This window comes from Leucoraja erinacea, chromosome 13 (genome assembly GCF_028641065.1).
Source record: "Leucoraja erinacea ecotype New England chromosome 13, Leri_hhj_1, whole genome shotgun sequence".
Lineage (NCBI taxonomy): Eukaryota > Metazoa > Chordata > Chondrichthyes > Rajiformes > Rajidae > Leucoraja > Leucoraja erinaceus.
In genome coordinates, this window is record NC_073389.1 from 54,390,123 (window position 1) to 54,532,712 (window position 142,590).

The window sequence follows — 142,590 nt, forward strand, 5'->3', positions numbered from 1 at the left end:
GACTCTAGCGTGACCAAACCCTTAATAATCTTATATGAGTCAATAAGATTCCCTCTCATCCTTCTGAACTCCAGAGTGTACAAGCCCAGCTGCTCCATTCTCTCAGCATATGACAGTCCCGCCATCCCGGGAATTAACCTTGAAAACCTACACTGCACTCCCTCAATAGCAAGAATGCCCTTCCTCAAATTAGGGGACCAAAACTGCACACAATACCTCAGGTGTGGTCTCGTCGGGAAGAAGGTACAGGAGCCTGAAATCCGTGATGTTCAGGTTCAAGAACAGCTTCTTCCCAACAACCATCAGGCTCTTGAACACTGCAGAACATGGCCCTGTCCCACTGTACGAGTTTACCCAAGAGCTCTCCCGAGTTTTAAAAAAATCAAACTCGTGGTAAGCACGTAGAATGTACGTAGCGGGTACGTCGGAGCTCGGGGACGTCACTTAGCGGCTCGTAACGCTAACGGCAGGTACTCGGGAAACGCGGTAAGCTCGGGAAGACTGGTGAAGATTTTTGAACATGTTGAAAAATGTCCACGAGAGCCCTGAGTACCCACGAGCGGCCATTGCCGTAAATCTCCGAGTTCGAATCAGGGCAAACTCCGGAGAGCTCTTGAATGAAGTCGTACAGTGGGACAGCCCCGTTAAGGGACGGAGATTGGTTTCAGATGTCCCTGATAGGACAGTGTTGCCAAAGAGAAACATCGGCCTTTCCCGGAATCCTCCTTCCTCCATCAGTCGGAAGCAACTTGCAGAGAACATTCGGAGGTCAGTGCTTTATGAATCGAGTTGGTTTCCGGAGTGATAAGGACAGAGGTCACTGGGTGTGAGACGGCCAGCAATCTCGCAGGAGAAGGAGCTCAGTGTGCAGACACATCTGATGCAGGCACGGACACCATGAAGACCTTCATTCTACTCAGCGCCCTGCTCTTTGTTGCCTCTCCCTACATCTTTGAGAAGTGCGAGCTGGCCCAGCTTCTACTCAGGCATGGACTGGACGGCTACCGTGGCTACAGCCTGGCAAACTGTGAGTTCAGTGCGGGTGTTGGGGGTTACGGGGAGAAGGCAGGGGAATGGGGTTAGGAGCGAGAGATAGATCAGCCGTGATTGAATGGCGGAGTAGACTTGATGGGCCGAGTGGCCTCATTCTGCTCCTATCACTTATGAATTTATAGATGCCCGCTCTCCGTATCTGTATCAGTCTGAAGATGTGTCTTGGCCCAAAACGTCACCCATCCCTTCTCTCCATAGATGCTGCCTGACCCGCTGAGTTACTCCAGCATTTTGTGTCCATCATCATAATGAACCAGCATCGTATCGGGCCAAAACTCTTCTGGAAATAGGCAACGTTTCGGGCTGAAACCCAGAAGGGTTTCGGCCCGAAACGTTGCCTATTTCCTTAGCTCCATAGATGCTGCTGCACCTGCTGAGTTACTCCAGCACTCTGTGAAACGTCACCTATCCATGTTCTCCACAGATGCTGCCTGACCCGCTGAGTTACTCCAGCACTCTGTGAAACGTCACCCATCCCTTCTCTCCAGAGATGCTGCCTGTCCTGCTGTGTTACTCCGGCATTCTGTGCTTATCTTCGGTTCAAACCAACGCCTGCAGTTCCTGCCTACACTCTGTATCTCCCCCCCTCGCTCAACCTATTGTACTTGTAGTTTGACAAGATTGTATTTACGTGTCGTATCATCTGATCTGTTTGGATCGCGAGCAGATTTTCTCGCCAGCTCAATGCACGTGGCAATAAAGAACACACAGTGTGCTGGAGTAACTCAGCGGGTCAGGCAGCATCTGTGGAGAACATGGATAGGTGACGTTTCACAGAGTGCTGGAGTAACTCAGCGGGTCAGGCAGCATCTGTGGAGAACATGGATAGGTGACGTTTCACAGAGTGCTGGAGTAACTCAGCGGGTCAGGCAGCATCTATGGAGCTAAGGAAATAGGCAACGTTTCGGGCCGAAACCCGTAAGGGTTTCGGCCCGAAACGTTGCCTATTTCCAGAAGGATTTCTGCCCGAAACGTTGCCTATTTCCTTAGCTCCATAGAATCAGGGAATCCTTTCTTGATTTCTTTTGAAACCTCATTTTATTTTAACTAAAATAATGTAATCAATGATTGCAGTAATATATACAAATCAATACCAAACTAACCCAGCACCACACTATAAATCATCCAACTATCGAAACAAATACTCCTGCATGCCAGGTGGAGAAACTCAGCGGGTGCAGCAGCATCTATGGAGCAAAGGAAATAGGCAACGTTTCGGGCCGAAACCCTTCTGGAAATAGACAACGTTTTGGGCCGAAACCCTTCCGGGTTTCGGCCCGAAACGTTGCCTATTTCCTTAGCTCCATAGATGCTGCCTGACCCGCTGAGTTACTCCAGCACTCTGTGAAACGTCACCTATCCATGTTCTCCACAGATGCTGCCTGACCCGCTGAGTTACTCCAGCACTCTGAGTCCATCTTTGGTGTAAGCCAGCATGTGTTGCGTTCTATAACACATAAGATATAACACAATGTGCTGAATCTGTGGAATTCTTTGCCACCGAAAGCTCTGGAGGCCAAGTCAGTGGATATTTTGATTCTTAGATAGATTGTTGATTAGTACGCACGCATTGTCAGAGGTTGGGGGGGGGGGGGGGGGGGGGGGGGGGGGGGGGTGGGGGGGGGGGGGGGAGAGTAAGGGGGAGAGCTAGGGGGGGGGGGGGTGGAGAGGCTTGATGGGCCGAATGGCTTAATTCTGTTCATCACTTATGATTATATATAGACACAAAAGCTGGGTGCAGACAGGCAGATCTTGGGGGGCCATGAATGGTGACTTTCACAGAGTGCTGGAGTAACTCAGCGGGTCAGGCAGCATCTGTGGAGAACATGGATAGGTGACGTTTCACAGAAAGCTGGAGAAGCTCAGCGGGTCAGGCAGCATCTGGGGAGAACATGGATAGGTGACGTTTCACAGAGTGCTGGAGTAACTCAGCGGGTGCAGCAGCATCTATGGAGTGAAGGAAATAGGCAACGTTTTGGGCCGAAACCCTTCCGGGTTTCGGCCCGAAACGTTGCCTATTTCCAGAAGAGTTTCGGCCCAATACGATGCTGGTTCATTATGATGATAGACACAAAGTGCTGGAGTAACTCAGCGGGTCAGGCAGCATCTGTGGAGAACATGGATAGGTGACAATTCGGATCGGATGGTCTATTCTATATTTTCCTTAAACTTCATCTAGAAATGTAGTAAATAGGTGCAGGAGGAGGCCATTGTCTTTTGATCTCTTAGGCATGGATAACGTGTCCCCTTCCCCTCTCCAGAGATGCTGCATGTCCTGCTGAGTTACTCCAGCCTTTTGTGTCTATCTTTACCAGCATCTGCAGTTCCTTCTTACACACTTATGATCTTATCATCTTACTCCTTGTTTGTGTTTCTGTGTAGTATTATTCTATGGGATTGGATGGGATGCAGCTTTTCCCGGCACCTCGGTGAAACCCACACCTCCAGATTCAGGAACAGTTTCCCCCCAGCTGTTATCAGGCCACTGAACCGCCCCCATATAAACCTCCAGAGAGTGACTTGTTGGGCCGAATGGCCATGATCCTGCCCCATCTCACACTTCTGAGCTGCTGATGAAAAAAAAAATTAAATTATTAAAAATAATATTTACAATACAATATTGTAAAACAGGACCCCACCAACATAGAAATATGGAAAATAGGTGCAGGAGTAGAGGCCATTCAGCCCTTCGAGCCTGCACCATTCGCCATTCAATAGGATCATGGCTGATCATCCAACTCAGTATCCTGTACCTGCCTTCTCTCCATACCCCCTGATCCCTTTAGCCACAAGGGCCACATCTAACTCCCTCTTAAATATAGCCAATGAACTGTGGCCTCAACTACCTTCTGTGACTGAGAATTCCAGAGATTCATAGAAACATAGAAACATATAAATTAGGTGCAGGATTAGGCCATTCGGCCCTTCGAGCCTGCAATTCAATATGATCATGGCTGATCATCCAACTCAGTATCCCGTACCTGCCTTCTCTCCATACCCTCTGTCCCTTTAGCCACAAGGGCCACATCTAACTCCCTCTTAAATATAGCCAATGAACTGTGTGGCCTCAACTACCCTCTGTGGCAGAGAGTTCCAGAGATTCACCACTCTCTGTGTGAAAAAAGTTCTTCTCATCTCGGTTTTAAAGGATTTCCCCCTTATCCTTAAGATTCACCACTCTCTGTGTGATAACATAGGACAAAAAGATTAACTAAATAAACGACTGTACAACGATGTCACGCTCCTTGTCCAGGATACATTCCACCCGCCCCCACGGTCCCAGAAACCCCCCAGGGTGCCCGTGGACAGAGCGTAGTCCCCTCTCTAACCCCACCCGGGCGCGGACCTAACCCCGGAAAAGGGGTCTCTCCGCCTGGAGTCGTGACTCCACGGATGGCCATCTTGGCCAGGCCCAGGAGCAACCCCCAACCAGGACATCCTCGGCCCCAAACCCTCTCCCCTACGCACAGGGTGTCTGAAGGTGCGGGTGGTGAGTGTGAAGTGCAGACAAGAGGCCGGGAGCAGCCCCTGTAGATATTGGATCGGGGGGGAGGGGGGCTGCGGATGAGAGTTGGCACAGCGGCTGGTGTTTGAAGGGGCTTGTCCATCGCTGCAGGGGTGTGCCTGGTGGAACACGAGAGCGGCTACAACACCAGGGTGGTCGGCCGCAACCGGCGAGGAGGCAAGACGGTGTCGTCGGACTACGGAATCTTCCAGATCAGCAGCGCCCGCTGGTGCCGGGACGGGCAGACCACGCGGAGGAGGAACACGGATGATTCATGCGGCAGAAACTGCCAGGGTGAGATGTCTCCAACCCAGAGCTGTTGGTTCATTTATCTATTTATCTGCCTATTCATTACATTATTTATTTCAGCCTCAAAGTCCAGACAAGACACTACATGACATAAAATACATTGCATATAAAAACGGCACAACATACATATAAAAGCTTAGTAAATTACTTATAAGAGCATCATAAATTAAATACAAAAACACAATACATGATTTAAAATATATAACAATATAAGATTATTGAAACATATAAGATTATTAAGGTTACACAAAAAAGCTGGAGAAACTCAGCGGGTGCAGCAGCATCTATGGAGCGAAGGAAATAGGCAACGTTTCGGGCCGAAACCCTTCTTCAGTTTCGGCCCGAAACGTTGCCTATTTCCTTCGCTCCATAGATGCTGCTGCACCCGCTGAGTTTCTCCAGCTTTTTTGTGTAACCTTCGATTCTCCAGCATCTGCAGTTCCCTCTTAAACACTAAGATTATTAAGGGTTTGGACATGTTAGAGGCAGGAAACATGTTCCCGATGTTGGGGGAGTCCAGAACCAGGGGCCACACACACACAGTAAAGAGAATAAGGGGTAAACCATTTAGAACGGAGACGAGGAAACATTTTTTCTCACACAGAGAGTTGCGAGTCTGTGGAATTCTCTGCCTCAGAGGGCGGTGGAGGCCGGTTCTCTGGGTGCTTTCAAGAGAGAGCTAGATAGGGCTCTTAAAGATAGCGGAGTCCGGGAAAACGGGGAGAAGGCAGGAACTGGGGACTGATTGGGGATGATCACATTGAATGGTGGTGCTGGCTCAAAGGGCCGAATGGCCTCCTCCTGCACCTGTTGTCTATTGTCTAAAATCCAGAATGAAAAGAAAGATCAGTGTCCTACAACGAGACAACGATACCAGTGTCTCCACAGCTGGGATTGGTAACGTTTAGTGCCGAACCTTACGTTTGATAAGACCAACATCATTTCATTTTCAGAGTCACTAATCCTGCACATACATTTTTACATATGATTTCTTAGGATAGCTTCTAAAGTACTAACTCCGGCAGCCACAAACATTTCACTAGTACTACACCATAAGGGGGAAATCCTTTAAAACCGAGACGAGGAGAACTTTTTTCACACAGAGAGTGGTGTATCTCTGGAACTCTCTGCCACAGAGGGTAGTTGAGGCCAGTTCATTGGCTATATTTAAGAGGGAGTTAGATGTGGCCCTTGTGGCCAAGGGGATCAGAGGGTATGGAGAGAAGGCAGGTACGGGATACTGAGTTGGATGATCAGCCATGATCATATTAAATGGCGGTGCAGGCTCGAAGGGCCGAATGGCCTACTCCTGCACCTAATTTCTATCTAGGTTTCCTTAGCAGTGTTCTCATAGAAACATAGAAGCATAGAAATTAGGTGCAGGAGTAGAGGCCATTCGGCCCTTCGAGCCTGCACCGCCATTCCATATGATCATGGCTGATCATCCAACTCAGTATCCCGTACCTGCCTTCTCTCCATACCCTCTGATCCCCTTAGCCACAAGGGCCACATCTAACTCCCTCTTAAATATAGCCAATGAACTGTGGCCTCGACTACCCTCTGTGGCAGGGAGTTCCAGAGATTCACCACTCTCTGTGTGAAAAAAGTTCTTCTCATCTCGGTTTTAAAGAATTTCCCCCTTATCCTTAAGCTGTGACCCCTTGTCCTGGACTTCCCCAACATCGGGAACAATCTTCCTGCATCTAGCCTGTCCAACCCCTTAAGACATTGTACGACACCTTTAGTCTCTGTACACTTGTATTTCCATAGTTTGACCACAGGGGTGCAGTGGTGTGCAATATGCTCCAAACAGCGACATCTTCACCACATCTGTACACGCAGTTAGATTTAGCTCTTAGGGCTCACGGAATCAAGGGGTGTGGGGAGGAAGCAGGAACGGGGTACTGATTCTGGATGATCAGCCATGAACTGAGGAAAGATATTCTTGCCATAGAGGGAGTACAGAGAAGGTTCACCAGACTGATTCCTGGGATGTCAGGACTTTCATATGAAGAAAGACTGGATAGACTCGGCTTGTACTCTCTAGAATTTAGGAGATTGAGAGGGGATCTTATAGAAACTTACAACATTCTTAAGGGGTTGGACAGGCTAGATGCAGGAAAGTTGTTCCCGATGTTGGGGAAGTCCAGGACAAGGGGTCACATCTTAAGGATAGAGGAGAAATCTTTTAGGACCGAGGTGAGGAAAACCTTTTTCACACAGATAGTGGTGAATCTCTGGAATTCTCTCCCGCAGAAGGTAGTTGAGGCCACAGTTCATTGGCTATGTTTAAGAGGGAGTTAGATGTGGCCCTTGTGGCTAAAGGGATCAGAGGGTATGGAGAGAAGGCAGGTACGGGATACTGAGTTGGATGATCAGCCATGATCATATTGAATGGCGGTGCGGGCTCGAAGGGCCGAATGGCCTACTCCTGCACCTAATTTCTATGTTTCTATGTTTCTATGACCCAGATCCTCACATCTTTTTAGTTTAGTTTAGTTTCATTTAGCTTAGCGCGGAAACAGGCCCTTCGGCCCACCGAGTCCGTGCTGACCACCGATCACCCGGCACACTACCCCGCACGCACTCGGGACAATTTAAAATTTATCGATTTAAAAGTCAAAATTCACGGCGGCACAGCGGTAGAGTCGCTGCCTCACAGCGCCGGAGACCCGGGTTCGATCCTGACCACGGGCGCTGTCTGTACGGAGTTTGCACGTTCTCCCCATGACCTGCGTGGGTTTTCTCCGAGTGCTCCGGTTTCCTCCCACACTTCAAAGACGTGCGTGTTTGTAGGTAAATTGGCTTCGGCAAATGTAGAAATGGTGCCTAGTGGGTGTAGGATAGGATAGGATAGTGTGCGGGGATCGCTGGTCGGCACGGACTCGGTGGGCCGAAGGGCCTGTTTCCGCGCTGTATCTCTAAACTAAACTAAGAAGCCAAATAGCCGACACACGTGCATGTCTCTGGAGTGTGGGAGGAAACCGGAGATCTCGGAGTAAACCCACACAGGTGAAGGGGAGAACGGACAAACTCCATAAAGACAGCACCCGCCCGGGTCCCTGGCGCTGTGAGGCAGCAACTCTAGGCTGCGCCACCGTGCCGCCAACAAGAAACATGTTGGCACAAACCGAGAATGACTCTGTGGAAACCCGGAGCTGCTCCGAGGGGCGAGGAAAACTTGCACGGACTTCACCCGAGAACATTGTCTTCACGAACAGTTGGCGCAGCGGGTGGAGCTGCTGCCTCACAGCGCCACACACCCGGAGAAGGCAGAGATAGATAGAGTCTTGATTAGTGCAGGTGTCAGGGGAGGGAGAGATAGATCAGCCATGATTGAATGGCGGAGTAGACTTGATGGGCTGAATGGCCTAATTCTGCTCCTATCACTTATGACCGCATGGGTTTCCTCCGGGTGCTCCGGTTTCCCCCCACACCCAAAGACCTCCCCGTGCGGGTTTGTAGGTGAATTGCCCCTCTAGTGTGTAGGGAGTGGATGAGAAAATGGGATAGGATAGAACTGGTGTGAATGGGTGATCGATGGTCGGCGTGGACTCGATGGGCCGAAGGGCCAGTTTCTAACCATATAACCATATAACAATTACAGCACGGAAACAGGCCATCTCGGCCCTACAAGTCCGTGCCGAACAACTTTGTTTCCCTTAGTCCCACCTGCCTGCACTTATACCATAACCCTCCATTCCCTTCTCATCCATATGCCTATCCAATTTATTTTTAAATTATACCAACGAACCTGCCTCCACCACTTCCACTGGAAGCTCATTCCACACTGCTACCACTCTCTGAGTAAAGAAGTTCCCCCTCATGTTACCCCTAAACTTCTGTCCCTTCTGTGCTGGACTTCGCTACCAATCAACCACCTTGTATTTCTCCCGCAGATTTTATCAATGAAAATATTACCGATGACATTGAATGTGTGAAGAAGGTGGTTCTGCCTCAAGGAATGAATGCCTGGTAAGTCAGACGTTGCTGATCTCTGGCCTGGAGCTGTAGCTGGGTGACATGGAGGGTCAGGAGGCTTTGGAGAGATGCATTTCGTTGTCTCTGTACTGTACACTGACAATGACAATTAAAATTGAATCTGAATCTGAATCTGAATCTGAGAGGTTGCAGAGGAGGCTGACAAAAGGAACTGCAGAGGCTGGTTGGCAAAGAAAACGCTGGAGTAACTCAGCGGGTCAGGCAGCATAGAAACATAGAAAATAGGTGCAGGAGTAGAGGCCATTGGGACCTTCGAGCCTGCACCGCCATTCAATATGATCATGGCTGATCATCCAACTCAGTATCCCGTACCTGCCTTCTCTCCATACCCCCTGATCCCTTTAGCCGCAAGGGCCACATCTAACTCCCTCTTAAATATAGCCAATGAACTGTGTGGCCTCAACTACCCTCTGTGGCAGAGAGTTCCAGAGATTCACCACTCTCTGTGTGAAAAATGTTTTTCTCATCTCAATCCTAAAAGATTTCCCCCCTATCCTTAAACTGTGGTGAACATCGATAGGTGACGTTTCACAGAGTGCTGGAGTAACTCAGCGGGTCAGGCAGCATCTGTGGAGAACATGGATAGGTGACGTTTCACAGAGTGCTGGAGTAACTCAGCGGGTCAGGCAGCATCTGTGGAGAACATGGATAGGTGACGTTTCACAAAGTGCTGGAGTAACTCAGCGGGTACAGCAGCATCTATGGAGCTAAGGAAATAGGTAACGTTTCGGGCCGAAACCCTTGCGGGTTTCGGCCCGAAACGTTGCCTATTTCCAGAAGGGTTTCGGCCCGAAACGTTGCCTATTTCCTTAGCTCCATAGATGCTGCTGCACCATAACTCAGCGGGTCAGGCAGCGTCTCTGGAGGACAGGGATCAGTGACGGTTTAGTGTGCTGAAGGAAGGGGGGGGGGGGGGGGGGTGGGTGACAGTAGGAGGAATGGGTGAGCTCCCAAGTGGAGGTCAGGACAGAGTTGGAGGGGGAGGAAGAATGCTGTCTGGATTTGAGGGGACCAGCTACAAGGAGACATTGGACAAACAAAGATGGTTTTCTCTGGAGCGTCAGAGGGTGAGGGGAGACCTGCAGTTCTACTACCTGTCTCTCTGAAGAAAGACCAGTGTGAGGATTTACTAGAATGTTGCCTGGGTTTCAACAACTAAGTTACAGAGATAGGTTGAATAAGTTAGGTCTTTATTCTCTGGTGCGCAGAAGGTTAAGGGGGGACTTGATAGAGGTCTTTAAAATGATGAGAGGGATAGAGTTGATGTGGACAAGCTTTTCCCTTTGAGAATAGGGAAGATTCAAACAAGAGGACATGACTTCAGAATTAAGGGACAGAAGTTTAGGGGTAACACGAGGGGGAATTTCTTTACTCAGAGAGTGGTAGCGGTGTGGAATGTGCTTCCAGTGGAAGTGGTGGAGGCAGGTTCATTGGTATCATTTAAAAATAAATTGGATAGGCATATGGATGAGAAGGGAATGGAGGGTTATGGCATGAGTGCAGGCAGGTGGGACTAAGGGAAAAAAAGTTGTTCGGCACGGGCTTGTAGGGCCGAGATGGCCTGTTTCCGTGCTGTAATTGTTAAATATGTTATATGTTATATGGATGGGTCTCGACCCGAAACGTCACCCATTCCTTCTCTCCAGAGATGCTGCCTATCCCACTGAGTTACTCCAGCTTTTTGTGTCTGACTTCAGTGTAAACCAGCATCTGCAGTCCCTTCCTACCCAGCTGCCCTTCTGTGTTCCCCTTTTGTTCAGACGGACCCGGGCTTTCACAAATCTCAAACAGTTAACACACACACGGCGTCAGGCGATTGGGAAGAGAATCTGGATTTTGGTTTTAAATCTCACACTTGAGTATAAACGTGGGAAAACTGACCACAAACGCCGCTGCTGTGGCAACAGTGAGATTATTCCACTGGAAGAGAGATGTTCCTTTAAAACATAGAGACTTGGAAACATAGAAAATAGGTTTAGGAGTAGGCCACTCGGCCCTTCGAGCCTGCACCGCCATTCAATATGATCATGGCTGAACATCCAGAATCAGTACCCCGTCCTGCTTTTTCCCCCCATATCCCTTGATTCCTTTAGCCCTAAGAGCTCTATCTAACTCTCTCTTGAAAACATCTTTGAATAAGGAAGTACAGCGAAGGTTCACACATCGATTCCCAGGACAGAGGCTCTTCCAACCTACCTCATTGTGGATTTTGCACTTTTTATCTGAACTTTCTCTGTAACTGTATGGCACGGTGACGCAACAGTAGAGTTGCTGCCTCACAGCGCCAGAGACCCGGGTTCGATCCTGACTACGGGTGCTGTCGGCACAGAGTTTGTACGTTCTCCCCGTACATGGGGCGGAAATCCTGGGGGGGGACGGGGGGGATATGTCCCCACCATGCTTTGAGAGGTGGGGGACGATCCCCTCCCCATGTTTTGTCATCCGGACTTCATCATTCCAAGGGCTGAATTGGCCCATTCGCGGGGCCTTTCAGCGCCCGGCGCGGCTTAAAATCGAACCGCTGCATCGAGCTGATCGAGGTTCCCGATGTTGAAGCCCCAGCCGGCTGATGAAAGGCCCCGTGAACGGGCAGATTGAAGCCCCACGGCTGTAGCCTCGCGTGTGTATGCACGTGTAGAAATTGTGTCCCCCTCATGTTTTGACAGCAATTTCCGTGCCTGTTCCCCGTGACCTGCGTGGGTTTTCCCCGGGCGCTCCAGTCTCCTCTCACACTCCAAGGACATACAGGTTTGTGGGATAATTGGCACAGTAAAATTGTACATTGTCCCTAGTTTTTTGGTTTTTTTTAACCTCTGCAGTTTTGGGGACAGAGCCTTCTCCAGGGCAGCCCCCAGGCTCTGGAACTCCCTCCCCCAACTGATCCGCAATTCCGTGTCCCTCACCATCTTCCAGTCCCGCCTCAAGACCCATCTCTTCACCTCTGCCTGTCCTTAGCCCCACGTCCCCCTCCCTTTTCATCTGTGCATGAATTGCCTCATATTGTGTTTTGAATTGAATTCTGTCTTTACTTTGTGTACTAGACATGTCTCGACTATTTATTTCATTCCCCTTACATGTTTTTCCTCTACCTGCTAAATTTTTGTAAGGTGTCCTTGAGACTCTTGAAAGGCGCCCATAAATAAAATTTATTATTATTATTATTATTAGTGTGGTAGGATCGTGTCAGTGTGCGGGGATCACTGGTCAGCGCGGACTCGGTGGGACGAAGGGCCTGTTTCCGTGCTGTATCTCTAAACTATAAACTAAATTAAACGCGGTAGACACAAAAATGTGGAGTAACTCAGTGGGACAGGTGGTATTTAAGAGTGTTGGTCTTGGCATCATGCACGGCACAGACATTATGGGCCGAAGGGCCTCTTGCTGTTCTACGGTCTGTATTCACCTGTTTTATTTTTACAGGTACAGCTGGAAGAAGAAATGCAAACAAAGCACCCTGACCAAGTTTCTGAAGGAGTGCGATGTGTAGGCGTGACCGTGCCTTGCTCGCGGGCGCAGCCAGCCTCCTGCAAACGTCCCACACTCATTACTCATTGGCTTGCACCGCTATAAGCCCAGCGAGCGAGCGGAAGATCATAGAACCCTACAGTAGAGCAACAGGCCCTTCAGCCCATCGCATCCGTGCTAGCCGCGATCCCCATCACACACGTCCCATTTGCCGCGCTTGTCCCATAACCTTCCATCTAAACCCCTCCTTCTCATGCACGTGTCCAAGTGCCTTTACCAGTGGTAACAATACCTGCTTCTAGCCCCTCGTTCCATACACCCACCACCACCACACCTACCTGATTTCCTTTAAATTCCTCCCCTCGGATGGCACGGTGGCGCAGCGGTAGAGTTGCTGCCACACAGCGCCAGAGACCCCGGGTCCATCCCGACTACGGAGTCTGTACGGAGTTTGCACCTTCTCCCCATGACCAGCGTGACTTTTTCTCCAAGTGCTCCTGTTTCTTCCCACACTCCAAAGACATGAAGGTTTGTAGGTAAATTGGCTTCGATAAGTTGGAAAGAAATTGTTCTTAATATGTAGGATGGTGCTAGTGTACGGGGTGATCGCTGGTCAGCATGGACTCAGTGGGCCGAGCGGCCTGATTCCGCGCTGTATCTCTAAAGTGAAGTCACCTGTATCCTCTAGTTCAGATTCCCCTGCCCTGTGAGAACATACTGTGTCAATGTATTCAGTCTAAACATAGAAACATAGAAATTAGGTGCAGGAGTAGGCCATTCAGCCCTTCGAGCCTGCACCGCCATTCAATATGATCATGGCTGATCATCCAACTCAGTAGCCCGTACCTGCCTTCTCTCCATACCCTCTGATCCCCTTAGCCACAAGGGCCACATCTAACTCCCTCTTAAATATAGCCAATAAACTGGCCTCGACTACCCTCTGCGGCAGAGAGTTCCAGAGATTCACCACTCTCTGTGTGAAAAAAGTTCTTCTCATCTCGGTTTTAAAGGATTTCCCCCCTTATCCTTATGCTGTGACCCCTTGTCCTGGACTTCCCCAACATCAGGAGCAATCTTCCTGCATCTAGCCTGTTCAACCCCTTAAGAATTTTGTAAGTTTCTATAAGATACCCTCTCAATCTCCTAAATTCTAGAGAGTATAAACCAAGTCTATCCAGTCTTTCTTCATAAGACAGTCCTGACATCCCAGGAATCAATCTGGTGAACCTTCTCTGTACTCCCTCTATGGCAATAATGTCTTTCCTCAGATTTGGAGACCAAAACTGTACGCAATACTCCAGGTGTGGTCTCACCAAGACCCTGTACAACTGCAGTAGAACCTCCCTGCTCCTATACTCATATCTATTTAGTTTAGTTCAGAGATACAGCATGGAAACAGGCCCTTCGGCCCACCGAGTCCACATCGACCAACGATCCCCGCACACTAACACTATCCTACACACACACACACACACGGGTCAATTCACATTTAAATCAAAGCCAATTAACTTACAAACCTGCACGTCTTTGGAGTGTGGGAGAAAACCGAAGATCTCTGAGAAAACACACGCAGGTTACGGGGAGAAACATAGAAACATAGAAATTAGGTGCAGGAGGAGGGCATTCGGCCCTTCGAGCCTGCACCGCCATTCAATATGATCATGGCTGATCATCCAACTCAGTATCCCGTACCTGCCTTCTCTCCATACCCCCTGATCCCTTTAGCCACAAGGGCCACATCTAACTCCCTCTTAAATATAGCCAATGAACTGGCCTCAACTACCCTCTGTGGCAGAGAGTTCCAGAGATTCACCACTCTCTGTGTGAAAAAAGTTCTTCTCTAAAGGGAGAACGTGCAAACTCCGTACAGTCAGCACCCGTGGTCGGGATCGAACACGGGTCTCCGGCGCTGTGGGTCAGCGACTCTACCACTGTCTGAATGCCCAATGATTTTATAAACCTCTGTAAAGTCGCCCCCAGGTCACCAACTTCCAGTGAGAATAAACGCAGCCTGTCCACTCTCTCCCTAGATCCACTGCCCACCATTCCAGGCAGCGTCCTGGTGAATCTCTTCTGCACTCTCTCGATCGCTAACCTATCAGAATCAGAATCAGAATGCTTCATTGTCATTGCATGTGCTACATACAACAAGATTACTGTGTCGCTCCATTTCAAAGAACTTCAAGCATTCACATACTCATACTTTTTACACTCCCTCCCCAAACCCACCCATGAAATCACATTTACATAAATTAACACTCTCTCCCCCCCCCCCCCCCCCCCCTCATTCCCCATAACCCGCACCCGAGACAGAGTTCCGTTCCAAGATTGCTGATTGGTAAAAGCTGTCCTTCCTGTAATGTGGGACTAGAACATTTACCGCCTGACCATAGAAACATAGAAAACAGGTGCAGGAGTAGAGGCCATTCAGCCCTTCGAGCCAGCACCGCCATTCAATATGATCATGGCTGATCATCCAAAATCAGTACCCCATTCCTGCTTTCTCCTCATATCCCTTGATTCCGTTAGCCCTAAGAGCTTTATCTAACTCTCTCTTGAAAACATCCAGTCAACCGGCCTCCACTGCCCTCTGTGGCAGAGAATTCCACAGATTCACAACTCTCTGGGTGGAAAAGTTTTTCCCTCATCTCAGTCCTAAATGGCCGACCCCTTATTCTTAAACTGTGACCCCTGGTTCTGGACTCCCCCAACATCTGGGGGAAAATAAATGCACAAAGTGCTGGAGCAACTTCCCATCTCCACCTGCAGTTGGAGGTATCTTCAACTTAATGACGTGTTTTGTGTAACTGCACCCGCCATTCACGCAACCCATCGCTTACATTGTTCTCTCGACGGTAACGTCAAGAATAAATCCTATTCTCCAACCGTTCTGTGTGTGTGGCTTAAACTGTGGGACTGCTTGCGGTGATTAATTTTCAGCTGTGGTCAATAAGGAAACCAGTAACTTTATGGAGATGTTGTCAGGACTTGAGGGCCTAGGCCACAGGGAGAGGTTGGGCCAGGCTGGGACTCAATTAACCATATAACCATATAACAATTACAGCACGGAAACAGGCCATCTCGGACCTACAAGTCCGTGCCGAACAATTTTTTTCCCTTAGTCCCACCTGCCTGCACTCATACCATAACCCTCCGTTCCCTTCTCATCCATATGCCTATCCAATTTATTTTTAAATGATACCAACGAACCTGCCTCCACCACTTCCACTGGAAGCTCATTCCACATCGCTACCACTCTCTGAGTAAAGAAGTTCCCCTTCATGTTACCCCTAAACTTCTGTCCCTTAATTCTGAAGTCATGTCCTCTTGTTTGAATCTTCCCTATTCTCAAAGGGAAAAGCTGGTCCACATCAACTCTGTCTATCCCTCTCATCATTTTAAAGACCTCTATCAAGTCCCCCCTTAATCTTCTGCGCTCCAGAGAATAAAGACCTAACTTATTCAACCTATCTCTGTAACTTAGTTGTTGAAACCCAGGCAACCCAGGCTCTTCCTTGACGAGCAGGAGAATGAGGGGTGATCTTATAGAGGTGTACAAAATCATGCGAGGAATACATCGGGTAGACGCACAGAATCTTTTATTCAGAGTAGAGGAATCAAGAACCAGAGGACATAGGTTTAAGGTGAGGGGGGAAAGATTTAATAGGAACCTGAGGGGCAACTTTTTTTTTTACACAAAGGGTGGTGGGTGTATGGAACGAGCTGCCGGAGGAGGGAGTTGAGGCAGGGACTATCGCAACGTTTAAGAAATATTTGGACAGGTACTTGGATAGGACAGGTTTAGAGGGATATGGACCAAACGCGGGCAGGTGGGACTAGTGTAGATGGGATATGTTGGCCGGTGTGGACAAGTTGGGACAAAGACCCTGTTCCCACACTGTATCACTCTATGACCCCATAACTCCATCTCCAACCCTTGATTCTGTGGTCACAGTGACCAATTCTCTCATTAATAGATATTTGGATCTTGAAGGGTTATTGGGAGAAGGCAGGAAAACAGGATAGAGAGGCAGAGATCAGCCATGATTAAATGACTGAGTAGAGTCAATGGGCCGAATGTCCTCATTCTTCTCCTATAACTAGTGAACGTGTGGTACAAGGCAGAAGTTCTTCACAACCATCTCAGGGGCAAGGAATGAACGATTATGGTCTTTCCTGGACAAGCATGGTCACAAATAAACCTCCAAACCACAGACAGCAAATCACAAAGTGCAGTTTAGAGATACAGTGCAGAAACAGGCCCTTCGGCCCACCTAGTCCACACCCACCATCGATCACCATTCACACTAGTTCTATGTTATCCCACTTTCTCATCCACTCCGTACATACTAATTAACCAGGCCAATTAACCTACAAACACGCACGTCTTTGGGGTGTGGGAGGAAACCGGAGCAACTGGAGGAAACCCACGCGGTCACAGGGAGAACATGCAAACTCCACATGGACAGGTGACGTTACGGGTTGGGACCTTTCTTCAGACTGATGGAGTGGGGGGTGTGGTGGGAGAAGCTGAGAGAGAGAGGGGGAGGTGGGACAAAGTTTGGCAGGTGATAGCTGGATACAGGTGAGGGGAGGTGATTGTCAGATGGGTGGAGTCAGTTGCAAAGGCTGGGGGTGAAGAGGAGACAAGAGGGGGTTCAGATACAGAGAGGGGGAGTGAAGTGTAAAGCTGGAGGGGGGGGGTATGTGGAAGGGGAAAGGGGGGGGGGACAGGATAGTGAGAGAGAGGGGGACACACCAGCGTAACGCACAGGGAAAAGAGTGTGGTGGAGGGGGGGGGGGGGAGGAGGTGTTACCCAAAATTCAGAGTTCAATGTTTCATACCGAAGATAGACACGACATGCTGGAGCAACTCATGCAGCATCTCTGGAAAGAAGGAATGGGTGACGTTTAGGGTCGAGACCCTTCTTCACTCTGTGAATCAGGGGAGAGGGAGACAAGATATGGAGGAGCAAGGTGTGAAAACGACAGATCAAAGCAGACGATGATCAAGGAAATGTAGAACGGTTCATTGTTGGCTGAGGGGAAGGTGACAACGAGGAATACAAACAGTAAAATTAATCAGGAGGACAGTGAAACTAGTCGGTGAACCAGGGTGGGGGAGGGAGAGAAAGCAAGGGCTACTGGAACTAGATTGGGGCAGGGTTCCTAACCACTGGGTTTATAAGGGGGGGGGCAATCATTCACTGAGGGGAATACAAACAAGGGCTTGGGGGAATGGGGGCTGACCAAAAGTTTTAAGTCTCTTCAAACATTTGCTTGTTCACACACCTATCAGGTTGAAACAAGAGAAAAGAAGAAATAAAGAAAAAAGCGAGATGAAAACAGAAGGCGGGAAGGGAGGTTACAACAGGAGAGGAGATAAGAGGAGGGGGAGTTGTACATGAAAACGACAGGGGCAGGTAGTGCAGACGATGATCAAAGGAAATGTATACGGGCTGTTTGATGGAGGAAGATGAAAACGACCCCCAGGAACCAAAGACTGGAATACCATCAGGGAAAGCTGACGGAGAGGAAACCGGACGAGAGGAGGTTCTACATCCGTGCTGGGGGAAGAGAGGTAAGGAGCTGTGAAACAGTTGGTGAACCAGGGTGGGGGAGGGAGAGAAAGCAAGGGCTACTGGAACTAGATTGGGGCAGGGTTTATACCACTGGGTTATAAGCTACCCAAGTTGACGTCTGGGGCATCATTACATTGGATGATAGTACGGGCTTGAGGGATGAGTGGCCTGCCCCTGTTTTCTTCATCCTGAGGACTTGCTACATCAGTGCAACACATCGGGAAGAAGGTACAGGAGCCTGAAAACCGCGACCTCCAGGTTCAGGAACAGCTACTTCCCAACAACCTTCAGGAGCTTGAACTCTGCACGAATATATTAAACGACACAGAGTGCTGGAGTAACTCAGTGGGACAGCCAGCATTTGTAGAGGCCACGGAGAGGCAGTGTTTCGAGTCGGGATCCCGTCACACAGTGACAGCAAGTTCTAAACCTACACCAGGCAAATGCAGAGAGTTGTGGACGCAGCCCAGACCATCGCACAAACCAACCTCCCTTCCATTGACTCCATCTCCACCTCACGCTGCCTCGGCAAGGCCAGCAGCATCATCAAGGACCAGTCTCACCCCCGGCCACTCCCTCTTCTCCCCCCTCCCATCGGGCTTAGGGTACAGAAGTGTGTAAACGCACACCTCCAGATTCAGGGACAGTTTCTTCCCAGCTGTTATCAGGCAACTGAACCATCCTACAACTAACTAGAGAGTGGTCCTGAGCTCCCATCTACCTCATTGGTGACCCTTGGCTTATCTTTGATCCGACTTTACTGCACATTATCCTGCATTAAACGTTATTCCCTTTATCCTGTATCTGTACACTGTGGACGGCTCGATTGTAATCATGTGTTGACTTTCCGCTGACTAGTTAGCACGCAACAAAAGCTTTTCACTGTACCTTGGTACACGTGACAATAAACTAAACTCTAACCCACACCAGGCAAATGCAGAGAAAATGATGACACAACAACACCAATAAACATCTCTGGGAAATCAATTAATTTGTTGTTTATTTGTTGAGATTTCAGAAATGCGGAGTAACTGGCGTTAGTCAGGGGTTGTTTCCTGAAAGTGGTCACAACCCCACGGGCCAGTTGTTGTCTAGAGGTTGCACTCCTGCAGATAATTGTCAACCTTTCCCTTGCAATGTTTCTTCCAACCGTACCTGCAATGGGAGAGAGGATCATGAGTGGACTAGGTCTGCAAACAGCGTTAGGGCCTGTCCCATGAGCATGCGACTCCATGCGGCAAGCGCGAACTAACGTGGTCGCTTGAGCCGTACGGCCTTGCGGGGCCGGTTCCACTTCAATCGCGGGAGCCGTATGGAATTGTGCGGAGCTGGTCCCGACATCGCGCGGGGCTCCGAAAAACTGACCGTTCAAAAATTCCGCGTGGCAACGGCCCGCCAGCCTGTAGCCGCCTCGACGACGTACGCAGCGTCTCGATGGCGTACTTCACGAGCGAACCTCCCGCGGAATTCGCTCGAAATTCATGTCACTCACTCTACCTCCGCGGGCCCCCGCTTCTGGTTTGGTCTCGCTTGCCGCATGGAGTCGCATGCTCGTGGGACAGGCCCTTTAGGCACTTGGAGTTAGTCACACAGGCCCTTCCACCCAACTGCTCCACCCTAGCCCGCTTTTACGAGGATGATCCCAGGAATGTGTGGATTAACATATGACGGGCGTTTGTTGGCACTGGGCCTGTACTCGCTGCAGTTTAGAAGGATGGGGGGGTGGGGTGACCTCATCGAATCTTACCCAATAGTGAAAGGCTTGGATAACGTGGATGTTATAGAAGATGTTTCCACTAGTGGGAGAGTCTAGGACCAGAGGTCACGACCTCAGAATAAAAAGGATGTTCCTTTAAGAAGGATGAGGAGGAATTTCTTTAGTCAAAGGGTAGTAAACATGTTGAAAACCGACAATGCATTTGTAGTTTAGGGCCCCATATCTGAGGAGGGATATGTTGGCATTGGAGAGGGTCCAGAGGTGGTTTACCAGAATGATCCCAGGGATGATTAGAAAGGAGATAAGGTGAAATTTCTTTACTCAGAGGGTGGTGAATCTGTGGAATTCATGGTCACAGAAGTCTGCGGTCCAGTCATGGAATATTGTTATAGCGGAGATTGACAGGTTCTTGATTAGTACGGGTGTCAGGGGTTATGGGGAAAAGGCAGGAGAATGGGGTTGGGCCGGAGAGATAGATCAGCCATGATTGAATGGCGGAGTTGACTTTACGGGCTGAATAGCCTAATTCTGCTCCTATGACATGAACTGCAAGTAAGAGTTTCATTGTTGTCTCTTGGACATAGGGCAATATGACTCTTGACGCCTGATTCACATATAAACAGGAAACCAGAGATGAAGCAACATGTTTAAACGTACCAGGCATCCATTCCTTGTCGATCTTTTACCACCCTCTTTGCACATGTGATATCATCTGCAATGTTATTGTCGACAAACTCTAGAGGTAGAAAGTACCAGGACAGAATTAGTTGTTGAAACACCGACACCTCCCCAAACACAACTCACCCCGAACTGCCCAACTCCTCCCCATGTTCTCCCTTACTCCAGCATCATTTTTTTTGGTTAATCAGCATCTGCAGTTCAGTGTGTCTCTAAGGTTTAGAGTGCTTCTTGGTCAAAGTTGGGTCATAGGGCCTGTTTCCGTGCAGCACGAGTCTGTGATATGAACAGGCTGGAAATAGAGAGTTATAGACAATGCAGCCTTAACAGCACAATGGCCTGCACGGACATGGTGGGCTGAAGGGCCTGTTCCTGTGTTGTACTGTTCTGTATTCTATAAATGACCACGCCTGTCATAAGTTCACATACCTTCTATACTTCAGCATGGAATGGAAATGATGAATCTTTTAGATTTAGGTTTATTATTGTCACGTGTACTGAGGTACAGTGAAAAGATTTACATGCTGTCCAAACAGTACAGGTTAGACTATACATGAATACCATCAAGTCAAGCCAAAGACAAGTACTATAGTTATAGTGAAGTCAAGCTTGAAAGGGTTCAGAGAAGATTTACGTTGCCAGGACTAGAGGGTCTGAGCTATAGGGTGAGGTTGAGTAGGCTGGGTTTCTATTCCCTGGAGGGCAGCACGATGAGAAGTGATCTTGGAGAGGCGGATAAAATCATGAGAGGAATAGATGGGGTAGATGCACAGAGTCGCTAGCCAGAGTGGGGGAATCGAGGACATTAGTTCAAGTTGAAGGGGAAAAGGTTTAATAGGAATCTGAGGGGGTAACTTTTTTACACAAAGGGTGGTGGGTGTATGGAACAAGCTGCCAGAGGAAGTACTTGAGGCTGGGACTATCCCAACATTTAACAAACAGTTAGGCAGGTACATGGATAGGACATGTTTGGAGGGATATGGACCAAATGCATGCAGGTGGGACTAGTGTAGATGGGGCAAGTTGGCCGTTGTGGGCAAGTTGGGCCGATGGGCCTGAGTCCCCACTGTATCACTCGATGACTTGATGACTTTAAGTGCTCAGAGTCCTTTACCTAAAGAACCAGAGGACATAGGTTTAAGGTGAAAAGGGAAAGATTTAATAGGAGCCTGAGGGGCAACGTTTTCACACAGGCGGTGGTGTGTACATGGAACGAGCTGCCAGAGGAGGTAGTTGAGGCAGGGACTATAACACTATTTAAAAGACATTTGGAGAGGTACATGGATGGGAAAGGTTTAGAGAATATATTCGCCAAACGCAGGCAGATGGGACTAGTATAGAAGGGGCATCTTGGTCAGCATGGGCAAGTTGGGCTGAAGGGCCTGTTTCCATGCTGTATGACTTAATGCAAATAAAATATCTGTTGTTAATCGGAAACAGCGCGTACTTGAGATTACACGCTGCATTATGATATTTTATCATGCAGAGTGCAGAATATAGTTCCCTGCATTATAGTGTTTAGTTTTATACAGTTTAGTTTTAGTTTAGAGATACAGCGTAGAAACTGGTCCCTTAGCCCACCGATCCACGCTGACCAGCGACCCCCGTACATTTACACTATCCAGGCACGTGCCGTGAGTAATTACTCAGGGTAGGCAGGCGGCTTTTAAAAAAAATCTTAGACCGTGCATTCGCAGATTGTTCTCTCCTTAAAAATAAAAAATAAAAATAAATAACAATTCAATTTGTCCAAGCCTTCTGGAAAAATGGAAAATAGGTGCAGGAGTAGAGGCCATTCGGCCCTTCGAGCCTGCACCATTCGCCATTCAATATGATCATGGCTGATCATCCAACTCAGTATCCCGTACCTGCCTTCTCTCCATACCCCCTGATCCCTTTAGCCACAAGGGCCACATCTAACTCCCTCTTAAATATAGCCAATGAACTGTGTGGCCTCAACTACCCTCTGGGGCAGATAATTCCACAGATTCACCACTCTCTGTGTGAAAAATGTTTTTCTCATCTCAGTCCTAAACAATTTCCCCTTTATCCTTCAACTGTGACCCCTTGTCCTGGACTTCCCCAACATCGGGAACAATCTCCCTGCATCTAGCCTGTCCAACCCCTTAAGAATTTTGTAAGTTTCTATAAGACCCCCCCCCCTAAAAACCCGCCAAGAAACTTGCGCTGTGCATGCCCAGTACAGCAAAGGCAGAATTCCAGCTGCCTTCAGCTCCCCTTGAAATTGACGGCTTGAAGCAGTGCGGACGGCACGTGGGCAGCACAGACCTTCCTGTGTTACAATCGCTGCGGATGAAAGGCACGGAGAATTATGCCGACCTAACAGATCGATCTCTTAGATAGGCATCATTCTCCCATGCCTTTATTATTTATATTTAATGGTGCCATGTCATATATTTAGTTAGGATAGGCAGTAGCTACCTTGCCTGCCCGGATGGCACGTGCCTGACACTATCCTATACACACTCGGGACAATTTACATTCATACCAAGCCAATTAACCTACAAACCTGTACATCTTTGGAGTGAGGGACGAAACCGGAGCACCCGGGGAAAACCCACACAGGTCACAGGGAGAATGAACTCCGTACAGACAGCACCCATAGTCGGGATCGAACCCGGATCTCCGGCGCTGTGAGGCAGCAACTCTGCCGCTGCGCCACCGTGCTGCCCCGAGACAAGGTCGGGGGAAACGGCAAGTGATAAGCAGAATGCCAGGAGTGAAATCTAACGGAGCTTAGAATTAATGACCAGACATCTCACGCACGTGTGCAGTGTTGTTTACAACCATTACGTGAATTTCCCATTTTTCCATCGGCACACCACCAGCGACTGTTGAACTGGAACAGTCCGTAATTTGTGGAATCAACTCTGCCAATTCTCCTGTTGTGTCGCAAAGCATTGGTCCTGAAGCTGCTTTCGTATTGCACCATGCATACCCCTGAAACAAAGGGAAAGATATGTCATGGAGCACAGAAACAGGCCCTTCGGCCCAACATCCCCATACTGACCCAGTTACCATTTGACTGCGGTTGGCCCGTGTCCCTCTAAACCCTTCCCATCCAATCTATGTGGCCAAATGTCTAAGTGTATCAGCTCCTGTAGCTTCCTCTGACAGCTCAATCCAGATACGGACTGCGCTCTGAGTGGAATGCTGCCCCAGAGGTCCCTATTAAGTCTCTCCCTCCCCTCACCATATGCTCTCCCTCGCGTTTGGAACCTTCTACCTGGGAAAAGGATTGTGAGCATTGATGTTAATAACAACCCATAAAACCTCGAAAACCTTCCCATATCAGTCCATACCCATCACAATTCTGGCCAATCTGCCTCTGATCATCCCTCTAATATCTTTGGTTGAAACAGGCATCTGCATTTCCTTCCTACTCATTTTGTCTGCTCCACTGCAAAATTGTTAAGGAGAGCTCTTAAAGATAGCGGAGCCAGGGGATATGGGGAGAAGGCAGGAACGGGGTACTGATTGCGGATGATCAGCCATGATCACATTGAATGGTGGTGCTGGCTCGAAGGGCCGAATGGCCTCTACTCCTGCACCTATTTCTATTGTCTACTGTAAAATCTCCTCAAGATATATCTACTTTGAAGAGGTTCTCCCCCTCTCTTCAATGAGAGTTCTGCAACACCCTCTCTCGCTGCTCCCCCTCTGTGCTTCCTCCTGCTCTCCAACGCTGCGACCACGTTTTAACCCAGACTCGCTCCCCTATAATGTCTCTATCTCTCGTTTCCCTCTCCCCTGAGTCTAAAGAAAGATCTCGGCCGAAACAACACATATTCCTTTTCTCCAGAGATGCTGCCTGACCCGCTGAGTTACATTTCGTGTCTCCCTAGCACGAACGTCAGGCTCACTGGTCAGTAGATCTCAGTCTGGTCCTTGCTGCCCTTCTTAAACAACGGTACAACATGGGGTAGAGTGGTATCGGACAGTACCCTAGCTTTAGACTTTAGACTACAATTATACAGCATGGAAACAGTCGCTTCGGCCCACGAAATCTTTGCCGACCAGCGATTACCCCGTACACAAGCACTATCCAACACACTAGAGACAATTATGAGTGCAGGCAGGTGGGACTAAGGGAAAAAAAAGTTGTTTGGCACGGACTTGTAGGGCCGAGATGGCCTGTTTCCGTGCTGTAATTGTTATATGGTTATATGGTTAAATACACAAACCAATTAACCTACAAACCCGTCTTTAGAGTGTGGGGGGAAACCGGAGCGCCCTGGAGGAAACCCACGTGGTCACAGGGAAAACATACAAACTCCGTACAGACAGCACCCGCAGTCAGGTATTGCCCCTAGTGTGTGTAGGATAGTGTTAGTGTTAGTGTGTGGGGATCGCTGGACGGTGTGGACTCGGTGAGACTAAGGGCCTGTTTCCGCACTGTATCTCTAAACTAAACTAAACGCTGTATGCTATTCAATCAGATCAGATAATACTATACATACAGTAAATGCAAACCAGCCAAGGGGTAGACGTTGTCCCTGAGCCCGGTTAAAAACATTCAGCGCTTGTGTCGACATGATACTCACAGTCTGCCAAACTGTAGCCGGGAATGTCATCCAACCCGTAACTTTGAAAGACACGGGCTAGCTCACATTTGGAGTAAGTCCGAAGGCTCGCGACGGTGAACAAAACACAGAGAAGGAACAGGGTCTTCATCTCGCTGGCAGTTACTCTGCTGTACGGTCGATTCTAATGTGGAAATAACTCTTGCCCACTTCCCACTTGCGATCAAATTCTGGAACAAAAACACAAAATGGAAAACAAGTTTGTAGGATTGTAGACACAAGAGCTGGTTAATAAAAAAAAGGCACAACGTATTTAAGTAACTCAGCGGGTCAGGCAGCATCTGTGGAGAACATGGATAGGTGACGTTTCACAGAGCGCTGGAGTAACTCAGCGGGTCAGGCAGCATCTGTGGAGAACATGGATAGGGACAGTTTAACTCAGCGGGACAGGCAGCATGTGTAGGAACATGGTAGTTGCGTTTCACAAGACTATCTCGACGTTTCAGGCAGCAATCTGTGGAGAACAGTAAAGGATTAGAGGGAAACTGGGCCAGGCAGCAACTGTGGAGAACATGCAGGCAGGTGGGAGCGCGAGTGTAGATCTGTGACATGGATGGCAGTTTCTTCCCAGTGTTAGGACAAGTTGGCCAAAGGACTGTTTAACCTGTATCAAAAGTCAAGTCACAGTAAAGTTTATTTGTCACATGGGCCATACGAGATGTGAGTGCAGATGAAATGAACAGTGGCCCACCTCTTTATCATCACTCTATAACATGTAACAATAATAAATCTAAACCAAAACACATATACTGATCTGTTTGAGATCTTTCACATTCTGGGTATGGGTCTAATGCAGCGGTTCCCAACCTTTTTTTTGGCCCTGCCCCACCTAATCACCTCTAAAATCCTGATGCCCCCCCCCCCCCTTGCTTTCCCTTGAGAGAAAACGGAGGAAATAGATATTATAAGGGTAACATTACAAAAGCTCTTTGAATCGCATTTCTAAATCCAATTCAATAAATAAGGTTCCCCCATGACCTCGCGCGTTTCGTGCGACGTGCATGAAGAGCGATGGCGCGGTGATTATGTAATAACTACACAATAAAGACCTTTTTTACCCCCAAAAAATTATTTACTCAAAATAACATCTGAAACATAAACTACATATGTTTACCTGATGGAAAATCCAAAAAAATAAAAATCGAAAATTTGGACCCAGACCTCCTCAGTGGCGCTCAATTGCCCCCCTTAAAAATCAAATTGCCCCCCTGTGGGGCGTACACCCCACGTTGGGAACCACTGGTCTAATGCGTAGACGAGTGAGAGCTTCAACTGAGGAGAATACACCACACAGCAGCTTCATAACATGGTAACCTCATTGCATAACATTGAAAGAACAAAACAAGGGCGGGTATTCCCAGGAATTACTTATTGTTACTGGATTTCACGTGTCAGCAAAAACATGGAACGCTGCCACTGTTAAATTAGAAGACATATACATACACGAATAAATAAACTGATAAAGTGCAAATAACAGATAATGGGCTATTAATAATCAGAGTTTTGTCCGAGCCAGGTTTGATAGCCTGATGGCTGTGGGGAAGTAGCTATTCCTGAACCTGGTTGTTGCAGTCTTCAGGCTCCTGTACCTTCTACCTGAAGGTACCGGGGAGATGGGTGTGTGGCCAGGATGGTGTTATAGGAGATTAGTGGGCAAAATGAGGGCACATGGTATTGAGGGTAGAGTGCTGACATAGATAGAGAAGTGGTTGGCAGACAGGAAACAAAGAGTAGGGATTAACGGGTCCCTTTCAGAATGGCAGGCAGTGACTAGTGGGGTACCGCAAGGCTCGGTGCTGGGACCGCAGCTATTTACAATATACATCAATGATTTGGATGAAGGGATTCAAAGTAACATTAGCAAATTTGCAGATGACACAAAGCTGGGTGGCAGTGTGAACTGTGAGGAGGAGGCTATGAGACTGCAGGGTGGCAGGTTGGGGGAGTGGGTAGATGCATGGCAGATGAAGTTTAATGCAGATAAATGTGAGGTTATCCACTTTGGTAGCAATAACAGGAAGGCAGATTACTATCTAAATTGCGTCATGTTGGGAAAAGGAGAAGTACAACGGGATCTGGGGGTCCCTTTACATCAGTCTATGAAAGTAAGCATGCAGGTACTGCAGGCAGTGAGAAAGTGAATGGCATGTTGGCCTTTATAACACGAGGAATCGAATATAGGAGCAAAGAGGTCCTTCTGCAGTTGTACAGAGCCCTAGTGAGAACACACCTGGAGTATTGTGTGCAGTTTTGGTCCCCTAATTTGAGGAAGGACATTCTTGCTATTGAGGGAGTGGTTCTTGGTTCTTTGTTTCTTGGAATTTAAACTGGAGGAGGCAAAGGGAGTCAACTTAAATGTTAGAAAATAATCGTTTTGGTTTTATTTTCAATCAAACTTGTTATATGGTTATATGGTTAAATACACAAACCAATTAACCTACAAACCCGTCTTTAGAGTGTGGGAGGAAACCGGAGCGCCCTGGAGGAAACCCACGTGGTCACAGGGAAAACATACAAACTCCGTACAGACAGCACCCGCAGTCAGGTATTGCCCCTAGTGTGTGTGTAGGATAGTGTTAGTGTGTGGGGATCGCTGGACGGTGTGGACTCGGTGAGACTAAGGGCCTGTTTCCGCACTGTATCTCTAAACTAAACTAAACGCTGTATGCTGTTCAATCAGATCAGATAATACTATACATACAGTAAATGCAAACCAGCCAAGGGGTAGACGTTGTCCCTGAGCCTGGTTAAAAACATTTAGCGCTTGTGTCGACATGATACTCACAGTCTGCCAAACTGTAGCCGGGAATGTCATCCAACCTGTAACTTTGAAAGACACGGGCTAGCTCACATTTGGAGTAGGTCCGAAGGCTCGCGACGGTGAACAAAACACAGAGAAGGAACAGGGTCTTCATCTCGCTGGCAGTCACTCTGCTGTACGGTCGATTCTAATGTGGAAATAACTCTTGCCCACTTCCCACTTGCGGTCAAATTCTGGAACAAAAACACAAAATAGAAAACAAGTTTGTAGGATTGTAGACACAAGAGCTGGTTAACAAAAAAAAGACACAACGTATTTAAGTAACTCAGCGGGTCAGGCAGCATCTGTGGAGAACATGGATAGGGACAGTTTCACAGAGTGCTGGAGTAACTCAGCGGGTCAGGCAGCAACTGTGGAGAACATGGATAGGTGACACAAAAAGTGCTGGAGTAACTCAGCGGGTCAGGCAGCAACTGTGGAGAACATGGATAGGTGACGTTTCACAGAGTGCTGGAGTAACTCAGCGGGTCAGGCAGCAACTGTGGAGAACATGGATAGGTGACGTTTCACAGAGTGCTGGAGTAACTCAGCGGGTCAGGCAGCAACTGTGGAGAACATGGATAGGTGACGTTTCACAGAGTGCTGGAGTAACTCAGCGGGTCAGGCAGCAACTGTGGAGAACATGGATAGGTGACGTTTCACAGAGTGCTGGAGTAACTCAGCGGGTCAGGCAGCATCTGTGGAGAACATGGATAGGTGACGTTTCACAGCGTGCTGGAGTAACTCAGCGGGGCAGGCAGCAGCTGTGGAGAACATGGATAGGTGACGTTTCACAGAGTGCTGGAGTAACTCAGCGGGTCAGGCAGCATCTGTGGAGAACATGGATAGGTGACGTTTCACAGGGTGCTGGAGTAACTCAGCGGGTCAGGCAGCATCTGTGGAGAACATGGATAGGGACAGTTTCTTCCCAGCTGTTAGGAGGTAGTTGAGGCAAAGACTATCGCGACGTTTAGGAAGCAATTAGACAGTAAAGGTTTAGAGGGAAATGGGCCAAACGCAGGCAGGTGGGATGAGTGTAGATGGGACATGTTGGCCGGTGTGGACAAGTTGGCCCAAAGGACCTGTTTAACCTGTATCACTCTATAACATGTAACAACAATAAATCTAAACCAAAACACATATACTGATCTGTTTGAGATCTTTCACATTCTGGGTATGGGTCTAATGCAGCGGTTCCCAACCTTTTTTTGGCCCTGCCCCACCTAATCACCTCTAAAATCCTGATGCCCCCCCCCCCCCCCCCCCCCCCCCCCCCCCCCCCCTTGCTTTCCCTTGAGAGAAAACGGAGGAAATAGATATTATAAGGGTAACATTACAAAAGTTCTTTGAATCGCATTTCTAAATCCAATTCAGTAAATAACGTTCCCCCATGACCTCGCGCGTTTCGTGCGACGTGCATGAAGAGCGATGGCGCGGTGATTATGTAATAACTACACAATAAAGACCTTTTTTACCCCAAAAAAAATATTTACTCAAAATAACATCTGAAACATAAACTACATATGTTTACCTGATGGAAAATCCAAAAAAATAAAAATCGAAAATTTGGACCCAGACCTCCTCAGTCGCGCTCAATTGCCCCCCTTAAAAATCAAATTGCCCCCCTGTGGGGTGTACGCCCCACGTTGGGAACCACAGGTCTAATGCATAGACGAGTGAGAGCTTCAACTGAGGAGAATACACCACACAGCAGCTTCATAACATGGTAACCTCATTGCATAACATTGAAAGGACAAAACAAGGGCGGGTATTCCCAGGAATTACTTATTGTTACTGGATTTCACGTGTCAGCAAAAACATGGAACGCTGCCACTGTTCAATTAGAAGACATATACACACATGAATAAATAAACTGATAAAGTGCAAATAACAGATAATGGGTTATTAATAATCAGAGTTTTGTCCGAGCCAGGTTTAATAGCCTGATGGCTGTGGGGGAGTAGCTATTCCTGAACCTGGTCGTTGCAGTCTTCAGGCTCCTGTACCTTCTACCTGAAGGTAGCGGGGAGATGGGTGTGTGGCCTGGATGGTGTTATAGGAGATTAGTGGGCAAAATGAGGGCACATGGTATTGGGGGTAGTGTGCTGACATAGATAGAGAAGTGGTTGGCAGACAGGACACAAAGAGTAGGGATTAACGGGTCCCTTTCAGAATGGCAGGCAGTGACTAGTGGGGTACCGCAAGGCTCGGTGCTGGGACCGCAGCTATTTACAATATACATCAATGATTTGGATGAAGGGATTCAAAGTAACATTAGCAAATTTGCAGATGACACAAAGCTGGGTGGCAGTGTGAACCGTGAGGAGGAGGCTACGAGACTGCAGGGTGACAGGTTGGGGGAGTGGGCAGATGCATGGCAGATGAAGTTTAATGCAGATAAATGTGAGGTTATCCACTTTGGTAGCAATAACAGGAAGGCAGATTACTATCTAAATGGCGTCATGTTGGGAAAAGGAGAAGTACAATGGGATCTGGGGGTCCCTTTACATCAGTCTATGAAAGTAAGCATGCAGGTACTGCAGGCAGTGAAGAGAGCGAATGGCATGTTGGCCTTTATCGCAAGAGGAATCGAATATAGGAGCAAAGAGGTCCTTCTGCAGTTGTACAGAGCCCTAGTGAGACCACACCTGGAGTATTGTGTGCAGTTTTGGTCCCCTAATTTGAGGAAGGACATTCTTGTTATTGAGGGAGTGGTTTTTGGTTCTTTGTTTCTTGGAATTTAAACTGGAGGAGGCAAAGGGAGTCAACTTAAATGTTAGAAAATAATTGCTTTTGTTTTATTTTCAATCAAACTTGCATCGTAACATACAATTATCATCTATTTTAAAAACACCCAAACCTACATTCCAGTGCCCAACAACAATGTTGTACAGTAGTGACTGCCTGCTCATCACACAATTTGCAATTCATGAAGAAGGGAATGCATTGCTTGTTTATGGACTTAAATGTCACCATCTGTTTCTTCAAGATTCAAGATTCAATTTAATTGTTATTTGGACCCCTTGAGGTCCAAACGAAATGCCGTTTCTGCAGCCATACATTACAAACAAATAGACCCCAGACACAACATAATTTACATAAACATCCATCACATCGCTGTGATGGAAGGCCAAAAAAACTTATCTCTCCATTGCACTCCCCCCATGTCAGAGTCAAAGTCAAAGCCCCTGGCTGGCGATGGCGATTGTCCCGCGGCCATTAAAGCCACGCCGGGTGGTGCGAGGTCGCACACCGTGTCTTGGTGTTAGAGCCCCCGGCGTGCGCTCGCAGAGTCCCGCGGCCATTCCAAGCCGCGCGGGGCGGTGATGTCAGGCCCCGCTCCAGGAGCTCTTCGACCCCGCAACTCGGGCGGGAGAAGTCGCCGTTGCGAGAGCCCTGAAAAGCGGTCTCCCTCCAGGGACCCGCGGGCTCCCGGTGCCGCCGTCCGCCAGACCCACAGTTGCAGCCTCTGAATCTCCGGAGGTCGGGCCACAGCAGCAGCAGCGCTCCTCCACCGCTCCACCCGCTCCGGACTCGGCCAGCTCCGCGACGGTGAGGTGAGTCGTCGGCACCAGAGTCCCCGGTCTCTTCCTGTTGGAGGCCGCTCCTCGTTGCAGCCCCAACGACAACGGAGACCCGACAAAGAAAAGGTCGGGTCTCCCGTGCAGGGAGAGATTTAAAAGTTACCCCTTCCCTCCCACCTCCCCCCCCCCCCCCCACACACACACACCCCAACAAAAAATAACAAAAACTACATAGAAACATAGACAAAAAATAATAAAAACGCAGACGGGCTGCAGAGGCCGCTGCTGACCAGAGTCGCGCCGCCTACTTCACCTTGAATTTTAAAAAAGTTCAGTATTGCTGCAGAATTCTTATTTAAATAACTATAGTAAGTGTTTTCGAAAGCAATGGCGTACACATGTTGCACTTAAGCAAACATGGCTTAGTGCAGCGTAGGTTTACAAGGTTAATTCCCGGGATGGCGGGACTGTCAATATGCTGAGAGAATGGTGCGGCTGGGCTTGTACACTCTGGAGTTTAGAAAGATGAGAGGGGATCTCATTGAAACATGTAAGATTGTTAAGGGTTTGGACACGCTAGAGGCAGGAAACATGTTCCTGATGTTGGGGGGAGTCCAGAACCAGGGGCCACAGTTTACGAATAGATAGATAGATATTACTTTATTAATCCCCTTATTCAGGGGAAATTCAGATTTTTGCAGCACACTAATAAAAATACAACATAACATTCAAGAAGTTTAACATTAAAACATAAAAACATCCCCAATAAGGAGTAAGCCATTTAGAACGAAGACGAGGAAACACTTTTTCTCACTGACAGTTGTGAGTGTGGAATTCTCTGCCTCAGAGGCTGTGGAGGCAAGTTCTCTGGATACTTTCAAGAGAGAGCTAGATAGGGCTCTTAAAGATAGCGGAGTCAGGGGATATGGGGAGAAGGCAGGAACGGGGTACTGATTGGGGATGATCAGCCATAATCACATTGAATGGCGGTGCTGTGCTGGCTCGAAGGGCCGAATGGCCTACTCCTGCACCGATTGTCTAATGTCTGGTTCCATGATGATGCTGCCAGCCTTTTTGAGGCAGCGACTGCGATAGATCCCCTCGATGGTGGGGAGGTCAGAGCCGATGATGGACTGGGCAGTGGTCACCACTTTCTGCAGTCTTTTCCTCTCCAGGGCGCTCAAGTTGCCGAACCAAGCCACGATGCAACCGGTCAGCATGCTCTCGACTGTGCACCTGTAGAAGTTAGAGAGAGTCTTCCTTGACAAACCGACTCTCCGTAATCTTCTCAGGAAGTAGAGGCGCTGATGAGCTTTTTTTATAATTGCGTTAGTGTTCTCGGACCAGGAGAGATCTTCAGAGATGTGCACGCCCAGGAATTTGAAGCTCTTGACCCTTTCCACCATCGACCCGTTGATATAAACGGGACTGTGGGTCACCATCCTCCCCCTTCCAAAGTCCACAATCAATTCCTTGGTCTTGCTGGTGTTGAGGGCCAGGTTATTGCGCTGGCACCATTTGGTCAGTTGCTCGATCTCTCTGGCACCATATGGACAGTTGCTCGATCTCTCTGGCACCATATGGACAGTTGCTCGATCTCCCCTCTATACTCTGACTCATCCCCATCAGTGATACGTCCCACAATAGTGGTGTCGTCAGCGAACTTGATGATGGAGTTCGCACTGTGGTTGGCTACGCAGTCATGAGTATAGAGTGAGTACAGCAGGGGGCTGAGCACGCAGCCTTGAAGTGCTCCCGTGCTGATTGTTATCGAGATTGACACATTTCCACCAATACGGACAGACTGTGGTCTGTGAATGAGGAAGTCAAGGATCCAGTTGCAGAGGGATGCGCAGAGACCCAGTTCTGCGAGTTTGGGAACCAGCCTGGAGGGGATGATTGTGTTGAATGCCGAGCTGTATTCAATGAATAACAGCCTGACGTATGTGTTTTTGTTGTCCAAGTGGTCCAGAGCGGAGTGGAGAGCCAGCGAGATCGCATCCACCGTTGATCTGTTGTGGCGGTAAGCGAACTGCAGAGGGTCGAGGTAGGAGTTGATATGCGCCATGATCAACCTCTCAAAGCACTTCATCACCACAGACGTTAGTTCCACTGGTCGATAGTCATTGAGGCATTTCACCTTGCTCTTCTTGGGCACCGGTATAATTGATGCCCTTTTAAAGCAGGTGGGGACCTCAGACCTCAGAAGTGAGAGGTTGGCAATGTCCGTAAAAACTCCAGCCAGTTTTTTTTTTCGAAAAAGGACACTAAGTGCTGGAGTAACTCAGCGGTTCAGGCAGCATCTCTGGAGAACGTGGATAGATGAAAGAATAGGTGTGAGACAAAAGAAAGCTTTATACCATGGTAACTTCGTTTATACTCTCTAGAATTTAGGAGATTGAGAGGGGATCTTATAGAAAGTTACAAAATTCTTAAGGGGTTGGACAGGCTAGATGCAGGAAGATTGTTCCTGATGTTAGGGAAGTCCAGGACAAGGGGTCACAGCTTAAGGATAAGGGGGAAATCCTTTAAAACCCGAGATGAGAAGAACTTTTTTCACACAGAGAGTGGTGAATCTCTGGAACTCTCTGCCGCAGAGGGTAGTTGAGGCCACAGTTCATTGGCTATATTCAAGAGGGAGTTAGATGTGGCCCTTGTGGCTAAGGGGATCAGGGTGTATGGAGAGAAGGCAGGTACGGGATACTGAGTTGGATGATCAGCCATGATCATATTGAATGGCGGTGCAGGCTCGAAGGGCCGAATGGCCTCTACTCCTGCACCTATTTTCTATGTTTCTATGTTTCTATGTAACCTCATTGCATAACATTGAAAGAACAAAACAAGGGCGGGTATTCCCCAAAATTACTTAATTGCTTATTGTTACTGGATTTCACTTGTCAGCAAAAACATGGAACAATGTCACAGTTCAATTAGATGCCCAGGAACAAAGGGATCTACAAGGAGTGGTGGACAATGCCCACTCCATCACGGGGACTGACCTCACCACCATCACAGGGATCTACAGGAGGCACTGCCCCAAAAGGGCAGCCAGCATCATCAGAGACCCACATCACCCTGGCCACGCTCTCACCTCACTCCCACCATCCGGAAGAAGGTACAGGAGTCTGAGAACTGTGACCTCCAGGTTCAAGAGCAGCTTCTTCAGCACGCAACATCACAGATGCAGATGATGTATTAACATACATCACAAACCCAGAAACTAGAAAAGAGAATTAATTGGAACAAAAGTGAAATTATGCCAATAACGCAACTCAACTTGCATACATTACAACAATCCCCCTTTAAAATAGTCAATGAAAAATTTAAACACCTAGGAATTTAATTGACTAGGAAATATACTTCTTTATTTAAATTACATTTGCCGCCTTTACTTAAGAAACTGCATAAGAATATTCAGTATTGGAAAACACTTCCTATCTCAATGTTTGGTAGAATGAATGCTATAAAAATCATCTTTCTTCCGCAATTACTGTACCTCTTTCAATCAATCCCGATATACTGTATCTTCCAAAACATTTTTTTTTTTTAAAGTTGATTCTATTGTCACAAGCTTTATTTGGGATTATAAGAACCATAGAATAAGTAAAAAACATGTATGTAAATCCAATTTTTCACACAGAGAGTGGTGAATCTCTGGAACTCTCTGCCACAGAGGGTAGTCGAGGCCAGTTCATTGGCTATATTTAAGAGGGAGTTAGATGTGGCCCTTGTGGCTAAGGGGATCAGAGGGTATGGAGAGAAGGCAGGTACAGGATACCGAGTTGGATGATCAGCCATGATTATATTGAATGGCGGTGCAGGCTCGAAGGGCCGAATGGCCTACTCCTGCACCTAATTTCTATGTTTCTATGTTCCTAAAACGAATGGAGGATTAGCTTTACCAAATTTTTTGTTCTACTTCTGGGCAGTTAATATTAAAAATATGAACTTCTGGTTGGAAGATATGGATCAGCAACCGGACTGGTTAAAGATGGGGAAAAAAAAGACTCTTGTGTTTTTTGTTTGGCTCTGGAGTTGAAGGTGGACCCTTCGGGGGGGGGGGGGGGGGGGGGGGGGCTGGGGCTGGGGGCTCAGAGGGACGGGGCGGCGGCTCTGGGGAGTGGGTGGCGTTTCGGGTCGAGACCCTTCTGCAGACAATCACAAGTACTCTCACCGACGAGAGTTCTGTTCAGTTGAAGAAAGATCTTCTCTCCAGAGTCGCTCCCTGTCCCACTGAGTTACTCCAGCTTTATGTCTAACTTCAATTTCAAGAGTTAAATAAAAAAAAACACAGAGTGCTGGAGGAACTCAGTGGGCTAGGCGGCATCTGTGGAGGGAATGGATTAGGAGTTGTTTCAGGCCAGGGTTCTTCTTCAATAGGAAGGAACTGCAGGTCAGGTTTAATATTCTTCCAATTAAAATTGTAATTCTGATTTTATTGTTTTCCTATTTGTAATTTTTTGTGCCCGATTATTTGGCGGCCAATCAACCGCTGTCTCTAAGGGGGTTGCGTCCAATCACCGACCAGATTCCCTTAAAATTCCCATCCAATCACAAATTGGTCTCCTCCCGTCCAATCAGCCGCCGTCTCCAAGGGCATTGTGTCCAATCACATAATGCGCTGGTCACTCGGCGGCCAATCAAACACAATCTCCTTGGGGCCTTTTGATCAATCATGGACCTGCTTCCCTCACCGAAGCAGATGATGGCTGCAGCCAACACAGTGAGAGAGAGAGAGAGAGATTTAGAGAGAGAGACGGAGACGGAGACGGAGACGGAGAGGGAGAGGGAGAGGGAGAGGGAGAGGGAGAGATGCAAGAAAGCAGCTATGACATATAATAATAATAATCTTTATTTATATAGCACTTTTCAACAAAACCAGTATTTGAACCAAAGTGCTTTACAGAGTTTGATTAAATTAATAGAACAGACCAAATGTCAATATATCCATACAAAAAACAAAAAAGAGAAAAAAGAAAAAAAGACACAGAACAGTACACTATAGAAATCAACATGAAACGTCCCCCCACAGCAGAATTCACTGTGAGGGAAGGCACTAAAAATATCCAGTTCTCCCCCTCATAGTCCACCCGAGGTCGGGGTCTATATGTGGCCTCCTCAGCCAACTCGATGTTCTCAGGCCCTCTGCCGCGAAGCTGGATCATCGGCGTCGGGTGAACATTCATCAGCGGCCTGGACTGAAGCGGCCACTTCCTCCCTGAAGACTGCAATGTCCAAAGTCCTCAGGCCGCGCTGGCCGGACCGCTGACATTGGCGAACTCGGACACCAGGCCCCGCGGTGTTGAAATCCTGGGCCGCCCGCCCGCGGCTGGACGCTCTGTAGCCGCAGCTCAGCGATGTTGCAGTCGGCGTTCCCAGTGCCCCGGAGCTTACCCGAAGGCGATCCGGTAAGCCATCGCCCGCTCCGTGTTGGTGTTGGTGTCCCAGCATCTGCACCGCCGGCGAAGCTGTGGTCCCGGCAGGAAATTGTCGCTCCAGCGCTGCTCCAGCTCGATGGTAGGCTGCACAGAGAGGACGAAGAAGCGGTTCGGAAGAAAACCGCATCTCCGACCAGGTAGGACTGGGATCAAAACAGTTTCCCCCTTCCCCCCCCCCCCACCCACCACAGAAAAGAAGACTTCCAATTAAAAGTTCCCACAGACAGGACTAAAAATAAAAATAAAAAAAGGGAGAAAGGACGGACTGCAGGAGGAGCAGCCATCACAACAGCGCATCACCCCCGCAGTCCGCCATATAACACACAATAAACTATATTATAAATATTATAAAGTTATGCATTCTTGTACTCTTACATGGGTATAACCGCACATTAAAAAATTCCCCCACCCCCCCTTCCTTCCCAACCTCAGCCTCACAGATCTTAGAGTACCCCTAGTTCCCAAAACCCATTTCCATCACTGTGTATAAGAATGAGCAAAATATAAGGAATAAAGTGGACGAGCTTGCGGCTCAGTTAGAAATTGGTAAGTATGATATTGTGGGAATTACAGAGACATGGCTGCAAGAGGACCAGGGCTGGGAACTGAATATTCAGGGGTAAACGTCCCATCGAAAAGACAGACAGGTGGGCGGAGGGGGTGGGGTAGCTCTGCTGGTAAGAAATGAAATTGAGTCCCTTGCGAGGGGTGACATAGAATCAGGAGATGGAGTCAGTATGGATAGAACTGAAGAATTGTAAGGGTAAAAAGACCCTAATGGGACTTATCTCCAGACCCCCAAACAATAGCCTGGATATAGGGTGCAAGTTGAATCAGGAGTTAAAATGAGCATGTCGCAAAGGGAATGCTACATTTTATATGGGAGATTTCAACATACAGATAGACTGGGAAAATCAGGTTGGTACTGAACCCCAAGAAAGGGAGTTTGTGGACTGCCTCCGAGATGGATTCTTATAGCAGCTTGTACTGGAGCCTAGCAGGGAGAATGCAATTCTGGATTTAGTGTTGTGTAATGAACCAGATTTGATCAAATAACTCAAGGTAAAGGAGCCACTAGGTAGTGACCATAATATGATAAGTTTTAATCTACAAATTGAGAGGGAGAAGGGGAAATCAGAAGTCAGTATTACAGTTGAGCAAAGGGGACTATGGAGCCATGAGTGCTTCCCAATGTGGAGTTGGGTGGGCGGCACGACTCACGTCGCAGCCGTCTCTGCAGTCCGTCTATCGTATTTTTTTTTATTTTTTTTTAAACTGGGTATGTGTGTGTGGGGGGCGGGGGGTGGGGAACCTTTTAAAATCTTTCCCCTGCACAGAGAACCCGGCCTTTCCTCTGTCGGGTCTCCGTTGTCATTGGGGCCTAGCACCGTGAAGCGGCCTCCAACCGGAACGACCTGGGGCTCCAGTCGCGGAGCCTGCGGACCTACTCACCACCGCGGAGCTGGCCGAGTTCAGAGCAGTGGTGGCGCGCCGCTGCGACCCGACCCCGGAGATTGAGAGGTTTACAGCAGGTCTGGTGGACAGTAACACCGGGAGCCCGCGGGTCCCTGCTGGGAGACCGCTTTACGGGGCTTCCACAATGGCGACTTCTCCCGCCCGAGTTGCGGGGTTAAGGATGACCTGGAGCGGGGCCTTACATCGCACGGCGCGGCTTTAAATGGCCGCAGGACTGTTAGCGCACGCCGGGGGCTCCAACACCAAGACCCGGAGCGCGGCCTTGCATCGCCCGGCGCGGCTTTAATGGCCGCGGGACACTTACCATCGCCCGCCGGGGGCTTTGACTCTGACACCGGGAGGAGAATGAGGAGAGCAGGGGAGAGATAAGACTTTGCCTTCCATCACAGTGAGGAGGAGATTCACTGTGATGGATGTTTGTGTAAATTGTGTTGTGTCTTGGTTCTTTTTCTTGTGTGTACGACTGCAGAAACCACATTACGTTTGAACCTCAATGAGGTTCAAATGACACAAATAAATAAATTGTAATTGTAATGAGGGAGGAACTGGCCAAAGTTGACTGGAAAGGGACCCCAGCAGGGATGAGAGTGGAACAATGGCAGGTATTTCTGGGAATAATACAGAAGGTCCAGGATCAGTTCATTCCAAAGAGGAACAAAGATTCTAAGGAGAGTAAGAGGCGACCGTGGCTAACAGCGGAAGTCGAGGACAGTATCAAAATAAAAGAGAAGTATAACATGGCAAAGGTAGACAAAAATGCTGGAGTAACTCAGCAGGTGAGGGAGCATCTATGGAGTGAAGGAATTGGAGACGTTTCGGGTTGAGACCCTTTTTCAGACTGATGTGGGGGGTGGAGAGGCGGGGAGGCCTCTGCAGTCCGTCTGTCTTTTTATTATTTCTGTCTCGTTTCAATGTAGTTTTTATTTTATTATTTGACGGGGTGTGTGTGTGTGTCTGTGGGGGGCGGGAGGTGGGGAAACTTTAAAATCTTTCCCTTGCACGGGAGACCTTTTCGCTGTCGGGTCTCCGTTGTCGTTGGGGCTGCAACGTGGAGCGGCCTCCAGCAGAGCGACCTGGGGCTCCAGTCGCGGAGCCTGCGGACCTACTCACCATCGCGGAGCTGGCCGAGTCCGGAGCGGGTGGAGCTGTGGTGGCGCGCTGCTGTGACCCGACCCCCGGAGTTTCGGAGGCTCCAACCGCAGGTCTGGCAGACAGGAACACCGGGAGCCCGCGGGTCCCTGCTGGGAGAACGCTTTTCGGGGCTTCCGCAACGGCGACTTCTCCCGCCCGAGTCGCGGGGTTGAAGATTACCTGGAGCGGGGCCTGACATCACCGCCCGGCGCGGCTTGGAATGGCCGCGGGACTTTGCTAGCGCCCGCCGGAGGCTCCAACAACAAGACCCGGAGCGCGGCCTTGCATCACCCGGCGCGGCTTTAATGCCCGCGGGACAATTGCCATCGCCCACCGGGGGCTTTGACTCTGACATCGGGGGGGAGGGGAGTGCAGGGGAGAGATCAGTTTTTTGCCTTCCATCACAGCGAGGAGGAGATGCGCTGTGATGGATGTCTGTGTAAATTGTGTTGTGTCTTGGGTCTTCTTCTTTTTGTATGTATGACTGCAGAAACAACATTTCATTTGGACCTCAATGAGGTTCAAATGACAAATAAATTGTATTGTATTGTAAGAAGGAAGAGGCGGAGACAGTGGGCTGTGGGGGGGAGCTGGGAATGGGAGGGGAAGGAGGGAGAAAGCAGGGACTACCTGAAATTGGAGAAGTCAATGTTCATACCGCTAGCGTGTAAACTACCCAAGCGAAATATGAGGTGCTGCTCCTCCAATTTGCGGTGGGACTTGCTATGGCCATGGAGGAGCCCCAGGACAGAAAGGTTGGATTCGGAATGGGAGGGGGGAGTTGAAATGCTGAGCCACCGGGAGATCAGGTTGGTTAATGGAACTGAGCAGAGGTGTTGGGCGAACTGAGCCTGCGCTTGGTCTCACCGATGTAGAGCAGTTGACAGCTAGAACAGCAGATGCAATAAATGAGGTTGGAGGAGTCATGGTGTACAATTTTGGTCACCCAATTATAGGAAGGATGTCAACAAAATAGAGAGAGTACAGAGGAGATTTACTAGAATGTAGCCTGGGTTTCAGCAACTAAGTTACAGAGATAGGTTGAATAAGTTAGGTCTTTATTCTCTAGAGCGCAGAAGGTTAAGGGGGGACCTGATAGAGGTCTTTAAAATGATGAGAGGGATAGACAGAGTTGACGTGGACAAACTTTTCCCTTTGAGAATAGGGAAGATTCAAACAAGAGGACATGACTTCAGAATGAAGGGACAGAGGTTTAGGGGTAATATGAGGGGGAACTTCTTTACTCGGAGAGTGGTAGCGGTGTGGAATGAGCTTCCAGTGGAAGTGGTGGAGGCAGGTTCATTGGTATCATTTAAAAATAAATTGGATAGGCATATGGATGAGAACGGAATCGAGAGTTATGGTATGAGTGCAGGCAGGTGGGACTAAGGGGGAAAAAAAATTTGTTCGGCACGGACTTGTAGGGCCGAGATGGCCTGTTTCCGTGCTGTAATTGTTATATGGTTATATGGTTATATAGGAGGTGCAAACAATCTCCCAGATGTACTAGTGACCAGAGGACCTAGGGTGACGGAGGAACTGAAGGTGTTGGTGAAGGTGAAGAACTGAAGACTGATAGGACTGAAGGCTGATAAATCCCCAGGGCCTGATGGTCTGCATCCCAGGGTTATTTAAGGAAGTAGAAATCGTGGACGTATTTTCCAATGTTCTATAGTTTCAGGATCAGTTCCTGTGGATTGGAGGGTAGCTAAGGTTAAGAAGGAAGGGAGAGAGAAAACAGGGAACTATACATTAATGACAGATGAAGCTAGGGGGCAGTGTTAGCTGTGAGGATGATGCTAGGAGGCTGCAAGGTGACTAGGATAGGCTGGGTGAGTGGGCAAATGCATGGCAGAACCAGTATAATGTGGATAAATGTGAGGAAAAGCTGACTATTATCTAAATGGTGGCCGATTAGGAAAAGGGGAGATGCAACGAGACCTGGGTGTCATGGTACACCAGTCATTGAAAGTAGGCATGCAGGTGCAGCAGGCAGTAAAGAAAGTAAATGGTATGTTGGCATTCATAGCAAAAGGATTTGAGTATAGGAGCAGGGAGGTTCTGCTGCAGTTGTACAGGGTCTTGGTAAGACTACACCTGGAGTATTGCGTACAGTTTTGGTCTCCAAATCTGAGGAAGGACATTATTGCCGTAGAGGGAGTACAGAGAAGGTTCACCAGACTGATTCCTGGGATGTCAGGACTTTCTTATGAAGAAAGACTGGATAGACTCGGATTGTACTCGCTAGAATTCAGAAGATTGAGAGGGGATCTTATAGAAACTTACAAAATTCTTAAGGGATTGGACAGGCTAGATGCAGGAAGATTGTTCCCGATGTTGGGGAAGTCCAGGACAAGGGTTCACAGCTTAAGGATAAGGGGGAAATCCTTTAAAACCCAAGATGAGAAGAACTTTTTTCACACAGAGAGTGGTGAATCTCTGGAACTCTCAGCCACAGAAGGTAGTTGAGGCCAGTTCATTGGCTATATTTAAGAGGGCAGTTAGATGTGGCCCTTGTGGCTAGAGGGATCAGGGGGTATGGAGAGAAGGCAGGTACGGGATACTGAGTTGGATAATCAGCCATGGTCATATTGAATGGCGGTGCAGGCTCGAAGGGCCAAATGGCCTACTCCTGCACCTATTTTCTATGTTTCTATGAAGGGATTAAATGTAACATTAGCAAATATGCAAATGACACAAAGCTGGGTGGCAGTGTGAACTGTGAGGGGGATGCTATGAGGATGCAGAGTGACTTGGACAGGTTGTGTGAGTGGGCAGATGCATGGCAGATACAATTTAATGTGGATAAATGTTTGGTTATCCACTTTGGTGGCAAGACCAGGAAGGCAGATTATTATCTGAATGGTGTCAAGTTATGAAAAGGAGAAGTACAACGAGATCTGGGTGTCCTTGTTCATCAGTCAATGAAAGTAAGCATGCAGGTGCAGCAAGCAGTGAAGAAAGCAAATGGCATGTTGGCCTTCATAACAAGAGGAGTTGTGTATAGGAGCAAAGAGGTCCTTCTGCAGTTTTACAGGGCCCTAGTTTGAGGAAGGACATTCTTGCTATTGATGGAGTGTAGCATAGGTTTACAAGGTTAATGGTGTTACAGCTACAGAGAAAGTAAAGTGCAAGAGGCTCAACGAGGTAGGTTGGAAGATCGGGAATATATCCCTAGGATATAAGGGAGACGCAGGGGCACAGCGATAGAGTTGCTGCCTCACTGCGCCAGAAAACCAATTTTAATTCTAACTACGGGCTCTGTCTGCACAGATTTTGAATGTTCTCCCCGTGACCTGCGTGGATTTTCTCCGGGTGCTCCAGTTTCCTCCCACACTCGAAAGAAATACAGGTTTGTCGGTTAATTGGCTTTGCTAGAGATCGTAAATTGTGGGTAAATTGTAAACCTAGTGTGCAGGGTAGCGTTAGTATGCGGGGGTCGCTAGTTGGTGGGCCGAAGGGCCTGTTTACGCACTGTATCACTAAACTATAACTTGTGTGTGAATGCATCATAAGTGCTCCCAATCACGACACCTTTTTGTAAGAATCTCACAAAGCAAATATGAGAAACTTGAATGAATGATAAATACAATCCTATAGACCTCGACATAGTTATTCACAAATGGACATTAAGGTTATTGGAGTATTGTGTACAGTTTTGGTCTCCTAATTTGAGGAAGGACGTTCTTGTGATTGAGGCAGTGCAGCGTAGGTTCACGAGATTGATCCCTGGGATGGCGGGACTGTCATATGAGGAAAGATTGGAAAGACTAGGCTTGTGTTCACGGGAGTTTAGAAGGATGAGGGGCATAATCTTATAGAGACATATAAAATTATAAAAAGGACTGGACAAGCTAGATGCAGGAAAAATGTTCCCAATGTTGGGCGAGTCCAGAACCAGGGGCCACACACAGTCTTAGAATAAAGGGGAGGTCATTTAAGACAGAGGTGAAAAAAAAACTTTTTCACCCAAAGAGTTGTGAATTTGTGGAATTCCCTGTCACAGAGGGCAGTGGAGGCCAAATTGGATGGATTTAATAGAGAGTTAGATAGAGCTCTCGGGGCTAGTGGAGTCGAGGGATATGGGGAGAAGGCAGGCACGATTTATTGATAGGGGACGACCATGGTCACAATGAATGGCGATGCAGGCTCGAAGGGCCGAATGGCCTCCTCCTGCACCTACTTTCTATGTTTCGATGTTAGTCGACATTCCCAGTCCCACTTTCCTCCGCAGTTGTTTAATCAATGAACGAATGAATAATTCATTGTCACATGTGACAAGCAAGTCCCAGTGAGATTCTTTGCTTGCATACCCAACGTATGCGAATAGTTGCCACATAAAGGGCGTTGACAAAGTACCCCGCACCAGGTTCCCCCTTTGTTCTGCCCCCTCCCGCCTAACGGCGGTCCCCCCCACGCCGAGTCCTCCAGCTCCAACGTGTCCCGTCCTCGACCGCCGACCATAGTCCGTTACACGGCGTGGAAACAGGCCTTTCTGCCCAACTTGCCCACACCGACCAACATGTCCCATCCACACTAGACCCAACTGCCCGCGTTTGGCCCATATCCCCCCAAACCTGTACCTGTTTCTTCAACGTTTCGATAGCCCCAGCCACAACTACCTCCTCTGGCAGCTTGTTCCATACACACACACACACCACACTTAGTGTGGATAAAGTTACCCCTCAGGTTCCTATTAAATCTTTGCCTCCTCACCTTAATCCCATGTCCTCTGTTCCTCAATTCCCCTACTCTGGGCAAGAGACTCTGTGCGTCTACCCGATCTATTCCTCCCATGATTTTATACACAACCAGGCAGGCTCCTCTCCGCAGCCTCCTGGGACGTGTCTAACGAAGGACTCATTGCAGTTGCACCAGAAGTCAACATTTTTATTGTCAGTGCAATGCTTAAAATTCTGACGTTATATTAAGTTTTCCCAAAATTTCACCACAGTTTTAAAAATACCAACCCCATTCCAGATAAATAATTAGCAAAGAGTTTAACGCAATATTTGAGATATTAACTTGCGTGGGAACAGTCGGCGAGCACACAAACAGCACCAAACCCTGACCTGCAGATGTGAGCTTGTTTGTGCTTGCATAATGTGTACGCAGGGAACAGGCAGTGAGTCTAACCGGTGTGGTCCCGTCTAGGGTTTACCAGCAGGAGGCACTGTCCTGAGAAGATGTTCCTCAATGTCCATCCTTCCAAACTCAGTCACTAAACCACAGAGAGACACAGAGAGTGCTGGAGTAACTCAGCGGGTCAGGCTGCATCTGTGGAGAACATGGATAGGTGACGTTTCACAGAGTGTTGGAGTAACTCAGCGGGTCAGGCTGCATCTGTGGAGAACATGGACAGGTGATGTTTCGGGACGTGTCCCTTTTTTGACGGGTTCCATGTTATCAGAATCCCTACAAGCTAGGAAAAATATACAGATGGTAAATTAATCTTACAAGAAGTCCCGATCCAAAACGTCACATATTCCTCTTATAGAAACTTACAAAATTCTTAAGGGGTTGGACAGGCTAGATGCAGGAAGATTGTTCCCGATGTTGGGGAAGTCCAGGACAAGGGGTCACAGCTTAAGGATAAGGGGGAAATCCTTTTAAAACCGAGATGAGGAGAACATTTTCACACAGAGAGTGGTGAATCTCTGGAACTCTCTGCCACAGAGGGTAGTTGAGGCCAGTTCATTGGCTATATTTAAGAGGGAGTTAGATGCAGCCCTTGAGGCCAAGGGGATCAGGGGGTATGGAGAGAAGGCAGGTACGGGATACTGAGTTGGATGATCAGCCATGATCATATTGAATGGCGGTGCAGGCTCGAAGGGCCGAATGGCCTACTCCTGCACCTAATTTCTATGTTTCTATGTCTATGTTTCTATATCCATGTTCTCCAGAGATTCTGCCTGACCCGCTGAGTTACTCTCTGGAGAACATGGATAGGAGTTTTTTCGGATCGGGATCCTTGGTTCAGACCAGTCCTGACGCGAAACGTCACCTATCCACGTTCTCCAGAGATGCTGCCCGACCCTCTGAGTTTTTTTATATATGAAGCAGCATCTGCAGTTCCTCCTTCCCTCATAAATAAGCGGAGTTCTCTCTAGCAGACTACAAAGGCACCTATTCATGGCGGGGGTCAAAGAGAAGGCATCGCGTGATCCCGTGGCAGATGCAATCCGCTCCGGGGTTGGAGTGGAATGCATGCCCGAGGCTGGCATGTTAATGGAGATGCCAGTCCAAGCCAAGGGGCACACCGCGGTCCACGTGCCCGCCACAGCTCCAGTGTTGTGCAAATATGCTTCTTCAGTAGCAGTGCGTGAGGTTGGCTTGTCACAAAGCCCCTCGTTCAAGCCTTCATCAGTGTTCCTTCATCCTGTGGGTCCGTCAGGGAGGAAACAGGAAAACTATTAGTGAGCGAGCCACAACTTCACCTTTCCAACAAACTCAATTATTGTCCCCAGCCATTTCCCTCGGTTGTTTCCATGACAATAAATGCGGAACGGTGGCGCAGCGGGTAGAGCTACTGCCTCACAGCGCCAGACACTCGGGTTCAATCCTGACTACCGGTTCTGTCTGTACGGAGTTTGCACCTTCTCCCCGTGACCTGCGTGGGTTTTTCCACTGGGTGCTCCAGTTTCCTCCCACACTCCAAAGACGTGCAGGTTTGCAGGTTAATTGGCTTGGTGTAATTGTGAATTGTCCCCAGTGTGTGTAGGATTGTGTTAATATGTGGGGGGCCCCTGGTTAGCACACTCATTGGGCTGAAAGGGCCCCATTTCCACGCTGTATCTCTGAACTAAACCTACATTTACTCCGCTAACCATCATTCAGCCCCGTCACCAACATTACTCGTTCCATCGCCTCCATCTCCATCTCCAGGCCTTTTTCTACGGTAAGAATCCGCCTGTCTGAAGAATGGCTCGGACTTGAAAAGTCTCCTATTCATATTCACCAGGGATGCGGCCCGACCCACTGAGTTACTCCAGCACTTTGTGTCTTTCATTGGTAAACTAGCATCTGCAGTTCCATGTTTCACCACCGAACTAATCCATCTACACTTCATGTGCAAGAAGGAACTGCAGATGCTGGTTTAAACCGAAGACAGACTCAAAAACCTGGAGTAACTCAGCGGGACAGGCAGCGTCTCTGGAGAGAAGGAATGGGTGATGTTTGGGTCGAGAGACTGAAGATTGGTCTCGACCCGAAACGTCACCCATTCCTTCTCTCCAGAGATGCTTCCTGTCCCGCTGAGTTACTCCAATATTCCGTGTCTATCTTCCATCTACACTTCACGCTGGCTTGGAAACACGGCCAATAGCTCCACCAGCATCGGTACTGCAGGTCACTGTAATCCGTTTTGCAAAAGAGTCAACACACAGTCGTTCTTTAGTTAGACACAAAATGGTGGAGTAACTCAATGGTCAGGCAGTATCCCTGGAGAGGAGGAATGGTCTTGACCCGAAACGTCACCTTCTCTCTAGGGATGCTGCCTGTCCTGCTGAGTTACTCCAGCATTCTGTGTCCACCTTCGATTTGAACCAGCATCTGCAGTTCTTTCCTACACACCTAGTCATTATTTAGTTTATTGATACAGCGGAGAAACAGACCCTTCGACCCACCAGGTCCATGCTGACCATCGATCACCCATCCACACTAGTTCTATATTATCCCACTTTCGCATCAACTCCCTACACACTAGGGGGCAATTTACAGAGTGTTAATAAACCTACAAGCCCGCACGCACGTCTTTGGGATGTGGGAGGAAACCAGGGCACCCGGACGGAGGAAACTCACGCGGTCACGGGGAGAACGTGCAAACTCCACACGCAGACAGTACCCGAGGTCAGGATCGAACCCGGGTCTCTGGCGCTGTGAGGCAGTAGCTCTACCCGCTGCACCACTGAATTTGTGAAAAGGATTTGCTGCCACAAAAAGATATGAATGACGTTCCCTACAATGTTACAGGGATAATTCATGCTGCAAGACTGGCATTAATTGCGCCGTCCTGTAGCAACAATATGATCAGAGCGATATATTTTCACAGAGTGCTGGAGAAACTCAGCGGGTCAGGCAGCATCTGTGGAGAACATGGATAGGTGACGTTTCACAGAGTGCTGGAGTAACTCAGCAGGTGCAGCAGCATCTATGGAGCTAAGGAAATAGGCAACGTTTCGGGACGAAACCCTTACGGGTTTCGGCCCGAAACGTTGCCTATTTCCTTCAGGGTTTCGGGAACCCGCTGAGTTACTCCAGCATTTTTGTCCGTTAACCTCCAGGTGCAGGAAGGAACTGCAGGCGCAGGTTTAAACCATAGACCGTCACAGAGTGCTGGAGTAACTCAGCGGGTCAGGCAGCATCTGTGGAGAACATGGATAGGTGACGTTTCACAGAGTGCTGGAGTAACTCAGCGGGTCAGGCAGCATCTGTGGAGAACATGGATAGGTGACGTTTCACAGAGTGCTGGAGTAACTCAGCGGGTCAGGCAGCATCTGTGGAGAACATGGATAGGTGACGTTTCACAGAGTGCTGGAGTAACTCAGCAGGTGCAGCAGCATCTATGGAGCTAAGGAAATAGGCAACGTTTCGGGCCGAAACCCTTCCGGGCCGAAACCCTTCCGGGTTTCAGCCCGAAACATTGCCTATTTCCAGAAGAGTTTTGGCCCGATACGATGCTGGTTCATTATGATGATGGACACAAAATGCTGGAGTAACTCAGCGGGTCAGGCAGCATCTGTGGAGAACATGGATAGGTGACGTTTCACAGAGTGCTGGAGAAACTCAGCGGGTCAGGCAGCATCTGTGGAGAATGCGGATAGGTGACGTTTTGGGTTGGGGCCCTTCTTCAGACAGAAAGAGGCCCGTCAACCCACAATGTCCATACCAAACTAATCTCCTCTGCCTCTGTATCCCTCCATTCCCTGCTCATCCATGTGCCGATGTTAAAGCCTCTGAAAAACCACTGTTGTATCTGCTTCCACCAGGCAGAATGTATTTACACCACTTATGGTCCCTGAAGGAGTGTGTCCATGGATCCCATCTCAAAACGTCTTCTCTCCATTCCTTCCACAGATGCTGCCCACCCCCAATTTGGGCCCCGTATCTGGGGAAGGATGTGCTAGCTCTGGAGATGGTCCAGAGGTGGTTTATAAGAATGATCCCAGGAATGTGCAGGTTAGCATATGATGAGCGTTTGATGACACTGGGCCTGTAATCGCTGGAGTTTAGAAGGATGAGGGGGGGGGGCCTCATTGAAACTTACAGAATAGTGAAAGTCCAGGATAGAGTGGATGTGGAGAGGATTTTTCCACGTGGGAGCATCTAGGGCCAGGGGTCGCAACCTCAAAATTAAAGGGCGCTCTTTTAGAAAGGCGGCGAGGAGGATCTTCTTTTATCAGAGGGTGGTGAATCTGTGGAACTCGTTGCCACAGAGGGCTGTGGAGGCCAAGTCAGTGGATATTTTAAAGGCAGAGATAGACAACTTCTTGATGAGAACAGGTGTCAAGGGTTATGGGGATGAAGGCAGGAAAACTGGATTAGGAGTGAGAGATCTACTCAGCCATAATTGAATGGCGGAGTGGACTCGATGGGCCCAATGACCCAATTCTACTCCAATAACTTGTGAATGTGAACTATTCCAGCACTTGGTGTTTTAACTCAAGATTCCAGCATCTGCATTTGGATCTTCTGCAGAAGTCTGCCCATTACAATCACCCAACTGGTATAATGCCAGAAGAGATGCAACTTACTCAATCTCATTTGTCTTCGGGGCTAAAATGTGAAGCTCCTTCAGTATCAGGCGAAACAGCAACTTGAAGCAAAAACAGAATTGTTACAACATCATTTTAGCTGCAAATTCAACCTCAAAGATGATTCAAATCCAACGACGACAGAATCACAGAAACATAGAAAAATAGGTGTAGGAGTAGGCCATTTGGCCCTTCGAGTGTGATCATGGCTGATCTTCTAAAATCAGTACCCCGTTCCTGATTTTTCTCCATATCCCTTTAGCCCCAAGAGTTCTATCTAATGAGAGAGAGAGAGTTAGATCGAACTCTTGGGGCTAAAGGGATATGGAGAAAAATATCCCATTCCACTGATTATGAATTTTATGTTTCTATAAGATTCTTTCTATAATCTTATAGACTTCTATAATCCAGAAAGCACCAAGGGTCTCAACATAATCCCATCGTTCACCACCAGCCTGTCACATAAATTAGTTTGGTCTTGAGATACAGCATGGAAACTGGCCCTTCGGCCCATCCAGTCCATGCCGACCATCCATCACCCTTTAACGCTACTTCAATGTTAGCCCATTTGTTTCATCCACTACTTTGAACATTGCAATCATATTTTTAAAACCAGTTGACTATTTAACACTTGCAGCGAATTCCTTGACCACATTAAGCAAGAGACCACGGTGGCGCAGCGGTAGAGTTGCTGCCTTACAGCGAATGCAGCTCCGGAGACCCAGGTTCAATCTCGACTACAGGTGCTGTCTGTACGGAGTATCCTCAGAGATTTTTGGATTCCTCCCACACTCCAAAGGCGTGCAGGTTTGTAGGCTAATTGGCCTGGTATAAATGCAAATTGTCTCTAGTTTGTGTAAGATAGTGTTAATGTGCGGGGATCGCTGGTCGGTACGGACTCGGTGGGCCGAAGGGCCTGTTTCCACGCTGTATCTCCAAACTAAATTAAACTAAAGAGAGGGTTTCTCGTGTAAATTTAGGAGCCGAGACAAAACGGGGGGGAAAAAAAAAGTCAGGAAAAGCAGGAATTCACCATTTTGTTCCAGATAACGTTACACTGTCTGGGGTGGTGAAGTTGGCTGGGTAGCAGAAGGTTCACTGGCGACTATATGCTTTTAATACCCTCAAGTGGGATGATAAAATGGGGCGGCACGGTACTGCCTTACAGCGCCAAAGTCCCAGGTTCAACCCTGACAACATGGAGTTTGCACATTCTCGCTGTACATTCTCCCTGTGACCACGTGGGTTTCTCCAGGAGCTCCGATTTCCTCTCACACTTCAAAGCCATGTGGGTTGGTAGGTGAATTGGCTTCTGTAAATTGTAAATGGCCCTGGGTGAGTAGGATCGTGCTTGTGTACTGGGTGATCGCTGGTCGGCGTTGACTCGGTGGGCCGAATCGAAGGGGCTGTTTCCATGCTGCATCTTCCAACTCCATGCACCACTGCACCGCCCCATTTGATGCATGCTGCAGCTCTCTGCCTGAAGCCAAGCTGGAGGGTGAGGGAGGGAGGGAGGGAGGGAGAGCCCATTGTAGAGCACGTACACTCCTTTGTGGGCATGCAGATATTCCACGGGCTTCAAGGCGGTGATGGTTTGGATTGGCTTGCTTCTGCTGGGCTTGGACTAGGGGCCAGAAGCAGACTCCACTCTGCATAAAGGAGAAGCGATTGGCCCCGGGGATGAGTGGGTTAACATACAGTGACCTCTAGTCGGCGCTGGGCCTCTACTTGCTAGAGTTTAGAAGGTTCAAGGGGGGGGGACATCATTGAAACTTACCAAATAGTGAAAGGCCAGGATAGAGTGGATGTGGTGAGGACATTTCCACTGTAGGAGTGACCTTAGTTTAGAGATACAGCACAGAAACAGGCCCTTCAGCCCATCAAATCCCCGCACACCAACACCATCCTACACACAATAGGGAAAAACAATTTCACCGAAGCCAATTAACCTACAAACCTGCATGTCCTAAGAGAACCCACGCAGGTCACAGGGAGAAAGCACAAACTCCGTACAGACAGCACCAGTAGTCAGGGTCGAACCCGGGTGTCGGGCCCTGTGAGGCAGCAACTCCACCACTGTGCCACCGTGCTGCCTATTTGATGGGCTGCATGGCCTAGTTCTGCTCCTATAGCTTATGAACACGATCAAACATTCAAAGCCGAGCAGCCTCCCCCGAAGGTGCTCGCACTCTATGGGCCAGTGGCTGCTACGGTCCCGACACAGAAACAAACAAGGGGTAACGAGGGGCGAAGTGAGGAGAGGGTCTTGCCACTCACCAACAAAGCACAGCCATCTGCCACCATCAACATGTAAAAGACATTGTTCCATCCCGTGGGGGAGATGAGACCAGCTAACAAAGGTCCTAAAGCAGCACCTGTGGAGAGGAGAAGGGATAGGAGTTAGTCTGGATCAAGACAGCAGCGTACCAACCTGCCGGAGTAACTCAGCGGGTGAGGCAGCATCTATGGAGAGAAGGAATTGGCGACGTTGCAGGTAGAGTACCTTCTTCTGAGGAATGGTCTCGACCCAAAACGTCGCCAATTCCTTCTCCATAGGTGCTGCCTCACCCGCTGAGCTGCACCAGCATTTTGTGTCTATCTTTGCTTTATCAATACAATACAATATCACTTATTTGTGTCATTTGAACCTCATTGAGGTTCAAACGAAATGTGGTTTCTGCAGTCATACACACAAGAAAAAGAACCAAGACACAACACAATTTACACAAACATCCATCACAGTGAATCTCCTCCTCACTGTGATGGAAGGCAAAGTCTTATCTCTCCCCTGCTCTCCTCATTCTCCTCCCGATGTCAGAGTCAAAGCCCCCCGGCGGGCGATGGTAAGTGTCCCGCGATCATTAAAGCCGCGCGGGGCGATGCAAGGCCGCGCTCCGGGTCTTGGTGTTGGAGCCCCCGGCGGGCGCCAACAAGTCCCGCGGCCATTAAAGCTGCGCCGGGCGATGTAAGGCCCCGCTCCAGGTCATCCTTAACCCCGCTACTCGGGCGGGAGAAGTCGCCGTTGCGGAACCCCCGAAAAGCAGTCCCCCAGCAGGGGACCCGCGGGCTCCCGGTGTCACCGTCCACCAGACCTGCGGTTGGAGCCTCCCAATCCCCGGGGTCGGGTCACAGCCGCGCGCCACCACCGCTCCTCCCGCTCCGAACTCGGCCAGCTCCGCGACTGGAGCCCCAGGTCGTTCCGGTTGGAGGCCGCTCCACGGTGCTCGGCCCCAACGACAAAGGACGGGTTCTCCTTGCAGGAGAAAGATTTAAAAAGTTTCCCCCATCCCCCGCCCCCCACACACATACCCAATTAAAAAAAAACCACTATAAACTACACTTAAACATTCAAACGCTACAAAAAAAAACGACAGACAAGACTGCAGAGGGCGCTGCGACGCGAGTCGCGCTGCCCACCCTTATCAGCATCTGCAGTTCTTTCTTAAACATAAAGTAGAGAGCACGCTGTCTGGTTGCATGGAAACCTGGCTGCCCAGCAACAAAGGTGATGACAGAGAGTGATGGGCACTGCCCGCTCCATCACGGGTACTGACTTCCCCACATTCCAAGGGATCTCAAGCAGCGCTGCCTTCAAAGAGTGATCAATATCATCAAAGAAACCACACTGCCCTGGCCATGCTCTCGTTTCACTCCCACAATGGTGGCAAGAACAGGAAGGCAGATTATTTTCTGAACGGTGTCAAGATAGGAAATGGGGAGGTACATAGAAACATAGAAATTAGGTGCAGGAGTAGATGCCATTCGGCCCTTCGAGCCTGCACCGCCATTCAATATGATCATGGCTGATCATCCAACTCAGTATCCCGTACCTGCCTTCTCTCCATACCCTCTGATCCCCTTGGCCACAAGGGCCACATCTAACTCCCTCTTAAATATAGCCAATGAACTGTGGCCTCAACTACCCTTTGCGGCAGAGAGTTCCAGAGATTCACCACTCTCTGTGTGAAAAAAGTTCTTCTCATCTCGGTTTTAAAGGATTTCCCCCTTATCCTTAAGCTGTGACCCCTTGTCCTGGACTTCCCCAACATCGGGAACAATCTTCCTGCATCTAGCCTGTCCAACCCCTTAAGAATTTTGTAAGTTTCTATAAGATCCCCTCTCAAGCTGTGACCCCTCGTCCTCGTTCATCAGTCAGCGAGTAAGAATGTGTAAGAAAGAACTGCAGATGCTGGTTTTTAGACAAAAAATGCTGGAGTAACTCAGCAGGTGAGGCAGCATCTCTGGAGAGAAGGAATGGGCAGCTGCCCATTCCTTCTCTCCGGAGATGCTGCCTCACCCGCTGAGTTGCTGAAAGCAAGCCTGCAGGTATCGCAGGCAGTGAAGAAAGCTAATGGCATGATGGCCTTCATAACAAGAGGAGTTGAGTAGAGGAGCAAAGAAGTCCTTCTGCAGTTGTACAGGGCCCTAGTGAGACCACACCTGGAGTATTGTGTGCAGTTTTGGCCCCCTAATTTGAGGAAGGACATTCTTGCTATTGAGTGCAGTGTAGGTTCACCAGGTTAATTCCCGGGATGGCGGGACTGTCATATGCTGAAAGAATGGAGCGACTGGGCTTGTATGTACTGGAATTTAGAAGGATGAGAGGGAATCTTATTGAAACACATAAGCTTATTAAGGAATTGGACATGCAAGAGGCAGGAAACGTGTTCCCGATGTTGGGGGAGTCCAGAACCAGGGGCCACAGTTTAAGAATAAGAGGTAGGCCATTTACGATGGAGATGAGGAAAACCTTTTTCAGCCAGAGTTGTGAATCTGTGGAATTCTCTGCCTCAGAAGTCAGTGGAGGCCGATTCTTTGAATGCTTTCAAGAGAGAGTTAGACAGAGCTCTTAAAGATAGACAAAGTTGACATGGACAAGCTTTTCCCATTGAGAGTAGGGAAGATTCATACAAGAGGACATGACTTCAGAATGAAGGGACAGAAGTTTAGGGGTAACATGAGGGGGAACTTCTTTACTCAGAGAGTGGTAACTGTGTGGAATGAGCTTCCAGTGGAAGTGGTGGAGGCAGGTTCGATTTTATAATTTAAAAATAAATTGGATAGGTATATGGATGGGAAAGGAATGAGGGTTATGCAGGCAGATGGGACTAGGGGAAAATAATTGTTCAGCACGGACTTGTAGGACCGAGATGACCCGTTTCCGTGCTGTAATGCTATATGGTTATAGCAGAGTCAGGGAATATGGGGAGAAGGCAGGAACGGGGTACTGAGTGTGGATGATCAGCCATGATCACAGTGAATGGCGGTGCTGGCTTGAGGGGCAGAATGGCCTACTCCTGCACCTATTGTCTATAAGGAAGGTACAGGAGCCCGAAAACCAGGACCACCAGGTTCAAGAACAGCTTCTCCACAACAACCATCATGCTCTTGAACACTGCACAACAAACCTCAGCAACTGTGATCTACAAACTGTGTGTTTGGTTGCAGTACGGAATTTGTTCTTTGCACTGTTATGGTTGAAGTATTAGTTAATATTTTATTGTATTATTGATTATTATATATTCAGCGTGTACTGCATGTACAGGCCTGTTGTTGCTGCAGGTAGAATTTCATTGATCAATTATTGGTACATCTTTAGTTTAGGAATACAGCATGGAAACAGGACCTTCGGCCCATGGAGTCCGCACCGACCATCGATCACCAGCACGCTAGTGCTAGCCATAACAATTTACAGATGCAAATTAACCTACATACATGCACGTCTTAGAATGCGAGACTAAACCGGAAAATCCGGAGAAAACCCGCGCAGGTCACGGGGAGATTGTACAAACTGCGTACAGACAGCACCCAAGGTCAGGGTGGGACCCAGGTCTCTGCCGCTGGGATGTAGCAGCTCTACCCACTGCGTCGCCACAACCATTGACAATTAAACACCCGTGACTCTCTCTGGCTTGTCTGTCAGTCTGAGAGTGCCGCCAATTCCTAGCAGGAGCAGTGGGGATTTCACACCACAAACATGTTTGCAGTTTCTCAATCTAAGGTGTTACCTTGTGTCATCTAACATCGCCTGCCATTCATCTGCCTCTTTAAAGTGTTTGCGTTATTAGTCATGGAGTCAGAGTGTGGAAACAGACCCTTCGGCCCAACTTGCCCACGCCGGCCAACATTTCCCAGCTGCCTGCGTTTGTCCCATATACCTCCAAACCTGTCCTGTCCATGTACCCGTCTAACTGTTTCTTAAATGTTGCGATAGTCCCAGCATCAACTACCTCCTCTGCCAGCTTGTTCCATACACCCACCACCCTTTGTGTGCAAATGTTTACCCCTCAGATTCCTATTAAATCTTTTCCCCTTCGCCTTAAACCAAAGATACTAGGTCCTCTAGTATCTTCACCTTAAACCTATGTCCTCTGGACCTCGATTCCCCCACTCTGGGCTAGCGACTGTGCACCTACCCGATCTATTCCTCTCATGATATTACACACCTCAATAAGATCACCCCTCATCCTTTTGCGCTCCAAGGTATAGAGTCCCAGCCTACACAACCTCTCCCTATAGCTCAGACCCTCTGGTCCTGGCAATGTTAATATTGACCAAATTAAAGACACCATAAAATGGAGGATTGCTTAACCTTTGTCAGTGGAAATTTACAGGCTGGGGATGGTGCTAGCCAGTCTAAGCCCAGATTGATATGCAGGATGGTAAGAGATCCAGGTGTTCTCATTTCCCCTTAATTGATAAAATGTATAAAAACTCTGCAAATAAACTTAAATGCATTGATGTGATTGATTTGCTACAAACGAATTGTAAATAGTGTAAATAATGTTGCGAGATAGTTACCCTGCTGCTTGTTGATTGGTTAAAAGTGTTAAGCCCTGGCAGGTTTGTTTGAATTTCAGGGTAAATGTTGCATTACTCAGCTTCCTTCCAGAAGCTTCCCCTAGAGACAATGCATGGGAGACTCTGTTATTGGTTTGGGGAACTGTCAATAATGTAATTAATGATGTAATTAGAATGTTTGATTAGATTGTAAAGAGGCCACCCCTATGTATTTCGGCCCCTCAAGGTTTCGTGGACCGATAAAAGGTGGCTCCATCTTAGATCAGTGTCGCTGTTCTGGAGGAGCGCTTGGGACTGCGTGACCTTTTGGAGTGTTTCTGCTTGCACGAGGCTGAAAGGCTTGGCCAGGCAGATACAAGGATCGAACCCGCGATGGTTTAGGTATCGTATAGGGGAATTTGCTGTTCAATCTAAAAGTAAAGATTAGTTGTTCCAGTGTTTGACTCGGTGGTTTTTGACTGAACTAGACTAGGGGGTAAGATTGAGAAGAGCGTATGTACAGCAACATCCTCGTAAATCTTCTCTGTAGCCTTTCCAGCTTGACAACATCTCTGACATAACATGGTGCCCAGAACTGAACACAATACTCGAACTGCGGCCTCACCTATGGAACCGGTCCCATCAATGATGGCAGTCACAGTGGACAAGGCTTTGGAATTTCCTGTCAAGCTCTTGTGTGTGCCCTGAAATCAGAAACCATCCAGGAGTTAACAGAATCACCGCCCACAGCCCTCAAATCTGTTGCCATTTAGAGATACAGCGCAGAAACAGGCCCTTCGGCCCACCGAGTCCGCGCCGACCGCCCATCTTTGGAGTGTGGGAGGAAACCGGAGATCCCAGAGAAAACCCACGTGGGTCACGGGGAGAACGTGCAAACCGCGTGCACACCCGCCCCCATAGTCAGGATCAAACCCGGGTCTCTGGTGCAGTCAAGTAAGGCCAATTTTATTTCTATAGCACATTTAAAAACAACTCTCGTTGACCAAAGTGCTTTATATCAGTGCAGGTACTAATGTGCTACATACAGTGGTACATAGATCTAACAATACATACATAAATACATACAGCGCTCCCTCAGACGACCTTTACAAAGGCTTGAGAGTAGAAATGAGTTTTAAGTCTAGACTTAAAAGAGTTGATGGAGGGAGCAGTTCTGATGGGAAGAGGGATGCTGCTGTTCCACAGTCTAGGAGCTGCAACTGCAAAAGCCCGGTCGCCCCCGAGCTTATGCCTCACCCCCCTGCAGGAACTATACAACAGGAGGTGCAACTCCAGAGCAAACAAAATCATGGGAGACCCCTTCCACCCCTGCAACGGACTGTTCCAGCTGCTACGGTCGGGAAAACGCCTCTGTTGCCATGCGGTGAGAACGGAGAGGTTGAGAAGGAGTTTCTTCCCAGAGGCCATTCGGACTGTAAACGCCTATCTCACCAGGGACTAACTCTACAGAACGTTTTTCCTTCCATTATTTATTATGTAAAAGAATATGTGTGTTATGATTGTGTTTATAGTTTGTTTGGTTGTTTTGTTGTTTGTCTTTTGCACAAAAGTCCGCGAGCATTGCCACTTTCATTTCACTGCACATCTCGTATGTGTATGTGACAAATAAACTTGACTTGACTTGACTTGGCCTAGACCGCGGGATGGTCAGTAACCCCAAGTCGGCCGATCTGAGGGACCTGGAAGTGGAGTGGTGGGAAAGAGGCAGCAACTCGACTGCTGCGCCACCGTGCGCCCTGTTGCTGCTGGACGTAATCACTCACCAAATCAGCAGACACTGCAGTTGTGATCAGTGCGTACGGTCCATTCACCAATGCCCCGCAAACAATCAGCATCACTGTGGAGCAGAAAGCGCAGCGTTATAACCATATAACCATACAACAATTACAGCACGGAAACAGGCCATCTCGGCCCTACAAGTACGTGCCGAATAACTTTTTTCCCTTAGTCCCACCTGCCTGCACTCATACCATAACCCTCCATTCCCTTCTCATCCATATGCCTATCCAATTTATTTTTAAATGATACCAATGAACCTGCCACCACCACTTCCACTGGAAGCTCATTCCACACCGCTACCACTCTCTGAGTAAAGAAGTTCCCCCTCATGTTACCCCTAAACTTCTGTCCCTTAATTCTGAAGTCATGTCCTCTTGTTTGAATCTTCCCTATTCTCAAAGGGAAAAAGCTTGTCCACATCAACTCTGTCTATCCCTCTCATCATTTTAAAGACCTCTATCAAGTCCCCCCTTAACATTCTGCGCTCCAGAGAATAAAGACCTAACTTATTCAACCTTTCTCTGTAACTTAGTTGTTGAAACCCAGGCAACATTCTAGTAAATCTCCTCTGTACTCTCTCTATTTTGTTGTCACCTGCACCCAGTTACAGAGTAAAGCTTTATTTAGCATGCTCTCCAATCACACCAGACAATACGTGCAAGAAGGAAATGCAGATGCGGGTTTACACCTGACGATAGACACAAAAAGCTGGAGTAACTCATCCGGACAGGCAGCATCTGTGAAGAAAAGGATTGGGCGACCCTTCATCAGACTAAAGAGCGGGGAGGAAGATTGCAACCATCTGCCCCGTTTCGACGAATGCAATCAAATGTGTGTGCACACAATCAAATAAGATCAAATAGAACAAGCTATCCGGCAACTTTCGGCTGTGCACGCCATACGCAAGAAGAAGAACTAGAAGACTAAAGAGCCTGTTCAAGAAGGAACTGCAGATGCTGGAAGATCGAAGGTACACAAAATTGCTGGAGAAACTCAGCGGGTGCGGCAGCATCTATGGAGTGAAGGAAATAGGCGACGTTTCGGGCCGAAACCCTTCTTCAGACTGATGGGGGGTTGGGGGGGGGGGGGGGGGGGAGAAGGAAGGAAAAGGGGAGGAGGAGGAGCCCGAGGGCGGGCGGATGGGAGGGTGGGAGGAGACAGCTAGAGGGTTAAGGAAGGGGAGGAGACAGCAAGGGCTAGCAAAATTGGGAGAATTCAATGTTAATGCCATCCGGATACAAGCAACCCAGGCGGAATACGAGGAGCTGTTCCTCCAATTTCCGCTGTTGCTCACTCTGGCAGAACTAAAGAGGCTGTTCCACAGGCGATTTTTTTAGGCGACTACAGGCAACTAGGCCCCATGGTCTCCGGGGTGTCGCCTGTGTGGTTGCGAGTCGTCTCCTCAGTCGCCCAGAGGCGTAGCGTCTTTCGGGTCGCCGTTGGATTTTAAACACGTTCAAAAATCTTCAGCGCCAATGAGCGTAGCTCGACTTCTCCCGACGTAGGTGCTGTCGTAGGTTGTCGCCTGGTGACGCAAGGGGAAGAGGCAGAGGCAGGAAACCTTTCTAGGGATAATTTTGAGATGGAAAGCCCAAATGGGAATGAGGTGGTGTGAAGATTACAGCAAACAATCTCTTGCCAATGAGGGTGGGAGATTAGATCATTCTGTGGAAGGTGCTACCCAAAATCAGCAACCAAACACAGAATGTTTAAGAAGGAACTGCAGATGCTAGAAAATTGAAGGTAGACAAAAATGCTGGAGAAACTCAGCGGGTGCAGCAGCGTCTATGGAGCGAAGGAAATAGGCAACGTTGCCTATTTCCTTCAGGGTTTCGGCCCGAAACGTTGCCTATTTCCTTCAGGGTTTCAGGCCCGAAACGTTGCCTATTTCCTTCAGGGTTTCGGCCCGAAACGTTGCCTATTTCCTTCAGGGTTTCGGCCCGAAACGTTGCCTATTTCCTTCGCTCCACAGATGCTGCTGCACCCGCTGAGTTTCTCCACCATTTTTGTCTACCAAACACGGAATATTGTCATAAGGTCAGAAGTGATAGGAGCAGAATTAGGCCATTCGGCCCATTAAGTCCACTCTGCCATTCAATCTCTCTCTTCCTCGTAACCCCATTCTCCTGCCTTCTCCCCATAACTCTTGACACCCATACTAATTAAGAAATTAGTTATCTCTGCATTAAAAGTATCCACTGACTCGTGGCCTCCGCAGCCGTCTGTGGCAAAGAATTCCACAGATTCACCACCCTCTGACTAAATAAATTCTTCCTCACCTCCTTTCTAAAAGAGCGCCCTTTATCTCTGAGGCTGTGACCTCTGGTCCTAGACTCTCCTACAAGTGGAAACATCCTCTCCACATCCACTCCATCCATTTTTTTCACACAGAGAGTGGTGAATCTCTGGAACTCTCTGCCACAGAGGGTAGTTGAGGCCAGTTCATTGGCTATATTTAAGAGGGAGTTAGATGTGGCCCTTGTGGCTAAGGGGATCGAGGTATGGAGAGAAGGCAGGTACGGAATACTGAGTTGGATGATCAGCCATGATCATATTGAATGGCGGTGCAGGCTCGAAGGGCCGAATGGCCTACTCCTGCACCTAATTTCTATGTTCTATGTTTCTATGTTTCTAAGCTATTGTTATTTTCTCTCCGTTTTACAAGGGGGTGATTACAAATATATTTTCAAACTGGAGACTATGCATTATAACCATATAACAATTACAGCACGGAAACAGGCCATCTCGGCCCCACAAGTCCGTGCCGAACAACTTTTTTTTCCCTTAGTCCCACCTGCCTGCATTCATACCATAACCCTCCATTCCCTTCTCATCCATATGCCTATCCAATTTATTTTTAAATGATACCAACGAACCTGCCTCCACCACTTCCACTGGAAGCTCATTCCACACCGCTACCACTCTCTGAGTAAAGAAGTTCCCCCTCGTGTTACCCCTAAACTTCTGTCCCTTAATTCTGAAGTCATGTCCTCTTGTTTGAATCTTCCCTATTCTCAATGGGAAAAGCTGGTCCACATCAACTCTGTCTATCCCTCTCATCATTTTAAAGACGTCTATCAAGTCCCCCCCTTAACCTTCTGCGCTCCAGAGAATAAAGACCTAACTTATTCAACCTATCTCTGTAACTTAGTTGTTGAAACCCAGGCAACATTCTAGTAAATCTCCTCTGTACTCTCTCTATTTTGTTGACATCCTTCCTATAATTGGGCGACCAAAATTGTACACCATACCCCAGATTTGGTCTCACCAATGCCTTGTACAATTTTAACATTACATCCCAGCTTCCTTGTGTTGGAGTTGGTTTGGCTGCAGACTTCACAGCAACGAGGTCTGAAGAAGGGTCATGACCAGAAACGTCACCTGTCCATTCGCTCCCCGGTTGGTGCCCGACCCGCTGAGTTTAGTCGAGTAATATACCGCTTCCTCGCCGGCCAGCGATCCCCGCACACTAACACCATCCTACACAAAACTAGCGACAACTACCTAGACAATTAGCCATCAATTGACTGGCGTGGGTTGTCTATGGGTGCTCCGGTTTCCTCCCATTCTCCAAAGACAATAGACAACAGGTGCAGGAGTAGAGGCCTTTCGGCCCTTCGAGCCAGCACCGCCATTCAATGTGATCATGGTTGATCATCCCCAATCAGTACCCCGTTCCTGCCTTCTCCCCATATCCCCTGACTCCGCTATTTTTAAGAGCCCTATCTAGCTCTCTCTTGAAAGCATACAGGAAAGATGTACAGGTTAAGAAGGAACTGCAGATGCTGGAAAATCGAAGGGTCACAAGACGTACAGGTTTGCAGGTTAATTGGCTTGGTATAAGTGTAAATTGTCCCTAGTGTGTGTGGGATGGTGTTAGTGTGCGGGGATCGCTGGTCAGCATGGACTCGGTGGGCCGAAGGGCCTGTTTCCGTGCCGTATCTCTAAACCAAATTAAAAACTAAACTGTGTACATCCCTCCTACTGGACCGGGTGTGTGTCACATACTTTCAGCAAATATCCCCAGGGATTTGCATCAAGAGTAAAATCCACATGAAATACAACGCGACGCATCTCACACCCTCAGTCGGACCACCTTTCAACTCACCAATGATGGTTTTCAGACCCATGTCACCGACCGCAGAGAATGTATAAAGCTGCAGGAAGACAAACACAGCATTCAGACTTTATTCGCAGCAACAGATACATGTCAGCTAGCGTCACATATAAAGAACAGGATCCAAGCAAGGAAAGCCACCCTGGTAACAGGATCCCCTGTGGTGTACAAGGTGTAAAACCAGGCAAGCTGACACGTCTGCCAATAGAACATTGCTCTCGGCAGCAATGAACAAGCAGGTAGTTGTCAAAAAATCACTAAAATCTACAGGGAATAAACAATAAACAGAGTAATATGCTGTCTAATGGTTGGCCAGGCAGTAATAACATTATCATGGGAAGAATGAGTTGAAGGGCAGAGCTTAGAGACAATAGACAATAGGTGCAGGAGTACACAAAATTGCTGGAGAAACTCAGCGGGTGCATCTATGGAGCATCTATGGAGCGAAGGAAATAGGCGACGTTTCGGGCCGAAACCCTTCTTGGTGTAGGAGTAGGCCATTCGGCCCTTTGAGCCAGCACCGCCATTCAATATGATCATGGCTGATCATCCCCAATCAGATTCACCACCCTCTCCACTTTCCTTTTTTATTTTTCGCTTATCTCTTCTTTTAACTTTCTATTTGGCCGCTCCGCACTACTGTGGTAGTCTAGGGCAAAGGAGACTTTGTGCTTTGTCCAGCTATCTTTTCCCTCTCTTGTTCTCTCATTCTCTTCTTTTCTTTCATTTTCAGGTTATAAGTTAAAAATGAAGCTGTACAATAATTGTATCATTTTTAGATGCCGAATGTTTTATCTTTGTACAATTGCTTCTAATAAAAACAAAAAAAAAATTAAATTTTTTAAAAAAGAGGTTAACTCTCTCAACTTGTCCCCGGACTCGGAAGAGGACCGAGTGCTCTCCACCATTGTTCTGCTCTACTGCGGCTGCTCTCCCCTTAACCCCCCCACCTCCCTACACACTTATTTATTTAATTACTTACTTATTTACTGTTATTAGTGACCCCCTTTTTTTTATTTTATTTTTTTTATTTTTTAGTACTTTTTGTTTTGTTTATCTTACCATATTTGTGTGGATGTGTATGTATGTGAGTGTTGTTTGTCCCCTTTTGGTTCCTGATTCGGGTGGGTTGAAGGTGGGTAAGGGTAAGGGCTTTAGAAACATAGAAACATAGAAATTAGGTGCAGGAGTAGAGGCCATTCGGCCCTTCGAGCCTGCACCATTCGCCATTCAATATGATCATGGCTGATCATCCAACTCAGTATCCCGTACCTGCCTTTTCTCCATACCCCCTGATCCCCTTAGCCACAAGGGCCACATCTAACTCCCTCTTAAATATAGCTAATGAACTGGCCTCAACTACCCTCTGTGGCAGAGAATTCCAGAGATTCACCACTCTCTGTGTGTAAGCTTTGAGGGTCGCTTACATACTGTTGCACAATTATGCCTTGACTGTCACTGTCTGTTATCATTGTATGTATGCAAATTGCTGTGAAATTCAAATAAAAAGATTTAAATCAAAAAGCAGATTCACCACCCGCTTCTGAAGAAATTCCTCCTCTTCCCCATTAAAGGCACGTCCTTTTATTCTGAGACTGTGACCTCTGGTCCTAGACTCCCGCTAGTGGGAAGGGGTCAAGGAAGGAGCGTTTGTGTCGCGGCCCGTCTCCGCCAATCTTACCAACACCACGCACAAGCAGCGGCAAGACGCACGCCATTGCACGCAGATGCCGACAAGCGTGTTCAGCTCCGGCTGCACAACTTTGAATCTTGTCTGTGGACTCGATAAGAAGATGACTAGTGGGAACATCCTCTCCACATCCACTCTATCCAGGCCTTTCACTAGTCGGTACGTTACAATGAGCCCCACCCCCCCTCATCTGAGTCTGTTTCCACCCTCACCTAGCTCCTGTACTACTCCACTCACTGTCAGGGAACACGATGTCAGACGGGTGCTCCTGGCAGTGAACCCCAAGAAGGCTACCGGCCCAGATGGAGTCCCTGGTAAGGTGCTCAAAGCGTGCGCCCACCAGCTCACTGCCATCTTCACCAGAATTTTCAACCTCTCCCTGGCCCAGGCAGTTATTCCGTCCTGCCTAAAATCAGCCACAATCGTCCCTGTGCCGAAGAAGTCTACCATCACCAGCCTTAATGACTACCGTCCTGTGGCCCTCACTCCGGTAATCACGAAGTGCTTCGAGAGGTTGGTCCTCCAGCACATCAAGGACTATCTACCACCAGACCTCGACCCCCACCAATTCGCCTATCGCCAAAACAGATCCACAGAAGACGCCATCACCGTAGCTCTCCACTCTGTGCTGAGCCATCTGGAGCAGGGGCAGAGCTACGTCCGGATGCTCTTTGTGGATTTTAGTTCAGCCTTTAATACAATCATTCCGGACATTCTCATTGGTAAACTGGTCACTCTCGGCCTCCCCACTGTCACATGTGCCTGGATAAAGGATTTCCTCACCAACCGGCCCCAGACTGTGAGACTCGGCCCCCACCTCTCCTCCACTCGCAGGTTGAGTACCGGTTCCCCACAGGGCTGTGTGCTAAGCCCCCTCTTATACTGTCTCTACACCTACGACTGTAGTCCGGCCCACAACAACAACCGCATCGTCAAATTTGCTGACGACACTACTGTAGTCGGACTTATTTCAAAGGGAGACGAGGCAGCCTACAGAGAGGAAGTCCTGAAGTTGACAACCTGGTGCTCAGAAAACAATCTGGCTCTGAACACCAGGAAAACAAAAGAGCTCATTGTCGACTTCAGGAGGCACAGCACCGACTTAGCCCCCCTACACATCAACGGCGAGTGTGTGGAGAGGGTCAACACCTTCCGGTTTCTCGGCGTCCATATCGCTGCTGACATCTCCTGGACGGACAACACGACAGCGGTCATCAAGAAGGCTCAGCAGCGGCTGCACTTCCTGAGGGTCCTCAGGAAGCACAACCTGGACTCTAACCTGCTGCTGACCTTCTACCGCTCGTCCATCGAGAGCCTGCTGACATACTGCATTACAGCATGGTATGGCAGCTGCACCATGGCAGACAGGGAGAGGCTTCAGAGGGTAACCAGGACAGCGCAGAGGATCATTGGCTGCCCTCTCCCCTCCCTGATGGACATCTACATCTCCCGCTGCCTTAGCAGGGCAAAGAAGATCACCAAAGACAGCTCCCATCCTGCGTTTGGACTGTTCGACCTGCTGCCCTCTGGAAGGCGCTATAGGTGCATCAAATCCAGGACAAACAGACTCAGGAATAGTTGCTTTCCGAGAATTATATCTACTATAAATTCAAATTCACACATGTACTGACTACACCGCCCAACACGGACTTCCATCTGTATATATGTATATATGTATGTAGCGCCGCAGAATTTGTGCACCTATTCCCCCCCCCCCCATCTCCCTTCTGTTTTGTTTTCTGTTTCTTGTTTTTTGTGTAAAATTGTATGTATGCACTGAGTACGAGCAGCTTTCAGTTTCACTGTACATGTATAGTGACAATAAATGGCATATCTATATCTATATCTATCTGACAAAGGGTCTCGAGCCAAAACGTCACCCATTCCTAGTCTCCAGAGATGCTGCCTGTCCGCCTGAGTTGCTCCAGCATTCCGTGTCTATCACACCTTCACCGAACAATAAGCGTCTGTGTGGAGTTTGCACGATCCCCCTGTGACCGAGTCGGTTTCCTCCCTCATCCCAAAGACTTGCAGGTTTGTAGGTTAATTGGCCGAAAGTGTTCCTGGTTTGGAGGGAAGATCGACACAAAATACTGGAGTAACTCAACGGGTCAGGCAATACCTCTGCAGAAAAATAATCGATTATGTCTTTGGGTCAGAACTCTTCTTCAGACTATCCAGTCCTGGCCAGTCTAGAGAAGACTGCTGACCTGAAACATCTCCTACTCACCCACTGAGTTACTCCAGCATTTGGTGTCTATCTTCAATGTAAACCAGCATTTGCAGTTCCTTCCTACACAAGAATCTCTTACGGTCATAAGGAATAGGAGTGGAATTAGGCCATTCAATCATGGCTGATCTATCTCTCCCTCCTAACCCCATTCTCCTGCCTTCTCCCCGTGACCTCTGACACCCGCACTAATCAACACCCGCACTATCTATCTCTGCTTTAAATATATCCACTGACTTAGCCTCCACCGCCTGCTGTCAATCTCCACTTTAAATATAGCCAAGGTGCGTTAGAGGGGGCCAGTACAGTGGTGGAGTGGGAGGGGGATATCGACGTTATGAACCAGCATCTACAGGTCCTTCCCACACGCCTGGTTTATGTGGAGTAGATGAGGAAGTGGGATAACGTAGAGCGAGTCTGAACGGGTGATGGATGGTTGAGTGTCCACGCTGTACATCTGATCCATCTCTGCCTCAGAGGGCAGTGGAGGCCGGTTCTCTAGATGCTGTCAAGAGAGAGTTAGATAGGGCTCTTAAAGATAGCGGAGTCAGGGGATATGGGGAGTAGGCAGGATCAGGGTACTGATTGGGAATGATCAGCCATGATCACATTGAATGGCGGTGCTGGCTCAAAGGGCCGAATGACCACCTCCTGCTGCACCAGTTGTCCATTGTCCACAGTGAGACGGAGAGCTGCCGCTACTTGCGTTTGGAGGTAACGTTAGCAGCGGGACTCACCATGGGGGCTGCCAGCAGCAACATTGCTCCACAGGTGGTCGCCCGCTTCCTTGTCCAATCCGATATCACCCCTGCAAGGATCCCACCTGAAGCACAAGAAGTAAAAAGGCATAAGCGGTGGCACGGTGGCACAGCGCCCCACAGCGCCAGGCACCGGTTCCATCCTGATTTGGGGGGGGGGGGGGGGGGGGGGGGGGGGGGAGGGGGCGAGAGGGGGAGAGGAGCGAAACTTTAAGGGAAGAAATCAAACAGGACCAATCAGTGCTGGCAACAGATAAACTCGGCCAACTACATTCCCCGATTGGCTGACTGTTGGATAGAGACAGGCGTGAGCCCAAGTGGGACACGTGCGGTCCCAATTAGCTTCCATTTATTCCCCTCCTCTCTCCCCAGCAGCCAGTCAGAAGAAGGATTCCAACTCCAAATAGCTTTGTATGGCTTTGCAACTATTTGATTAGTGTAGAAATGTAAATAATTTGTACATATGGAAATAAGTGTTTATAGCTGCTAAATATGTATAAGATAATTATAAGCAGTTAAATAAAGGGTGGGAATTAATAAACTTTGGCTTCTTCCTGCACCTTTTCAGACATATACGATTTAATTTATTTATAAATATTGTTTATTTATATATATTCTTGGTTTTTTTGTATGCCGTTTCATACTTGCTTTTTATTTTTTAGTCTGTTCGAAATAAAGGATTTATTATTATTATTATTATAATAAAATGTCACCAATCCATGTTCTCCAAAGAAGCTGCCTGACGTGCCGAGTTACTCCAGCATTTTGGTCTATCTTTGGTATAGACCATCATCCCCAGTTCCGTTTTATTACGTTTATCTGCTAGATAATGTTGATGAAGGGGGGGGAATCTCTGGTCGGCACAGACTCGGTGGGCCGAAGGGCCCGTTTCCGTGCTGTATCTCTAAACTAAACGAATCACACAACTCAAATAAGGTTCGGTCCCTGCTAATGGCCACTGCTTGGAACTGCGATCTGAAACATTCAGAGTGCCCCTTTAATCAAGAAATAAAAGATATAATCTCCTTATTACAAATAATTTGGTGGAACTTAGGTGGCACAGCAGTAGAGTTGCTGCCTTACAGCACTTGCAGCGCCAGAGACCCGGTTTCCATCCCGACTACGGGCTCTGCCTGTACGGAGTTTGCACGTTCTCCCCGTGACCTGCGTGGGTTTTCGCCAAGACCTTCGATTTCCTCCCACACTCCAAAGACGTGCAGGTTTTTAGGTTAATTAGCGTGGTGTACATGTAAAACTGTCCCCGGTGTGTGTGGGGGTGATAATATGCAGGTGCTCCCTGGTCGGCACGGACTCGGTGGGCGATGGGCCTGTTTCCGTGCTCTGTCTCTAAACTAAACTAAACCGTACCTATAATTCCACCCACGTCAAACAGCGTCGACAGATCTCCAGCTTTTTTGGCATCAATATGTTCTGGAAATAAAATAAACCAATTGTTTAATACCTAAATATTTCATCTGTAATCGATTTTAAAAATGGCAGGATTAGTGTACCCTTTAAACCAAGAATGAAAAAATAAAAATCACTACAAGTAATTTGATATTTAGATACCAGATTTTAGTTCCAAACGTATTTAATATTTAATTGTTAAAAATTGCCGGAATGAGTTGGGCAGTGAGGCCAGTTTCTGATCTGTGTGACTATCAGTGACTCTCCAAGTCCCACCGATCTCCAGCTGGTAGCCACGTGGGCTACTGTGAACAACGCTGCCCCTCACCTTTGTTGGCATGGTACATTGGCAGCTGGTAGCCACGTGGGCGATCACCAGCGACACTGCACTCACCTTTGTTGGCCAGGTACATTGGCAGCCAGAAGAGGAAGGTGTAGCTGACGAGTTTGGCAAAGAGCAGACACAAGGAGAACTCCACCACGCCCTGCAAAAGACAAGCCACCGCACCGGCATTACAGCACCGTCCTGGGAACAGAGGCCCCATTTTACACTCACCCCGGTCACTCCCTCTTCTCCCCTCTCCCATCAGGCAAGAGGTACAGGAGTGTGAAGATGCACACCTCTTCCCCCCCCACCCCCCCCCCCCCCCTCACCCCCACGCTGGGAGGAGCTGAAAATGGGGTGTGGAGGAGAAAGAAAGCCTGGCAAGTGATAGGTGAATACAGGTGAGGGAGGGGGTGATAGGCAGATGGGTGGAGTAAGTGGTAAAGGTGGAGTTGACGAGGAGATGAGAGGGTGGCAGATAAAGAGGAGTGGAATGTAAAACTAGAGGGAGTGAGGTGGGTGGATGGGCACTGACACGGGTGAACACAAGAAAAGCTGCAGGCCCCGATGGCATCTCGGGGCGAGTACTCAAGTCCTGTGCTACGCAGCTAGCTCCAGTGCTCACTACATTATTCAACCTCTCCCTGGACAAGTCCGTGGTCCCTGCCTGCTTCAAAAAATCCATCATCGTACCGGTACCAAAAAATGCCTCCCCAGCCTGTCTCAATGACTACCGTCCGGTGGCCCTTACCTCGGTAGTCATGAAATGCTTTGAGAGGCTGGTGAAGAATCACATCTGCGCCTTCCTCCCTCGGAACATGGACCCGTTGCAGTTCGCATACCGTCCGAACAGGTCCACGGACGATGCGGTCTCCCAGGTCTTGCACACCGCTCTCTCCCATCTGGACAGCCAGAAGGGGGGCTACGTGAGGATGCTGTTCATAGACTACAGTTCAGCCTTCAACACGATAGTCCCCACCAGACTGGCCGGGAAGCTACTGGAATTGGGGCTCAACACCTCCCTGTGTGCCTGGGTCCTGGACTTTCTCACCGCCAGGCCCCAGGTAGTCAAGATGGGAGGGAATACATCGGAGTCCCTCACCCTGAGCACAGGATCGCCCCAGGGTTGCGTCCTCAGCCCCCTATTGTACTCCCTGTACACACATGACTGTGTGGCTAGGTTCAGCTCCAATTCAATAATTAAGTTTGCTGATGACACTGTGGTGGTGGGCCTGATCTCAGACAATGATGAGAGGGCCTACCGGGAGGAGGTGGCTGATCTAGCACTCTGGTGCCAGGAGAACAGCCTCCTCTTGAACATCAAAAAAACGAAGGAGCTGATCATGGACTTTAGGAGGGCACATCATCCGAGGACGTACACTCCATTGAGTATAAATGGGGATCCTGTGGATAGGGTGAACTGTTTTAAATATCTGGGAGTCCACATCTCTGAGGATATGACATGGTCATCACACGCCTCAGCACTCGTGAGTAAGGCAAGGCAGCGCCTTTACCATCTCAGGCAATTGAGGAAATTCAGAGTGTCTCCGAGGATCCTCCAGTGCTTCTACGCAGCGGCGGTGGAAAGCATCTTGTCCGGGAACATTACCATCTGGTTTGGGAATTGCTCTGCCAAGGACAAGAAGGCTCTGCAGAGAGTAGTGCGTTCGGCCGAACGCACTATGGGAACTTCACTCACCCCCCTGCAGGAACTATACAACAGGAGGTGCAACTCCAGAGCAAACAAAATCATGAGAGACCTCTTCCACCCCTGCAACGGACTGTTCCAGCCGCTACGGTCAGGCAAACGCCTCCGTTGCCATGCAGTGAGAACGGAGAGGTTGAGAAGGAGTTTCTTCCCAGAAGCAATTCGGACTGTAAACGCCTTTCTCACCAGGGACTAACTCTCCAGAACGTTTTTCCTTCTATTATTTATTATGTAAAATAATATGTGTGTTATGATTGTGTTTATAATTTGTTTGGTTGTTTTGTTGTTCCGCGAGCATTGCCACTTTCATTTCACTGCACATCTCGTATGTGTATGTGACAAATAAACTTGACTTGACTTGACTTGACTTGATACAAGGGGAGGTAAAAGGGGGAATGGAGGACTCGGGGATGGCAGATGACTGTGTGGAGGAACAGGGTGACAGGGCTGGGGGTTTGTTTATACGGGTGTGTGCATCTGGGTGGGGGTGGGGGAGTGTTACTCGAGTTTACTTTATTGTTTTCTCTAGTATACTGTGGTACAGTGAAAAGCTTTTATGTTTCGTGCTATCCAGTCAGCGGAAAGACTATACACGTTTACAATCGAGCTGTCCACGGTGTACAGACACAGGGTAAAGGGGATAACGTTTAGTGTAAGATAAAGTCCAGTAAAGTCTGATTGAAGATAGTCCAAGGGTCTCCAATGAGGTAGCTGGGAGGTCAGGACCACTCTCTAGTTATGGAAGGATGATTCAGTTGCCCCAAAACAGCTGGGAAGAAACTGTCCCTGAATAGAAACATAGAACATGGAATAATAGGTGCAGGAATAGGCCATTCGGCCCGTCGAGCCAGCACCGTCATTCAATATGATCATGGCTGATCGTCCAGAATCAGTCCCCCGTTCCTGCTTTCTCCCCATATCCCTTGATCCATTAGTGCTAAGAGCTAAATCTAACTCTCTCTTGAAAACATCCGGTGAATTGGCCTCCACTGCTTTCTGTGGCAGAGAATTCCACAAAATTTGCGGACGATACAAAAATGGGAGGAAAAGTAGGGGATGAGGAGGATAGGAAGAGTCTGCAAAAGGATATAGATAAGCTAGGTGAGTGGGCAACAACTTGGCAGATGAAATTTAATACTAATAAATGTGAAGTCATTCACTTTGGGAAAAAAAATGATAGGGCAAGTTATTTTCTAAATGAGGAGGAGCTGCGTTGTAATGCAACGCAAAGGGATCTAGGGGTATTAGTACATGAATCACTGAAAGTTAGTATGCAGGTGCAGCAAGCAATCAGGAAGGCCAATGGAGTTTTGGCCTTTATTGCTAGGGGGATTGAGTATAAAAACACGGAGGTCTTGCTGCAGCTGTACACAGTATTAGTGAGACCACATTTGGAATACTGTGTACAGTTCTGGGGTCCATACTTAAGAAAGGATGTACTAGCCCTGGAGGCAGTGCAGCGAAGGTTTACAAGATTAATTCCTGCAATGAGGGGATTGACATATAAGGAAAGGTTAAGTAGGCTGGAACTCTACTCTTTGGAGTTTAGAAGAATGAGAGGCGATCTCATTGAAACATATAAGATCGTGAGGGGCCTTGATCGGGTGGATGCACTGAGGATGTTCCCAATGATCGGGGAAACTAGAACTAGGGGACATAGTTGCAGAATAAGGGGGGGCTCTTTTAAAACTGAGATGAGGAAGAACTTCTTCACCCAGAGGGTGGTTAATTTATGGAATTCACTGCCCCAGGGAGCAGTGGAAGCAGAAACTTTAAATATATTTAAGACTAAAATAGATGGTTTTTTAGCTGCCAAGGGGATAAGGGGCTACGGGGAGAGGGCAGGGATATGGACCTAGGTATGGTTAGTATAGTAAGACCTGAGTGATCTCCTGGACAAGTGTCGATCGCCTGGATTGGGGTCGGAGAGGAATTTCCCGGATTTTTTTTTCCCGAATTGGACCTGGGTTTTTTATCCGTTTTTTTGCCTCCCCCAGGAGATCACGAGGTTCTTGGGGTGGAGAGGGGTGATAGCGGTATAAAGGGGAGGGTAGTGTCTTGTGTTCTGTGTCTTGTGTCTACTGTTTGTGGGTAAGTGTGTCTGTTTAGTGTTCAGCCATGAGCGAATGGCGGTGCGGGCTCGACGGACCTGGTGGTCTACTCTCGCACCTACTTTCTATGTTTCTATGTTTCTATTCACAACTCTCTGGGTGAAAAAGTTTTTCCTCATCCCAGTCCTAAATGGCCGACCCCTTACTCTTAAACTGTGTGACCCCTGGTTCTGGACTCCCCTCAACGTGGGAACCAATTTTTCCTGCATCCAGCCTGCCCAATCCCTTAAGAATTCTAAATGTTTCTACAAGATCCGCGAATTTGCGGTCCCGATGGGGAGATACTTACGGGGATTCTCAAGGCTCCGAGGAAGCTGATGGCGGCCGGCCTGTTGCCTCTGTCACTGTTGACGGTGACAACGTGGCTGGTCATTAAACCATTGGACTTGGCCAAAACCCCGACATCACTCTCCTTCAAAAAACACTCCCTCTCTGGATCCTGTTTACAGTTTAAAAATCAGCATGTTATCAGCAGTTACGATTAGTTTGTAAAGAAATAATACATTTATGACAAAGTGCAGTTGCTGCCTCACTGTGCCAGAGACCCGGGTCCCATCCGCAAACATAGCTAATAGGTGCAGGAGTAGGCCATTCGGCCCTTCGAGCCAGCACCGCCATTACATATGATCATAATAATAATAATAATAATAATAATCTTATTTATATAGCACATTTTTAGTCAACTTGCATTGACCCCAAAGTGCTTCAGATAATTACATTACATTTACACACAGGCAAAGGTGGGTGAAGTGTCTTGCCCCAAGGACACAACGACAGTATGCACTCCAAGCGGGATTCGAACCGGCTACCTTCCGGTCGCCAGCCGAACACTTAGCCCATTGCGCCACCTGTCGTCATGGCTGATCATCCAGAATCAGTACCCCGTTCCTGCTTTCTCCTCATATCCCTCGATTCCATTAGCCCCAAGAGCTAAATCCAACTCTCTCTTGAAAACATCCAATGAAAAATAAGTTTTACAGCTTCTTGCGTGAAGAAAACTTGCCTCCGCGCCCAGTGCAAACCGCTCACTAATGCAACCAGGACTAGATCACAATAAACTGGGAGATCCGGGGGTGAAACATAGAAACATAGAAATTAGATGCAGGAGTAGGCCATTCGGCCCTTCGAGCCTGCACCATTCGCCATTCAATATGATCATGGCTGATCATCTAACTCAGTATCCCGTACCTGCCTTCTCTCCATACCCCCTGATCCCCTTAGCCACAAGGGCCACATCTAACCCTCTTAAATATAGCCAATGAACTGGCCTCGACTACCCTCTGTGGCAGAGAGTTCCAGAGATTCACCACTCTCTGCGTGAAAAAAGTTCTTCTCATCTCGGTTTAAAAGGATTTTCCCCTTATCCTTAAGCTGTGAAGAGGACAGATTGCAAAATACAAACTCTATAGTACGTACTGGAGCGAGGGAAATCGTGTTTACTGGTGGATGCCTGACATTGATGAATGTTTATGGCAGTATTTGGTTCAATTATGTGCATTCATGTTTGCAGTAGGAGCGGATTTGAGATCAGGGGCATAAAAACATTGCCACGGACTCAAAATGTTTTTTTTCTGAACGTCAGGTTATGTACGAAGGAACATCACATGCTGGTTTATACCGTCAGTCGCTAGTGTATCGCCTGCTTTGGTTCCATCACAGGGAATGTGTGTTTCCATCAAGGCAGATAGACAGTCGGCTGACATCTATCTCAATGGTGTCAGGTTAGGAAAAGGGGAAGTACAACGAGACCTGGGTGTCCTAGTACATCAGTCAGTGAAGGTAATCATGCAGGTTCAGCAGGCAGTGAAGAAAGCTAATGGCATGTTGGCCTTCATAACGAGAGGAGTTGAGTATAGGGAGCAATGGGGTCGTTCTGCAGTTGTACAGGGCCCTGGTGAGACCACACCTGGAGTATTGTGTGCAGTTTTGGTCTCCTCATTTGGTCGGTCTGAAGAAGGGCCTGGAGCAGACTCCTTGGCGTGCGAATCTTGGTAGAGTTTGCACATTGTCCGACGGCTCTGATTATAGACAATACACAATAGGTGTAGATCTCCCCTCTATTCTTCCTTTTTTCTCTCTCTCCTCCTTTTTTCTCTCTCTTTTTAATTTAAGGTCCTTTTTGGAAAGTGTTAAAATTGAAGCTGTTCACAAAGCTGTGAAATTGTCAAGTTTTCTGTACAAATGCTTCCAATAAAAACATTGAAACCATAAACCAGCATCTGCAGTTCTTTCCTACACATTCTATACTCAATCAGGGGGCGGAAATCCTGGGGGGCACATTGGGGGGGGGGGGGGGGGGTACACACGTCCACCCCCCCATGTTTTGTAATCCGGACTTTTTCCAGAAGCTTTCTAAGGGCTGAATCGGCCCATTCGCGGGGTCTTTCATCGCCCGGCGCGGCTTAAAATCAAAATTAAAGCCGGGCCGATTCAAGCCCCATGATTCGGGGCGGACGAAGCTGCTGTTGCTGGAGTTCGGAGTCGGTCACCAACCAGGTCAGCTCCCGATGTTACCGTCCACAGGGCCCACGGCCGAAGCCTCGCGTATGTGCGCCAAGAAATTGTGTCCCCTCCATCTTTTGACAGCGATTTCCGTGCCTGTACTCAAGGAAGGCCAGCGTGCAAAAAGCCTTCATCACCACCCTGTCTACCTGCAACGTCACTTTCAGGGAACACTTACTTTTTCTTCACTAGCCATAAATGCGTCGTATTTGCTTTGCTCATCATGGCATCTGTGTTTAAGTGCGTCCCATCTGTTCGTGCACTTGGACGGCTTCTGTGAACAGGAGGAAAACATTTAATATAACTACTGGTACTACAATCCAAATGTTTCAGTTTTAGTTGAGTTTATTGTCACGCGAGGTACTGTGAAAAGCTTGTGCTGCGTGCTAACCAGTCAGCGGAAAGACAACACATGAATTACAATCGAACCGTTTACAGTGTACAGATACATGATAAGGGAATAACGTTTACTGCAAGGTAAAGCCAGCAAAGTCCGATCAAGGATAGTGCGAGGTGTAGCTTAACTCAGTATGTTAGAACTATAATCAGTTACCTTCATATTTTATCTGCCTGTAATTACGTGCGTGGGGTTTATACGTAGTTTGCGGCTGGGATTCTCGCACAGGCGCCCTAGTAGTATTAGTTTAGTTTGAAGAAGCATGGGGGGGGGGGGGGGGGGGGGGGGGGGGGGGGGGTCAGCTTTCCACCATGCACGAGTTTAACTATGAATAAGATCAAAACGTACTTAAACAAGAAGACGCTTGGATGAATATCTTCCTGTTTTTCACACAGAGAGTGGTGAATCTCTGGAACTCTCTGCCACAGAGGGTAGTTGAGGCCAGTTCATTGGCTATATTTAAGAGGGAGTTAGATGTGGCCCTTGTGGCTAAAGGGATCAGGGGGTATGGAGAGAAGGCAGGTACGGGATACGGAGTTGGATGATCAGCCATGATCATATTGAATGGCGGTGCAGGCTCGAAGGGCCGAATGGCCTCTACTCCTGCACCTATTGTCTATGTTTCTATGTTTCTATGTTTACTGCTACAATAAAGAAACTATTAATTAAGAGACTGTGGTCTCCATTCGTCGTTTTTTTGGAATCATATGGTGCAACACAATTGTAAAAAAATAACTGTTTCAGGACTGGACGAGGGTTGGTCAAGATTATAAATAATGATCTCCTTTTCTTTTTTATTTTATTTTCTCTCTCAACTTTCTTCATTTACTCGTTTTCTTTCTTCACACACTATATATTTCACATCTTTCTATCCTTTACTATCTAACTTCTTTTTCTTATTCTCATCTTTTTTCAATGTAACATAAAAAAAAAAAAAAGAAGTTGTACATAAAATGTATTATGAAAATATATATTAGGCACTTTGGTGCCATATGACTGTACTTACTGCTAATAAAATAAAATATATTAAAAAAATTAAGAGACTGTGTTTGGAAGATTTATCTTTGGACAGCATTGAATGTTTTGTGGAGAGCTCGTGAATGCGTTTCCATTATCTCCTGAACCCGTCTTCAATCATAGTGACTGAAAGGAGGAATCCTTGAAACGATATGAACATCTGTCACTGTATCTAGAGTCACCAAAGAGGTAGATTGTAGTTCAGCACTGCTCTCTGGTTGTGGTAGGGTGGTTCAGTTGCCTGATCACAGCTGGGAAGAAACTGTCCCTGAACCTGGAGGTGTGTGTTTTCACACTTCTATACCCTTCCATAATGTGATAGAATTAAGCCATTCGGCCCATCAAGTCTACTCCACCATTCAACCATGGCTGATCTATCTCTCCCTCCTAACCCCATTCTCCTGCCTTCTCCCCGCAAACTCTGACACCCGTAGTAATCAAGAATCTATCTATCTCTGCCTTAAAAATATCCACCGACTTGGCCTCCACAGCCATCTGTGGCAATGAGTTCCACAGCTTCACCACCCTCTGGCTAAAGAAATTTAGCATCTCCTTCCTAAACATCCTTTTGCCTGATGGGAGAGGGGAGAAGAGTGAGTGGCCAGGCTTAGACAATTCTCCGTGGATAGATCACCTTGAGGAACACTAAATACCGGGATATTTAGCTACCATTCTGCTATTTGTTCTTCTTCTTATTTGTCTCCAGCCTGTAACACATTCTTACTCATGTCCCCATATCCTTCCAAACCTTTCCTGTCCATCCACCAGTCCAAATGTATAGTCCCTGCCTCCACTACCTCCCTGGCAGCTCATTCCATACACCCACCACCCCAAGTGAAAATGTTACCTCTCAGGTTCCGAATCAGTCTTTCCCCTCTCACCTCACTGGGGTTACAGAATATAGTCATGGCTTAGGCAATAAAGGTAATTTGCAGGAGCCAATTTGGGATTTTTTTTTTAGTTTAGAGACACAGCACAGAAACAGGCCCTTCGGCCCACCGGGTCCGCGCCGACCAGCGATCCCCACACATTAACACTATCCTACACCCACTAGGGACAATGTTTTTACATTTACCAAGCCAATGAACCTACAAACCTGTACGTCTTTGGAATGTGGGAGGAAAACAAAGATCTCTGGAAAAAACCCACGCAGTTCACGAGGAGAACGTACAAACTCCGTACAGACAGCGCCCGTAGTCGGGATCGAACACGGGTCTCCAGCGCTGTATTCGCTGTGAGGCAGCAACTCTATTAATATATTGATGATTTGGACGAGGGAATTGAATGCAACATCTCCAAGTTTGCGGATGACACGAAGCTGGGGGGCAGTGTTAGCTGCGAGGAGGATGCTAGGAGGCTGCAAGGTGACTTCGATAGGCAAAGTGAGTGGGCAAATGCATGGCAGATGCAGTATAAATGTGGATAAATGTGAGGTTATCCACTTTGGTGGCAAAAACAGGAAAGTAGACTATTATCTGAATGGTGGCCGATTAGGAAAAGGGGAGATGCAATGAGACCTGGGTGTCATGGTACACCAGTCATTGAAAGTAGGCATGCAGGTGCAGCAGGCAGTAAAGAAAGCGAATGGTATGTTGGCATTCAGAGCAAAAGGATTTGAGTATAAGAGCAGGGAGGTTCTACTGCAGTTGTACTGGGTCTTGTTAAGACCACACCGGGAGTATTGCGTACAGTTTTGGTCTCCTAATCTGAGGAAAGACATTATTGCCATAGAGGGAGTGCAGAGAAGGTTCACCCGACTGATTCCTGGGATGTCGGACTTTCATATGAAGAAAGACTGGATAGACTTGGCTTGTACTCGTTAGAATTTAGAAGATTGAGGGGGGTCTTATAGAAACTTACAAAATTCTTGAGGGGACAGACTAGATGCAGGAAGATTGTTCCCGATGTTGGGGAAGTCCAGAACAAGGGGTCACAGTTTAAGGTTAAGGGGGAAATCTTTTAGGACCGAGATGAGAAAAACATTTTTCACACAGAGAGTGGTGAATCTCTGGAACTCTCTGCCACAGAAGGTAGTTGAGGCCAGTTCATTGGCTATATTAAAGAGGGAGTTAGATGTGGCCCTTGTGGCTAAAGGGATCAGGGGGTATGGAGAGAAGACAGGTACAGGATACTGATTTGGATGATCAGCCATGATCACATTGAATGGCGGTGCAGGCTCGAAGGGCCGAATGGCCTACTCCTGCACCTATTGTCTATGTTAACTCTACCACTGAGCCACCGTGACTGTGCAAAGAAAGTAAGTACGTTTATTGGCCAAGTATTCACATACAAGGAAATTGCCTTGGTGCACAGAAATAGCGGAACCTGGGGAAAACTCACAGGCAGAACGTGCAAACTCCACATGGACAGCACTGCAGGTCAGGATCGAACGCAAGTACGTCTGAAAGTTAATTGGCCTCTGTAAATTGACCCTAGTGTGCAGAGTTGGATAACATAGAACTAGTGTGAATGAGTGATTGATGGGCCGAAGGGCCTGTTCCATACTGTATCTCTAAACTAAAAACTGGGCTAGGCATTGTTCCACCTCCACCTTTTATCATGCTTCTGTATAGTGGACGGCTGGATTGTAATCATGTGTTGTCTTCCGCTGACTGGCTAGAACGCAACAAAAGCTTTTCACTGTGCCTTGACAGGTACACACGACAATAAAATTAATTAAACTAAACCTTCCTACGAGCTTTCCTGCTTTCTCCCTCCTTCTCCAATTACTCTGAAGAGGGTCTTGGCCCAAAATCTCATCTGGCCATATCCCTCCACAGATACTACCTGACCCGCTGAGTTCCTCCAGCACTCTGTGTTTTGTCATTCACCAGCCCAGTTAACGATGATCCCATTGTAACTCTTGGTAACCACCTTCACCCTCCTCTCCTCTCTCTATCGGTGCCTCCAGCACATCAACCCTCCAAGACATTGCCTCTCCGCCAGTAGTGCATTCATAAACTCTGGAGTGAAACATATAAGATCTCTACCTCAAAGGGCGGTGGAGGCCAGTTCTCTAGATGCTTTCAAGAGAGAGCTAGATAGGGTTCTTAAAGATAGCGGAGTCAGGGGATATGGGGAGAAGGCAGGAACGGGGTACTGATTGTGGATGATCAGCCATGATCACATTGAATGGCGGTGCTGGCTCGAAGGGCCGAATGGCCTACTCCTGCACCTATTGTCTATTACTCAACCAGACAACCGAGCCGCATGCTCTGGATCAAATTTCTAATTCTAGTTACCCTCCAACAACTCCCTTACCCCCTCCCCTTTCATCCCCCCCCACCCGCCCTCTCCCCCCCACCCACCCAAAGCCTCTATGCCTCATCTGGACTTGCACCGATTTCTCCCATCACCCTCCACCTACATTCCTTCCTCTGGCTTCACAATTCGCACCTCTTCAATCATTTTGTCTCACTCTCGTTTTCCCCCATCATAAGAGATAGGAGTACAATGAGGCTATTCGGCCCGTCAAGTCAGGCCATTCAATCTCTCCCTCCTAACCCCATTCTCCTGCATTCTCCCCATAGTCTCTGACACTTGCACTAATCAAGCCGTCTGTGGCTTTTGTCCAACTGTCTGCTTATCAACCCACCCCCTTGCTGTTCATCTATCCCCCCCCCCCCCCCCCCCCCCCCCCCCCCCCCCCCCCCCCCCCCCCCCCCCCCCCCCCCCCCCCCCCCCCCCCCGCCCCCCCCCCCCCCCCCCCCCCTGCCCGCCAGACTTTCTCCTGCCCCTCCAAGCTTTCTCCTCTCCTCTCCCCCCCCCCCCCCTCCCTCCAAATGTGATGAAGGGTCCCCAACCCAAAGTGTTGTCTGTCCATGTTCTCCACAGATGCTGCCTGACCCACTCAGTTATGGTGCAGCAGCATCTATGGAGCTAAGGAAATAGGCAACGTTTCGGGCCCAAATCCTTCTGGAAATAGGCAACGTTTCGGGCCGAAACCCTTACGGGTTTCGGCCCAAAACGTTGCCTATTTCCTTAGCTCTATAGATGCTGCTGCACCCGCTGAGTTACTCCAGCACTCTGTGAAACGTCACCTATCCATGTTCTCCACAGATGCTGCCTGACCCGCTGAGTTACTCCAGCACTCTGTGAAACGTCACCTATCCATGTTCTCCACAGATGCTGCCTGACCCACTGAGTTACTCCAGCACTCTGTGAAACGTCACCTATCCATGTTCTCCACAGATGCTGCCTGACCCGCTGAGTTACTCCAGCACTCTGTGAAACGTCACCTATCCATGTTCTCCACAGATGCTGCCTGACCCGCTGACTTACTCCAGCACTCTGTGAAACGTCACCTATCCATGTTCTCCACAGATGCTGCCTGACCCGCTGAGTTATGGTGCAGCAGCATCTATGGAGCTAAGGAAATAGGCAACGTTTCGGGCCGAAATCCTTCTGGAAATAGGCAACGTTTCGGGACGACTCCCTTACGGGTTTCGGCCCGAAACGTTGCCTATTTCCTTAGCTCCATAGATGCTGCCTGACCCGCTGAGTTACTCCAGCACTCTGTGTCCTGCACCAGTGCATTTTTGTTGCATTCTCTCCGGGGTGATCACACGCTGCAACATCCACATTCTGCGCTTACAGACGGGATTTGGAAAATTACAGAATGCAGGTCCCAGGAAGTTTGTGCAAAAATCAAGGGCGGTTTAGCAAGTAACCGTCCCTCCAGCTAGGCTGGAGTTTGCCCAGGGACCAAAGCAACAAGGCTGTTTTATTCAGGCTTCTCGCGTCAATATTCGGGAAGTACTCACCCGCGCCCGAGTCAGAGCGCACTTCACATCGTGCGGATCTAAAGAGGAAATGTAAGGACGTGGGTTTAGTGGCATAAACATTCATACCTCTACTCAGCCAATGAAGGAAGTATAAATATCACCGCTGGCTTTAGTCAATATGTAACCCGTGTGGGCCCAGCCATTTTTTTTTTCCATACAAAATGCTTTTATTCAGAACAAAACAAAAATACAAAGTAGTAACGAGATCAAAGAACGCCTATATTGGCATTTTACAAAGTTATCATATTAAAATATTAACATTTTTATCAGCAATACATTCGATCTCCGGCTGTGACCAGTGTTCACGGGCAGCCCCCAGAGCCCCCGTTGTTTTTGGAGTGGGTGACGGGAGTGTAGAGCAGTGGTTCCCAACCTTTCTTTGGCCATGCCCCACCTAATCACCTCTAAAATCCTGATGCCCCCCCCCCCCCCCCCCCATGTGGTGATATATAATTCTTGTCATTTAAAAAGTGAACTCCGTTTCAGCTGAAGAAGCTTAAAACGCAAATACCTTGGTTGTAATAACTACACAATACAGACCTTTTTTACCCCCAAAAAATGATTTACTCAAAATAACATCTGAAACATAAACTACATATGTTTACCTGATGGAAAATCCAAAAAAATAAAAATCGAAAATTTGGACCCAGACCTCAGTCGCGCTCAATTGCCCCCCTTAAAAATCAAATTGCCCCCCTGTGGGGCGTACGCCCCATGTTGGGAACCACTGGTGTAGAGGGAGCTGGCGATTACTGCCACACCTCCTCATTGGAATGTGTCGGAAGTAACTGCAGATGCTGGTTTATGTGGGTAGAAGTGTTTAGTTTGAGTTGTGGAGATACAGAGCCCACCGACTCCGCACCGACGACCCCAATTAATACATTAATACAAGCTTTCACACACTCAGGACAATTGACAAAGTATATAAACCCAAGCCAATGAACCTAAAAACGTGTTGGTCTTTGGAATAGAAACATAGAAAATAAGTGCAGGAGTAGAGGCCATTCAGCCCTTCGAGCCTGCACCACTATTCAATATGATCATGGCTGATCATCCAACTCAGTATCCTGTACCTGCCTTCTCTCCATACCCCCTGATCCCTTTAGGCACAAGGGCCACATCTAACTCCTTCTTAAATATAGCCAATGAACTGTGTGGCCTCAACTACCTTCTGTGGCAGAGAGTTCCACAGATTCACCACTCTCTGTGTGAAAAATGTTTTTCTCATCTCGGTCCCAAAAGATTTCCCCCTTATCCTTAAACTGTGTGACCCCTTGTTCTGGACTTCCCCAACATCGGGAACAATCTTCCTGCATCTAGCCTGTCCAACCCTTTAAGAATTTTGTAAGTTTCTATAAGATCCCCCCTCAATCTTCTAAATTCTAGCGAGTGCAAACCGATAGAAATGGTCTCATTCTGCTCCAAGGTCTTAAGATCTCTCATGGAGGGACCGTTCTGAAGTCTGATAACAGAGGGGAAGAAGCTTTTTCTGAGTCTGATGGTATTATCTCGCAGGGTTATGGGTTTGGAGGGTGCTGGAGAATAATGAGTTGTGCCGAGTTCCAGGCTGTTTAGAGGTGATTCCATTAGTCAGGTTGTGCTCAGGGGAATGCATGTAGCTCCCCTGGAGAGTAGGCTGCGCTGGGCTGGGCTGGGAGATCAACACTGAGCAACCAGCACAGCATAATGTGCAGGAAGGAACTGCAGACGCTGGTTTACACCGAAGATGGAAACAGTCTTCTAAATTCTAGCGAGTGGGAGGAAACCGAAGATCTCGGAGAAAACCCACGCAGGTCACGGGGGAGAACGTACAAACTCCGTACAGGCAGCACCTCTAGTTGGGATCGAACGGTCCTGTTTCCGCGCTGTATCTCTAAAGTAAAGTGAACTAAAAAGCAGCCCTACCCGCTGCGCCACGGTGCCGTTTAATTTCCCACCCCTTGATGTGTGACAAGTACTCACGCTCAATCAGGAAGAGGAAGCAAACGAGTCCCATTGTGGCGACGATGATGCCCGGCACCAGGAAGGACAAGCCCCAGCAGCTGGAGACCCAGCGGCCAGCGATCAGGGAGCCCAGGATGTTCCCCACGGACGTGTGTGAGTTCCAGATCCCCATGATCAAGCCTCTCCTGTCACCGGCACAGGAAACACACACAGGTTGCAGTTCACAACAATGCCATCAAGCAACACTCCAGCACAAACAATGTTTAACAAGGAACTGCAGATGCTGGAAAAATTGAAGGTAGACCAAAAAATGCTGGAGAAACTCAGCGGGTGCAGCAGCATCCATGGAGCGAAGGAAATAGGCAACGTTTCGGGACGAAACCCTTACGGGTTTCGGCCCGAAACGTTGCCTATTTCCTTACCGGTTTCGGCCCGAAACGTTGCCTATTTCCTTCGCTCCATAGATGCTGCTGCACCCGCTGAGTTTCCCCAGCAATTTTGTGTACCTCCCTGGACACTCCTTTTTCTCCCCTCTCCCATCGGGGCAAATAAGTAAGTAAGTTTATTGGCCAAGTATTCACATACAAGGAATTTGCCTTGGTGCTCCGTCCGCAAGTAACAACATGACATCCAGTGTCAGTTAGGATTGACTCATAAAACACTAAACATTAATAATAAAACATTATTGATTAAACATGTGAATTAAATAAAATACCGGATCAAAGGGAGGCGACAGATTTTTGGCTGTTGAGTAGAGAAACTACTCGTGGATAAACGTCCCGAAACGTCGCCTATTTCCTTCACTCCATAGATGCTGCCTCACCCGCTGAGTTCCTCCAGCATTTTTGTCCACCATCGGCACAAACAAGTCTGGGGAGTGATCAACGGTCGACACAAAATGCTGGAGTAGCTCAGGCAGCATCAAGAAAGGACAATGAAATTCTTGCTGGAAAGAAGGAATGGGTGACGACAGGGAAGCGGGCAGTAAAGGGATAGAATGTAGTCGGAGACAGTAAGACTGGTGGGAGAACTGGGAAGGGGAAGGGATGGAGAGAGGGATAGCAAGGGCTACTTGAAGTTAGAGAAGTCAATGTTCATACCGCTGGGTTGTAAACTACCCAAGCAAAAAAATTATATAAGGACAGGACAAGCTAGATGCGGTAAAAATGTTCCCAATGTTGGGCGAGTCCAGAACCAGGGGCCACACAGTCTTAGAATAAAGGGGAGGCCATTTAAGACCGAGGTGAAATTTTTTTTTTTCACCCAGCGAGTTGTGAATTTGTGGAATTCCCTGCCACAGAGGGCAGTGGAGGCCAAGTCACTGGATGGATTTAAGAGAGAGTTAGATAGAGCTGTAGGGGCTGGTGCAGGAGTGGGGAACCTGCGGCTTTAAGGCTGCATGCGGCCTTCTAGGCCATTAAATGCAGCCTTTTGAATGAACCCAAATCCTTTTATTTTTATTAATATGTTTTTGTTGGTCTTTTATTATTTTTATTTTAATCTTAAAATGAACATATTTAAAATACCAAAGCGTAAAAGAAGATTCAACTAAATAATCCTCCCCGACTGAGGGCCACAATTAAAACATTAGTAAGTAATGAGGGCTATTTTAACAAAATAATGTACATTTTGAGGTATATCTAATTGAAGTTTCTTGGATGCGGCCTTATTAGATTACAGCTAACTTAATGCGGCCTTCCAACATGAAAAGGTTCCCTACCCCTGGGCTGGCACGGGTTATTGATTGGGGACGATCAGCCATGATCACAATGAATGGCGGTGCTGGCTCGAAGGGTCGAATGGCCTTCCTCCTGCACTATTTTCTATGTTTCTATGAGGTGCTGCTCCTCCAATTTGCACTGGGCCTCACTCTGACAATGGAGGAGGCCCAGGACAGGAATGTTAGTGTGGGAATGAGAGGGGGAGTTGAAGTGCTGAGCAACCGGGAGATCGGGTCGGTTTAGGCGGACTGAGCGGAGGTGTTCAGCCAAACGATGGCCGAGCCTGCGCTTGGTCTGGCCGATGTACAGGAGACTTTATCTGAGGCATTATGGTCAGGTGGTGCCCTACCTTCCCTTCCCGAACCAGTTGCCGATGCAGGTCACGACACTGGGCCAGCCGGTCGTCTGCACTAAACCATTGGCAACCTGCGGGCACAAGGTTATCATCAGCACCACCAATGTACACGTGTGTGGGAAGGAGCTGCCGAGGCTGCTTTAAACCCAAAATAGACACAGTTAAGAGCCTGCCCCACTTTCATGACCTAATTCACGACCTTTTTTTACTCGTGGACATTTTGATCATGTTGAAAAAACAGCCGCAACTTGATGCCACGAGTACGTACAACTAGCATCACGGCCTGCTACTGCCTCGTGACGATCATGCTGCGAGTACGAGTCAAGGGCAAACTTGGCAGAGGTCGTGAATTAGGTCGTGAAAGTGGGACAGCCCTTAACTCAGCAGCATCTCTGGAGAGAAGGAATGTACCACACAATGTATGTCCCCACTTACAATGGAATCACTTACTGCCTAATGTGACTTGGCACAGTGAGATTCTTTGCTGCTTACCCAATGTACACAAATAGGGCGGACACCAACGGCACTGACAAAGTTACAAAGCACGCCGGCTCCTCCTTTTGTTCCCCCCCCCCACCCCCCATCACTCCCCGCCACGCCCCCATTCCCACCCCCTCTCACGGCGCTCCCCCCCCACATGCCGGGTCCTCCATTGTTCTTCCCCCTCCTTTAGAGTGACGCAGCATGGAAACAAGCCCATGAGTACGGAGTGTAGAAGTGGGGGTGTTGTGTCACAGTCATACAAGACGTTAGTGTGGGTTTATTATTGCCACTTAGAGTCACAGAGTGGGCCAGTGTGGAAACAGGCCCTTCGGCCCAACTTGCTCACACTGACCAACATGCCCCATCTTTGTAAATTTATCAGTGCCGTTGGTGTCCCCTATTCTCAGTTTAAGGATAAGGGGGAAAATCCTTTAAAACCGAGATGAGAAGAACTTTTTTCACACAGAGAGTGGTGAATCTCTGGAACTCATTGCCACAGAGGGTAGTTGAGGCCAGTTCATTGGCTATATTTAAGAGGGAGTTAGATGTGGCCCTTGTGGCTAAGGGGATCAGGGGGTATGGAGAGAAGGCAGGTACGGGATACTGAGTTGGATGATCAGCCATGATCATATTGAATGGCGGTGCAGGCTCGAAGGGCCGAATGGCCTACTCCTGCACCTAATTTCTATGTTTCTATGTTTCTATCTACACTCGTCCCACCTGCCTGCGTTTGGCCCATATCCCTCCAAACCTGCCCCATCCATGTACCTGTCTAAATGTTTCTTAAACGTTGCAATAGTCCCAGCCTCAACTACCTCAGCAGCTTGTTCCATACACCCACAACCCTTTGTGTGAAAAAGGTACCCCTCAGATTCCTATAAAATCTTTTCCCCTTCACCTTAAACCTATGTCCTCTGGTCCTCGATTCACCTACCCTGGGCAAGAGACTCTGTGTATCTACCCGATCTATTCCTCTCATGATTTTGTACACCTCTATAAGATCACCCCTTATCCTCCTGCTCTCCACGGAGTAGAGACACAGCCTGTGCAACCTCTCCCTAACGCTCAGACCCGCAAAGTCCTGGAAACATCCTCAGAACCCCTTACAACTTCACATCTTCCCTATAACTTTGTACCCAGAACTGAACGCAACTTGTGACTCAGTGGAATGTCCAAAGATCAGATTCAGCAATGACTCTGATGTTGTTCAGTGGTGCAGCGGGCAGACCCGGTTTTGATCCTGACCTGGTGGGCCCCACGAAAGGGAGAGGAGGTGAGTGGGTCGTCTGGAGGGGATAACGCAACGATTGGAGCACCTCATGCCCCCCTCTCTGTCACGGTCAGGGACCGCTGCAATGAGTTTGATCTCTTACCCAATTTGCCGTCAGTAAAACCAGATGAGAAAGGTCACACACCCTGATGGGAAGGACGTTGTTAAAATGTTCAAGAAGGAACTGCAGATGCTGGAAAATCGAAGGTAGACAAAAATACTGGAGAAACTCAGCGGGTGCAGCAGCTTCTATGGAGCGAAGGAAATAGGCAATGTTTCGGGCCGAAACCCTTCCGGGTTTCGGCCCGAAACGTTGCCTATTTCCTTCAGGGTTTTGGCCCGAAACGTTGCCTATTTCCTTCGCTCCATAGATGCTGCTGCACCCGCTGAGTTTCTCCAGCATTTCTATCTACCGAGGATGTTGTTTAGCTGGAAATAGCGTAGAGAAAGACATCGCGTGCTGGGGCAACCCAGTGAGCCGTGCAGCATCCCCTGGAGAGCATGGATTGGTGACGTTTTGTGTCGGTGCCCTTCTTCAGACTGAAGACCTGTCTATCCATGTTCTGCAGAGATGCCGTCTGACCCGCTGAGTTACTCCGGTACTTTGTGTCTTTTTTTTCCCCGTGAACCGGCGTCTACAGTTCCTTTTCTTTCTGCACAGTTCAGAGAAGACGTACAGGTTTACAGGTTAATTGGCTTGGTATAATTGTAAATTGTCCCCAGTGTGTGTAGGATAGTGTGAAGTGTGCGAGGTGTGATCGCAGGTCGGCGCCGACTCGACGGGCCGAAGGGCCTGTTTCCGCGCTGTGTCTCTAAACTGAAGACTTGATCCACTCACCTGAATAAATATATAGTACCGCAAGTCGTGAATGTTGTAGAAGTATCCCATTCCAAACAGAGCGGTGAATAAGCCACTGCTCAGCATCCCAAACGTGAGGTACAAGCGGATAGATAAACGCTCACCGATTATTCCACTGCAGGTGAAAGAAAACATGTCACTAACGCTCAAGGGAGGTGGCAGTGCTGCGGAGGACAGGCGGAGGACAGGCGGAGGACAGGCGGAGGACAGGCGGAGGACAGGCGGAGGACAGGCGGAGGACAGGCGGAGGACAGGAGGAGGACAGGAGGAGGACAGGAGGAGGACAGGAGGAGGACAGGAGGGACAGGCGGAGGACAGGCGGAGGACAGGCGGAAGACAGGCGGAGGACAGGAGGAGGACAGGCGGAGGACAGGCGGAGGACAGGCGGAGGACAGGCGGAGGAGGACAGGCGGAGGACAGGCGGAGGACAGGCGGAGGACAGGCGGAGGACAGGCGGAGGACAGGCGGAGGACAGGGTACCTCAGCACAAACCCTTCAGTCGGACAGTCATTGCCAGACACAACAATTTCACAAACATCAATAGACTGGGGTGAGATCGGAAATGAGGAATATAACTTGATATTAGGTGAGGCACGGTGGTGTAACTGATAGAGTTGCTGCCACGAAGAACCAGAGACCCTCGTTCGATCCTGACTATAGGGTGCTCACTGTACGGAGTTTGTACGTTCTCCCTGTGACCGCGTGGGTTTTCTCCAGGTGCTCTGGTTTCTCGCGCATTCCAAAGACACACGGGTTTGCAGGTCAATTGGCTTCTGTAAATTGTCCCTCATGTGTGGGATAGAACTAGTGTGCGGGTGATTGTTGGTTGGCACGGGCTCAATGGGCCGAAGGGCCCGTTTCAACTCTTTAAAAAAATAAAAAAAAATTCTTCATCATCCACCTGTGTTCTTCCCCTAAAGGACACGAAGTGCTGGAGTAACTCAGCTGGTCAGGCAGCATCACTGGAGTAATATGGATGGGTGACGATTCGGGTCGGGCCTTCCCCTGGCCTCACTGCCAATCAAGCCACCCAACAGTGACCCAAAAAGTGAACGGCTTAGATAGAGTGGATGTGGAGAGGATGTTTCCACCAGTGGGAGAGTCTAGGACCAGCGGTCACTGCCTCAGAATTAAAGGACGTCCTTTAGGAAGATGAGGAGGTGAAGATGAGGAAGGTGAGGAGATGAGGAAGATGAAGATGCAGGAAGATTGTTCCCGAAGTTATGGAAGTCCAGGACAAGGGGTCCCAGCTTAAGGAAAAGGGGGAAATCCTTTAAAACCGAGATAAGAACTTTTTTCACACAGAGAGTGGTGAATCTCTGGAACTCTCTGCCACAGAGGGTAGTTGAGGCCAGTTCATGGCTATATTTAAGAGGGAGTTAGATGTGGTCCTTGTGGCTAAGGGGATCAGGGGGTATGGAGAGAAGGCAGGTACGGGATTCTGAGTTGGATGATCAGCCATGATCATATTGAATGGCGGTGCTGGCTCGAAGGGCCGAATGGCCTACTCCTGCACCTAATTTCTATGTTTCTAGGAGGAATTTGTTTCAGTCAGAGGGTGGCGAATCTGGAATTCATTGACCCAGACGGTTGTGGAGGCCAAATCAATGGATATTTTTAAGGCAGAGATAGATAGATTCTTGATTAGCACGGGCGTGAAGAGTCACGGGGAGAAGACAGGAGAATGGGGTTAGGAGGGGGGGGAGATGGATTAGCCATGATTGGATGGTGGAGTAGACGATGGGCCGAATGGCCTAATTCTGTTCCTATCATTTATGACCCTATGCCAGCCGAACTTTATCCGTGGGTCCGTGGGGAGATAGACTGGAGCCAGAGAAGCTGAGAGTTGCCGTTACACTTGTAGAATCCTGGTGCAACGCTGCCACCTTACCTAGCGTACATCCCAACAGCATAGGCACAGAGGAAGGAGTAGTCCAGGGCTCCCAGCAGCTGCTTGTAGTTGCTTTTATCTGCAGTTTAAGTTCAACACATTAAACAAATTAATGCCATGGAAAATTACTTTGGAAAATGTGTTTTGAAATTTGTTTCTCCATTCTTCCACCACGTACCTTGGCCAAGAGTTTGCCTGGCAAGAGGCACACAGTCTGAGTGACTGTCATTGCATTATGAAGCAGGCCCTTCAGCCCATCTTGGTCATGCTGACCAAGTCGACATACATTGAGCAAGCTCCAGTTGCCTGCATTTGGCCCATATCCCTCTAAATGATTGTGGATGCTCAGCCACGATCACATTGAATGGCGGTGCAGGCTCGAAGGGCCGAACGCACCTCCACCTGCACCTATTTTCTATGTAAACCCTTCCAGCCATAATATCTGTCCAAATTTTGACATGTACATGGACAGGAAAGTGTTAGAGGGATATGGGCCGAATACAGGTATCTTAGATTAAATAGGGGATCTTGGTTGGCATGGACGAGGTGGGTTGGGTTGGGCTGAAGGGCCTGCTTCCCTGTTGAATGACTATTAATCGTTGTACCCAGCCTGGTGGGACTGCTAGTTGCCCATTCATAGCTACCTAGTTCTTTGCCAAAGGCCCCCTTTCTACAAGCCCAATAGGACACAGCAACAGTACTAAACTCAGACGACGCTCTCCGAAGCCAAATTCACTCACAACGCAGGCTTGTGAAATAACTCTGTAAATAACTAGAAGTGGAAATCGTGTGGTATTGTTCCAATTATTACAACTGCAATGCCCCAGCACACGACACCTCTGCCAAGAGTATTTGGAGACACAAGGAACTGCAGAGGCTGGTTAAGACACAACAGGACACAAAGCGGTTCAGGCAAAGAATAGGTGATGTTTCGGGTCGGAACCCTTCTTCCCACTGGAGTTTGAAGAAGGGTTCGGACCCAAAATATCACATGATCTTTTTCCTCCAGAGATGCTGCCTGACCCGCTGAGTTACTCCAGCATTTTATGTCTATTTTCATTCTAACAGCTCTGACTGACAAAATGTTAATCCGGGAGCACGGTGGCGCAGCAGGTAGAGCTGCTGCCTCACAACGCCAGAGACCCGGGTTCGATCCCGACTACGGGTGCTGTCGGTACGGGGTATGCACGCTCTCCCCGTGACCTGCGCGGGTTTTCTCCGAGAACTTCGGTTTCCTCCCACACTCCAAAGAAGCACAAGTTTGTAGGTTAACTGGTTTGGTAAATGTATATTGTCCCGAGTGTGTGTGTGTGTGTAGGGATAGTGGGTGTGTGGGGATCGCTGGTCGGTTGGGGTGAAGGGCCTGTTTCCGTGCTGCATCTCTAAACTAAACCCAAACAGAAGTGTACAAGATGCCAAGGGAGCTCAGCGTTAAGGGAGTACGCGGTGTGGTAAAACAACTTTGAGTGGGTCAGGAAATGATGCAAAGCTTTGAGCCAGACTCTTGCCGCAGCATAAAAACATTTGCACTTAATATTTAAGAAGGAACTGCAGATGCTGGAAAATCAAAGGTAGACAAAAGTGCTAGAGAAACTCAGAGGGTGCGGCATATTCAACAATGCATTTCTCTGGACTAAGGACTTGCCTTTCTGTTGCACTCCAGTATCCTACACACACTAGGGACAATTTACAACTATATTTACAGCCACTTAACTTACAAACCTGTATTGTGGTTAATAATTTACAGATTTATTTTAATTTTTATTATTCACACAGTGATACAGTGTGGAAACAGGCCCTTCAGCCCAACTTGCCCACACCAGCCAACATGTCCCAGCTACATTAGTCCCACCCGTTTGGTCCATATCCTTCCAAACATGTCCTATCCATGTACCTGTCCAACTGTTGCTTTAATGTTGGGATGGTCCCTGCCTTGTATCTTGTACCTTCCGAAGAGTCCACCAGGGACTATACTGCAAGTTGGACAATGTTTACATTTATCAAGCCAATTAATCTACAAACCATATAACCATATAACAATTACAGCACGGAAACAGGCCATCTCGGCCCTACAAGTCCGTGCCGAACAAATTTTTTTCCCCTTAGTCCCACCTGCCTGCACTCATACCTACAGCACCGCCCCGCGCGGCTTGGAATGGCCGCGGGACTCTGCGAGCGCACGCCGGGGGCTCCAACACCAAGACCCGGTGTGCGACCTTGCACCACCCGGCGTGGCTTTAATGGCCGCGGGACAATCGCCATCGCCAGCCGGGGGCTTTGACTTTGACATCGGGGGGGGGGGGGGGGGGGGGGAGTGCAGTGGAGAGATAAGTTTTTTTTGCCTTCCATCACAGCGATGTGATGGATGTTTATGTAAATTATGTTGTGTCTTGGGTCTATTTGTTTGTAATGTATGGCTGCAGAAACGGCATTTCGTTTGGACCTCAAGGGGTCCAAATGACAATTAAATGTATCTTGTATCTTGTATCTTGTACCATAACCCTCCATTCCCTTCTCATCCATATGCCTATCCAATTTATTTTTAAATGATACCAATGAACCTGCCTCCACCACTTCCACTGGAAGCTCATTCCACACCGCTACCACTCTCTGAGTAAAGAAGTTCCTCCTCATATTACCCCTAAACTTCTGCCCCTTAATTCTGAAGTCATGGCCTCTTGTTTGAATCTTCCCTATTCTCAAAGGGAAAAGCTTGTCCACATCAACTCTGTCTATCCCTCTCATCATTTTAAAGACCTCTATCAAGTCCCCCCTTAACCTTCTGCGCTCCAGAGAATAAAGAAACCTTCACGTCTTTGGCATGTGGGAGGGAACCGAAGATCTCGGAGAAAACCCACGCAGGTCACGGAGAGAACATACAAACTCCGTACAGACAGCGCCCGTAGTCCGGATGGAACCCGGGTCTCCGGCGCTGCATTTTGCTGTAAGGCAGCAACTCTACCGCTGCGCCACCGTGACTGCCTCAACGACCTCCTCTGGCAGCATGTCCCATACACCCACCAATATGCGTTTAAGAAGGAACTGCAGATGCTGGAAAATCGAAGGTAGACAAAAGTGCTGGAGAAACTCAGCGGGTGCAGCAGCATCTATGGAGCGAAGGAAATAGGCAACGTTTCGGATCGAAACCCCTTGGGTTTCGACCCGAAACGTTGCCTATTTCCTTTCGGGTTTCGTCCCGAAACATTGCCTATTTCCTTCGCTCCATAGATGCTGCTGCACCCGCTGAGTTTCTCCAGCACTTTAGTCTACCCACCAATATGTATTATATAAGTAATCTATATTGTGTTTATCAGGCCAGTTATGCTGCTGCAAGTAAGAATGTAATTGTTCTGTTGCTGCTACATATATGATACGTAAACACTCTTGTCTCTTGACACACGGACCACTGTCCTGACAAATCTGTCTCCCATCTGTTTAAAACTTCTCATCGTCAAACTTGTGTTAGGCAATGCGCTGGAATCATGCGACGATATAAAAGGAACTCCCAGCTTTTACAACCAGTGCCTCCCAGAAAACCTACAAATGTGTTTGTTTTTGATCATCTCCTACCCCCCCCCCCCACCCCTCCCCAGTGTTAATCATCTGGGCTGCGGCCTTTAACATCCAACGAGCCTGCTCTCTGACAAATCCCCACCCACTGATTATCCTTTAGTCCAGCCTGCAATTATTGTTATTTATATAACAAGATGAATACACACGCACACGCCATGTCCTGATCCCAATGTGGTCTCTCACAGTGGCACAGCTGGTAGAGCTGCTGCCTCCCAGCGCGAGAGACCTGGGTTTGCTCCGGACTTCAGGGACTGTCTGTGTGGAGTTTGCACGTTCTCCCTGTGACGGCGTAGGTTCCCCCCCACCCGCAAATGCTCTGGTTTCCTCCCGCATCTCAAAGATGTGCAGGTTTGTAGGATAATTGGCCCCTTGAATATTATTGAATTGAATCCTTTATTTGTCATTCAGACCATTCAGACCTTATTATAAGGGTGACACGATGGCACAGCGTAAAGTTAGTGCTTTACAGTGCCAGGGACCCGGGTTCGATCCCGACTACGGGTGCTGTCTGTACGGAGTTTGCACGTTCTCCCCGTGACCGCGTGCAGTAGGTTTTCTCCGGGTGCTCCAGTTTCCTCCCACACTCCAGCAACGAGCGGGTTTGTAGGTTAATTGGCAATTGGTGAATTTAAGCAAAGCAAGAATTTCATTGTCCTATACAGGGACACATGGCAATAAATTCACTTGAACTTGGCTTCAGTGAAGATGGTAAATCGTCACTGATGTGGATGATAGTGCTAGTGTACAGGGTCGCTGGTCGGAACAGACCCGGTGGCTGAAGGGTCCGATTCCCCACTGCATCTCTAAACTAAAGTAAAACACTCACCAAATGGCTCCCAGTTGCACCATGTGCCGTTGGAAAAGGGTTTTCCCAGAAGCTTAGCCTGAATCAAGTGTTCCTTGTAGCTGTACAGCTCAATTTCATTGGCCAGCGCACAATTCATATGCAAAGCACTCTGTAAAGAAACACATTCCAGTATAAAGCAGTGTAGAAACAAGGAACTGCAGATGATGGTTCACAAAACAAAACGACGACACAGCGTCATTGAGTAACGCCGCGGGCGTGTCAGGCTGCATTTCTGGAGAGAATGGAGAGGTGATGTTTCTGATCGGGATCTATCGGAAGCTGGTCAAACTGGTTAAACGAGCTAGCTCAGTGCTGGAGGGGAGAGTAGACTCTGGGATGGATGGATGTGCTTGAGAGGCGTACGAGGCACAAGGTGCAGGTCATCCTGAAAAACCCCGGGCATCCCCTCCATGTAATTCTGGAGAGTCAAAAGAGCACTCGGAAATATTTGATATTTTTTCAAAATTAATCAAAATAAAACTGGTACCAAAACCAGAATGGATTATTTTTGGAATATCGGAAGGTAACCCTGAACTAAACGTGTTTCAGAAGAATTTATTTAATTACGGGCTAATAATGGGAAAAAAGCTTATACTTAAATTCTGGAAAAATGCGCCCACACCAACAATAAAAATGTGGATATCAAATATGTTTGAAACATTACATCTGGAAGAGATGAGATTCCTCTTAGCAGGTAAAGCAGACCAATTCCAAAAGACGTGGTCTATGTTTCTGGACCTATTACAAGTATGAGGTGCAATAGTAATTTAAATAAATAAATAAATAAATAAACAAAATCAGGACCTGGTAACGGGAGGTAAAACAACTAAAACAGACTTGGTTGGTAGTCCCTTTTCTGCGGAGTTTAATGTTATAATAGAGCGATTGTTCCTATTTTCTTTTTCTTTCTTTTCTAGGGTCTGCTTTCTCACTTTACTTCCTTCTCTAACTTCTTTTCCAAGGGGCTTTCTTTTCCCAACACTCTTGCACTTCACGACTCTTGCACACTTTCTTTACTTTCCTTACTTCTATCTTTTTCTTAAAGCTCAAAAAAAAAAATGAAGCGTTACAAAAAATGTATTAACATACGTGTTGTGTAGTATTGTAATTTACCGTACTTCTAATAAAAATAAAATTAAAAAAACAAAAAAAACAAAAGAGCACTCGGAACAACAACCGGCTACTCTCCATGCCCTGTAGAACGGAGCGGTTCAGGAGATCCTTCACCCCTGTAGCCATTAGATTTTATAATTCGGACCGCTAGCCTGTAGGGGGATGCATTCTTGCAATTTTTAATTTTTAATTGTTAATTATTGGTCTTTTTAAGTATTTATTGCTCTCAGGTTGTGTCCACGGTGTATTCTATGTATTTTCTGTCTGCGTTCCTTTTGAATCTGTGGGTTTGTTGGTTGGGGGCTTCTGGACATCTGAATTTCCCTGAGGGGATCAATAAAGTATTTATTATTATTATTATTATTGTCTTCAATTCTCTGCCTCAGAGGGTGGTGGAGGCCGGTTCTCTGGATACTTTCAACAGAGAGCTAGATAGGGCTCTTAAAGATAGTGGAGTCAGGGGATATGGGGAGAAGGCAGGAACGGGGTACTGATTGAGGATGATCAGCCATGATCACATTGAATGGCGGTGCTGACTCGAAGGGCCGAATGGCCTACTCCTGCACCTGTTGTCTATTGTCTCACAAAGGAGGAGTTTGAAGAAGGGTTCTGATCCAAAACGTCACCTATCCATGTTCTCCACAGATGCTGCCTGACCCGCTGAGTTACTCCAGCACTCTGTGAAACGTCACCTATCTATGTTCCCCACAGATGCTGCCTGACCCGCTGAGTTACTCCAGCACTCCGTGTTGGTGCACAGCAGTGTCGACGTGCACAAATACACTGCGTACGCCGAGGCAGCCTTAACACTGTCCCCTCTCAACCACTCACGGTGTGCAGTTTTGGTCTCCTAATTTGAGGAAGAACTTTCTTACTATTGAAGGAGTGCAGCGTAGGTTCACCAAGTGAATTCCCGGGATGGCGGGACTGACATATGATGAAAGAATAGATCGACTGGGCTTATGTTCACCGCAATTTAGAAGGATGAGAGGGGATCTTATAGAAACATAAAGTTCTTAAGGGATTGGACACGCTAGATGCAGGAAACATGTTCCCCGATGTTGGGGGAGCGCACAACCAGGGGTCACACAGTTTAAGAATAAGTGGTAGGCCATTTTGGACTGAGATGAGGAAAAACATTTTTCACCCAGAGAGCTGTGAATCCGTGGAATTCTCTGCCACAGAAGGCAGTGGAAGCCAATTCACTGGATGTTTTCAAGAGAGAGTTAGATATAGCTCTTAGGGCTAGGGATATCAAGGGATATGGGGAGAAAGCAGGATTGGGGATGATCATATTGAATGGCGGTGCTGGCTCGAAGGGCCGAATGGCCTACTCCAGTGCCTATTTTCCATGTGTAAAAGTCTACAGTCTTAAAGTCTTCCTTTCTGTAGGACAAATGCTCACTCTGCTTTTTCACATATCTTTTGTTGTTTATATGTTTTAATGTAACGTTTTATGTAATCTACAGAAGACTCTGACCATTTGTTTTTGAACATTTCTAGCTAGCATTACCACATCATGTAATTTTTCCTCATGATGAATCTTTGTCATTATTTCCTGTTTGTTTCTGCACACGCACCGACCTCATCCGTCTGTGAAAAGATGTCCTTCCCCTGCAGGCTAGTCCCTGCCTCACCCGTTGAGTTTCTCCAGCATTTCTGTCTGTGTTCCTTTCTCTGCGAGTCTGATTCCATCTTTAATTGTCTCCTCGCCAATGATGGAGTCAGAGAGTCACACAGCACGGAAACAGGCCCTTCGGCCCAACCCGTCAATGCTAACCAAGTGCCCATCTGAGCACATCCCATCCGCCTGCATTGGACCCATACCCCACTAAATCCTTCCTAGCCACGTACTCGACAAATGTTGTTATTGTACCACCCCAACTACCTCCTCTGGCAGCTTGCTCCATGTACTCACCACCTGTGTGAAAACATTTCCCATTAAATCTTTCCCCTCTCGGGTTAAACCAATGCTCTATTGTTCTTGATTGCCCTACTCTGGGTAAAAGATTCACCATTCACCCCATCTACAGCTCTCATGATATTATACTATTATAGGATCGCCACTCAGCCACCAAGGAGTAAAGTCCAAGCCTGTCGAACCTCTCCCTACGCCTCGAGTTTGCCTTAGTTTAGAGATACAGAGTGGAAACAGGCCCTTCGGCCCATCGAGTCCGCGAAGACCATCGATCCCCGCACACCAACACTATCCTACACGCACACACACACACGAGGGACAATTTACATTTCGTACCAAGCCAATTAGCCTGCAAACCTGTACGTCATTGGAGCAGGCCACGGGGAGAACGTGCAAACTCCGCTCAGACAGCACCCGTTGTCAGGATTTAACCCGGGTCTCTGGCGCTGTGAGGCAGCAGCTCTACCGCTGCGCCACCGTGTTGACTAAGCGGCACCGAGCCCAGGCCACGTCCTTGCAAATCTTCTCCCCAGCTTCATGGCATCCTTCCTACAGCAGGGCTACCACAATGAGCCACTGACACAAGGTTTTTGAAGTCTTTCCAGACATATTGAATTCTAATTTGCAACTCTGATAACCTTGCCACACTGCAATGCGTGCGTATAATGTTTAGCAGGCATTCGATGCCAGGTAAAAGGAAGATACCAGCAACTAACTATTCGGTAAAGAACACAAAAATGCTGGAGAAACTCAGCGGGTGCAGCAGCATCTATGGAGCGAAGGAAATGGGCGAGGTTTCGGGCCGAATCCCTTCTTCAGACTATTCGGTAACATGCCTCTAAGGCGACAGTGGTGCTGGCTGCAGAAAGTAGGTGATGAGGAATCCATAGCAGAGGTTTTTGTTTTAAACTTGTGTAATTCTTTCTCATCAGCCACAGGGTACTGGCTTTGCGAACAAGGCCAGCATTGATTCACTTGCTGGGAGATGGGAAGAAACTGTGCATCTTTGCCAAAACCAGACTCCTCGAAATGTCAAACATTATGCACCCTCTGTCCTGGGCCTCCTCCACTGGCAGAGTGAGCCCACACGCAAATTGGAGGAACAGCACCTCCTGTTTTGCAAACCCTCGCTTTCCCTCTCTCTACGTCCCACCCCCACCCTTGTGCTCCCACTGTCCTCCTGATTAATTTTATTGTTTGTATGCCTCGTTGTCACCTTCCCCTCAGCCAACAATGAACCATTGATTGATCTGAAGAAGGGTCTCGACCCAAAACGTCACCCATTCCTTAACTCCAGAGATGCTGCCTGTCCCGCTGAGTTACTCCAGCTTTTTCCATCTTCGGTGTAAACCAGCGTCTGCAGTTCCTTCCTGCACATTATGCTGTGCTGGTTGCTCAGTGTTGATATCCCACACCAGCCCAGCGCAGCCTACTCTCCAAGGGAGCTACATGCATTCCCCTGAGCACAACCTGACTAATGGAACCACCTCTAAACAGCCTGGAACTCAGCACAACTCATTATTCTCCAGCACCCTCCAAACCCATAACCCTCCGAGATAATACCATCAGACTCAGAAAAAGCATCTTCCCCTCTGTTATCAGACTTCTGAACGGTCCCTCCATGAGAGATCTTAAGACCTTGGAGCAGAATGAGACCATTTCTATCGGTTTGTACTCGCTAGAATTTAGAAGATTGAGGGGGGATCTTATAGAAACTTACAAAATTCTTAAGGGGTTGGACAGGCTAGATGCAGGAAGATTGTTCCCGATGTTGGGGAAGTCCAGAACAAGGGGTCACACAGTTTAAGGATAAGGGGGAAATCCTTTAGGACCGAGATGAGGAAAACATTTTTCACACAGAGAGTGGTGAATCTCTGGAATTCTCTGCCGCAGAAGGTAGTTGAGGCCACAGTTCATTGGCTATATTTAAGAGGGAGTTAGATGTGGCCCTTGTGGCTAAAGGGATCAGGGGGTATGGAGAGAAGGCAGGTACAGGATACCGAGTTGGATGATCAGCCACGATCATATTGAATGGCGGTGCAGGCTCGAAGGGCCGAATGGCCTACTCCTGCACCTATTTTCTATGTTTCTATGTGGCCCATCGTGTCTACTCCGCCATTCAATCATGGCCAATTTCTCCCTCTCAACACCATTCTCCTGCATTCTCCCCATAACCTTTGACGCCCTTACTAATCAACTCTCAATCTTTGCTTTAAAAATACCCAATGACGTCTCCACAGCCGTCCATGGCAATGAATTCCACAGTGATTCACTACCCTCTGGCTAAAGAAATGTATCCTCATCTCCTTTCTAAAGGTACGTCATTTAATTCTGAGGCTGTGACCTCTAGCCCTAGACTCTCCCACTAGTAGAAACATCCTCTCCACATCCACTCTATCCAGGCCTTTCACTATTCAGTAAGTTTCAATGAGATCTCTCCTCGTTTATCGAAACCCCAGCGAGTACAAGACCAGAGCCATCAAACGTTGCTCGTACATTAACCCAATCATCTCCGGGATAATTCTCCTAAAACCAGGCTGCAGTACCATTTCTTCAACCTGTCCCATTGAGGATCATGAGCTTTTCCCTCTGGAACCATTGCACTACAATGCTGAGATCTCTATTATGCACTAGTATTTTTCATTTTCATAAGATCATAAGTGATAAGAGTAGAATTAGGCCATTCGGCCCATCAAGTCTACTCTGCCAATCAATCATAGCCGATCTATCTCTCCCCTGCCTACTCTCCATAACCTCTGACACACGTACTAATCAAGAATCTATCTATCTCTGCCTTAAATATATGCACTGACTAGGCCTCCACAGCCGTCTGTGGCAGAGAATTCCAGATTCACCACCCACTGACCAAGGACTTTTGCTCTGCCCCAGAGGGCGGTGGAGGCCGGTACTCTGGATGCTTTCAAGAGAGAGCCAGATAGGGCTCTTAAAAATAGCGGAGTCAGGGGATATGGGGAGAAGGCAGGACCGGGGTACAGATTGGGGATGATCAGCCATGATCACATTGAATGGCAGTGCTGGCTCGAAGGGCCGAATGGCCTACTCCTGCACCTATTGTCTATTTGTAATTGTTTATGTTTCATATTGTTATGTTGCAGAGGTACAGTGAAAGCTTGTGTTCTGCCTCCTATCCGAGATCAGATTGGATAATGTTATACACAGATACAATCTAGTAAAACTCAAGTATAATAGGCAGAGCAAAGGGGAAGGTCGAGAGCGCAAAATATAGTTCTCAGCGTTGTAGACAAAGTCCAATGTCTACAATGAGGTAGAGGTGGATCGGACAGTACGCTTGCTGAGGGAAGTGACATTCAGAAGCCTGTTCACAGCAGGGAAGAAGCTATTTCTGAGTCTGGTGGTGCACACATTCAAGCTTCTGTACCTAATGACCCATGACAACTTGGTGATTGCAAGCTTTGCTTATACAGCGCAGAGAATGTGTGCGATTAGTCCTCAATGTTTAGTTTTGTTTATTATTGTCACCTGGAGAATTGTGTGCAATTTTGGTCCCCTAACTTGAGGAAGGACATTTTTGCTATTGTGGGAGTAGGTTCACAAGGTTAATTCCTGGGATGGCGGGACTGTCATATGCTGAGAGAATGGAGCAGCTGGGCTTGTGTACTCTGGAGTTTAGAAGGATGAGAGGGTATCATAGCAGGGGACCGTGGGTCAAAGGAGGTGGAGGAATTGAGTGAAATCCAGGTTAGCCGGGAAGTGGTGTTGGGTAAATTGAATTAAAGGCCGATAAATCCCCAGGGCCAGATAGCTGCATCCCAGAGTACTTAGAAGTAGCTCCAGGAAACATGTTCCCAAAACTCTTTGGATTCTGGAGTAGTCCAGAGGATTGGGGTAGCACACAACAGTTTTTAAGAAGGGAGGGGTAAGCCATTTAGAACGGAGACGAGGAAACACTTTTTCTCACAGAGAGTTGGGAAACTGAGTCTGTGGAATTCTCTGCCTCAGAGGGCAGTGGAAGCAGGTTCTCTGGATTCTGAGTAGTGTCCTAGAAACATCGATGGGTTTCAAGTGGGGAAACTTGCAAGAGAGAGCTAAATCATGGCTCTTAAAGGTATAGCTGACGAGTCGAGGATGTATAGTAGCGTGGATAGGGGCAGGAACCGTGGATGTGGTGTATTGGGGATGATCAGCTTTCGTGAGGTCCCACATAAGAGATTAGTATGCAAACTCAAGGCACACGGCATTGGGGGTTCAGTATTGACCGGGATATGGCTGGCAAACAGGAAGCAAAGAGTAGCATTAAAACGCTGCCGGCACAATGCCGGCAGGCAGCGGGGGTACCGCAAGGCTGGGTGACACCCCAGCTATTTACAATATATATTAATCATCTGGATGAGGGAATTGAAGGCAATATCTCCAAGTTTGCAGATGACACGAAGCTGGGGGGCGTGTTAGCTGTGAGGAGGATGCTAGCGGCGGCGACTTCTCCCGGGTGAGTGACGGGGTGGATAGAGCTCCTGGAGCGGGGCCTACATCACTGCCCTGCGGCGGATGGAATGGCCGCGGATAAATGCGAGCGCACACCAGGGGGCTGCCAACACCAAGACCCGCAATGCGACCTCGCATCACCCGGCGTGGCTTTAATGGCCGCGGGACAATCGCCATCGCCAGCCGGGGGCTATGACTTTGACTCTGACATCGGGGGGGGGGGGGGGGGAGAGTGCAGTGGAGAGAGAAGTTTATTTGGCCTTCCATCACAGCGATGTGATGGATGTTTATGTTAACATGGTAATTATGTTGTGTCTGGGGTCTATTTGTGTGTAATGTATGGCTGCAGAAACGGCATTTCGTTTGGACCTCCAGGGGTCCAAATGACAATTAAATTTACTCTTATCTTAGACTCTTCTCTGTTAGTAGTGCTTCAAAATAAAAGTAGTTCTCACCTTGACAATGCTGATTGGTTTCCGGGACAGGTGATAGGCCGCATACAGCAGAAAGGTGAGAACAAACGTGAACGTTCTGTAGCTGAAAAAAAAAAACAAATTCCTCAGGTTTGTCTCATGGTTTGGTTTAGTTGTTAAAACAGGTTCCACAGCCACCTTCCCTTGCGGCGGCAGGAACGACAGTGTATGCACTTGTACGCACCTACAGGCAGCTCCACCTGTGCATCACACAATAGTGACAGAGGAACACAGGACAAAGCACTTCACCAGAGCCAGTAACAGAAGCACGCACAGAGTCACACAGGTAACCAAAATCTTGGTGAAAAGTTAAAAACAGAACATAGACTAGTAAAGTAACAGGCCCTTCGGCCCACAATATCTGTGCTGAACATGATGCAAAAAGACCAACCCCTATCTGTCAAGAGTCAAGAGTGTTTTATTGTCATGTGCCCCAGATAGGACAATGACATTCTTGCTTGCTGCACCACAACTCTTAGAGCTCTAAGAGTTAGATAGAGCTCTAGGGGCTAGTGGAGTCAAGGGATATGGAGAGAAGGCAGACACGGGTTATTGATAGGGGATGATCAGCCATGATCACAATGAATGGCGGTGCTGGCTCGAAGGGCCGAATGGCCTCCTCCTGCACCTATTGTCCATGAACGACAGTTTCTAACAGAATATGTAAACATAATACAGAACAGGAGATAAATATTCAGGGTGTCTATATACCATAGACCATATATGGCTGCGACGTGGAGGGAACTTTAAATCTTCGGCCACCGGCCTATACCTGAACATGAAAAGCCAACCCCTATCTGTCAAGAGTCAAGATGATTGTCATGTGCCCCAGATAGGTCACTTACATTCTACTTGTGCACCTTGTCCTTAAAGCTCTAAGAGTTAGCAGAGCTCTAGGGGCTAGCGGAGGGGATATGGAGAGTCCCGCAGACACGGGGGAAAATGATAGGGGAGGACTGGCCAAATCACAATGAATGGCGGTGCTGGCTCGACAGTGATGAATGCTCCTCCTGCACCTATTGTTTATGTTTCTAACAGAATTTTATTGTGTTAGAACAGGAGATAAATGCCAGGTTGTATACCATAGACCATATATATATATATATATATATATATACACACACACAATGAATAAACAGATAAAGTGCAATAGTAATAATAGACTATTATTGATCAGTGCTTGTTTGATGTTGTGTTTAATAGCCTGATGGCGGCAAATAATCCATATCCCGCCATTTCCATGTACCTATCCAAAAGCCTACCTCTGACCAAAGACATTTCTTTGCATCTCCTTCCTAAAGGAACATCCGTTAATTCTGAGGCTGTGACCTCTGGTCCTAGACTCTCCCACTAGTGTAAACATCCTCTCCACATCCACTCCATCCTGGCATGTCGGTCTGTGGTGCATCTGTGGCGAGTTGCTGCCGAGAGTTAACGGTGCTTTAGTTGTCTTGCAGGATTCGGGCCCGACACACTCCATCCAAGCCTTTCACTGTTCGGTAAGGTGGACCCAGATGAGGAGGGGGATCGATAGGTAGATGGAGTCAGGGGGGGGGGGGGGGGGGGGGTGGAGAGGGAGGGAAGGGCAGAGATAAGGCCTGGGGCTGGCAGGTGATAGCAGGAGGCAACAAAAGGAGGCAGATGATGGAATCTGATCGGAAGGGACGGTGAATTGTGGAACAAACCAAGGGAGCCAGGATGGACAGTGGAGGGACGGGACCCAGCGGGAGAGGTCTATGGGTGATTGTTCGATAGGGGCGGGGGGGGTACATAAACAGGGTATAATGGGGCTGGGGGTAGAGTTGAGCTATTAGAACGGAAACAAGGAATCACTTTTCCACACAGAGCGTTGTGAGTCTGTGGAATTCTCTGACAGAGGGCGGTGGAGGCCGGTTCTCTGGATACTTTCAAGAGAGAGCTAGATAGGGCTCTTAAAGATAGCGGAGTCTGGGGATTTGGGGAGAAGGCAGGAACGGGGATACTGATTGGGGATGATCAGCCATGATCACAATGAATAGTGGTGCTGGCTCGAAGGGCCGAATGGCCTCCTCCTGCACCATTTGTCCTTTGTCTATCTTCCATCGCGCTCTTTCAGATCAGATCGATGATCTTGACCCAAGGCATCAACGTCAGTTTCCCTCCACAGATGCAGCCGGAACCGACCCGTTGAGCTCCTCCGGCAGACTGCTTGTGGCTCCGGGTTCCAGAGTAAGCAGTCTCCACTTGAGAGTGTACAACTATAAACGGTACCAGGTCCCGTCTCTCAGGTCAAGTCAAGTCAAGTCAAGTTTATTTGTCACATACACATACGAGATGTGCAGTGAAATGAAAGTGGCAATGCTCGCGGACTTTTGTGCTAAAGACAAACAACAAAACAACCAAACAAATTATAAACACAATCATAACACACATATTCTTTTACATAATAAATAATAGAAGGAAAAACGTTTGTAGAGTTAGTCCCTGGTGAGATAGGAGTTTACAGTCCGAATTGCCTCTGGGAAGAAACTCCTTCTCAACCTCTCCGTTCTCACTGCATGGCAACGGAGGCGTTTGCCTGACCGTAGCGGCTGGAACAGTCCGTTGCAGGGGTGGAAGAGGTCTCCCATGATTTTGTTTGCTCTGGAGTTGCACCTCCTGTTGTATAGTTCCTGCAGGGGGGCGAGTGAAGTTCCCATAGTGCGTTCGGCCGAACGCACTACTCTCTGCAGAGCCTTCTTGTCCTTGGCAGAGCAATTCCCAAACCAGATGGTAATGTTCCCGGACAAGATGCTTTCCACCGCCGCTGCGTAGAAGCACTGGAGGATCCTCGGAGACACTCTGAATTTCCTCAATTGCCTGAGGTGGTAAAGGCGCTGCCTTGCCTTACTCACGTGTGTGTGTGTGTGTGTGTGTGTGTGTGTGTGTGTGTGTGTGTGTGTGTGTGTGTGTGTGTGTGTGTGTGTGTGTGTGTGTGTGTGTGTGTGTGTGTGTGTGTGTGTGGCATAGTTGATCAGTGCAACATGTGCGTCATGGATGATCGGACTGCGATCACGCCTGCAGGTGCCAGAAAGAAGACAAACCCGTTCAACCTCTCTGACAAGCAAGCACGCAGAGAGGACACGCTGATGGTAGACAAAAAAAAAAGCTGGAGAAACTCAGCGGGTGAGGCAGCATCTATGGAGCGAAGGAATAGGCGACGTTTCGGGTCGAGACCCGTAAGGGTCTCGACCCGAAACGTCACCTATTCCTTCGCTCCATAGATGCTGCCTCACGAAACGTCACCTATTCCTTCGCTCCATAGATGCTGCCTCACGAAACGTCACCCATTCCTTCGCCCCATAGATGCTGCCTCACGAAACGTCACCCATTCCTTCGTCCCATAGATGCTGCCTCACCCGCTGAGTTTCCACCAGCATTTTTGTCTACCTTCGATTTTCCAGCATTTGCTGTTTCCATCTTCAACACACCGAAGGGACGGCATTTACGGAAAACATCCGACAAAATACAGCAAAGAAAGCAAGTCCGCTGCACACACCATGATTGGAGAAGTTTTTTTTCCCCAAAACACGGCCATTTCCACAGAATTTAAAAACAGGGTCATTTTTTTTTTTTAATATTAGTGTTATGCACAATTCAAAACTGCGTCAAACTACAGGAATTAAAATCAATTCCATTTATCACTCTCTTTCTTACTGGCACCAAAACCAGTCTCCTCTCCATCAACTCTTGTGCATAGAGTAGGGGAAATCAAGAACCAGAGGACATGGGGTTTACGGTGAAAGTGGGAGAGATTTAATAGGAGCCCGAGGGAAAACTGTTTCACACCAAGGATGGCGGATGTACAGAATGAGTTGCCAGGGGAGGCAGGCAGTTGAGGCAGGTACAAAAACATTTAGAAGCCATTTTAGGTTGGTCATGGTAGCACACTGGTATAGTCGATGCCTCACAGCGTCGGAGACCCGGGTTCGATCCCGGCTACGGGTGCTGTCTGCACGGAGTTTATACGTTCTCCCCGTGACCTGCGTGGGTTTTCACCCAGATCTTCGGTTTCCTCCCACACTCCAAAGACGTACAAGTTTGTAGGTTCACAAAATTGCTGGAGAAACTCAGCAGGTTCAGCAGCATCTATGGAGCGAAGGAAATATGCGCCGTTTTGGGCCAAAACCCTTCTTCAGACTGACCTGATGTCTGAAGAAGGGTTATGCCCTAAATGTCACCTATTTCCTTCGCTCCATAGATGCTGCTGAACCCGCTGAGTTTCTCCAGCAATTTTGTGTACCTTCGATCTTCCAGCATCTGCAGTTCCTTCTTGAACACAAAAGTTTGTAGGTTCATTGGCTTGGTAAATGTAAAAATTGTCCCTGGTGGGTGTAGGATAGCGTTAATGCGCAGGGATCGCTGGTCGGCGCAAACCTGGTGGGCCGAAGGGCCTGTTTTGACGCTGTATCTCTAAAACGAAAACATTTGGACAGGTACAGAAAGGTTGAGAGGGATGCGGGACAAATGTGGACAGGTGGGGCATCTTGGTCACCATGGACAGGTTGGACTGAAGGGCTTGTTCCAGCGCTTCACGTCTCCAACTACACTTCACACTGTCTTGGGAAAAACAAACCCAAGACCCACACTTTACACACTTTACACAGACATCCATCACAGTGAATCTCCAACACCTCCTCACTGTGATGGAAGGCAAAAGTCTTATCTCTTCCCTTGTTCTTCTCCCGCAGCCCAGCAGTCCAACTGCAATGATTGAACTCGTGTACGAAGATAGACACAAAATGCTGGAGTAACTCAGCGGGACAGGCAGCATCTCTGGAGAGAAGGAATGGCTGACGTTTCGGGTCAGGTTTTGGGCCACTCTGAAGGGTCTCGACCCGAAACGTTACCTATTCCTTCTTTCCAGAGATGCTGCCTGTGGTTACTCCAGCATTTTGTATACATCTTCAGTGTAAATAGCATTGCAGTTCCTTCCTACCCATTTTATGTACTCATGCATGACTAAATAGCACACAAACACATTTTTTTCAGTGTCCCTGTACACGTTTCAATAATAAGCCAATACAGCGTATGTTTACCTACATGATGATTAGCAAGAGTAATATTTCATTACATATAATTGGCACCACTGTAACAGGAACTACGAACCCGGCATATGACGCAAAAATAGATAAGCTCGAAGAGAATAACTTCCTCAAACGTTGGTTGAGGACAATGGTTGCAGCTTTTTCACCCAAAATTGCACAATGAAATGCAGAATTTAAAGAAAGATTAATTTTCAAATGTACAACTCTGAGCTGCAGCAAACTGAACCATCGACTAGAGAGCGGTCCTGAGCTCCCATCTACCTCATTGGAGACCCTCAGACTATCTTTGATCAGACTTTACTGGACTTTATCTAGCACTAAACGTTATTCATGTTATTCCCTTCATCACGTATCTGTACACCGCGGACGGCTCGATTGTAATCACGATTGCTTCCAAAATGGTGCCCAACCCAAAGCTGGGTGGCAGTGTGAACTGTGAGGAGGATGCTGTGAGAATGCAGGGTGACTTGGACAGGTTGGGTCAGTGGGCAGATGCATGGCAGATGCAGTTTAATGTGGATAAATGTGAGGTTATCCAATTTGGTAGCAAAAACAGGAAGGCAGATTACTATCTAAATGGTGTCAAGTTGGGAAAAGGGGAAGTACAACGGGATCTGGGGGGTCCTTGTACATCAGTCAATGTATGTAAGCATGCAGGTACTGCAGGCTGTGAAGAAAGCGAATGGCATGTTGGCCTTCATAACAAGAGGAGTTGAGTATAGGAGCAAAGAGGTCCTTCAGCAGGTGTACAGGGCCCTAGTGAGGCCACACCAGGAATATTGTGTGCAGTTTTGATCTCCAAATTTGAGGAAGGACATTCTTGCTAATGAGGGAGTGCAGCATAGGTTCACATGGTTAATTCCTGGGATGGCGGGACTGTCATATGTTGAGAGAATGGAGTGGCTGGGCTTGTACACTCTGGAATTTAGAAGGATGAGAGGGTATCATTGAAACATATAAAATTATTAAGGGTCTGGCCACGCTGGAGGCAGGAAACATGACCCTGGTGTTGGGGGAGTCCAGAACCAGGGGCCACAATTTAAGAATAAGGGGCAAGCCATTTAGAACGGAGAAAAGGAAACACTTTTTCTCACAGAGAGTTGTGAGTCTGTGGAATTCTCTGCCTCAGAGGGCGGTGGAGGCCGGTTCTCTGGATGTTTTCAAGAGAGAGCTAGATAGGGCTCTTAAAGATAGCAGAGTCAGGGGATATGGGGAGAAGGCAGGAACGGGGTACTGATTGGGGATGATCAGCCATGATCACATTGAATGGCGGGGCTGGCTCGAAGGGCCGAATGACCTACTCCTGCACCTATTGTCTATTGTCGACTATCGACTATTGTCGGCAGGCGACTATCTGAGTGCTGCGTGCTAGCCACAGAAGCAGATCTACAATCACATAATGCAATCTCTCCACTCTCTTAAATCTCTGTAACTACAGCAACATTTCTTACTTCACCAAACCTTATTCCCTTATCATGTATCTGTACTGCAAATGGCTCAATTGTAATCATGTGTTGTCTTTCCGCTGACTGGATAGCATGCAACAACAGCTTTTCACTGTACCTCGTTACACGTGACAATAACAACTAAACAAACTCAAATTACAAGAATTAAAATCATTTGCAGCAACTGAACTCACCATTGTTCCCTTGTGAACGAAGTCAGAAAGCGAATCCCCAATGGAACTGGTGCCATTGATTGTCCTGCGTTTCCTGAACTCCCACAAGAGTGAAAGGGTTGACTTTGTCGCAGGTAGTGCCGGCTTCAAGGATTCCGTCTATCCTCGCGTAGGCCCGGTGGTGGGAGACTTCATCATTCTGTCCCTCTGCCGGCCCTTCTCCCAGAAAACACACAGATGGGGATAATTAGAGGTCAGATTACGAGAAGCATTGGCTGAAATTGCCAGCGAGTGTTATTGTCAGTAAAGAGTTTTGCAACGACAGAATCTCTTCCTTAATCTCTGCCAACAACGTCGCTAATAAATCTCCAGGGAGGAGTCTCACTCTCGTTCTCATCCGTCAGGTGTCAAGAAGGAACTTTGAGAGGATGATTACTTCCTGTACCTTTCACCAGTCAGGCCAACACACACCAGACAGGTGCGAGGTAAAGTTTTCGCAAGGTGGAGCCTGTATGAAATAATTCCCACCCAACTTCCTCATGTTCTCAGCAAGAGAAAAATATGTAGCAGCCAGAGTCAGGAACTGAAGTGGAATGTCCCGACAACAAGCCCCAGTCTACTTCCAGTTAGAAGACAGTTGTTGTTGACCAGTTAACAAAGTTTGGCTACTTTTGTAATTGTCTTTTGCACAGTCTTAGAATCATAGAGTCGTCGAGCGTGGAAACAGGCGGTTCGGACCAACTTGCCCACACCGGCCAACGTCCCAGCTACACTAGTCCCACCTGCCTGCGTTTGGCCCATATCCCTCCAAACCCGTCCTATCCATGTACCCGTCTATTTGTTTCTCAAAGGTTGCGATAGTCCCTGCCTCAACTGCCTCCTCCGGCAGCTCGTTCCATGCAGTCTTGTTCTTTTTACCAGTACAGCGCTACTAGTTTTGTATCATAGAAACATAGAAATTAGGTGCAGGAGTAGGCCATTCGGCCCTTCGAGCCTGCACCGCCATTCAATATGATCATACACCTATCATGTATAAGTTATGTATAATGGATGAATGTTATTATAAAGGATGAATAATTTATTTATAATGATGGGTAAGTTATGCACGTGTATAGTTAAGGTATGGTTTATGTGTAATTCATGCATAAAATATGTATGATTTAAGAATGATTGCATATGGGTTGTGCATAACATATGCAAAGAGGCTGAAGAAGGGTCTCGACCTGAAACAACACCCATTCCTTCTCACCAGAGATGCTGCCTGTCCCGCTGAGTTATTCCAGCATTTTGTGCCATCATCAATTAAGATTTTCCTTTACATTAAGAGATGCGCTTTGAATATTGATATCTGACTAATTATCCAGTTTACAGCCTGGATAATTAGTCTCTACTCTGAAGAAGAGTTCTGACCCGATACACCACCTATCCACGTTCTCCAGAGACGAGTTTCTCCCAACACTTTGCGTCTATTCAGTTTAAAGCTGAATTAATACCTTCAAAAATGTGGATATGACATGATGGGTTTTTGATGGAGTGCAGCGTAGGTTCACCAGGTTAATTCTCGGGATGGTGGGACTGTCATATGCTGAGAGAATGGAGCAGCTGGGCTTGTATACTCTGGAGTTTTGAAGGATGAGACATCATTATTGAAACATATAAGATTATTGAGGGTTTGGACACGTTAGAGGAAGGAAACATGTTCCCGATGTTGGGGGAGTCCAGAACCAGGAGCCACTGTTTAAGAATAAGGGGCAAGCCATTTAGAACGGAGATGAGGAAACACTTTTTCCAAACAGAAAGTTGTGAATCTGTGGAATTCTCTGCCTCAGAGGGCGGTGGAGGCCGGTTCTCTGGATGCTTTCAAGAGAGAGCTAGATAGGGCTCTTAAAGGTAGTGGAGTCAAGGGATATATTGGAAGAAGGCAGGTACTGATGATGGTTGATCAGCCATGATCACATTGAATGGTGGTGCTTACTCGAAGGGCCAAATGGCCTACTCCTGCATCTATTGTCTAATCCCCATCTTTATGGTAGAAACAAAGAACTGCAGGTGCTGGTTTGTACCAAAGAGAGAAACAAAGTACCGTAGTAATGCAGTGCAGGGAAGCAACTGCAGTAATGCAGTCCGAATTCCTCCTTACATATTCATCTGCAACACTCCAAAATCTTTTCATGGTATGCCTACTTTGATTAGCATATCCAGTTCCTTCTTACACATACCTACTTTGAAGAAATGTTTAAGAAAGAACTACAGATGCTGGTAAAATCAAAGGTAGACACAAAATGCTGGAGAAACTCAGCAGGTGAGGCAGCATCTATGGAAAGAAGGAATTGGCGACCTTTCGGGTCGAGAAGGGTCTTGACCCAAAACGTCACCAACTCCTTCTCTCCATAGATGCTGCCTCACCCGCAGTTTCTCCAGCATTTTGTGTCTACCTACTTTGAAGAAACTCTCCTCCTCTCTCCAACGTCCTCTCTTACTGCTCACCTATTCCTTGTCTCCATTCGGCCCTTTGAGCCTGCACCGCCATTCAATATGATCATGGCTGATCATCCAACTCAGTATCGCGTACCTGCCTTCTCTCCATACCCTCTGATCCCTTTAGCCACAAAGGCCACATCTAACTCTCTCTTAAATATAGTCAATGAATTGGCCTCAACTACCCTCTGTGGCAGAGAGTTCCAGAGATTCACCACTCTCTGTGTGATAAAAGTTTTTCTCATCTCGGTTTTAAAAGATTTCCCCCTGATCCTTAAGCTGTGACCCCTTGTCCTGGACTTCCCCAACATCGGGAGCAATCTTCCTGTATCTAGCCTATCCAACCCCTTAAGAATTTTATAAGTTTCTATAAGATCCCCTCTCAATCTCCTAAATTCTAGAGAGTATAAACCAAGTCTATCCAGTCTTTCTTCATAAGACAGTCCTGACACCCCAGGAATCAGTCTGGTGAACCTTCTCTGCACTCCCTCTATGGCAATAATGTCCTTCCTCAGATTTGGAAACCAAAACTGTACGCAATACTCCAGGTGTGGTCTCACCAAGACCCTGTACAACTGCAGTAGAACCTCCCTGCTCCTATACTCAAATCCTTTTGAGGATTTCAAATTCCCTATGAATGCTAACATACCATTCGCTTTCTTCACTGCTTGCTGCACCTGCATGCCTACTTTCAATGACTGGCGTACCTTGACACCCAGGTCTCGTTGCATCTCCCCTTTTCCTAATTGGCCACCATTCAGATAATAGTCTACTTTCCTGTTCTTGCCACCAAAGTGGATAACCTCACATTTATCCACATTATACTGCATCTGCCATGCATTTGCCCACTCACCCAACCTATCCAAGTCACCTTGCAGCCTCCTAGCATCCTCCTCACAGCTAACACTGCCCCCCAGCTTCGTGTCATCCGCAAACCTGGAGATGTTGCATTCAATTCCCTCGTCTAAATCATTAATATATATTGTAAATAGCTGGGGTCCCAGCACTGAGCCTTGCGGTACCCCACTCGTCACTGCCTGCCATTCTGAAAAGGACCCATTTACTCCTACTCTTTCCTTCCCATTTGCCAGCCAGTTCTCTATCCACATTGATACTGAACCTCCAATACCGTGTGCTTTAAGTTTGTATACTAATCTCTTATGTGGGACCTTGTCGAAAGCCTTCTGAAAGTCCAGATATAACACATCCACTGGTTCTCCCTTATCCACTCTACTAGTTACATCCTCGAAAAATTCTATAAGATTCGTCAGCCATGATTTACCTTTTGTAAATCCACGCTGACTTTGTCCAATGATTTCACCAGTTTCCAAATGTGCTGCTATCCCATCTTTAGTAACTGACTCTAGCAGTTTCCCCACTACCGATGTTAGACTAACTGGTCTGTAATTCCCCGTTTTCTCTCTCCCTCCCTTCTTAAAAAGTGGGGTTACATTTGCTACCCGCCAATCCTCAGGAACTACTCCAGAATCTAAAGAGTTTTGAAAAATTATCACAAATGCATCCACTATTTCTGGCATTCTGTGTCTGTGTTCGGTGTAAACCAGCACCTGCAGTTATTTCCTGCACAATCTGTACACGTGGCAGGGGCTATGGAGAGAAGGCAGGAGATTGGGGGAGATTGGGGTTAGGAGGGAGATAGAGTAGCCATGATTGAATGGCGGAGTAGACTCGATGGGCCGAACGGCCTAATTCTACTATCGCTTCTGACTTTGTGTCCAGCTCGGGTTTGCAGCATCTGCGGTGATGTCCAGATACCTGGCGATCCTGGGAGTTGGCGTCGGCCAGGACCAGGCCTCCCTCACCTGGCAACCGGCTACTTCCGGGTGGCAACAGGTGCGCCGGCACCCCGCGCATGCGTCCCCGGCCCACTCCCTCTGAGCATGCGACGTCGCCGGGCATCCTGGGAGTTGTAGTTTAAACACTCCAGGACTGCTGTAGACGCCAGGTAGACCCGCAAAATGCTGGAATAACTCAGCGGGACAGGCAGCGTCTCTGGAGACAAAGTAACGGGTGACGTTTCGGGTCGAGACCCTTCTTCAGACTGAGCGTCAGGGGAGAGGGAGTTACAGAGATAAGGAAGTGCAAGAGATCAAACGATGTGCAGATCATAGGATAGACGATTAGCTGGGAACTGTAGGTGCTGGTTTACACCGAAGAGAGACACAGAATGCTGGAGTAACTCAGCGGGACAGGCAGTATATCTGGAGAAAAAGAAACGAGTGACGTTTCGGGTCGAAACCCTTCTTCAGACTGAGTCAGGCGAGAGAGGGAGACAAGAGATATGGAAGGGTAAGGTGTGAAATCGACAGATCAAAGCTGGCGATAATCCAGGAAATGTAGAATGGTTCCTATGATTTCGCCACTTTCCAAATGTGCTGCTATCCCATCTTTATGTAGAATGTAGAATGGTTCATTGTGTGGGAAGTTAGCTAACAATGAACCATTCTACATTTCCTTATCATCGCCTTAAAGGATGCACATTAACTTTCGCTCTTGTATTTTACTTCCTCGTTCCTCGGCAGTACCTTGGTCTGCGTTTACCGAATGCTGAAATGAGTCCCGGTTTTTCGCAAAACTAAAGTTGAAGCCATAGAGGCAAAGAGCCGTGGAGCACGGGCACTTCGGCACAACTTGCCCAAGATGCCCCATCTGAGCTCGTCCCCCCTGCCCGCATTTGAAGACATAAGACAGAGTCGGTCAGTCAATATTTTCAGGAATAGATACAAGCCATTTATGTTACGCTCAATGACATGCAATAGTATTTCCCCCTGGTCCCTACCAGCAACGCACCCCGCAAACCCTGTCCCTACCTGCACGCACCCCGCAAACCCTGTCCCTACCTGCACGCACCCCGAAACCCTGTCCCTACCTGCACGCACCCCGAAACCCTGTCCCTACCAGCAACGCACCCCGCAAACCCGGTCCCTACCTGCATGCACCCCGCAAACCCTGTCCCTACCTGCATGCACCCCGCAAACCCTGTCCCTACCTGCACGCACCCCGCAAAACCCTGTCCCTACCTGCACGCACCCCCGCAACCCTGTCCCTACCAGCAACGCACCCCCCCGCAAACCCTGTCCCTACCTGCACGCACCCCGCAAACCCTGTCCCTACCTGCACGCACCCCGCAAACCCTGTCCCTACCTGCACGCACCCCGCAAACCCTGTCCCTACCTGCACCCGCACCCGGTCCCTACCTGCACCCCCCTGTCCTACCAGCAAACCCTGTCCCTACCTGCACGCACCCCGCAAACCCTGTCCCTACCTGCACGCACCCCGCAAACCCTGTCCCTACCTGCAACGCACCCCGCAAACCCGGTCCCTACCTGCACGCACCCCGCAAAACCCTGTCCCTACCAGCAACGCACCCCGCAAACCCTGTCCCTACCTGCTGCACCCCAAACCCGGTCCCTACCGCCCGCCAGCTGATGTCCTTGTGAATGGAAACTGGCCCCGCCCATGCCGGTAATTGACAGCAAAGATCCTATTGGATCTTTGATTGACAGCTCCGGCGCCCGGGGGTGACGCAGGCGCGCCGCGGCGTGGGGCGTGGTCAGCGTGTCGCCATGGTGACGGGAACACACAGCAACCGCCGCTGCTCGGAGCCTACCTGATCTGCCAGGGTGAGGGGAGGGGGAGTGTGAGCGCGGAGTGTGAAGGGTCCTTGTGAAGGGGGACTGAAGGGGGAGTGTGTGAAGGCCGGGAGTGTGAAGGGTGAAGGGGGAGGGGAGAGTGAAGGGGAGATCTGTGAGGGGGAGAGTGAAGGGGGAGTGGTGAAGGGGGAGTGTGTGGTGGGAGAGGAGGGGGGTTCAGGGGGAGTGTGTGAAGGGGGAGAGTGGGGAGAGTGAAGGGGAGTGAAGGGGGAGAGTGAAGGGGAGGAGTGAAGGGGGGAGTGAAGGGGGGAGTGTGTGAAGGGGGGTGTGTGGAGGGGGGAGTGAAGGGGGAGTGAAGGGGTGAGGGGGGAGTGAAGGGGGGGAGTGAAGGGGGGAGCTGTGAAGGGGGATGAGAGGGGAGGGTGAAGGGGGGAGTGTGAAGGGGGGTGTGAGGGGGGAGTGGGGGGAGTGAAGGGGGAGAGTGAAGGGGGGGGTGGGAAGGGGGGGAGTGAAGGGAAGGGGGGGAGTGAAGGGGGGAGAGTGAAGGGGGGAGTGTGAAGGGGGAGTTGAAGGGGGGGTGAAGGGGGAGAGTGAAGGGGGAGAGTGTGAGGGGGGGAGTGAAGGGGGGAGTGAAGGGGGGAGTGAAGGGGGGAGAGTGAAGGGGGGAGTGTGAAGGGGGGAGAGTGAAGGGGGGAGTGTGAAGGGGGGAGTGAGGGGGGAGAAGGGGGAAGTGAGGGGGAGAGAGTGAAGGGGGGAGAGTGTGAGGGGGAATGTGGAGTGAAGGTGGGAGAGTGAAGGGGGGGAGTGGTGGTGAGAGTGAAGGGGGAGTGAAGGGGGGAGAGAGAGTTGTGTTGAAGGGGGGAGAGTGAGAAGGGGGAGTGAAGGGGAGAGTGTGAAGGTTAGTGTTGAAGGGGAAGGGAAGGGGGGAGAGTGAAGGGGGGAGTGTGAAGGGGGGAGAGTGAAGGGGGGGGTGAGAGTGAAGAGGGAGAGTGAAGGGGAGAGTGTGAAGGGGGGAGGTGTGAAGGGGGGGGAGAGTGAGGGGGGAGTGTGAAGGGGGAGAGTGTGAAGGGGGGAGAGTGAAGGGGGGGAGGGTGGAGAGTGAAGGGGGGAGTGGAGCGTGAAGGGGGGAGTGTTGAGTCAAGGGGGGACGGGGGAGTGAAGGGGGGAGTGTGAAAGGGGGAGAGTGAAGGGGTGAAGGATGTGAGAGTGGGGAAGAGGAGAGGGTGGGAGAGTGAAGTGGGGGAGAGTGAAGGGGGGAGGTGAAGGGGGGGGAGGTGTGAAGGGGGGGAGTGTGAAGGGGGGAGTGTGAAGGGGAGGAGTTGAAGGGGGAGAGGTGAAGGGGGAGAGTGAAGGGGGGGAGAGTGTGAAAGGGGGGGGGGAGGAGGGTGAAAGGGGGGGAGGGGGGGGGGGTGAGGGAGGAGGAAAGGGGGGAGGGGAGAAGGGGGGGCGGGGTGAAGGGGGGGGAGTAGGAGAAGGGGGGAGTGTCGAGGGGGGAGCAGTGAAGGGGGGAGAGTGAAGGGGGGAGAGTGAGGGGGGGAGTGTGAAGGGGGGGGAGTGAAGGGGGCGTTAGGGTGAAGGGGGGGAGAGTGTGAAGGGGGAGGGAGTGTGAAGAGGGGAGGTGGGAAGGGGGGTGGGGTGAGTGGGGGGGGGGGTGAGAGGGGGGGGAAGAGGGGAAGGGGGGAGGTGAAGTGAAGGGGGAGGGGAAGTGGAAGGGGGGGTGAGACGTGGGGTAGGGTGAGGGAGTGGAGGGGGGGGAGGAAGGGGGGAGAGGGTGAAGGGGGGGAGTGGAGGGGAGGGGGGGGGGGGGTGAGGGGGGGGAGTGAAGGGGGAGTGTGGAGGGGGGAGAGGGAAGGGGGGGGGTGAAGGGGGGGGGGTGAAGGGGGGGGGTGGGGGAGAGAGTGAAGGGGGGGAGGGGGGGGAAGGGGGGAGGAGTGAAGGGGGAGAGGGAGAGAGAAGGGGGGAGAGTGAGGGGGAGAGTGTGAGAGGGGGAGGAAGTGTGAAGGGGGAGGAGTGAGAGGGGGGATGAGTGAAGGGAGGAGAGGGGGGGGGGGGAGGTGAGAGGGGGGAGTGGGAAGGGGGAGTGTGGGGGAAGGGGGGGGAGAGTGAGAAGGGGGAGAGTGAAGGGGGAGGAGGTGTGAGGGGGGAGAGTGGGGGGGGGGAGTGAAGGAGGGAGTGGAGAGGGGAAGGGGGGAGGGTGGAGAGGGGAGAGGGGGGGGAGAGTGTGAAGGGGAGGAGAGTGAAGGGGGAGGAAGGGGAAGGGGGGGGGGTTGAAGGGGGGAGAGAGGGGGAAGGTGAAGGGGGAGAGAAGGGGGAGGGGGGGGGAGGGGGGGGGAGTGTTGAAGAGGGGGGGAGGAGTGAAGGGGGGAGAGTGAAGGGGGGAGGAAGGGTGTGAGGGTGAAGGGGGACGGAGGGAAGGGGAGTGGGGGGGTGGAGGGGGAGGTGAAGGGGAGAGATTGTGAAGGGGGGAGAGGGGTGAAGGGGGGAGAGTGAAGGGGGGAGAGTGAAGGTGGAGGGGAGAGTGAGAGGGGGGGGGTAGGGGGAGACGGGGGGGGGAGGGGAAGGGGGGAGAGGGAAGGGAGGAGGGGGGAGGGGGGGAGGAGGGAAGGGGGGGGTGAGGAGATGTGAAGGGGGGAGAGTGAAGGGGGGGAGGAGTGAGGTGAGGGGGGAGAGAGTGAAGAGGGGGAGAAGAGAAGGGGAGGGAGGGAGTGAAGGGGGTAGAGAGTGAAGGGGGAGAAGAGTGGGAGAGTGAAGTGAAGTCTGGGGAGAGTGAAGGGGGGGAGTGGAGAAGGGGAGGTGGGGGGGTGTGAAGGGGGGAAGTGGGGGGAGAGTGGAAGGGGGAGAGTGAAGGGGGGAGAGGAGAGTGAGGGGGTGAGTGAAGGGGGGAGGTGAAGGGGGGTGAGAGAGGTGAAGGGGGGAGGAGTGAGGAGGGGGAGTGTGGAAGGGGGAGAGAAGGGAAGGGGGGAAGAGTGAGAGGGTGGAGGGGAGAGGGGGGAGGGAAGGGGGGGTTGAGGGGAGTGAGTGAAGGGAGAGTGTGGAGGGGAGAGGGTGAAGGGGGAAGAGTGTGGGGAGGGGAGTGGAGGGGGACGGGGGTGTGGAGGTGAAGGACTGAGGGGGTGAAGGGGGGGTGGGAAGGGGGGGAGTGAAGGGGGGGGAGTGGGGGGGAGAGTGTGAAGGGGGAAGTGGGAGAAGGGGTGGATGTGAAGGGGGGAGAGTGAAGTGGGGGAGTGAAGGGGGGGAGTGAAGGGGGGATGAGTGTGAAGGGACACAGGGGGAGAGGGGGTGTGGAGAGGGGAGGGGGAGAGTGAAGGGGGGAGAGGAGGAAGGGGGGAGGGAGAGTGTGAAGGGGGTGAGTGTGGAAGGGGAGGGGGTGAAGGGGGGAGAGTGGGTGAGGGGGTGAGAAGGAGGAGGGGAGGGAAAGGGGGGAGTGTGAGGGGGGGAGGGAGTGAGGGGGGAGTGTGAGGGGGGGAGTGAAGGGGGGAGAGGGGGGAGGGGGGAGGTGGGGGAGGGAGAGTGGGGGAGAGTGAAGGGGGGAGAGTGTGGGGGGGGAGGGTGAGGGGGGAGGGGTGAAGGGGGGAGTGTGGAGGGGGGAGAGGGGGAGGGAAAGAAGGAGGGGGGAGAGTGGGGAGGGGGGGGGAGAGTTTGGGGGGGGAGTGAAGGGGGGGGGGGAGAGTGAAGGGGAGAGAGTGAAGGGGGGGAGTGTGAAGGGGGGAGGGGGGGGGAGAGTGAAGGGGGAGAGTGTAGGGGGCGTGTGTAGGGGGGAGAGTGTGAAGGGGGGAGGGGGAGTGAGGGGCGAGGAGAGTGGGGGGGGGGGTGATGTTGGAGAGAGGGGGGGTGTGAAGGGGGGAGAGTGAGAGTGGGGTTAGAGTGAAGGGGGGAGAGTGAAGGGGGGCCGAGGGTGAAGGGGGGGGTGAGGGTGAAGGGGGGGACATGAAGGGGGGAGAGGGAGGGGGGGGGTGAAGGGGGGGAGAGAAGGTGAGGGGGGGGGGGAGGGGGGGGTGAGTGAAGGGGGGACAGTGAAGGGGGGGAGTGTGGGGGGGGGGAGAGTGTGGGGGGGAGAGTGGGGGGTGAGGGGGAGGGAGGGGGGTGCGTGAGGGGGGGAGGGTGAAGGGGGAGAGTGTGAAGGGGGGTGACGGGGGAGAAGGGGGAAGGGTGGGGAAGGGGGAGTGTGAAGGGGGGGAGAGTGTGTGGGGGGGAGAGTGTGAGGGGGGGGAGGTGATGAAGGGGGGAGAGTGCGTGAAGGGGGGAGTGAGAGGGTGTGGGAGAGAGAGGGAAGGGGAGGGAGTGTGGAAGGGGGAGAGTGTTGAGGGGGGGGCGTGAGAGGGGGAGGAGAGTGTAGCGTGGGGGGAGAGTGTGAGGGGGGGGGAGTGAAGAGAGAGGGGGGGAGAGTGGGGGGGAGGGGGTGGAACGTGAAGGGGGGAGAGTGAAGGGGAGTGAGGGGTGTGAAGGGGGGAGTGTGGAAGGGGGGAGGGGTGGGAGGAGAGAGAAGGGGGGAGAGGTGAAGGGGGGGAGGGGAGTGAAGGAAGGAGAGTGAGGGAAGGGAGAGACAGGGAGGGAAGGGGGGGAGGAAGGGGGGGAGGTGGGGGGGGAGAGTGTGAAGGGGGGAGAGTGAGAGGGGAGTGAAGGGGGGAGTGAGGGGGGTGAGAGTGGGGGGGAGGAGAGGTGGGGGGGGGGAAGGTGAGGGGGAGGGGTGTGAAGGGGGGGGGGCGAAGTGAAGGGGGGGGGGTGAGAGAGGTGGAGGGGGGAGAGGGTGGGGAGAGGGAGGGATGGGGGAGGGAGGTGGGTGGAGTGTGGGGGGGGAGAGTGAAGGGGGGAGATGTGAAGGGGAGAGTGTGGGGGGGAGAAGGTGAAGTGAGGGGGAGGAGGTGGAGTGTGAAGGGGGGAGTGGGTGAAGGGGGAGTGTGTGGGGGGGAGTGTGAAGGGGAGAGAGTGTGGGGGGAGGTGAAGGGGAGGAGTGGGGGGAGAGTGGGGGGGAGTGTGAAGGGGGCGAGTGTGAAGGGGGGAGAGGGGAGAGGAGAGAGTGTGAAGGGGGGGAGGGGTGGTGAAGGGGGAGAGTGTGAAGGGGGGGAGTGTGTGTGGGGGGGGGGGTGAGAGTTGGGGGGGAGTGTGAGGGGGGGAGTGTGAAGGGGGGAGCGGAAGGGGGGAGAAGGGGTGGAGGGGAGAGTGAAGGGGGCAGAGAGTGAAGGGGGGGGAGGGTGAAGGCAGGGGAGGAGTGAAGGGGGAGAGTGAGGTGGGGGAGTGAAGGGGGGAGAGTGAAGGAAGGGGAGGGATGGGAGTGTGAAGCGGGCGATGTGATGCTGAAGGGGGGAGAGTGAAGGGGGGGGAGAGTGTAGGGAAGGGGGGGAGAGTGAAGGGGGGAGAGTGGTGAGTGAGGGGGGAGTGGGAAGGGGGGGGGAGAGGAGAGGGTGAAGGGGGAGAGTGAAGGGGGGGAGTGAAGGGAAGAGGAGTGGGGGAGAGTGAAGGGGGGAGAGTGAGGAGGGAGAGTGAAGGGGGGAGGTGAAGGGGGAGAGGGAGGGGGGAGAGTGAAGGGGGGAAGAGGAGGTGAAGGGGGAGAGTGTGAGGGGGGGGGAGAGTGAAGGGGGGAGTTGAAGGGGAGAGAGTGGGGGGAGGAGTGTGGGAAGGGGAGAGATGAAGGGGGGGATGAGAGTGAAGGGGGGAGAGTGAAGGGGGGAGAGTTGAAGGGGAGAGAGGGGGGGAGGGAGAGAGTGGGGGGGAGAGTGTGAGGGGGGAGAGAGAGGGGGATAGTGAAGGGGAGAGGGAGAGTGAGGGGGGAGGTGTGAAGGGGGAGAGTGAGAGTGAGAGAGGGTGGAGGTTCTTTTGTGAAGGGGAGGAGTGTGGTCCGTCGGGGGGGAGAGTCTGAATTTTCTCTTTCTTTCTTGACGTGAGGGGGAAGTGTGAAGGGGGGGTGTGTGAAGGGGGAGAGTGGGCAGGGGGAGAGTGAAGGGGGGGCAGTGTGAAGGGGGAGTGTGAAGGGGAGGGGCTGTCGAGAGTGGGGAGCGCCTGGTGTTCCGGGGGGAGTGGTGAAGGGGGAGAGTGTGAAGCGGGAGGAAGGACATCGGAGAGAAGGGGGAGAAGAGGGGCGAGTGTGAAGGGGGGGTGCGTGTGAAGGGGGGGGAGCTAGTGAAGGGGGAGAGAGTGAAGGGGGAGAGTGATAGGGGAGTGTGAAGGGGAGGCGTGTGAAGGGGGGAGAGAAGTGACGGGGGGAGTGAGTGAAGGGGAGAGAGTGGAGAGAGTGAAGGGGGGAGGGTGAAGGGGGGAAGGAGAAGGTGGAGAGTGGGAGGGGGAGAGGAGTGAAGGGTGGGAGAGTGGGAGGTGAAGAGAGTGAAGGGAGAGTGAGAGGGGGAGAGGTGGAGAGGGGGGAGAGATGTGAAGGGGGAGGAGGGGGGAGAGTCGTGAAGGGGGGAGTGAAGGGGGGTGTGGGAGGAGTGTGAAGGGGGAGAGAGAAGAAGGGGGAGAGTGAAGGGGGGAGTGAGAAGGGGAGAGTGAAGGGGGGAGAGAGTGAGGGGGCGGAGAGGAAAGGGGGATGAGTGGAAGGGGGAGAGTGAAGGGGAGAGTGAGTTAGTGGGGGGGAGGAAGGGGGTTAGTGAAGGGGGAGAGAGTGAAGGGGAGAGAGTGAAGGGGGAGAGAGTGAGTGAAGTGGGGGAGAAGAGAGAGGAGGGGAGAGTGAGGGGGAGAGTGAAGGGGGAGAGAGTGCGCGCAGGGGGGAGAGTGAAGGGGAGAGAGTGGGAAGGGGAGAGTGAAGGGGCGGAGTGTGAAGGGGGAGAGAACGGGTGAGGGAGCGTGGAAGGGGGGAGTGAAGGGGGAGAGAGTGAAGGGGAGAGTGAAGGGGGGGAGTGAAGGGGGGAGTGAGAGGGAGAAGGGGAGAGTGAAGGGTGAGGTTGGGGGGAGCATGGGGAGAGTGAAAGGAGAGGGTGAGGGGGGGGAGGAAATGTGAAGGGGGGAGTGAAGGGGAGAGTGAAGAAGGGGGGAGTGGAAGGGGGAGAGAGTTGGAGAGTGAAGGGGGGGAGGGAGTGGGTGAAGGGGGGGAGAGGGAGAAAGGGGGGAGTGTGAAGGGGGGAGAGTGAAGGGGGGAGGAGTGTGAAGGGGGGGAGAGGGGGGGTGAAGGGGGAGAGTGTGAAGGGGGGAGTGAGGGGGGGAGTGTGAAGGGAAGGGGGGACGGGGGGGGGGAGGGAAGGGGGGAGTGTGAAGGGGGGGAGTGGTGGGGGGGGGGGGGGAGAGTGAGGGAGGAGAGTGAAGGGGGGAGGAGAGTGGGGGAGAGCAAGGGGGGGGAGAGTGTGAGACGTAGGGGAGAGTGGGGCGGAGAGGGGGGAGATTGGAGGTGGAGGGGGGAGTGTGAAGGGGGAGAGGAGTGAAGGGGGGGAGTGAAAGGGAGGGGAGAGAGGTGAAGGGGGAGAGTGAAGGGGGGGAGTGAAGGGGGCGGAGAGTGTGGGAAGGGGGGGAAGGGGGGGAGAGAGTGTGAAGGGGGGAGAGTGAAGGGGGGAGAGTGAAGGGGGAGGAGGGAGGGGGGATAGAGAAGGGGAGAGTGAAGGAAGGGGGGGAGAGTGAAGGGGGGAGTGTGGGGGAGGGGAGTGTGAAGGGGAGGGTGAAGGGGGGGAGAGTGAAGGGGGGAGAGGTGACGGGGGAGGAGTGTGAAGGGGGAGAGTGAAGGAAGGGGGAGAGTGAAGGGGGGGAGTGTGAAGGGGAGAGTGTGAAGGGGGGAGTGTGAAGGGGGAGAGTGTGAGGGGGGGGTGGGGGGAGAGTGAAGGGGGGAGTGGGAGGGGGGAGAGTGTGGGGGGGAGTGTGAAGGGGGAGAGTGGAAGGGAAGGGGGGAGTGTGAAGGGGGGAGTGAGAGGGGAGGGGGAGGGAGGGGAAGGGGGGAGAGTGAAGGGGGGAAGTGTGAAGGGGGGAGGTGAAGGGGGGAGATGTGAAGGGGGGGGGGGTGAGAAGGGGGGAGGAAGGGTGTTGGGAAGGGGGGAGTGAAGGGGGAGCGTGTGAAGGGGGAGTGAAGGGGGGAGGGGAGTGTGAGAGGGGGAGAGGTGGGGGAGGTGTGAAGAAGGCGGGAGTGTGAAGGGGGGCCAGTGAAGGGGGGAGAGTGTGAAGGGGGAGTGAAAGGGTGAGGGGGGGAGAGAGTGTGAAGGGGAGGAGTGAAGGGGGGGGGAGTGAAGGGGGGAGAGGTGTGTGGGAAGGGTGAAGGGGAGTGAAGGGGGGAGGAGGGGGAGTGAAGGGGGGAGTGAAGGGGGCGGAGGTGTGGGGGAGAGGTGAAGGGGGGAGTGAAGGGGGGAGTGTGAAGGAAGGGTGTGAAGGGGGGAGATGTGAAGGGGGGAGAGTGTGGGGGGGGGAGAGTGAAGGGGGGAGAGTGGGGGGGGGGGGGAGAGTGAGAGGGGGAAGAGTGAAGGGGGGAGGGGAGAGAGGGGGAGAGTGAAGAGGGGAGAGAAGGGGGGAGAAAATGGAGTGTGGGGAAGGGGGGAGTGTGAAGGGGGGAGTGTGAAGGGGGTGAAGGAGGGATAGGGCGTGCGGGGAAGAGGATTGAGAGCGAGGGACGGGGAAAAGGAAGAGAGCAACAGTGGAGAGAGATAACAGGGATAGAGAGCACAGACACTGGTAGGTGGATACATAGAAGGATAGAGAGATATTTAGAGGGTTACACAAATGCTGAAGCATGGAGCAGAGAGCAATAGAAGTGAAGAGGAATAGAGATAATAGAGATATAAATCAGGAAATAGAGAAAGATTAGATAGTTATAAACATAGGGAGAGATAAAATAAACGATAGAGAGAAAGAGAGAGAGAGAGCATAGGGAGAGAAAAAAAGAGATAGGAGAGAGATAGAGAGAATGAGTTGAGGACAAAGCAGGTAAGAGAGGTGAGAAATTAAAGATGGTCAAAACCTGCCACTGAAATAGAGTAGTGATTGGAAAAAACAGTGCTTGAGGGATAGAGAGGTGATAAGATTGAGGGGATTGAATATAGATGGACATAGGTGAAAGCAAAGTTGTGTAAGGTGATGTGCACCTGGTAGTCAAGTAGTGAGGGAGCTGGGGACTATGCGTGAGTGGATAGGGCGGGGATGGGGTAAAAGGAGAAAATGATTAATATTAATATAATATCAAGGGGGGTGGTTAGTGTGTGTAACCACAAATAACAATAACATCGTGTGGTTAAAGGGCTAGAGTAAGACAAAGAGTGAAGTCCCGAAGAGAGGCTGTGACGAGAAAGAGTGTGATCTCGGGGAACTGGTTTTGGACAGCTGAGGGTCACCTGAAACAGCAGCACAATGTCGATGACCGAATCTGAGGAGATGGAAGAAGAACATGGCCCTTATTTAGGGGTGAGTTTATTCGGTGTTAATTCCCGACTGTCCATCAGAACTGCCCCCTCCATCGACTCCTTTAAGTCGAGACTTAAAACTCATCTCTACTCCCAAGCCTTTCTTGACATCCTCTGAGCAAGGGCTTTATGTCTGTAGTGTTATATGTATTTAATCTATGAACCACTGTTGTATAAACATTAGTACCTCCACCAATGTAAAGCACTTTGGCCAACAAAAGTTGTTTTTTAAATGTGCTATAGAAATAAAAGTGACTTGACTTGACTATATTACTCCTCCTCCCCCCCCCCCTCCCTTCTCTCGCTCTCTCTCCTCTTATTTTTATATTTTCATTCATTATCTCCCTCTTTCTCACAGTCAGTTTCTCTCCCTTGCTTCCTCTCAGCCCCCTTCCCCACTCCTTATTCTGTGCAGGCCAGCATTTCCCTGTTTTGACCTGCTTCTGCTGTTGTTCTTCTGCCAGGAATATGAAGGTGAGCGGAATGCAGAAAATAAGCGGCACGGACACGGCAAAGCGATCCTGCCCAACGGGGACACGTATGAAGGATTGTATGAGAACGGCAAACGGCACGGGCTGGTAAGAACCTCTCCATCACCACTACTGAGGTGACTAATGTCAATGGATGGTACTTGGTTGTCGCATACATGTGACATTTCACTGTGAGATTCTTTGCTTTACATACACACATATGCAAAGAGTTGCCACTTTTTTTTAAATCTTGTTTCTCTGGGTGTCTAAATTTTTAGCTAATTAAGTTATTACATTGGATGGAAGCAGCATACCAAATCTCGTTGTACCTCTGTGCAATGAGAATAAAATATATTATTATTATTATTATATCGTGCGCCAACACAAGTACAGTATTCCACTTAGTCTTAGCTAGATCGAGCTCTTAAAGATAGCGGAGTCAGGGGATATGGGGAGAAGGCAGGAACGGGGTACTGATTGGGGATGATCAGCCATGATCACATTGAATGGCGGTGCTGGCTCAAAGGGCCGATTAGAGAGAAATTACTAGATTCAGTGATGAGAACATGTGGAAAATGAATTTCAGGCAGGCAGAATGAAGCCATTATTTTTAGTGATACAATGGCAATCACCTCATTCCTGGCCAGTTACAGGTTACAGTGCAGTCATGTGTGGGGCTGGTGGCAATTCTGCCAACACATATTATCCTGCCCATCTCAGAACCCTTCAAGAGAGAGCTAGATAGGGCTCTTAAAGATAACAGAGTCAGGGGATATGGGGAGAAGGCAGGAACGGGGTACTGATTGGGGATGATCAGCCATGATCACATTGAATGGCGGTGCTGGCTCAAAGGGCCAATTGGCCTACTCCTGCACCTATTGTCTATAGTCCCCATTGATCCCCCTTTGTTCTCAGCGACCCCCCCCCCTCCTCCAGGTGTACAAGTAACCCTAATGTATGACAGAAGCACCGGCAGACACTGTGCGGGCAGCATGACACCATGCAGCATGGGAGTAAAGTCCAGCAGATAGCCACATATTTCATCCCGTTATATCCCACTCCAACACAATACTCTCCCCCCACCACCACACAATTCAGATGCACACAACACATCCTGATATGGATTTAGTCTGCTGTTTGGAGTGTTGGTCTATGGTGCCTGCCTGACCATTCATAAACCATTGGGTGAGCCCCGGTCACACCAACAGTCATCCCTCTTGGTGCCGACCGCAAACCACAGTCCCATTTCTAAGACTACGCTTTATGTTGCAGGGAACATACAGGTTTAAGAATGGATCACGTTATGTGGGAGATTATTCTCAGAACAAAAAACACGGCCAGGGAACCTTCTATTATCCAGATGGGTCTAAGTATGAAGGTAATGTTTCATCTCTGATATTACACAGTGAGTAATAAATTGTGCCTGCATTAATCAGCAGAGTAATAGACAGTATTGTATTTCATTAGCCCAAGCTGGAGACTATGAGTAAAGTCCAGAGGGTGAAACGAACGGTGTTCTTACCTGAAGCAAGAATCAACATCCACAAGGTTAATTCCCGGGATGGTGGGACTGTCATATGCTGAGAGAATGGAGCAGCTGGGCTTGTACACTCTGGTGTTTAGAAGGATGAGAGGGACTCTCATTGAAACATATAATATTGTTAAGGGTTTGGACACGCTAGAGGCAGGAAACATGTTCCCGATGTTGGGGGAGTCCAGAACCAGGGGCCACAGTTTAAGAATAAGGAGTAAGCCATTTAGAACGGAGACACGGAAACACTTTTTCTCACAGAGAGTGGTGAGTCTGTGGAATTCTCTACCTCAGAGGGCGGTGGAGGCAGGTTATCTGGATGCTTTCAAGAGAGAGCTAGATAGGGCTCTTAAAAATAGCAGAGTCAGGGGATATGGGGAGAAGGCAAGAACGGGGTACTGATTGGGGATGATCAGCCATGATCACATTGAATGGTGGTGCTGGCTCGGTGGGCCGAATGGCCTACTCCTGCACCTATTGTCTATAGACCTCAGCCACTCACATAAGACCCGGGTTCAATCCTGACTATGGGCGATAACTGTGCGGAGTTTGCACTTTCTACCTGAGATCACTTTCGATTTCAGATTCAGATTCAATTTTAATTGTCATTGTCAGTGTACAGTACAGTGTACAGTACAGAGACAACGAAATGCATTTCCCCGGCTGCTCTGGTTTTCTGCCACATCCCAAAGCCATGCAGATCTGTAGGTTAATTGGCTTGTATAAATTCCCCCTATTGTGTAGGGCAATGAACTAGTGCGTGGGTGAACGATGGTCAGTGTTGAATTGGTGGGCCAACGGGCCTCTTTCCATGCTGTATCTCTAAGCTCTAAGTTGAAATGCAGAGTTATCATTTGGCAGTGTAAATCCAGTTATGACTCCATCAATAACTACTACTGCATGTTGTGGTCTCTGTACTGTACACTGACAATGACAATTAAAGTTGAATCTGAATCTGTGTGCAAGATCTTTTATGTAAAAAGAAAAAGGTTAGTCAAAATTAATTTGTGCCACTTATGGACCAAGGCAAGAATAATTTATATTGGGGAATGACATTTAATTGGTAAGGCATTTTGTTCATGCCAAATCTAAATGGACTTCATGACAAATCTAAACGATTAGGATGCATGGAATCCATAGTGACTTAGAGGTATAGATTCAGAACTGCGTCACCCATAAAAGACAGAGGGTAGTGGTGAATGGTAATCATTCCAGCTGGAGGCCTGTGACTCAGCGGGACGGGCAGCTTCTCAGGAGAGAAGGAATGGGTGACGTTTCGGGTCATATAACCATATAACCATATAACAATTACAGCACGGAAACAGGCCATCTCGGCCCTACAAGTCCATGCCGAACAAATTTTTCTTTTCCCCTTAGTCCCACCTGCCTGCACTCATACCATAACCCTCCATTCCCTTCTCATCCATATGCCTATCCAATTTATTTTTAAATGATACCAATGAACCTGCCTCCACCACTTCCACTGGGAGCTCATTCCACACCGCCACCACTCTCTGCGTAAAGAAGTTCCCCCTCATATTACCCCTAAACTTCTGTCCCTTAATTCTGAAGTCATGTCCTCTTGTTTGAATCTTCCCTATTCTCAAAGGGAAAAGCTTGTCCACATCAACTCTGTAAAGGGTCGAGGCCCTTTTTCGGAATCTTCAGTCTGAAGAAGGGTCTGGACCCGAAACGTCACATATTCCTTCTCTCCGGAGATGCTGCCTGCCCCGCTGAGTTGCTCCAGCATTTTGTGTCTATCTTCGATGTAAACCAGCATCTGCAGTTCTTTCCTACACATGGAGTTCCACAGGGTTTGTGATGTGTATAAATGATATGTGTATAAATAACATTAGTGTACAAAATCATGAGAGGAATAGATCAGGTACTGTAGATGTACAGAGTCCCTTGCCCAGAGTAGGGGAATCGAGGACCAGAGGACATGGGTTCAAGGTGAAGGGGAAAAGACAATAGGAATAACTTACGTGAATAATTTGTAATAACTTACAAAATTCTTAAGGGGTTGGACAGGCTAGATGCAGGAAGATTGTTCCCGATGTTAGGGAAGTCCAGGACAAGGGGTCACAGCTTAAGGATAAGGGGGAAATCCTTTAAAACCGAGATGAGAAGAACTTTTTTCACACAGAGAGTGGTGAATCTCTGGAACTCTCTGCCACAGAGGGTAGTTGAGGCCAGTTCATTGGCTATATTTAAGAGGGAGTTAGATGTGGCCCTTGTGGCTAAGGGGATCAGGGGGTATGGAGAGAAGGCAGGTACGGGATACTGAGTTGGATGATCAGCCATGATCATATTGAATGGCGGTGCAGGCTCGAAGGGCCGAATGGCCTACTCCTGCACCTAATTTCTATGTTTCTATGTTTCTATGAATCCGAGTGGTGGGCGTATGGAACAAGCTGCCGGAGGAGGTAGTTGAGGCTGGGACTATCCATTGTTTAAGAGACAGACAGGTACATGGATAGTGTTCAAGAAGGAACTGCAGATGCTGGAAAATTGAAGGTACACAAAAATGCTGGAGAAACTCAGCGGGTGCAGCGGCATCTATGGAGCGAAGGAAATAGGTAATGTTTCGGGCTGAAACCCTTCTTCAGACTGATACATGGATACATGGATAGGACAGGTTTGGAGGGATATGGACCAAGCGCAGGCATATGGGACTAGTGTAGCCTTTGGGACATGTTGGCCGGCGTGGGCAAGTTGGGCCGAAGGGCCTGTTTCCACACTGTATCATTCCATGACTTGGGCATAAATGAAGATGGGTTGACTCGTAAGTTTGCAGACAACACCAAAATTGCAGGAGGATTTGAGTAACAGAGTAAAGATGACTGACTGCAATGATATAGTGCCCTAGTGACACAGCAGGTCTGATCTTCATTGATGAGGAAGAATGTTTTAATATACAAGGGAGTGCAGCAAAGGTTCCCCAGATTGATTCCAGCCCCCGGTAAGGGGGATTTGTATTCAGAGTATAATTTAAACTGGGCTGTACTCGCCAGAGTTCAGAGGAAGGAACATTGTAATGAAGCCTGACAGGTGAGATCCCTGCTGTCCTGTCCTGTCCCCTTGCTGTGGTGCCTCGAATTAGTCTCAAAAGAAGGAGTTGGGTATTCAGGACAAAGATGAGAAGAAATGACTTCACCCAGAAGGATATTGGTTTGCGGAATCCTGTACCAACGAGGGCTGTGGAGGCATGGTTGCTGAGTGCCATCAAAAGGGAGAACTGAAGATCTCTGTCTATTAAAGAAATTCAGGGATTCCAGCAGCAAAGAGGTGCAGCAGTGAAATATCACTCTGATCTCATTAAATGGCTGGGCAGTTGTGAGGAGACAAATGGACTACTGCTGCTTGCATTTGGTCAGTTACACAGTGATAGGGTCAAGCAACAGGGCTGTACTATTAGACCAGGTAGGGGCTGGACTCAAAAAGGCTGCCAACATCATCAAAGACCCACACCATCCTAGCCACACACTCATCTCTCCGTTGCCATCGGGAAGAAGCTTGAAATCTGGAACATCCAGATTCAGGAACAGCTTCTTCCCCACAGCCATCAGGCTGTTAAACACGACATCAAACTCTGAACTATAACAGCCTATTGCACTTTATTTGTTTATTTATGCGTATATATATGGTCTATGGTATATAGACACACTGAACTGTTCTGAATTATGCTTACAATATTTTGTTGTGCTGCAGCAAGCAAGAATTTCATTGTCCTATCTGGGACACATGACAATAAATCTTGTCTCTTGACATCAGGGTGTCAATCACACAATGACGGAGTCTTACTATTGTGATTTTGTTTGTAGAACACCGAGTCCACGCCGACCAGCGATCCCCGCACATTTACACTATCCTATGCACTAGTGACAATTTACAATGATACCAAGCCATTAAACTACAAACCTGTACGTCTTTGGAGTGTGGGAGGAAAACGGCGATCCTGGAGAAAACCCACGCAGGTCACGGGGAGAACATGCAGACTCCATACAGACAGCAGCCATAGTCAGGATCGAACCCGGGTCTCCGGCGCTGTGAGGCAGCAACTCTACCGCTGCATCACCGTGCTGGCCTTTCACACACTGACGGGGTCACACTATCATGGTGTCAGACACACCATGATGTGACCGCAGTATCATGGTGCCAATCACATAATGACAGGGGGTCACCATGTCAACAGGCTGTTAATCACTCAGAAAAGAGATTGCAGCATCGAGGGGTCTGTCGATCAAACAGGAGTGCTTTACCGAGGTAACATTCTGATGAAGGCTCACTATCAGGGTAATTCCTGTTTTATTGAAGAGTGTTTAACACAGGGACAGGACCGCAGTGGTGAAGGGTCAGTCCCACAACGGCCAAGCTACATTGCTGATGAACAAAGGTACACAATGACAAGACACATAATGCATCCAATCAATCTCAAGCTTCATTTCTTTCTAATGACCTTCTGTTTGGAAACTGATAGTTTTCTATCTGTGATGATGCAGGAAGTTGGGCAAATGATCAACGGCATGGAGAAGGCAGTTACTTCTATCCAAACGGCGATTCCTACAGTGGGGAATGGCTTGCTCACCAAAGGTAAGCCAAAGTCACGTCACAAAATGCTGCAGGGTGGTGGAGGGCGAGTAGCAAACTCCAAGAAGAATCTTTGCGCATTCCCTCATTGGGTTGTTTTTTTTGGACAATAGGTGCAGGAGTAGGCCATTCGGCCCTTTGGGCCAGCACCGCCATTCAATGTGATCATGGCTGATCATCCCCAATCAGTACCCCGTTCCTGCCTTCTCCCCATATCCCCTGAATCCGTTATCTTTAAGAGCCCTATCTAACTCTCTCTTGAAGGGTTCTGAGATGGGCAGGATAATATGTGTTGGCAGAATTGCCACCAGCCCCATACAATACTGCACTGTAACCTGTAGCTGGCCAGGAATGAGGTGATTGCCATAGTATCACTAAAAATAATGGCTTCATTCTGCCTGCCTGAAATTCATTTTCCACATGTTCTCATCACTGAATCTAGTAATTTCTCTCTAATTTAATGTTTCCATTAACTGTGTTTAGAATGCCAACTATATTGGTCACATACTTTTCCAGCCTATTATCTAAGTTGTGTATAAATATGAACAGTTGTCCCAATAGTTGTGCAGCAAAGTGGCACACTGGTTGAATTGCTGCCTCACAGCACCAGTTACTCGGGTTCGATCCTAACTACAGGTGCTGTCTGGACGGAGTTTGTACCTTCTCCCTGTGACTGAGTGGAGTTTTTTTCCGGATGCTTTGGTTTCCTCCCACATCCCAGAGAAGTGCAGGTTTGTGGGTCAATTGTCCCTAGTGAGTAGGATAGGACTGGTGTATGAGTGATCGACGATCAGTGTGGACTCTGTGGGCTGAAGGGCCTGTTTCCAGGCTGTATCTGCTAAATTAAAGTAAACTAAACCAATGCAGCCCCTCATGAATTCCTTTAGTTCAATGCTGTTAATTGTGCACCTCCCTTTATCCTTTAGGCTTCTGGCACTCAACCGTTTTTTAAGGTTTACGTATGCGATTGAGACTCTCCTGCAGATTGAGGCATCAACACAATTTGCCAATAGGATTATTGGTTTCCCCAGGCAGCATGCACACTGCACCTGAGACTGGGTGGTGCAGTGAACCACTACCCACAGCACCAGATAAACAGGTTGAATCCTGACCTCAGGTGCTTTCTGTGTGGATTCCTGGTGCCCCAGTTTCCTCCCACATCTCAAGGTCGTGCAGGTTGGGAGGTGAATTGGTCGCTGTAAGAAACCCTCTGTAGCTGAGTGATAGGATCTGGGATGGGAGAATCTGGAGAGAATAAAATGTAATTAATGTTAGATTAGTGTCAATGGGTGGTCGACAGCAGGCACGCACTTGATGAGCCAAAGGGCCTGGTCCTGTGCTGTAAGTCTCTATGATTCTGTGACGCTATTCCCAAGTCATCTCCCACCCAAATACTAATCAAGTCGGAGGCTGCTTAACTATGTACTCACAGAGAACCCAACAACAACACTAATCTATCATTCCCCAACTTGCCTTCGCTTTCATGAGTACACCTTCAGCAAATAGGCTTTGATCAGCATTACCAAATACTTACACAGGTCCATATAAATAATGCCCACAGTTATGTCCGTCTCTACTCCATTTGACGTATCTTCATTAAAAAAAATCGTTAGTTTTGACAGTAATTCCTTTCCCTTCACAAATCCATTGTGGGTTACTTTGATTAAGGTGTTTGTATAAAATATTAAAATCGTCAGTAATGAACACAGGTTGGAGATAGAACTTGGGAGCTTGCAACTTAGAATGAGACTGTCACTTACTGGGAGATTCCCCTAAGCCACTTTGTGAATGATGTTTAAGAAAGAACTGCAGATGCTGGAAAACCGAAGGGCTTTGACCCGAAACGTTGCCTATTTCCTTCGCTCCATAGATGCTGCCTCATCCACTGAGTTTCTCCAGCATTTTTGTCTACCTTGTGAATGATGTTGGTGTGCTTAGAAAACTAAAATAAAACCGACACCATTCTGAATGGCCCATGGAAATATAACAGAGTAAATAAAGACCTTGCATGACGTGGCATCCCGAAAGTCAGTCCTTTAAGACTATCTAAGCATGCCAATTGTGTGTTTCTTCACCAGACACGGTGAGGGGACCTATCTGTATGTCATTACAGGATCTAAATACGTTGGAAACTGGGTTCATGGAAAACAAGTGGAGGCTGGAGAGCTCATTCACCTCAATCACCGATACCAGGGCAGTTTTCTGAATAACAACGTAAGTACCAACCATGCCTCGCCACGTACCTGGGCCATGTGGCATCTCACCTTACCACGTGGTGGTCCCAGCAGAACGTGTACTTTCTCACCTGCGTAAGACTAATATAAGGTTAATTCTCGGGATGGCGGGACTGTCATATGCTGAGAGAATGGAGCGGCTGGGCTTGTACACTCTGGAGTTTAGAAGGATGAGAGAGGATTTTATTGAAACATATAAGATTATTAAGGGTTTGGACACGCTAGAGGCAGGAAACATGTTACAGATGTTGGGGAAGTCCAGAACCAAGGGCCACAGTTTAAGAATAAGGGGTAAGCCATTTAGAATGGAGACGAGGAAACACTTTTTCACACAGAGAGTGGTGAGTCTGTGGAATCCTCTGCCTCAGAGGGCGGTGGAGGCCGGATCTCTGGACACTTTCAAGAGAGAGCTAGATAGGGCTCTCGAAGATAGCGGAGTCAGGGGATATGGGGAGAAGGCAGGAACGGGGTACTGATTGTGGATGATCAGCCATGATCACATTGAATGGCGGTGCTGGCTCGAAGGGCCGAATGGCCTCTACTCCTGCACCTGTTGTCTATTGACTCTGCGTGTGAAACTATGTGGGATGGGTGTACTATACAATGAAGCTGGAGTGAATGTGCCTGTGCAGAGTATTGTGCAATATTCATCAGACTGGTGCGCACAGAGTGTGGAGCCCACATACCATGAGCCTTGTCCCAGGCAGTGGAACCCATAACCACAGCATGTTTATACGTAGCAGTATGTAAGAAGCCTGTTTACATCAAACTATGCATTTGGATCCCTTGCATACATAATACAATGCACTCGGAGCCTATGTAATTACCAAGCCAATTAACCTACATACCTGTACGTCTTTGGAGTGTGGAAGGAAACTGAAGATCTTAGAGAAAATCCTCACAGTTACATGGAGAACGTACAAACTTCGTACAGACGGTCCCCGTGGTCGGGATCGAACCCCTGTCTCCTGCGCTGTAAGGCAGCAACTTACAGCTGCGCTTAAGGCTGCGCCACTGTGCCGGCTAGTCTGTTGCTTCCTCACCCGGTTACTTATCAAACTGATTTGGAACGTGGCCAGAAATTTACTTCCTGAACATGGACAAATCTGAGCAACATAATTGAGGCTTTGTACCAAAGGCCTATCACAATGCTTGTGAGGCTCGGAATTGGCCATGGTCTTGGGGTCTAAGCTTTCTAACAGAAGTAAATCTGGGAAAGTGCAATGATCTTCAAAAGGATCCATGTAAATATACTTCTTGAAACATGACTCAATTATTGCAAAGGTTGAACATAATTCCTCAGTTGGCTTTAACTATCATCTGATGGTGGATGGGAAATGTGGTTCCACAGGTGGTGCATGTCATGTTGAAGTGAAACAATAATGCCCAGAAATTCCATTGTGAGGTTGGAGGGTGAACAGCCATGGTACACCACTCCTGCACTGCTCCCTCCTCTTAGATGCATGTCAGAAATAGTCAATCCATGAGTGGATCCAGGAGAACCTTCTTAACCCGGGTAGCAGTCAGAATATGGAACTTGTTCCGATATGGAGTGGCTGAGACCTGCAGCAGAGCATCCCATTTAACGGGATGAAGGTAGAAGGAGACAATGATGGAGAAGGCCATGTCAGGATGCAAAGGAATGAGAGCCAGCTTGGACCAATAACGCAATCTAATGATGATCAGCCATGGTCACATTGAATGGTGGCGCTGGCTCGAAGGGCCGAATGGCCTACTCCTGCACCTATTGTCTATTGTCTATTGTCTAATGCTGAAATATTTCTGCCGTTTTGAGGTTGCCTAAGATTTCTCTTTCCATATCTCTGCAGCCGACGGGTCCAGGAAAATACATCTTTGACTTTGGATGTGAGCAACATGGTGAATATATTCAGATAGAACAGGTAAACCCCAGTGATAACATTCCATGGCAGGATGTTATGGCGTTTATGATTAAAACTTGTTTAAGTAGATGCATTTGTAATCTGTGGTCATTGAAGTAATCAGATTCTTCAGGAATATCCTTTTAACAGGGACTCGAAAGAGGGAGCACATATCGCCAATTCTGGCCTCCGTCCACTGGCTCCCAGTGCACTTTCGAGTTCATTTTAAGATACTGTTATTTGTTTTTAAATCTCTGAATGGGCTCGCCCCGCCTTACCTCTCTGAGCTGCTCCACCCTTACGCTCCTGCCCGGTCCCTCAGGTCAGCTGGTCAGCTGCTCCTGGAGGTACCGAGGTCTAGTCGGAGGCTCAGAGAGGATAGAGCCTTCTCTGTTGCTGCTCCGGCACTCTGGAACACCCTGCCGTTGCACATCAGACAGGCCCCCTCACTGTCCATCTTCAAATCCAGTGTTAAAACACATTTGTACTCCCTGGCTTTTGAGCATGCCTGAGGCTTTGCTTCTGTTTGTGGTGTTTTTGATGTTTCTTTATTTTACATGTCTTTTCCTACTATTTCTTTTGATTGTTATTTTTGGTGTGTATTAACTTTTTTGTCAATGATTAGTGATGTACAGCACTTTGTTGCAGCTATGTTTGTTTTTAAAGTGCTCTATAAATAAAATTATTATTATTATTATTATTATAAAAGTGAATCGGGGAATCAAATCACTCGCAAGGATAAAGACACAAAACCAGGCCATTGCCCTGGCACCAATGGCAGGAATAACATTGTGATAAATGTTGACTTGTTTGAGCTTTCCATTCCTCGTAGAACAGAGAGCAGGGTTGGCAGGATCCACACTGAATTCAGAACCGCACTAAACTGTTTGTTATTTATAACAACCATTTTGGATATGAATGTAGGTGGCAAGGTTGGTAAGTTTACAGATGACATGAAAATTGGTGGTTTCGTGGACAGTGAAGGATTATCTCCGATCATAAAACAGGACAGATAATGTTGTGGTTCCTCAAAAACGTCGTCTGTCCATCCCCTCCAGCTGCCTAATCCACTGAGTTCCTCCAGCTCTTTGTGTTTTTCTCAAGGCCTGTGTAGAACTGTAATAGAAAAGTTATCACCTGAAACGTTAACCCTGTGTATCTCCCCACTCAGCATTCTCCGTATTTATTTCAGATTTCTGGCATTCCCAACATTTTGCTCGTGCATCTATGTATTTATAAACATCTAATTCACCGGGAGCAGAATGCTTCTGTCGGCATTCAATTTGGGGATTTCTTTTATACCCTTTAGTTTTAGAATCCACTACTCTGGGAAAAAGACTGTGAGTGTTCATTTTATCCATGCCTCATCATCTTGTACACCTCAGCCTCCTATGTCCAAAGAAAAAACTCCCAGCCTCTCCGCCCTTCTCCTGACAACTCGAGCTCACGTCCAGTCCTGGACCCTTTCCAACATCCTTCCAATAGTGTGGTGTCACCAATGACTTGTACAGCCGTCAAAAGTCTGAAGACTGTTTCCAACCCAAAACGCCACCTATCCATTCGGTCTACGGATGCTGCCTGACCTGCCGAGTTCCTCCAGCACCTTGTGCTTAGCTTGAGGAAGAGCTGGCTCCAAAAACATCCCTATCTCTGGGGCAGCACGGTAGAGCTGCTGACTTGCAGTGCCAGAGACCTGGGTTCGATCCTGACTACGGTCTGTACAGAGTTTGTACGCTCTCCCCGTGACATGTATGGGCTTTTCTGGGAGCTCCAGTTTCCACCCACACTCCAAAGACGTGGAGGTTTGTAGGTTAATTGGCTTCAGTAAAATTGAAAATTGTACCTAGTGTATAGGATAGTGTTAATGTATGGTGTGATTGCTGGTCAGTGCAGTCTTGATGGGCTGATCGGCCTGTTTTTGCACTGTATCTCTAAAGTCTAAAGTCTAAATCTCCGTGAGGGCACGACCAGCAGTGCAAAAGAAGGTGGCTCCACCACAACCTTCCCTCAGGCCAATTAGCAATGCCCAGATCCCAGAAAGTGAATCATTGAGCAGAGAACAGAACAGAACAGTACAAGAACAGGCCCTTCGGCCCACAATGTCTGTGCTGAACATGCTGCCAAGACAAAACAAGTTCCCAGCAATCGAACCCAATCAATTCATCCACAACAGACCTAAAGATGGGCCAAGAAGGGAGATGTGGGAAGTGAGTCGCCCTGGAGATGCGTGTCTGACCTTTGCTGACTAGGTTATCTTGTTGCCAGGTTTCTGAAAAGAGCAATATTAAGGGCTTAAAAGAGGCGGCTTCCAGTTCAGCCTCCCTGAGCGCGTTCACCACAGAACCCATGCTTCAGCCCGAGGCTAGTCCAGCATGTGATTGTTTGCAGTGGATCTCCCCGTGTTTTTGCATGAGTCGCTGATGAATGAGAGGGAGGAGTGGTTGTACTGGTTGAGGGAGACCGTGTGAACCACCTTGAATGCATCACCTTCCAACCCCAGCTCCCTGCACTCTGTCTCGGTCTGCATGAAATCCCAGCAAGCGTTTGCTTTTAGTCTAAACTGCGATATGACTTTCTCATTTTCTCAGCCCCATTGTGGATGTTTCCCCATGCTCATGGCTCTGTGTGGTGCCAGCTATTGGTGTTGAGTGGTGTGTTGGGGCACATTCTAAGGTTGCTGCTCTTGAACAAGCTGCATTGCACCTGGGAAGGTGGATGCGAGGGAGGTGCTACATTGAGAGGGAGATTAGGTTAATATATGATAGGACTGGGCCTGTACTCGCTGGAGTTTAGAAGGATGAGGGGGACCTCATTGAAAGTTATTAGTGAAAGGCCTATTGGATGTTTCCACTAATGGGAGAGTCTTGGACCAGAAGCAGTAGCCTCAGAATAAAAGGCTGTACCTTTAGAAAGTAGATGAGGTGGAATTTCTTTAGTCAGAGAGTGGTGAATCTATGGAATTATTTGCCATAGACGGCTGTAGAGGCCAAGTCGATGGATATTTTTAAGGCAGAGATTGACAGATTCTTGATTAGTGCGGGTGTCAGGGATTATGGGGAGAATGCAGGAGAATGGGGTTGAGAGGGAAGGACAGATCAGCCATGATTGAATGGCGGAGGAGATTTGATGGGCCGAATAGCCTACAGTGGCTTGCAAAAGTATTCATACCCCTTGAACTTTTCCACATTTTGTCACGTTACAGCCACAAACTTAAATGTATTTTATTGGGATTTTATGTGATAGACCAACACAAAGTGGCGCATAATTGTGAAGTGGAAGGAAAATGATACATGGTTTTCAAATTTTTTTACAAATAAAAAACTGAAAAGTGTGGCGTGCAAATGTATTCAGCTCCCTTTACTCTGATACCCCTAAATAAAATCCAGTGCAACCAATTGCCTTCAGAAGTCACCTAATTAGTAAATAGAGTCCACTTGTGTGTAATCTAATCTCAGTATAAATACAGCTGTTCTGTGCAGGCCTCAGATGTTTGTTAGAGAACATGAGTGAACAAACAGCATCATGAAGCCCAAGGAACATACCAGACAGGTCAGGGATAAAGTTGTGGAGAGGTTTAAAGCAGGGTTAGGTTATGAAAAAATATCCCAAGCTTTGAACATCTCACGGAGCACTGTTCATCCGAAAATGGAAAGAGTATGGCACAACTGCAAACCTACCAAGACATGGCCATCCACCTAAACTGACAGGCCGGGCAAGGAGAGCATTGATCAGAGAAGCAGCCAAGAGGCCCATGGTAACTCTGGAGGAGCTACAGAGATCCACAGCTCAGGTGGGAGAATCTGTCCACAGGACAACTATTAGTCGTGCACTCCACAAATCGGGCCTTTATGGAAAAGTGGCAAGAAGAAAGCCATTGTTGCAAAAAAGCCATAAGAAGTCCCGTTTGCAGTTTGCCACAAGGCATATGGGGGACACAACAAACATGTGGAGGAAGGTGCTCTGGTCAGATGAGACCAAAATTGAAGTTTTTGGCCTAAATGCAAAACGCCATGTGTGGCGGAAAACTAACACTGCACATCACCCTGAATACACCATCCCCACTGTGAAACATGGTGGTGGCAGCATCATGCTGTGGGGATGCTTTTCTTCAGCAGGGCCAGGGAAGCTGGTCAGAGTTGATGGGAAGATGGATGGAGCCAAATACACGGCGATCTTGGAAGAAAACCTGTTAGAGTCTGCAAAAGAGTTGAGACTGGGGCGGAGGTTCACCTTCCAGCAAGACAAGGACCCTAAACATACAGCCAGAGCTACAATGGAATGGTTTAGATCAAAGCATATTCATGTGTTAGAATGGCCCAGTCAAAGTCCAGACCTAAATCCAATTGAGAATCTCTGGCAAGACTTGAAAATTGCTGTTCACAGACGCTCTCCATCCAATCTGACTGAGCTTGAGCTATTTTGCAAAGAAGAATGGGCAAAAATTTCAGTCTCTAGATGTGCAAAGCTGGTAGAGACATACCCCAAAAGACTTGCAGCTGTAATTGCAGCGAAAGGTGGTTCTACAAAGTATTGACTCAGGGGGGCTGAATACTTTTGCACGCCACACTTTTCAGTTTTTTAGTTGTAAAAAAATTTGAAAACCATATATCATTTTCCTTCCACTTCACAATTATGCACCACTTTGAGTTGGCCTATCACATAAAATCCCAATAAAATACATTTACGTTTGTGGTTGTAACGTGACAAAATGTGGAAAGGTTCAAGGGGTATGAAAACTTTTGCAAGCCACTGTAATTCTGCTCCTAGAACATGAACTTGTGGTGACGGTGGGGAATGTATGTGAGGTCAGGGTCAGAATAAATATCTGGATCATGAAGGGGTTGAAAGCTGGAAAGGAGAGAGTATTAAACTGGGAGGGAACCAAGACCATCAACAGCTCAGTGCTCCATGAAGTGTTGTTACTGTGCAACACAATACAACAGCAGAGCTTTGGATACATATTACAAAGAGCGGGACCGTTACTCAAACCATTCTCTCTGCAACAGGACAAAACTGAAGAAGAGGTAGAGGAGGAAGAAGCTGTAACTATGACTGTCCTGAAGTGGAAGGCAGAGAAGATCACAGGATTGACCAAGTATTCACCATGTGAGTCTCAAGATTCAAGATTCAAGATAGATTTAATTGTCACGTGTGCCTGATGGCACAGTGAAATGAATTCCCATACAGCCATACAATAAAAATCAACAGGACACAACACACTATAGGGTTTGACATAAAACATCCCCACACAGCAGAATCAAAGTTCCCCACTGTGTGGGAAGGCACCAAAGTCAGTCTTCTTCCTCCACTATTCCCCGTGGTCAGGGTCTCCCCAAGCCCTCCACAGTTGCCGCTACGGGCGGCCCGATGTTCAGGACCGCTCGCCGGGGTATTAAAAGTCTGACGTCGGGGCTGCGGGACGTCCTCAGCGGCGTGGACACAGAGTCGGCCCCCTCCTACCGGAGTCTGCGGCTTCCAAAGTCCGCAGGCCGTGCCGGGTGGAGACTGCTGCTGGAGACCCTCTGCAAGGTGCCCCAGGTCTCCACGATGCCGTTCAGCGCCGCCCGCGTTGGAAGCTCTCCGCACCAGAGCTCCTCGATGTTGGAGCAACGGCCTAACGCTCCGGAGCTCCAAACGGCGACCCAGGTAGGCATCGCCCGCTCCGCGGTGACTCCAGCGCTGCGCCGCCGCTGTAGCAGCCCTGGTCCGGTTCCCGGTCCCCGGCAGGAAAGGCCGCTCCGATCCAGCTGGTAGGCCGCGAGGTGGGGGGGGCGAGGACGCGACTCGGAGAAATAGTCGCGTTACCGCCAGGAAGAGACTGGGAAACGGTTTCCCCCTTACCCTGCCCCCCTCCCCCACATAAGTCTTGATCATTTTATGTAGCCAGATAAAAATTTATCCGTAAACTCCGGAGGACACCTTAATTTAGACAGTGGTGAGAGCACGGAACTTGTTTCCACAGGTAGACACAAAATGCTGGAGCAACTCAGCGGGTCAGGGCAGCATCTCTGGAGAGAAGGAATGGGCGACCTTTCAGTCTAAAGAAGGGTCTTGACCCAAAACGTCACCCATTCCTTCTCTCCAGAGATGCTGCCTATCCTACTGAGTTACTACAGCTTTTTGTGTCTATCTTCGGTTTAACCCAGCATCTGCAGTTCCTTCTCACACACTATGGATCTAAGCAAACACTAGAGTCCAAGGACTTTGATTCAATAGACAATAGGTGCAGGAGGGGGCCATTCGGCCCTTCGAGTCGCCATTCAATGTGATCATGGCTGATCAGCCACAATCAGTACCCCGTTCCTGCCTTCTCCCCATATCCCCTCACTCCACTATCTGTAAGAGACCTATCAAGCTCTCTCTTGAAAGTATCCAGAGAACCGGAGAGAAGGAACAGGTGACTTGTCGGGTTGAGACCCTTTTGCATGCCAGGTCTGAAGAAGGGTCTCGACCTGAAACTTCACCTATTCCTTTTCTCCAGAGATGCTGTCTGTCCCGTGGAGTTAGGGTCACAGCAAAGTTCATTGGGAGATCGGGAATACAACCTTCGCTTATTATAGAGTCCAAGATAAAGTCAGTGATAAATTTAAGAGTCGGGTGACAGTCGGGAAGATGATTCTCCTCACATTCTCCTCGCTCTGTGTGACCTGCTAACAATCTTGTCATAGCAGGGTATAGATGTCGTTCCTGACTCCCACTAATATCCAGAGGGAGACACTTGTAAAACATCACCACAAACAATCAATAGTATTTGTTGTCAGGAATTTTGAGAATTATAAGGAAGATGAGTAGGTTATAATATGGTTAAAGCTGCAAACTCAGAGACTGGGGAAACCTGATGGCCAAGAATGTAGTCAGAATAATCATAATCATAACAACCATAATCATACTTTTAGCCAAGTACGTTTTGCAACATATGAGAAATTTGATTTGTCATACATCAAAAAGCAACAAAACATACAAAATACATTTTAGCATAAACATCCACCACAGTGACTCCTCCACATTCCACACTGTGATGGAAGGCGAAAAAAATTTTCAATCTCTTCCCCTTGTTCTCCCCCGGTTGGGGCCCTCGAGCCTTCCGTTGACGGGACGATCTTGACTCCCGTAGCCGGCAGCAGGCCCCCCGTGTCGGGGCGATCAAGTTCCTGCATCGGGGGGATCTCAGCTCCCCCGCACCGGGCGATCTACCCCGGGTCGGGTCTGGTCGAAACCTTCTGCAACTGGAGCTTCCCGACATCAGTCTCTACCCGAGACTGCGAGCTCCGCGATGTTGAAATCCGCAGGCCGCGGTTGGAGCGTAGATCCCAGGCAAGGGGATCGGTTCTGATGGTAAATCCACGTCCCCGCGGTGGGGCTCAAAGTCAGCCCCAAGCAAGGCCTCCAGCTCCATGATGTTAGGCCACACAGCGACTGGAGATACGATCGGGAAAACAATCTCATCTCCGGCAGGGTATGGGATTGAAAAAAAGTTTCCCCCACCCCACACATAAAACAAACCAGAGAACATTAACACAAACTTTTAAAACACATTATAAAAAACAAAAAACAAAACAAAAAGACAGACAGACTGTTGGCGAGGCTGCCATCGTGTGGCGCCCCCTGGTGCAAAGCTGAAACACTCTGCTGAAAAACAGCCTTCGTTATCTATTGAGGGGGCATTGTCATTTGCAGTTCTGTCCCATGCTTATCGGTTGCAACCTTCATCGCTGTGTTTAGCAGGCAAGTCTCCCAAAGGCGAATGAACGGTCTCTTTTAACAAGGGGGCGCCATCTAGCCAGTAGAAACTAGACATTTATGTTATCTACTTGTTAGATACTGTAAATGGGAGGGAGAGTTTCAAAACAACAGGAAAGGAAAGATTAAAGTTAACTCAGTGGAAAGACAAAGATGGAAGACTACAGAGACATTGATTAATGATTTATTTCAACACCACCAGTAACCAACGTGTCATGTGGATATAAAAATGTTGTGGTTACTATAGCTTATTGAAGCAGTTTGGGCTTGCTCACACTGTTTCCCAATGTACATCGCTAAGGCCTTTGATAAACCAACTTGTTTGATGGACTGATCTACCAGCTGTTTTATTTTGTGTCTGTGCCTATCTGAGTAAAGCCAGATATAGGGTACGGACATGGTACACAATTCCCACCTACAGTATTTTAACGAGCTGCCTCAATTTACTTTTCCAGCATTTAAGACTGAAATGACAAAGGAGGCAGAAGAGAAAG

General features: G+C 48.9%; 4 protein-coding genes across 5 annotated transcripts in view; 2 read left to right on the plus strand and 2 right to left on the minus strand.

Moving 5' to 3' along the window:
* The first annotated feature begins 329 nt into the window (after nt 1-329).
* LOC129703075 (lysozyme C, milk isozyme-like) lies at nt 330-13,328 on the plus strand. The gene is made up of 4 exons (XM_055645268.1): nt 330-1,027; nt 4,670-4,852; nt 8,767-8,842; nt 12,290-13,328. The coding sequence occupies exons 1-4, from the start codon at nt 898-900 to the stop codon at nt 12,354-12,356; spliced, it is 456 nt and encodes a 151-aa protein (XP_055501243.1). The 5' UTR covers nt 330-897; the 3' UTR covers nt 12,357-13,328.
* A 4,809-nt stretch (nt 13,329-18,137) lies between these two features.
* Nucleotides 18,138-29,594, minus strand: LOC129703076 (lysozyme C, milk isozyme-like). Of its 2 annotated transcripts, none has more exons than XM_055645270.1 (5): nt 29,247-29,594; nt 24,877-25,085; nt 23,099-23,272; nt 20,291-20,369; nt 18,138-19,071 (listed from the first exon to the last, which is right to left on the minus strand). In XM_055645270.1, the coding sequence occupies exons 2-5, from the start codon at nt 25,004-25,006 to the stop codon at nt 19,008-19,010; spliced, it is 447 nt and encodes a 148-aa protein (XP_055501245.1). In that variant the 5' UTR covers nt 25,007-25,085; nt 29,247-29,594; the 3' UTR covers nt 18,138-19,007. The 2 variants fall into 2 exon arrangements, with proteins under 2 accessions (XP_055501245.1, XP_055501244.1); XM_055645269.1 differs by lacking the exon at nt 29,247-29,594 and adding an exon at nt 26,030-26,966.
* A 15,590-nt stretch (nt 29,595-45,184) lies between these two features.
* Nucleotides 45,185-112,597, minus strand: slc37a1 (solute carrier family 37 member 1). The gene is made up of 20 exons (XM_055645273.1): nt 112,512-112,597; nt 108,279-108,473; nt 101,556-101,637; nt 93,585-93,714; nt 89,186-89,264; nt 87,274-87,409; nt 84,677-84,753; nt 82,625-82,791; nt 80,642-80,679; nt 74,643-74,738; nt 72,252-72,401; nt 68,213-68,303; nt 67,780-67,842; nt 66,391-66,476; nt 61,725-61,773; nt 57,601-57,674; nt 56,442-56,520; nt 51,314-51,411; nt 49,037-49,098; nt 45,185-45,663 (listed from the first exon to the last, which is right to left on the minus strand). Exons 2-20 carry the CDS (start codon nt 108,332-108,334, stop codon nt 45,648-45,650), a joined length of 1,629 nt encoding a protein of 542 aa, XP_055501248.1. The 5' UTR covers nt 108,335-108,473; nt 112,512-112,597; the 3' UTR covers nt 45,185-45,647.
* A 10,891-nt stretch (nt 112,598-123,488) lies between these two features.
* Nucleotides 123,489-142,590, plus strand: part of rsph1 (radial spoke head component 1) — a 19,697-nt gene continuing 595 nt past the window's right edge. The window contains exons 1-8 of the mRNA XM_055645276.1: nt 123,489-123,652; nt 124,116-124,229; nt 125,394-125,499; nt 130,155-130,245; nt 132,321-132,456; nt 134,306-134,377; nt 139,363-139,462; nt 142,552-142,590. The exon at nt 142,552-142,590 is cut by the window's right edge and continues 595 nt beyond it. Of these exons, the coding sequence (XP_055501251.1) occupies nt 123,599-123,652; nt 124,116-124,229; nt 125,394-125,499; nt 130,155-130,245; nt 132,321-132,456; nt 134,306-134,377; nt 139,363-139,462; nt 142,552-142,590 (712 nt within the window). The 5' untranslated portion in view covers nt 123,489-123,598. The remainder of the gene's footprint in view (nt 123,653-124,115; nt 124,230-125,393; nt 125,500-130,154; nt 130,246-132,320; nt 132,457-134,305; nt 134,378-139,362; nt 139,463-142,551) is intronic.

What these genes read in the sequence shown, in the direction of transcription:
- LOC129703075 (XM_055645268.1), top strand. Translation starts at nt 898, where the DNA reads ATGAAGACCTTCATTCTACTCAGCGCCCTGCTCTTTGTTGCCTCTCCC. An exon ending in ATGCGGCAGAAACTGCCAGG is followed by an intron (nt 4,853 to 8,766) that starts GTGAGATGTCTC and finishes TTTCTCCCGCAG; the next exon opens with ATTTTATCAATGAAAATATT. An exon ending in CCTCAAGGAATGAATGCCTG is followed by an intron (nt 8,843 to 12,289) that starts GTAAGTCAGACG and finishes TTATTTTTACAG; the next exon opens with GTACAGCTGGAAGAAGAAAT.
- LOC129703076 (XM_055645270.1), bottom strand. Translation starts at nt 25,006, where the DNA reads ATGAAGACCCTGTTCCTTCTCTGTGTTTTGTTCACCGTCGCGAGCCTT. An exon ending in CGGCTACAGTTTGGCAGACT is followed by an intron (nt 23,273 to 24,876) that starts GTGAGTATCATG and finishes CCTTTGTTTCAG; the next exon opens with GGGTATGCATGGTGCAATAC. An exon ending in CGACAAGGAATGGATGCCTG is followed by an intron (nt 19,072 to 20,290) that starts GTACGTTTAAAC and finishes CTCCCATTGCAG; the next exon opens with GTACGGTTGGAAGAAACATT.
- slc37a1 (XM_055645273.1), bottom strand. Translation starts at nt 108,334, where the DNA reads ATGGCACCAGTTCCATTGGGGATTCGCTTTCTGACTTCGTTCACAAGG. An exon ending in TCGTTCACAAGGGAACAATG is followed by an intron (nt 101,638 to 108,278) that starts GTGAGTTCAGTT and finishes TTTTTTTTTCAG; the next exon opens with CTACAGAACGTTCACGTTTG. An exon ending in GCGCTCTGACTCGGGCGCGG is followed by an intron (nt 74,739 to 80,641) that starts GTGAGTACTTCC and finishes TCCTGTTCACAG; the next exon opens with AAGCCGTCCAAGTGCACGAA.